Raw genomic sequence first — 142,405 nt, 5'->3', positions numbered from 1 at the left:
TACTTCAGCCTCCTGAGCTACCTTACTCTGCTACTAGATCAGAATCTTACAGGGCTTGTGCTGAACTAAGTAACAGTTCTGAAGTGGCTATGGGGTATTCGAAGATATGCTTTGTTTATAACAGCAGCAAACATTTCGGTCAATCCTGAGACTAAATGCTATGAAAAGTCTAGGAGCTGGTAGTCCTCTGAATGGTTGTTGTGTCTAGGGACTTGCCCTCTTGTCCTTTCAACTCTCCTTGCTGGGAACTCAGCATTGACAGTGGGCAAACATAGAGATTCTTCTCTATGGCTTCCTTTAGAATAGGTATTTCAATTTATGTTATGTGGATTTGTTACGTGGTTATGTTTCATGATTTGAATAGTGGTGTATGCAGGAAAACTAGAAGAAAGATGCCATAATTTGGTGTTTGCCTTATGCAGACTAGATTGTCAAGAATGGGGAAAAACTGTCCTCTTCTCTTGGATGAGGTAGGTACATCAAGTCATTGTAGTTTTGCAAATTATAGTTGTGTGAGCCTTTCTGAGCAATGAATGCATCAAGTTTTCAGGATGCACCAGCTGGGAGACACTTCTCATTGATAAGTTACCCCAAGGTGTATGTTTGTGGGAAGCGATTGGCAGAGCTTTCGTTGGGTTTGCAGTTAGGTTGGTGTGCTACCGTTGACTGGCACACAGGAAGAGCCCCTGCTGCAGAGCAGACACACGTCTGCGGTGGAGTTTGCTGGCCATGGGTTGTTGGATTAGTGTCATTTGTCTTTTAGTGCCACTTCAGCAGGACACTATTCATTTCTAAGACTGCATGTGCTTGGACTGCAGTTCTTCTGTCTGGAAGTGATCTCCCAAAAGGCCTCGTGTGCCCATCCTGTCTGGGCAGGCTGGATTAAGAGCTGTTGGGGCTGGAGAGATGGTTCTGTGGAGCACTTGCTGCTCTTGCAGAGGCTCTACCTGGGTATGATCCCAACCTTGTCTGTAACTCCAGTCCCAGGATATTTGGCACCTTCTCCTGGCATTTTCGGGCACTGAATGCACATGATACCCAGACATAATGCAAACAAAACACTTATATTCATAAGGTTGAAAGAAAGAATAGTAAGCACTGGACCAACCTTGTGGTACGCATCTGTTATCCCAGCACTTGGGAGGCTGGGTATGGCTGAGCCAGCCTGGGCTATATGGCAAAATCCTGTCTGAAGAAAAAAAAGAGAACATGAATTGGAACAAAAAGATAGCCCACATGGCGCAAGCTTATTTGTTTCAAAGGTCAGAAAAATGTGTGTTTCATGGTAAATGAATGTGGTCTTTAGATTATAGCTGTTCATGTGCTGCTTATTTTGTTAGTGTAGAAAAACTCTTTTTATCTGAAGACCTAGGACATGAGAAGCTGCCCACTCCTGCTCTGCCCCTCTCAACAGTTACTTTTTCCTGGGAGCAGGGCAGGCCGGCTGCTGGGACAGATTGGGGGAAAAGAACCTCTTCCTGGAACTTTCTTGTCATGCTTACAAGAGAGTGGAGAGTAACAGTAACATGGGGTTGGAGCTGCTCCTGTGTGTAGGTGCATGCCCACGTGCTTGTGGAGACCAGAGACCTTTTGGGTACTTCCCTGCCTTAGTGCCCTGGCAGGTGAGCTTAGCTCGAGATGGTCTTTTTGTTTGTTTTGAGACAGGGTTTCTCTGTATAGTTCTGGCTGTCTTGGAACTTATCCTGTAGACCAGGCTGGCCTCGAACTTAGAAATCCACCTGCCTCTGCTTCCCATGTTCTTTAAAAAGGATTTTTTTGCTCCCCTCCCCCCACTTCCCTGGCCTGGCTTCAAAATACTCTTTTAAAACTTTGTTGGGTGATGGTATCCATCTTTTAGTTCTAGCACTCAGGAGGTGGAGGCAGGTGGATCTCTGAGTTCCAGGACAGCCAGGGCTACACAGAGAAGCCCTATCTCAAAAAACAACAACAACAAAAACAAAACAAAACAAAAAATCCCCCAAAATTATTTTGTGTGTGTGCGTGTGTATAACTTTAAATGTAGTTAAGGCTACCTTCATGCTTTCTATTTAGCCACATAGCCAAGAATGACTTATGATCCTACTGCTTCTACCTCCCCAGTGCTGAGATCCCAGTAGTGTGCCACCCTGCTGCTTTATGTGTTTCTGAGGCTACAGATCAGAGCTCTGTGTTGTACCAGTTGGCATCTAAGTGGTCAGCAAGAATTAGACTCAGAAAAGTACCAAGCTTGCAACAGTAACCATACTGTGTAGGCCAGTGTCAGTGAGTAGCAGGGCTGTAGCAGAGAGAAACTGCCTGCTGAAGCGGGCACCCTGACTCCTTAGTTGGTCTTTTGGCTGGGCTGGACATAGTTGGTACAGCTCTGTGTTCACAGAGACAGATTTTGGAAGACTGAGGTCTTGCTGTGTCACAGCTGCTGGCCAGGAACTTGTAGCAGTCATGTCTCAGTCTCCTGAATGCTGCTAGTAGAGGTGTACACCTGCAAATTGATCTTATAAAATACAGAGTAACGCTGAAGTAATATATGGATTACATTTTGTAAGACATAACCTTGTCACCTAGGCTGCCAAAGAACACTTGGAAAGCCGCCAGTCACCTTTGGATGAGAGTCTGGCTGCAGAGACATTGAGCTCACACACACTGGTGCCCCCATTGCTGGGACAGAGGTATCCACTTCTACTCCATCGCTTTCCTCTGAGCGGTGTCATCAGCTTATGGGTTTACTGGTCTTCTAGCAGCTGTCAAGAAGCTTTCTAGCATTCCTTTCTTTTTGCCTCCTGCATCTTGCCTGGATTGGGCAGCTTATCTCAGAGAAGTAAACCCAGGGAGGATGTATCTACGTGTGTGAGGTGTGTTTGGGTGCGAGCATGGAAGCTAAAGGACAACTCTAGGGTTAGCTGTTTTCACAATAGGATTTTTTGTAGCTCTGGTTGTCCTGTCCTGGAACTCACTGTATAGACCAGGCTCCACTCAAGATTCACCTGCCTCTGGAGTGCTGGGATTAAAGGCATGTGCCTCCCACTGCCTGGCTCCTTCCTCTTAATTCTGTGTGTGTTCCAGAGATGGAAAGTAGTGTGTAAATTTCAGTAGAACCCAGATATACCCTTATATAGCAGCTGCATTTCCCTGCTGAGCCGTCTTCCTGGCCTAGGACTTAACATTAAAATACGTGCTTCTGACCTCTTTAGCTTCCATCTATTGTAGCCACAAGGCCAGGGTGCAGCATTCTTTATGGTGTACCCATCAAAGCTGTGGGGTAAGCAAAAGAATTTGAAAACGAAGCTTAATTCCATGTTCTGTGATACCTGCCCATTCTATTCCCCCTGCCTTCATGTGTATGTTTGTCTGTCTGCATGTATTTTTGGACCAAGAAACTGTATTGGCTTCCCTTTGTACTAGAGTTAGAGATAGCTGTGAGTCACCATTGTAGGTGCTAGGATGTAGGTCCTTTGCCAGAGCAGCCAGTGCATGTAACCACTGAGCCATACCTCCCTTTAAAATTTAAATACCATTTTTTTCTGTGATGAAGCAAGGGTGTGCCCCGAGCCACAATCCTAGCCCAGATTTTGATATATTTAAACCTTTCGTTACCACCTCTCCTCATCTCCATGCAGGCTTTTTCTGTGTTTTCCTGGCTGTCCTGAAATTTGCTCAAAAATCAGGTTGGCCTCAAACTCAGAGATCCTTCTGCCTCCCAAGTGGTGGGACTAAAGGCGTGCCCATCACACGCCTCTTTTTTTTTTTTAAGAGTAATTTAAGGATCATAGCAAAATTAAGAAAATAAAGACATCTCCCACATAACCTTTTGGCATTTCAAGTAATGATTTCCTTTGGATGGGTGCCAAGGCTGTCACTCTTTATTTAAGACCAAAATCAGACTTCCTGGGTAAGTGAACATTGGACAGGAAGGAGTATACAGTACCGCACTTGACTTTGAAGGTACATTTCAGCGGCTGGCACTGTGGTTTGTGTGGTCCTCCATGGCTGTGTCAGCTGTCACATGCTCTTATCGCTATTCCACACACACCACACAAGAGCCTCTAGGTCAAGAGGCTGATAAGTCAGGGTTAGTGACTTAGTAAAAGCAGGCCTTTGGCCTTCTAGTTTGGGTTTTCTACTTCGTAGACTTGCTTTTATAGCATTTTTATGTATGTATTCCTACAAACTAGGCCCAGGGCCTGATGTCCACAGAGGGATTTTATACAGTGATCCTCAAGTGGGTGTGAGTGCATGCCTGCAGCAGTTACTGTGCATTAGCACTGTGCCAGCAGTCCAGTCCTTTCTGATTTGAGTTTTCCTTATAAAACAAAGACGTGCTGTTTGTTCAGCCCTGCAAAGGAGATGGGAAAGTTAAAGTAAAAATAAAGGTTTTCTTCACCGGTCTTCAGTTTGTCATCTGTATGTTTTTGGTTAGACCTTTTTGTTTTGGTTTGATTTAGAGACAGGTGACAGGTTCTCTCAGAGTTGTTGGCAAGCTGGACAACACACTGGATTTGGAATGTGCTTTGTTTGTCGCTCAAGCACTGGGGTTAGGGACTGGAGCTGCCTCACACTGTGTGTGTGTGTGTGTGTGTGTGTGTGTGTGTGTCTGTCTGTCTGTCTGTCTCTGTCGGTGTACTGTGTGTGTTTTAATGACAGACTCCTCCTACTGCACGTCCCCATTCTAGCATCACACCTTAGGATTATAGTGTGCCTCACACTTGGATCAAACAATTTAGAAACTATTCTGAAATTCAGTGACATCTTTTATTGTTATTATGTATATGGGTTTTGAACCACATGTATGCCTAGTGCCCACAGAAAAGAGAGGGCTTTAGATCCTCTGGAACTGGAGTTACAATCAGTTGTGAACACCATGTGGGTGCTGGGAAATGAAGCTGAGTCTTCTGAAGAAGTAGCCGGTGCTCTTACCAGCTGAGTCACTTCTCCAGCTACATATTCCACTGTGGCCCTGTGCTCTGGCTGTATACTATAAAAGAGGCAATTCCCCAGTGCAGCTCTAGTTGGTCTGTTACCTCTTCTGTAGGGCCCTAAAGGACAGACCCTCCATGGTTTGGAGAGAGTGGTAGGTCATCAACACTGACTGAGAGGAGAATCTGCCAAATAACCTGAAACGGTTCTTTTTCCTTTTTTTTTTTTTTTCCGAGACAGGGTTTCTCTGTGTAGCCCTGGCTGTCCTGGAACTCACTCTGTAGACCAGGCTGGCCTCGAACTCAGAAATCTGCCTGCCTCTGCCTCCCAGAGTGCTGGGATTACAGGCGTGCACCACCACTGCCCGGCAACATTTCCCTTTTTATTTTTACTTTCTATGTGTGTTTGTTTGCTTGAATGTGTCTGTGTATCACATGCATGCATACTGTGCTAGTAGAGGCCAGAAGAGGTGATGTCATGGGACTGAGTTACAGGTGGTTGTGAGCCGCCTTGTGGGTTCTGGGAACTGAACCCTGGTACTCTAGACAAGCAGCCATTGCACGTAACTGCTGATCCATCTCCACGGCCCCTTAACCTGAAGTGTTTGTCTTCTCCAGAGCTATCTTCCCCCTCTCCCCCTTTTATCAATGTTCTGCAGTTGCCAGATAAATAAAACTCTCCTCACCCTCAAACTCTTACTTTTCCAGACTGGCACATTTACTTCTCACCCTAATAAAATGCAAAACGAGGCCTTCTGTATTAGTTCCTGTGTCTCCCCTCCCTTCCCCTCCCCTACGCAGCTCTGGCTGTCCTAGAACTCACTATGTAGACCAGGCTGGCCTCAAACTCACAGAGATGCAGAGTCACACAGTGGGAGTGCACGGTTGTAGTCCCAATACACTGGAGGCAGAGGCAGGTCCATCTCTGCGTTCCAGCTCAGCCTGGTCTACAGAGTGAGTTCCAGGACAGAAACCCTGGCTGGAAAAGAAAGAAAGAAACCCCAAGAACTAGACAGATGCACCTGCTTCTGTCTCATGTGCTAGCATTAAAGACAAGTACCACCATGCTCTGCCACAAAGTGTTTTAATGTCTCCAGTCTGTGTGGTGTGTGAGTGTCAGCAAAAACACAGGCTTGTTCTTTCAGTGCTGCTGCCCACCGTGCAATAGGTGCAGAAGGTGGGGCTATCCCTGAGGAGGCTGCAGTCTCCACTGTGAAGGTCTGTATGTTAGGTCTTCAGTGTGGAATCTCAGTTTATCTGTGGGTCACTATGTAACTAGTATCCTTCAGCAAACATTTACCCAGCATTTGTTTGTTTTCCCTTGAGTTGTTGGGGTTCATCTGTTACAGCCATAGGTGTCCCCCAGAGCATGGCTGGTGGCCGCTTCAGATCCCGAGTTAGAACCTCAGACTCGCTCTGCTGAGCATGACTGCTTGCCTTGGAAGCCACTGGAATGGAATTCCCCTGGAATTGTACACAGCTTTGAGTGAGAGCGGTAGGGCCTGGGTAGCTCCTGGTCTTGGGTGTGCCTCCTCAGGATGTCTCTGGGTCTCCACAGGTTGGTGCTTCTGGTTTCTCTTCACTTGCTCAGGCTCAGTGGCTGCTCCAGGTGCAGCCTATTATGGGTTTTCAATGTCCCCAGCCTCTGTGCCTGCTAATCACAGAGCCACTTTGAATCTTAAAAACTATTCTCTCTAGATTTGGCTAGACCCTTGGTTTTGAGTCCATTGCTAACCTCACTGGAAAGACATGGCCTTCCCAGTAGATAGTGTGTGTAAGTGAAGGGAACATGGCAGACGAGTGGGCTGGTCACTGCCTTGAGGGGCTAATTAGGGTTCTGCCAATGTGTTTTGAAGATTTTCTTTTAGATGCATTTATTGTGTGTGTGTGTGTGGATGTTTTTGCCCATATGTACGCATGAGCCTCGTGCCCCTTGGAGGGTTTCAGAGTCCCTGCAACTGAAATTAAGAAAAGTAGAAATTGAATCCAGGTCCTTTGCAAAAGCAACAAGTACGTCTGCATGACAGAATAGGGCATCAGATATCATTATAGGTAGTTGTGAGCTACCATGTGGTTGCTGAAAATTGAACTCATGGCCTCTGGAAGAGCAACCAATGCTCTTAACTGCTGAGCCATCTCTCTAGCCCCAGGGTTTGGTCTTTAAATCGTATTTTTTTTTTAAAAAAAATACTTATTATATATCCATATGTTATGGATTATATATTCTGCCTACATGTATGCCTGTGGGAAAGAAGAGGGCACTAGATCTCATTATAGATGGTTGTGAGCCACCCTGGTTGCTGGGAATTGAACTCAAGACCTTTGGAAGAGCAGTCAGTGCTCTTATCCTTTGAGCCATCTCTCCAGCCCCAATTAAATCATTATACTGCCATTTCTGTTTATCTTTTTAAAATAAACATTTTAAAAAAGGTTTATTTATTTTTATGAGTACACTGACGCTCTCTTCAGACACACCAGAAAAGGGCACCAGACACCATTACAGATGGTTACGAGCCACCATGTGATTGCTGAGAATTGAACTCAGGACCTGTGGAAGAGCAGTCGATGCTCTTAACCGCGGACCCATCTCTCCAGCCCCCACTAAATCATATTTTTATTATACTGCCATTTTCTAGCAAGTACCCTCTTGGACCCCTTTGCCTGTCCTCCAGTGCCTTCCCAGTAGGCACCTAGTTTTCTAGTGTCCCTTCTGCCTTCACGTCCTAAGTGCATGTGTCTATAATGCCAAGGATGCATGGAGGAGTGAGAGCACGTGGCATTTGTCGTTCTGAGACTGCTTTATATTATCTCCAGCAGAGCCCATCTTTCTGCAAATGACATAGCTTTGTTCTTGTGGCTGAAGGATGTCCACTGTGTATGTACACATTTTTTTTCTCTGTTCCTTCTGCTGTTTGTAGAGGTAGGGACTCTTGTAGCCTAGGTGCCTCTGTACCTGAGAGTGACCTAGAGCTTTCGACCTTCCTCCACTTGTGTAGTACTGGGATTAAGGTTGGGGGGGGGGGCTGGAGAGATGGCTCAACGGTTAAGAGCACTGACTGCTCTTCCAGAGGTCCTGAGTTCAATTCCTAGCAACCACACGGTAGCTCACTGCCAACCGTAATGGAATCTGTCGCCCTCTTCTGCTGTGTCTGAAGACAGCAACAGTGTAATCATATACATCAAATAAATCAGTAAATATATTAAAAAAATAGAAAAAAGGTTGTGTGGGAAGTGGTGCCCTGCTCCGGGGTGCTAAGGATGGAGCTCAGGACTTCCTGCATCTTACACAAGCACTCCTGGCTACATCCTCAGCCCCAGCATTCTGTCTACATAGGTCATAATTCAGGCTGACCTTGAACTCCCCTCCCAAATGAGCCACCACCATGTCTGCCCCTTGATTTTTTTTTTTTCTTCTTTTTGAGAGAGGGTTTCTGTGTGGTCCTGGCTGTACTGGAACTATGTGTATGAATGAGGCTCAGAGATACACCTGCCTCTGCTGGGGTTAAAGATGTGTACCACTACTTATTCCTAGCTCTTTTTTTAAAGACACTCTTCTGATAAGAATTGTAATTAAGGGCTGGAGTGATGGCTTAGAGGTTAAGAGCACTGACTGCTCTTCCAAAGGTCCTGAGTTCAAATCCCAGCAACCACATGGTGGCTTACAATCATCTGTAATGAGATATGATACTCTCTTCTGGAATGTCTGAAGACAGTTGGAGTGTACTTAAATATAATAAATAAATACATCTTAAAAAAAAGATACTGTCATCTAAAAAAAAAGAATTGTAATTAAATAATTATGTTTCTCAAAACCAAAAATGTTTGTTCAGGCCAGGCGATGAGCGTCAGCAGTCTCATATTGAAATTACTGTGTCACATTCTCCTGTAGTTCCTGACAAGTGAAGTCTGAGGCTGAGAGAAAGACAGCACCCTTACAGTGGCAGCAAACACAAGTGCCTTAGGTCCTCCTCTGGCCTAGCTGGAGCCACAGCACCTGTCCCTGAAGCCTTAAGACTTCCTAAGGCCACATCTCCTAATTCTTCCCAATGGGAAGTTCTGCCAATGGGGACCAAGGAGTCAAATATATGAGTCTATAGGGAGCCATTCTCTTTCAGACAACCATAACCTGTCTGTGTGACTGCACTGCATGCATGCCTAGTTCTTGGGAAGGCAGAGGAGGTGCTGCATCCTATGGAACTGGCTTATGGAAGGTGGTGTAGCAAGTGCTTACTTGCTAAGCCAACTCTCCAGCCCTGCTGCTACAAGGTCTCTATGTAGTAGTTCTGATTATCCTGTAACTTTCGATGTAGCTAGTCTAGGTTAGCCGAAAGAGGATTAAAGACACCATACCTGTCATTGTTTGTAATTGATTAATTAATGACAGGGTCTCACAGCATTGATCCAGGCTGCCCTCAAACTCAGGTAGCCCAAGCTAGCCTGAAGCTTGCAGACCTTTTGCTTCATTCTTGTACTTGCTGGGGTAGAGCACGAGCCAGGATGCCTGGCTTTCAAAGCCGTCTACCATGACTAATGTTGAAGAGGGCTTAGAGATTCTGTCTGTTGGTCCATCCATCCACTGAATAAATGGTCCAGATAACTACACAAAGAAGTAGATCCTACCGTCCTGTTTGTCCTGTTTCTGTCTAGTTCTTCCCGCTCTTCTTAGTCAGGGCTGACAGTAGCATGGGTTTCTCTCAAGCCCTGGGGTTACCCCATTCACCCAGGCAAGTCAGAATCAAGTCAGCTCAGTTTGTTTAAAGGCTGGGATGAGGGCTGGACTCTCCAGCCACTGATGGAGTTGTTACAGGCCTGGCCTGTGTGCTGCAAGAGGGGCTGGTTTCCTGCTTCTGTGCAGGAAGCAGCACTGATAGCCAATTGTATCGTTTCTGAATGCTCGGACCCTCAACCTCACTCCCTCTAGAGACTTCAGATTACATTTTCTACAAAAACAAAACAAAACAAAGAAAATTATGTATGTGTGCCTAGTGCTCTCTGAGGTCAGAAGAGGGCATCCAATCCCCTGGAATGGAGTTCTAAGTGGTTGTGTTGTGAGACACCTGTGGGTGCTAGAAATTGAACCTGTAAGAAAGAATAGCCAGTGTTCTTAACTACCAGGTCATTTCTGAAACCCCTAAAAACTTGATTTTATTTTGTTTTTGAGACAAAGTTTCTCTGTATACTGTAAATTTTTTCCTTTCTTTTCTTTCTTATCTTTTTTTTTTTGTTTTTTGTTTTTTTGTTTTTTGTTTTTTTGGATTTGGTTTTTTCGAGACAGGGTTTCTCTGTATAGCCCTGGCTGGCCTGGAACTTACTCTGTAGACCAGGCTGGCCTCGAACTCAGAAATCTGCCTGCCTCTGCCTCCCAGAGTGCTGGGATTACAGGCGTGCGCCACCAGTGCCTTACTTATTTGTACCTGGGTGGTCAAAGGACAACTTTGAGAGCTAGTTCTTTCCCTCTATTAGAAAAGTTAGGATTTAACTCAGGTTGTCTGGCTTGGCAGCAAGCACCCTAACCTGCTGAGCCTTTGGCATCCACAATGCTCCCCCTACTTTCCCCCTTCCCCCCACTGGGGAGGTTTTATATCGACCTCCTTAAAATGGGAAGAGGTGTGTGCTTCTTAACTAACTCTCTGGGTTCTTGGGGTGTTTAAAAAAAGGGTGTTCCCCTTTGGGGAAGCCAGCAAGCCAGGTCAGCTATGGCCTGAAGGTTATTGATGTGACTTCCTTCCCAGCCGCTGACCTTCAGCTATTCGCCGACCTTCAGCTATTCAGAGTTTGTTGGTTTTGTTCTAGCAATTCTGTTCAGTGGGAAGTCCTGTGTTCTACAGGATACCTGCAAGTTTGTGCATGTGCAGAATTAACACCATGGTTTTGCTAGGTATTCATCAGTAGTTAGTTGATGAGGTCCTAGCCTAGAGCAGGCCATCACAGTGTGCAGAGCTGTATGGTCCTGCACAGTACATGTGCCCATGGAAGTCCCAAGAGTTACAGAATATTTCCTTGCCGAGATTGCCACTGCTCCAGGCAGCTAATATCTGCTGGTGAGTGCTCACCTCGGCCCTGCCCTGGGACTACACTTGTCCTTTACTCATTTACGTGTCTCTTTCCCCATTTCTCTCTTTCTCTTATATGTGAGTGCACTGTAGCTGTCTTCTGACGCCCCAGAAGAGGGCATCAGATCCCATCACAGAGCGTTGTGAGCCACCATGTGGTTGCTGGGATTTGAACTCAAGACCGGTTCAGTTGAGAGCAGTCAGTGAGCGTACTTTGAGTGTCTATTGCTGTTCTGTGGACAGGACTGGGAAGCTGCTAAGGTGGCCTTTGTTATCTGAGCCATGGTTTCTAATTGTGAGATTGCATCTGTAGCAACAACTTAGCTTAAGTTTTCAATGAAAGTACCAAGAACATGCAGCTTTCTTCTGTTTCTTTCTGTTGAAAGCCTGACAAGATATTAGTAGTTGGAATAAAATATGCAAACAAAGCAGACACCAAACTGAAACACCACGTTCCAAAGCTGGGTGATGTTCACTGAGTGGCTTTGTAAAGCTAATGGCTTTGTTCTCTGGTGCCCTCTTCTGCCACCCTCTTCTCTCTGAAGCAAAGCAGGATTATGGCAGCCGAGTCCAGGACGTAGCCCCTGCCAATAGTAACATTCACCAGCCGGCAGTTAGCTTGCTTTGTGACAGCCATTGAGGGCTGAGATGTCCTGAATATTCTGTATCTGCTCAAGTTATCCTCAGTCTCACACATTTCACCTGGGGGAGCTGGTGCTCAGTAAATACTGTTACATTAGTGACACTCCTAACTGTGGACTGAGCAGTGTCACCTTCAGGTGTCCCCCAAGCTATCACACCAGAGTGTGACTGTTAACTGAAGCCAGTAGGCATCCACCTTGAAATGGGTAGCAACCTAATGCCTTTCCTTTGGGTACAACTCAGTCTGAGGCTTATTACTACAGCCCTGTGTGGGACAGTGGGGTGACACTATTCCTAAGGTATACTATATACACCCACAGCCCTGTGTGGGACAGTGGGGTGACACTATTCCTAAGGTATACTATATACACCCACAGCCCTGTGTGGGACAGTGGGGTGACACTATTCCTAAGGTATACTATATACACCCACAGCCCTGTGTGGGACAGTGGGGTGACACTATTCCTAAGGTATACTATATACACTCATAGCCCTGTGTGGGACAGTGGAGTGACACTTCCTAAGGTATACTACATACACCCACAGCCCTGTGTGGGACAGTGGGGTGACACTATTCCTGAGGTATACTACATACACCCACAGCCCTGTGTGGGACAGTGGGGTGACACTATTCCTAAGCTATACTACATACACCCACAGCCCTGTGTGGGACAGTGGGGTAACACTATTCCTAAGGTATACTACATACACCTATAGCCCTGTATGGGACAGTGGGGTGACACTATTCCTAAGCTATACTACATACACCCATAGCCCTGTGTGGGACAGTGGGGGTGACACTATTCCTAAGGTATACTACATATACCTACAGCCCTGTGTGGGACAGTGGGGTGACACTATTCCTAAGGTATACTACATACACCCATAGCCCTGTATGGGACAGTGGGGTGACACTATTCCTAAGGTATACTACATATACCTACAGCCCTGTGAGGGACAGTGGGGTGACACTATTCCTAAGCTATACTACATACACCCATAGCCCTGTGTGGGACAGTGGGGTGACACTATTCCTGAGGTATACTACATACACCCACAGCCCTGTGTGGGACAGTGGGGTGACACTATTCCTAAGCTATACTACATACACCCACAGCCCTGTGTGGGACAGTGGGGTAACACTATTCCTAAGGTATACTACATACACCTACAGCCCTGTATGGGACAGTGGGGTGACACTATTCCTAAGCTATACTACATACACCCATAGCCCTGTGTGGGACAGTGGGGGTGACACTATTCCTAAGCTATACTACATACACCCACAGCCCTGTGTGGGACAGTGGGGTAACACTATTCCTAAGGTATACTACATACACCTACAGCCCTGTATGGGACAGTGGGGTGACACTATTCCTAAGCTATACTACATACACCCATAGCCCTGTGTGGGACAGTGGGGGTGACACTATTCCTAAGGTATACTACATATACCTACAGCCCTGTGTGGGACAGTGGGGTGACACTATTCCTAAGGTATACTACATACACCCATAGCCCTGTATGGGACAGTGGGGTGACACTATTCCTAAGGTATACTACATACACCTACAGCCCTGTGAGGGACAGTGGGGTGACACTATTCCTAAGGTATACTACATACACCCATAGCCCTGTGTGGGACAGTGGGGGTGACACTATTCCTAAGGTATACTACATATACCTACAGCCCTGTGTGGGACAGTGGGGTGACACTATTCCTAAGGTATACTACATACACCCATAGCCCTGTATGGGACAGTGGGGTGACACTATTCCTAAGGTATACTACATACACCTACAGCCCTGTGAGGGACAGTGGGGTGACACTATTCCTAAAGTATACTATGTACTCCCACCATGCTCAGCTTGGAGCCCTCCGCTAGCCCCTAGAAGAAGCCTTTCATCCTACAGTTGTTCTGTACAGCTTTCCCACCCCCACCAGTTGGGTATTGGTGTGATGTGTTCAGGTCCATGTTTCCCTCCTTTCTTGTTTTTGCTTGTGTTGTTTTGTGTTTGCTATGTATGCTTGGGGCACAGGCTGGAGCCTCACCAATGCCAGGCATCCCCTGCCCCCCCCCCCCCCCCAGTCCTACCCATAGCTTCCTAGTCAGGCCAAGGAGCTCTTGTATTTGGTGAGAAGTTTGCAGCTTTGTGGGCGAGCTCATCCTCTGCAGAGTGAATAAAAGCTTTGCTCCCTCATGGCATGTGTTGCTTCCTAGGATGGCCCAGTCCTCTCAGGTAGAAAGGCTGGCTTCTCTCCTGTGCTGGCAGCGAGCGGAAGGCTCTTCAGCCGCCTGCATAGCTGTGCACAGCAGCGGGAGCCTGGCTGTCCTAACTGCCCGCCCAGCTCCCCAACACTGAGAGAGAGTCACTGAACAGAGCAAAGCGTTAGCTAATCATTTGTTTCAGAGCCGCCTCAGATTACCAGGAACCTTTTCCAAAGGAAAAGAGCATTAATTTGGGGCAACAGACATACTCAGTTGAATTTCAAGAGATGAGACCTTTGGAAGTTTAGGGGCTGAGAATGCTGTCCTCCAGTGCCCCCTAGTGTCACACAGTAATGGCAGTCCTCAAGTTCTGTGATACTACTGGTCTGCTTTCCTGCAGGGGAACCCGGACCATTTCTCTACCTTACATGGGAAGAGACAGTTTTTTGAGCAGGATGTGTTTGTCTTTCTTCCAGTTCTTTTCTTACATTTATAACTTCCCTTTTCACCCTCCTAGAAATGTAAACTGTTAAATGTGTTCTGTACCCAGCACTCTGTGATAGTGATAAGGCCTTTTCAGAACGACTCAACATTTTTAATTTCTTTTTATGTATTTTGCATGTATCTATGGTCCATGTGCTCTTCAGGAATCAGAAGTAGTAGAATCCCCTTGAACTGGAGTTACAGATGCCTGTGAATTACCTTGGGGTTGCTGGTGATTGACCTCCAGACTTCTGGAGGACTTCTGGAAAAGCAACCAGTGCTCTTAACTGCTGAGCCATTGCTAGGTGTGCATGGTTGTAAGCCCTTAAAAGGGACTGCATGTGATGTCTGGGCTTAACATGTTCCGTGCATCATCCTAGGCAGTTCTAAGGGTTTTGTTTTGTTTTTGTTTTTTTTTAAGTTTATGTGTGTGTGTGTAAGTAAGTAAGTGTTTTGCCTGGACGCATATATGTACCAAATGTGTACCCTTGGAGGCCAGAAGAAAGCATTGAATTGCCTGGAACTAGAGTTACAGGTGGTTGTGAGCCATTATGTATGTGGGTGATAGGCACTGAACTCAAGGTCTTTGGAAAAGCAACAAGTGCTCTAATGCCTGGGGTGTCTCCAGCTCTCTAGGGGATCGATCGTTAACTGGTTACCTCCCAGGTACGAGTCACTTTGATGAGGCAGATACATTTATGTATCCAGTACAATAAACCCCACCCCCTATTTTTTAATGAGTCCCTTGGTCTCAGATCTCAGTGTCCCCATCGTCTTTCCTGACCTTTGACAGTGACTTTTTAAGCATCAAGGGTTCTGTTGCACATTGTTACTTCGTCCCATCAGAATGATTTTTGAGTGAACAAAACCAGTGCATGGGGAAGGCCTGTGGGGATGCATTAGCAATAGGAGGCGGAGCCCCCAGCTCAGGCTCCTCGAGAGGATGCTGTGTGCTTCTGGCTTCAGCGACAAAACTGAAACAAGACTTTTTATAGGTTGGTGCAATGGCTCACTTAAAAAAAAAAGCCGGGCAGTGGTGGTGCACGCCTTTAATCCCAGCACTTGGGAGGCAGAGGCAAGTGGATTTCTGAGTTCGAGGCCAGCCTGGTCTACAGAGCGAGTTCCAGGACAGCCAGGGCTACTTGGAGAAACCCTGTCTCCAAAAACAAAAAAATAAATAAATAAATAAATAAACTTCATGAAAATAGATCTCATGGCAGGAGGCTGTGCTTTGTGTGTCTTGATGGGGTAGTTCATTGATGAACATAAACCAGTGGGAAGGGAGTCAGGATGGAGCTGCAAACAGCCAGGCTGACCATTTTTCAGTCACCAAGTGTTTTTTGGTGTCACATAGCTCTAGCTGACACAGTGTCCTTAGGTGTATTCTCAGCAGGCTGTCACTGAGTGAGGTCTTCACCTTCACAGTTGATGCCTGTGCAGCAGTAGGTTTAAGCATGACCCCTGAACTCTGTTCTTGATACCAATACATTTTTTTTTTCTTTTGTATTTTGATCTTCATATCTCTATATATCCCACGCTGTACTGGAACTCACTCTGTAGACCTCAAGAGATCCACCTGCCCCTGAAAGCGCTATACTGACATCTTATAATTTCTGTTTTGCCTGCATGTATGTCCGTGTGTAACATGTGCATGCCTGGCGCCCATGGAGGCAAGAAGAATGTAATGGAACTGGAGACAAACAGTCATGCAGACATTGGGAATTGAACTAAATTTTTTTCAGGCGTAACCTGTCTTAACCACTGAGCCATCTCTCCAGCCCCTAGACAGTTTCTTGAAAAAAAAAAAAACATGATTTAAAAAGAAATTCTAAAATAATATACCCTACTAACCACACTCCCTCCAGCTGTAGCCCTCCACAAATCTCTGTCAGACCAGCTAGGTCATGGGTCCAGAGCTTCTGAACAAATAATGCATCTTTCTCATCGTGTGTGTGTGTGTGTGTGTGTGTGTGTGTGTGTGTGTGTGTATGTGTGTGTGTCTGTCTGTGTCTGTCTGTGTCTCCCAGGGTGGGGGTGGGGTGGGGGGGTTCTTTGTTCAGCCTTATGTGGCTGTCTTGTTTGTCTTTAACAAGCCCTCTTGGGTGGCCTTGAACTGAGATATCCGATACCTGTCTTCCTGTGCCTGCATTAAAGGCAAATGCCACCTTGCCCTGGTATGAATTTGCAAAAAACAAACAAACAACAAAGCAAAAACACTAGCAAACTTTTTCAAGTGACACCAAATAGGGAACTGAGTGAAAGTCCCAGGAGAGATTCTCACTGGGTTCTTCTCCCGGAAGGAGCTTGTCCAGACTGGAAGGCACGTGAACTTGCTTCCTCCTTCTCTCCTTGCACATTTCCAAGATTTAGAATTTAGCCCTTACTGAATTAACCATTTCTTTCAAAAGTTGAGCCGGGTGGTGATGGCTCATGCCTTTAATCCCAGAACTCTGGGAGGCAGAGGCAGGCGGATTTCTGAGTTCGAGTCCAGCCTGGTCTACAGTGAGTTCCAGGACAGCCAGAGAAACCCTGCCTTAAAAACCAACCAACCAAACAAACAAAAAATTGATTCTATGTGAAGAAGTGAGTGCATTTCCAAGTGAAATTGAAATGAACACTGAGCTGGATTGATGGCTCGGTGATCAGAGCCCTTGCTGCTCTGGTGGGTTTATGGGTCAGACACTCATAACTTCGACAAGTCACATTGATTTAATTCTCATCCATACATATCTTTCCTACATCGTGAGTCTACAGTTCTTATTCCTCAGAGAACTCAAAAGGGGATGGATGGCTTTGTGAGTGTGGGGTCTCTAATGTCTCCGAGTTTCATGAGCTACCTTTGTATCCATTCCTGTCTGTCACCATAGTTTACAAACTTCACATAGATGTCAGGATGTCATGGCCAGTGATGACATTGAACCAGGCTTTACAACTAACCACCACCTCCATGGTCCTTAAGAATGTTAAGTATACTCTGAGTAAAGTGTTTATGGGTTGGAATTCTGTAGTCATAGATGTCAACATTTAATTTCTTTTCTTTTCTTTTCTTTTCTTTTCTTTTCTTTTCTTTTCTTTTCTTTTCTTTTCTTTTCTTTCTTTCTTTCTTTCTTTCTTTTCATTCTTTTTTTTTTTTGGATTTGGTATTTTTGAGACAGGGTTTCTCTGTCTAGCCCTGGCTGTCCTGGAACTCACTCTGTAGACCAGGCTGGCCTTGAACTCAGAAATCTGCCTGCCTCTGCCTCCCAGAGTGCTGGGATTACAGGCGTGCGCCACCACTGCCTGGCAGCATTTAATTTCTCCTTGAGCTTTTAAAACCTCCTGGTTGCTAAATACATCGATTCTGCCACTAAACACACCAGTTGAGGTTTTTAATAATTAATTTGAATTTAGTCTGGTTTTCACTGTATTCATTCTGTTCTCTGAGAAAATAGTTCTTTTCTTACTGTAGTTCTTCTGTTTCCATCTGTGATGTTAACCTAAGCTTTCTCATGCTGTGAGCAATTGACTAATTCTAATCGACTAGTTCTAAAGCATTTCATGAGAAAACTCTAAACCATGTGGAATCTCAGTGATTCCACCATGATGGCCGTCTAGTCTCCTTGTTGTCTCCAGGATATGTGTGCACTCTCTATGGGAGAGGCCAGTCATCTTCAGTGTTTGCTATGGTTTTAGTAGACTCAATAGCCTCAGGGTGGTCGCTTAGTTACTCTACCCTACATCGCTTTTGCATAATAAAGAGTATTATCTACTTAGTTTCAAGAATGCAGGTGTGTAAACTTCCCTGCAAGTCACTTCTAGATTTTAAGCAGCAGTAGAGCTGAAAAGACAGCTCTGCTCTGTCTTCAGGACCCAGTCCTGTTGCTGGCTGGCTGAATGAATGAATGAATGAATGCTGTGGCAATTCCACAGGTGTACTTGTTAGTGGCAGACTGCTTGAAGCTCTTAGGAGCTTCCAGCCACGTGGCAGAGTCACCTGTAAGCACAGGTCACAGGTTGCACTGTGAGGCTAGAAGGCCGTTTGTGTCTGTGAGTCCTGTTCTAGCTTATGTTCATAACGAAGGACACATGTCTTTTAAGATTGTTAGGGTTACTGACATTTCCCAGTGAATTTTCCTATCTTTTAGCAGGGAAAAGTAAAATGGAGGTAGGTGATAACATGACTCAGCAGAGAGTGAAATGGAGATGAAAAGGTGAACCAGGAAGATTCCCCAAAGGCAGGCGCCTACATGTTTTGGGGCTACACTTGATTTGCTTCAAAATGGGCCGTTTCAACCTGGTTCTTTGACAGTTTACAGAGACGGCTAGATGGCATCTTCTTGCATGGCATGGGAAAATTCTGTCTGCCCTAGGGACCTTAGCACAGCTTAAAGCCCCTCAGTGCTTACTTGAAAAGCATTTGGAAAATTCTAGTATAAAATGTTTGCTAAGACAAACACTGTAAAAGATGGTGGCTTTTAAAAAATAACTCATGTGTATATTATATGTAATCAAGTGTTTTATTTTATTGTTTTCAGTATATTTTTGGCGATTTCAGCCCTGATGAATTCAATCAGTTTTTTGTGACTCCCCGCTCTTCAGTTGAGGTAAGAAAAAAAATTGTCACGTATGTATTTGTAGAGGTGATTGACAGTTCACTTTCATTTTAGATGAGAGTTGTAACTCGTAAATGACTAGAGATTATACTAGGAGTGTGCTGGTCCTACTGGCTGGCTTTTGTATTTATTTGCTTTAGACTTCAAAGAAGTAAGTATATTCACACACAGAGGCGGGCCCTCCCTGTTTCTTTCTTCTCCTGCCTGCCTTCCCTGGAGGTTGCACTGCTGGGTGGACAGCACTCTGTCTACAGGAAGTGTTGAGTGCTGCTGTGTGTGCCTCTGGACATCTGTGTGCACCCCTCCCGAAGCCAACATCACTGTTTTTTTGTTTTTTGTTAGCATTGTCATTATTCATTCTTTAGAGAGGATATGTTTTATGTGTAAGAGTGTCTTCTTGTCTATTATGTGTGTAACTTGCATGCCTGGTGTCCATAGAGGTTACAAGAGACACCAGACGCCCTGGAGCCGTAGTTACGGCTGCTTCTGAGCCATGTTGTGGATGCTGGGGCTGAACTCAGGGCCTTCTGTGAGAGCTGAGCCACGTTGCCAGCCTGGTTCTCTGACTTTGAGCACGGTCCATCATGCATTGTGGTTACTTTGCTACAGTGTATCTATGTGCTTATTTCTAGGGGCTTCCTGGTTGGCTTAGTGGGTTCCCAAGGGATTCAGTGGTGGTGTCTCACTTATAGATCTTTCTCCCACCTTTGATTGGTTGGTTGATTGATTGATTGATTGATTGATTGATTGATTGACTTATGGCAAAGTCTCACTGTGACTTAGAACTTAAGTAGATCAGGTTGGCTTTGAACTCACAGAGATCCACCGGCCTCTGCCTCCCAAAAGCTGGGATTAAAGTCCACCAGTACAACCAGCTTTATTTTTTTTTAAGCTTTATTTATTATATGTAAGTACACTGTAGCTGCTTTTCAAACACACCAGAAGAGGGTATCAGATCTCTTTATGGATGGTTGTGAGCCATCATGTGGTTGCTGGGATTTGAACTCAGGACCTTGGGAAGAGTAGTCAGTGCTCTTAACTGCTCAGCCATCTCTCCAGCCCTACAACCATCTTTAACATTGAATTTTAATTTGTGTGTGTGTGTGTCTGCATGGGGTTTTTATACTGTGTGTGCAGTGTCCCCAGAAGCATTAGCTATCGGATCCCCCAGAGCTAGACTTACAGGCAGTTGTGAACTGACCATGGTTCCCCTGTTAGACTCGGAACATCCCCTGGATTTCATTCCTGAGGCCTGTTGACTGAGTACAGGAGGGAGCTGGAATGGTTACCTTGTGTAGGCTGCCCTGAAACTTAACCTATGTTTCTCAAATTGAATTCATGGTAAATTCCTTCTTTACCTCTTGACTGCTGGGTTTCCAGGTATAGACACTCAACCTGGTCCTTTTTTTATTATAAACAACTGTATAATTGGAGAACTTGATTCATTTGGATAGTTATGTTCATTGTGCTTACTATATCTGTTGGCACAAGAGAAGTTCTTAGTGAGTGAGGCTGCAGTTTATTGGGTGAAGGATGCTATACACACCTGGAGAGCAAAAGTAATCAGGTTTTTGCCTGCCATGGTGGAGCACATCCTGGCTGCAGTCCTTCCACAGTTGTACCCTACAATGCAAGCTGGCCTCACACTCACAGTCCTCTTGCCTTCGCTTCCTGAGTACTGAGATTGCAGGTGTGCATCACAAGGCTGTTACACCTTACATTCTTCTCTCTTACACATTCCAATTACAGTGCCTTGTTCTAGCTCAGTCCCCATCCACTCCCCCCAAAAAAAGAAGAGGCCTCCTAGGAACATCAGGCTAACATGGCGTAGGAAAGCTACAATAACTTTTGGATACACAGCATCACATCAAGGCTACCCAGTAAGAAGAAAAGGCAAGAGTCAGGGACAGCCCCCTCCCTCCCTCCCTCCCTTCCTCCCTCCCTCCCCATTGTTAGGATTCCTACAAGAAGACCAGGCTACTCAGCCATAGCATATATACAGAGCCAGACCCCTAGAGCTCCCAGTCAGTTGGTTCTGTGCTCCCTGTTCTGCTGGTGTATCCCCAACCCCTTCGGCTCCTCCGGCCCTTCCCCAAGGACTCCCAGGTGCCGCTGTGGGATTCTGCGTCTGCTCTCAGCAGTTGCACGATAAAGTCTCTTTGGTCTTTTTTTGGTTTTTTCCAGACAGGGTTTCTCTGTGTAGCCCTGGTTGTCCAGGAACTCACTCCTCAGACCAGGCTGGCCTCAAGCTCAGAAATCCGCCTGCCTCTGCCTCCCAAGTGCTGGGATTAAAGGTGTTCGCCACCACTGCCCTGCTCTCGTTGGTCTTTTTAACGTCAGTTCTGCTAGGCACTGGTTCCAGACTCTGCAGGCAGGACAAATTGTAGATCAAAGGTTTTGTGCTGGGTTTGGTGTCCCAGTCACCCCCCGCCCCCCTTGTCTGGTTATGTAAGATGGTGGGTTCAGGATTCATGCTCCCGTTACTAGGAGTCTTTGCCACAGCTACTCTTGAGGAATCCATGGGCTTTCCACTGCACAAGGCTTCCACCTCAGCCCCCAAATGCTAATTCCAGACATTTTTCCCATTATTTTTTCCCCCTTTCTCCAACCTGGTACCTCTTGTTCCCAACCCCACCTGCCCTGGTAAGTATTTTTAATTCATTTGTGTGTGTACATGTGTCTGAGTTTGTGTGGACATAGAGGACAACTTGTTGGTTTTCTCTTACTATGTGGGTCCCAGGGATAGCAGCCAACTATCTAGCCAAAAGTAAATAAACCAGTGTGTGCTGGAGGTGGTGGTATTGGTGGGAAGCAGATGCGGGTGGAGCTCTCTGTGTGTATGGGAGTATGGGGTGGGTAGGATGGGAGCTCACTGTGGAGACCAAACAGAACTATTTTGTGGAGTCAGTTGCAAGGATTAAACTCAAGTTGCTAGACTTGTTTGGTAACCTTTTTATCTGCTGAACCATCTCACCAGACTCTAAAGTAAAATGCCTTAAATACACACTGAAAATGATAGTAAGGCTGGAGAGATGGCTCAGTGGGTAACGAGCCTTGCCGCCAAGCCTCGTGACTTGACCACATGGACCCACATGGTGTCAGGAGAGAACTGACCCTCGCACCCCAAGTAAATGACAAATGAAATGAAATTGTCATATTGCCCCAGTGATGGGAACAGTTAGCCGATCTTCCTAACCTGCCGTCTCAGAAGCCCCCTCCTGAGGTCTGAGAGCAGGAGCGTTGGGAGCCCTTGGCCAGCACTGTTCACTGTCCCTGCCCATCACAGCCTCATGGTACACGCTGCTGGTGCCATTAACATGTCTTGCTGGAGGTGGCTGCGGTTTTGAGAAGAGCTGCCTAGCTGTCTGCCTTGGAGAGTCTGATGGCGGGGTGTTAGTGCCTTGTGTTGATCTGACTTTCGACTGAGTAGTCCAGGGGTTATTTATCCTCTCTGTCTTTGTCCTCTTGTTCAGGAACAGAGGCTCTGGCCTTCTGACCTGTCTGCTTTTTCTACTTCCCAGAGACCCCATCTCTGCGCATTACAAGTGACGTTTCTACTTCTAACCACACTGATGTGAAGCTTTGGCAATGGAGCTGTGTGCATTCCTGGGGTAGTTTACCTTCCAAGCAGTTCTGGGCACCATCGCTGGTCCTCCCTAGACTGTCCCTTCTCGATTCAGAAGGTTTCTTTCCCAGTGTTAGGGCCATGCTTGTGTGAATGGATTGATCTATAACACCTTTTCAGGTGTCCAGATTATATTTCCACCTGTCCCCAGAGGCCTCCCTAGTGCCTGCCATCCACAGAGCAGACTTGTCCTCCTGAGTCAGGAATTGGTGAGAGCTTCCCTGGTGTAGTGTGCCTCAGCAATGCCATGCAGAAGAGTTGGCCTCGGTGTCGGTCGGTGTGGAGGTGCTACGTGCTGGCTGCAGCCCCTGAATGGCTGGGCTGGTTTTCTTGCTGTTTGTCATTACCATCTGGGGAGAGGGCCGAGCACTGGGTTTGTGGGGAGGTAGATGTGCCTCCTCATGACTGTTGCATTGGCTAGCTCCAGTTCATTGGAGGCAGAGCCTAGGAGGCCACAGTCAGGGCACACACTGGCTGCCATGGGCACCAGCTAGAGCCTCCTGATGCTGGCGCACCCTGGGCTCTACAGACTTGTGCACTCTGTCTGTACTTGAATGACCAGACAGACTGCTGCAGGCTGTTGTTTGGGGACTTTGTTCCGTCAGCTGATTCACTTCTCTGGTACCCCCAAATCCTAAATTAATGTGGAACTAGCAGAAGTATTTGAGAGTCTCATAAAACATTTCTGGCTTTCACAAAGTGCCCAGATCTGTGTTGTTTTCTTCCTCCCTCCCTCCCATACAAGGAAGGTGACCAGAAACCATCAACTCGTTTGCCCAGCCCTTTGTGTGGGCTCAGCTCACTTCTGCCAGGTGTGCTGGCTCTTCTGGGCCACTGTTAACAGATGGGTTGGGGGCAGGCTCATCCTGCCTGACATCCTGGGAGTGCGGTTTCAGTCTCCAGTCTTGTTTTCAGTGTTTAACAGTGGTAAATACTCGAAAGGTTCAGATTTTAGTGAATATTTGTATCTTTCTGGGAAAGTGATGTCATGAGGCACTGCTTCTGTGGAGCTTAAAGGAAGTGTTGTTGATGCATTCTGTCTGGCTTCTGTCGGACTTTAATAATCCATTAAGATTTGTTTTCTGATTTCCCTCCAGCTCCCTCCATACAGTGGGACTCTGTGTAGCATACGGGCTGAAGATGAACTGCCAGATGGTAAGCTGGGCCGCAGGGACGGTGGGCAGGAAACTGTGAACACCACCAACGTTGGTCATCTGTCTTCAGCTTAATTTATTTATTTATTTATTTATTTACTTATTTATTTGGGGGTGGGCTATTATGTGCCAGTGTATTGGAGTGTGCTGTGTGTGGAGGTCAGAGGTCAGCTCCATGGAATAAGTCTTCTTCTGCTTTTACTTGGCTTCTGGGGATCGGACCAAGGTCATCAGGCTCCCTGACCTGTGTGTGAGGCCAATCCTCTGTGGTTTAGCACACTTGGGTTTATGATTAGCTCAGCCTTCCTAGAACTGCACGATCAGCTCGGCAGGACTCAACATTTCATGAAAGCTTGGAGTTCCTGCTTTGAGCTTCAGCTCACTTAACTACTGTCTCAGAGTTTCCATTGCTTCGAAGAGATTCCATGAGCAAGGCAACTGTTATGGAGACAAACATTTAATTGGGGCTGGTTTCCAAGTTCAGAGGTTCAGTCTCATGCAGGGAACCATGGCAGTGTCCAGGCAGGCATGGCACCAGGGAGTTGAGAGTTCTATGTATTGTTCGGAAGACAAACAAGAGAAGACTATCTTACAAGCAGTTAGGGTCTCAAAGCCCACCCCCACACTGACACACTTCCTCTAACAAGGCTACACCTACCCCAATAGTACCATGCCCCATGGGCCAAGCATACTCAAACCACCACAATTACCAAGTCACTCAGATTGTGTGCTTTCAAGTTTGTGCCATGCTCCGGAACTCCGGGAAGTTGTGGTAAGGAGAGAGGTACTCCAGTCTCAGCAGGCCCTGGTGTTGTGAGTGTGACTCCGCACGTGGCTGTGCTCAACTCTGATGGGTTCAGGGCCATGAGGAGCTGTTGCAGCTGCTGGTGTTCATGTCCCATCTGTTCCCCATGCCTGGGCATATAGGTCTCCAGCAGGAGCCCTGGCTGATTGACGGCCGTGTTTGTTACTGAGGTGTGTTTAACACATCCTGGCTATACAGTAATTGCAGGCCCAGATGATCATTTCTAGCCAGAATTGTTTTAGATTCTTGGCTTCCAAGAAAAGAAAGTTTTTTTTTTTTTTTTTTTTTTTTTTTTTTTTTTTTTTTAAGAACCAGGGATTAGATTCCCTGTTGAGCCAGCATGGCAGACCTGTGATAGTGTATTAATTATAACTTAGGCTTGTGTATGTACTTGAAAAGAGGAAGGCAGCCTTATCTATGGGAATATCTCTGGAAGTGAGTAGGAATGCTAGCAGTCTGCAGTTAGCTCTGACAGGAGATCTTGAGGGATAGGACAGTCTTAGTATAGTTAACAAAGTGAACGGAGTTGCTGTCCAACTCCACATGCGGTACCTGGGGCATCGCTGTATGTGCCCTGTATGCAATGTCTACGATGCTCGCACCTGTGGTGGCCATCCTTTCCCCTGAGGTAAGACGTCCAAGGCCTTACTGCCTGCTAGAACAGTTAGTTGACATTACTACTTAAAGGCTCAAAGGCTCCTTTTCTTTAAAATCTGTATAGGTTTTGTTTGTTTGTTTGGTTTGGTTTTTTGATTGTTTTTTTTTTCTCCATGGAGTAGTAGTCTCAACCTGTGGGTCACGATCCTTTAGGGGGTCGAATGACTTCTTCACAGGGGCATACCAGTTATTTATATTATGATCTATAAGGGTAGCAAAATTGCAGTTATGAAGTAGCACCAAAGTAATTTTATATTTGGGGATAAACACAACATGAGGAACTGTATTGAAGGGTCTCAGCATCAGGAAATTGAGAACAGCTGCTCTAGGGCCTTCCCTACCAAGTTAGAGTCTGCCCGGAAGAGTATGGCTGAGACATCCATTTCCAAAGGTCAGCCTTTGCCTACTGTCTATTTAAAATGCTGCGGCCTTTGATTATGTATGTGAATGAATAAGAGCTTCCTGCTCGTTTGCCTCCCAGCAGGTGACCTCAGAGCAGTCTGCCTTATCTGTCACCATTTCTAGGCAGTTGCTGAACTTTGAAGCAGTTGTCCTTGCTTTCCATCCACTTAACTGATGAAGCTCTGCTGTCTGCATAGCTTCCATGGGAATTGTGCGCAATGCTGGGATTAAAGGGTGTCACCTCACCCCACTGGGACAGGATTTTGCTAAACTGTTCAGTCTTCTCTTGCCCTGTTCAGTCAGCCTCCCACCAAGCAGTATCCACAGCTCTTGAGGTTTTTTTTTTTGGATTTGGTTTTTTCAAGGCAGGGTTTCTCTGTATAGCCCTGGCTGTCCTGGAACTCACTCTATAGACCAGGCTGGCCTCGAACTCAGAAATCCGCCTGCCTCTGCCTCCCAGAGTGCTGGGATTACAGGCGTGCGCCACCACCGCCCGGCGACTTTTTTTTTTACACTGTTAGCTCACTTGCTCTCACCTCCCTCTCTCGTTAAGGGTGAACCCCTGAGCCTTCCCTGCTTGAGTGTGCACACTTGATAGAGCTCATTCTGAGAAATCTTGCTTTAAAATGCCCTTGCTTTTTTCTTTTCCTTTTAATGTATTTGTGTGGCTGTTTTGCCATCTATGTGTGTATCTGTGTATGGTGTGTGTGCCTGGTGCCCAAAGAAGACATGGAATCTCTTGAGCTGGAGCTTTATATAGCTGTGAGCCACAATGAGGTTGTAGGAAATTGAACCCATGTCCTCTGGAAGAGCAGCTGGTACTCTTAACCACCAAGTCATCTCTAACCCGGGCTGTCTTGTTTTCCCTGCGCTCAGTTCACCACAGAGATACTTTCACATGCCTGGGGTGTTGTCTTCCTTATGCATTGCTGGGCTATTCTTTGGCCTCTCCTTTCTTCAAGACCTGAAGGATGGGTCTAAGTCTGAGCTTTATGCTGTGGTGGGTGTGTGCCCTTGGAGAAAAAGAGGAACTGGCCTGAAGTACCAGGATGTGATATCAAGTCACACCTAGAGTATTGTTCTGATAAGATTTAGAAAGGTTGTGAAAGGTGCCCTAAGCTTTATAGCACAGCACAGTAAATCTGAATGTGATTTCACAACAGTATACAGGTCTCAAAGGGGAGCCTTCCAAGCACATGCACACTAGTGTTTGTGGCGGGCAGCTACAAGCATCATGGGTTTGCTGGACTGGACCTTAGACTCTAAGTGTAACAGAAATCATTGCTTTTTGGTAATCCATTCCAAAGTGAGGGGAAAAAGCTCAGCCAGTGGCCTGCTGCCAACAGGCAAAGCTGCTGTGTCGCTGCCACTCACTGTTTGGTGCAGGATTGCTGTCCTCCCGCCCCAGCTCCAGGCACCCCACCCCACAGTTAGCATGGCACGGCTTTTCCTGGGGCCCGCATCTCTCCCTTCTCATGAAACGTCTCACAAGCCCTCCAGGATTAAACATATTGGAACATAATTTTGGGGTTATAATTCTGTCCTTGAATTGCAGGACTTAAAAACCACTGCCACCTTGTACCACACTTTAAGGCATGTTTCCTTTCTTTAATGTCAGATGCATGACCATTTCAGGAACGAACAGTGGTCTTCTATGTTGTTGAAGGATACAGTAGGTTCTCGAAACCTACTTTCAAAGATGTAGACTAAGATACCCTGTCCACCTTGGCGTGTGGGAGGTGCAGGTTAACCTTAACTGGAAAGCACATATTGGAGCTTGTGATGGGAATTTACAAGTTCAAAGCCCCAGGCAGGCACAGTGTTTCATGCCAGTGATCCTAGGCCCTGAAACAGGCTGGGCTATACAGTAGATCCTGCCTCAGGCTCCCTCAAGGTTTAGGCCTAACTTTGGTTTTGTAGGCTTGAAAAGTGGCTTTACCACCCCACTAGGTAGTCACTAGCTAGCTGCTGTTAGGTCAGGGACCATATCTAGACCTCGCTTAAAGTGTTCAGAGGAAGAGACGAGAGAACCAAGTGTGGGGCTGGAGCGATGGCTCAGCAGGTAAGAGCACTGCCCTCTTCTGTGTGTCTGAAGACAGCTACAGTATCCTTACATATAATAAATAGATAAATCTTTGCGCCAGAGTGAGCGGGTCTGAAGGGAGCAGAGGTCCTGAGTTCAATTCCTAGCAACCACATGATGTCTCAACCATCTGTACAGCCATAGGGTACTCATAAACATAAAATCAATCAATCAATCAATCAATCTTTCTGAGGGAGCGAGTGTGTGTGTGCGCCACGGAGCAGACCCTGCAAGGGCTTATCACAGGACTTTGCACTCTGCCTAGGAGCTCCTGGGAGAAACTGATGTGACAGTGTCTCAGATTGTGCCACCAGAGCCCACACTTCCTCTGCTCAGGCGTAAGCATGCGTAAGGATTGCAAGGAGGGACAAGGTCTCACTGTGTAGCCCAGGCTGGGACTTGGACTTCTTATGCCTCAGCTTTGCCTGCCGGGATTATAAGCATGAGTCTGATTCATTCTCATTCTCATTCTCTCTCTCTCTCTCTCTCTCTCTCTCTCTCTCTCTCTCTCTCTCTCTCTCTCTCTCTCTCTCTCTCCCCCCCCCCCCCAATCCTCCCTCCCTAAACAAATCAAGATGTGAATGACTCCAGGCAAGTGTGCCTGCTGCCACTGAGCTAGTGTCTGAGGAACATGTCTAATCCTCAGATGCTTGTGTGTTGGTTTGTACAATGAGGCTGCCCGCGGCCACCATGCAGTCGAGGGTGACCATGAATTCCAAATTCTACCTCAGCTACTCCAGGACTGGAATAACATGCCCCAGTAATTTTTAATTACAAGTTTAATTTAACTTCTGCCCTCTGTTTTTAAACTCTTAGTTGCCCAGATAGCCAAGGATGAGGACAGGCTTCTATACACCCAGGTTGGTCTTGTTTGATGGATGCCATTTTCAACAGTTTAGGCTGAAAGCCTGTCATATATGGGTTAGACACTACGTAGCTTACACCTTGTGGACAGGCATTGACTGATGTTTCTTCTCAGCAGGACAAGAAGAACATCAGAGGATTGAGTTTGGTGTGGACGAAGTCATTGAACCCAGTGAGGGGCTGCCGAGAGCCCCTAGCTACAGTATTTCAAGCACCTTGAACCCTCAGGCACCTGAATTTATCCTTGGTTGTACAACTTCCAAAAAGACCCCTGATGCCACAGAAAAAGAGGAGACCTACAGCTCCACTGCCCAGCACCCGGCCTCGGCCCTGGCTCTGGAAAGCAGCTCTAACGCAGAGGCCGAGACCTTGGATAACGACAGTGGCACCGGCGGTCTTGGTCAAAGGGAGCGGAAGAAGAAGAAGAAGCGGCCTCCTGGGTACTACAGTTATCTCAAAGACACTAGTGAGGACAGCACTTCCCCAACTGCCCTTGTCAACGGCCATGCCACGTCAGTGGGCATGAACAGCGAGGGTGTGGAGGATGCCGAGCTTATGGTGGACATGCTCCCTTCAGTCATTGAGCCCAGGACTTGTGACAGCCCTCGGAATCCCATGAACTTCATCAGTGACCCTGTCCCTGATGGTCCTTTCCCCGGGACCCTAGACGGTGATGCCAGGACTGCAGGGCTGCATGAAGGCTGCCATGAAACTGACTTTGAGCAGCCCTGCCTCCCTGCAGACAGCCTGCTAAGGACCGCTGGGACACAGCCCCCCGCTGGCACCGATACTACTGAGAACGTCGCAGTTACCAATGGAAAAATACTTGAATCCTCAGGCGAGGACACTGCTGCCAATGGGGTAGAACTGCACGTTGAGGAGGGTGCAGACCTGGACCCTGCGAAGCCTGAGAGCCAGTCACCTCCTGCCGAAAGTGTGCTCTCTGCCTCTGGCGCCATTCCCATTAGCCAGCCTGCAAAGTCCTGGGCTAGCCTCTTCCATGATTCTAAGCCCTCTTCCTCCTCACCCATGGCCTATGTGGAAACTAAGTGTTCCCCCCCTGTCCCGTCCCCCCTGGCCTCTGAAAAACAGATGGAAGTCAAAGAAGGGCTTGTTCCAGTGTCAGAGGATCCCGTAGCCATAAAGATTGCAGGTACAGTTAAACGACAGGCTGAGTGGACACGGGAGCAGTCTGTCCGTCGGTGCCCCAGTGGTGGTAGCTGAGCGTGAAAACAGTAGTAAAGGTCTTGTCTGTGCTAGCTAGTACCTGTAGGAAGGGTAGGGTGCTGTGCCTTTATGTAAGCAGGGAGAACCCACGTCTATTAGGACTTTGTTCTTACTGACAAACTCCATGTCCATTTTTTTGGTGCCATAAGTTGTCATGTATGACACACATGCCCTGTGCTGTAGCTAGGGTGTCTGTTAGGTCTGGTGAGCCTCCTCGGTTCACACTCACTGTATGCCCTTCTGTATCTACAGAAGACACTCTAAAAAAAAACAATGCAGCCCCCCCCCCCCACATCTTCCCTTAATGACTTTGGGTTTGGTGATGAATTTCATTCAGAATTATAGCACCGAAGTAAGGGTAGAAGTCAACAAGGCAGGGGCTGGATGCACGGTGCAGAGTCCTGAATGAGCTGTAGCATGCCCTGGGGTGCTCAGCATCCCTGCAGACATTAAGGCCTATCTTCTTGATGGTTGGGGTGACAAGTAGAGGCATTTAATCACATTGGGAACACAGACCTGTAATTCTAGCTCTAAGCCAGGAAGAGTGGCAGTTGGAAACCAGTCTGGGCTTCCGTAGCAAGTCCCTGTCTCAGAAGAAGCCACAGCAACGGTGGTAACATTTTATCCTGTATGTGATTAATATTGTTCTGAGTATTGGTGTTCTGAGGTCCTTCAAATGTGAGGTGATGAAATTTTTATTTTTATTGTTTTGTGCTTCGTATGTATGTTGTCATCTTGTCATGTAGTCTAGGTTGGTCTTGTACTTGCTTTTAGTCCAGGCTATCTTCAAAGTGGCTTTGTTTCCTGCTCCTACCTCAGTACTGGGATCACAAGGTGTGCCACTGTAGTCTGCGGAGAGCATTAATTATTTATTAGTTTTAACTTTTATGTATATGGGTCTTTTGCCTTTGTGTATGCCTAGGCAATACGCATGTGTTTGTTCCAGCAAATGCCAAAAGAAAGCACCAAATCCCTCAAACTAGAGTTGCAGTCTGTTGTAAACCCTTATGTGGGCGCTGGGAGTATCATCCGGCTCTTCTGGAATAGTAGCTGGTGCTAACTGCTGAGGATTGTAGTTTTGAGGTGAAATGGTTTTCTTCTCTGCACACTACCCCCAGCACCTTTTCTTTTTTCCCCCTTTTAATTAAAAATTTATTTTATTTTATGTGTGTTTTGCCTGCATGTGCGCCATGTGGGTGCTGGGGATTGAACCCACATCTACAAGAGCAACAAGTGCACTTCCTCTGAGCCATCTCTCGAGCCCACTTTTCTGTTTCACTTTGTGTCTCATGCCTCTCGTGGATTGTGAAGGTTTACTGCCAGTCTCCCAGCTGCTGGAATTGTACATGCATCGCTCCGTCTCATGCCTGACTTCCTTAATGGATAGATACTGGATGTGTTTCTTCTAGAATGTATTTGTTGCGGGACTGGGAGCTGGCTCAGTAAATGAGAGGACTTGTTATGTAAGCCTGAGTTCGAATCTCCATCATACATGCAAAAAGCTATGGCCTGTAATTGTCACCAGGGTCAGAGACAAGGAGATCCTGGGAGCTTGCTGGGAAGCAGCCTAACCCTGAGGTGGAGCAACGGCAAAGGAAGTGCCAGTTTTAACCAGACAGGTCTGAGGGATGGGAGACACTCACTGTCTGTTTACTTCTGTTCCTCTAGTGCGTATTAGCCCTTTGTGGGTAGTGGGCTCAAGATTAGCATTTCTCTGTATAACCCTGGATGTCTTGGAACTCGTTCTGTTGACCAGGCTGGTCTCAAATTTAGAGATTTGCCTGCCTCTGCCTCTGCTTCTGCCTCCTGAGTGCTGGGACTGAAGGTGTGTGCCACCACTGCCCGCCTGTATTGGCCATTTTTAGTAGGAGTAACTGAATCAGGAAAACGGTAGAAGGAAACTTGAGGAACAAGGACCTGGTATACTGCAGGCTGGAGAAGGATTACTGTACACTGCTCTCATGAGTAATGCAGAAGATGCTCCAGGCTGACTGCTGGGACTCCTTGTGAGCACAGGTGGCCAGCAGGCTTGGGGCAGCAGTCTGAGGGGAAAGGACATAGAGAGTTCTCTTGAAATACTTACATTAGGGCTTTGTTTTCAAAGAAGTTTGAATAGAGGCTCTGAGGTGCTGAGCCATTTCTCCAGCCCCAAAAGAACAATAGAATAATTGTTAGGGAAGGAAAGATCTAGGCATCTCCTGTACTTGTCTGTAAAGAGTTACCCTGCGCCTGAGGATTCTCCCAGAAGGCAGCTGTTTGAGCAGCAGTCCTGCCTGCGGTCCTGTGTTCTGTGCCCCACGTCTGCTTGCCTGCAGGTGCTAAACAGACCACTGGGTGGTGCTAAGAGACAGGCTCATTGTCAAGGAAGGAAAATGGACCGTGTAGAAATCAGCCTTGAACTGGCCTCTCAGTTGGAAAGGAATTGTTTATAGCTGGCTTCAGATTGGATTGTGATCTCATGGCCAATGGGCTCTGCCAACTGTAGGAGCCCCCAGGCTCTTGAGATCACTCTGGTCCACAGAAGCTTGTTCTGGGCTTAGTGCAACCAGCTTACCCAGATCCTTTTGGAAAGGAATTAGCCGTGTCACATGTGGTGCTGGGCTCTATTGCACTGGTGCAGCACAAGCAGAACACTAGTCATTCGGTGCATTTTCTTTCATGTATGTGTGAATGAGTGTGCAGCCTTGCTGAAGACATCACGTGGTGTCAGAGGTCAGCTTTTAGGTCAGCCAACCTTCATCTGTTTTGTTTTTAAAGCAGCGTCTGTCATTTCTGCCACTTCACTGCACACTGTACCCAGGTCAGGTACCTGCAGGTTTGGGGAGATTCTCACTTTAGCCTGCTGTCTCTCTATAGGAATGCTGGGATTTGTTTGAAAGGGTGGGGGCAACTCCCTATCTGTAGCCCTGGAACTAACTTGCTGTGTAGTGATCGTGCACTCCTGATACCCACTTGCCTCTGCCTCCCAAGTGCTGGGATTATGGGCAAGCATCACACATGTCTCCCACTGTTTAAAATACGGATTTCCTGGCTCTCTTTTCTAAAGCGTGGATTTGAACTCAGGCCATTGGGCCTGCCCCTGCTCTTCATAGCTGTGGTAGCTCAGAACAGTGGGTGCAAGACGGGAAGGCTCATGTGAGTGAATCTCCGTGCCTGTCCCTGTTGTTTTTCTCCACTTCCTCCAGTGCCCGTGCCAAAGCAGGTGTGATGTCATGGTACCCAGTCCCTTCCACTTTCAACCACCCCAGGAAGGCTTTGCCTCTCACGCCACTAGGATAACAGAATTTTCTTCCCCCACCCCCAAGGTGGCCCTAACTTCTGGGCTAGTCGTCACACTGGCTCCCTCTTTTACCTACACCTCTGGCTTGCTTCTTCATATTGATACCATTAGTCTACACTCTGAACTTGAGGGGTGTGTGTGACCGTGGAAGTATTGGGGGGACTGCAGCACGCTGATGCCAAAGTGTAAGTCACCATTCATAGCGTTCATACTCCTGCTGTCCTTTCTGCTACTCCTGGTAGAGAGACCACCCCCCCCCCCCCCCCCCCGCGCCTGTTTTCTGACATCTCTGCATTCACCGCTCTCTGGGTGAGGCATGCTCTCCAGAGCCCTTTACTGCACCTGCAGTGTGTGGCGCTGGCCCTGGAGCAGGGCTGGTTGCAGCCATCCGAGTACACAGAACACCCTACTATGAAGTTGAATGTTGGGCAGCTCCAGGACTGGCAGGGGCTTGTCAGCGGGTCTTCTGTCCTAGATCTATAGACTCTTTACTAGGGGGTGGCGATCCCCACACCCTCCTCTCTCTGGATGCATTCTGGTCCTTCTCTGGAGTCTGTAATGGTTTATTTTCTCAAAAGATGAGCCATACAAAGTGACTCACAGTGCTTCCTCAGTTTACAGTTCTCTTAAGACTGGGAAAGGTGGTTTTCAGGGCTGTGTCAGGAGAGGAAACCCCGCTTCTGAATGGAGCAAGGAGTTAGTGTTCAGAACAGATGCAAGGCTGATCTCATTCCGATGGGAACCGTGACCCTTTCGAGCATCCACTGTGATCTGCCTGGTTTCCTGTGAGCCCCAGAGGGGCATTCCTGCCTGCTCCACAGTCCCTTTGAAGCTGGGACCCAGGAGACTTTGCTGCTGGTGAGGCATGCTGTCAGTCTTGGTGGGGAAGCCAGGGTCTTCCACATCTGCTCTGCTGCTAGCAATTGTGTCAGTGTTTCTGGCGGTGGAGCTTCCTGGCACAAACTGAGAAGATAATTGTAAATGTTGATGTTCAGAGGAAAATACCATTTTGAAAAGACAACCTACCTGTTTAGTAACAAGGCTGGTGCTCAGCTAGGTGCAGGGTTTCGGAGGACACGCTCTCCTGATGGAATCTCTCAGCATTTCAGAAACGCCCGTCTGTGTCTAGATTCCGGTGCTGCTGACTGCAGTGTTGTTAATGTCTTCATTTGCTTCTTCACTCTGCAGAGTTATTGGAGACTGTAACCCTAATACATAAGCCAGTGTCATTGCAACCCCGTGGGCTGATCAATAAAGGAAACTGGTGCTACATTAATGCCGTATCCTTCCTGGCTGCCAAACCCGTGTGCCTGGCCACCACCCACGCACAATCTCCTCCCTGCGTCCCCAGGCTGCTGGGCTGCACTCTGAACACCAAGACTGGGCCAAGACTCCGTCTGCCTGCCTCGTAGTCGGTGGTAGTCTGGAGCCCCTCCACTCCACCCTCTGTCTGAGGATTGATCTGTTGACTTGTGAAGGCTAGAATCAGGCACGTTCTGTTCTCATTGGAGTGGTTGTAGATAGTAGGACAGAAGGGCCACACAGAACTGGAGGCTTCGCTCTAACTAGCAGGGGCATTTTGCCCAGCTAGGCTCTTGAATGTCATGTGGCCATTCAGAGGCAGCTGTCTTATTTGGTTTATTTCTCTTTGTTGTTTACATATCCAAGTAGTTGAGTGTCCTTGGCTTATCTCCTTTTTATGTGCCTTTAGAAAAGTTTGCCATATCCGTTTCATTTCCTTTACACTTCCTTACTGCGACATTTAGACCCTGCAGGCATTGGTGGCTTGCCCTCCGATGTACCACCTGATGAAGTTCATTCCTCTGTACTCAAAAGTGCAAAGGCCTTGCACATCAACGCCCATGATAGATAGCTTGTAAGTAAAGTTCTCAAACACATGCCAGTGGTTGGGGGCTGTCCCTATGGTGATGGGAACTTGAGCAGTTTGGCAAAGCAGGTGCTCCCGGGGCCAAGTCCAGCTTCCAGTTCTTGATTGGCTACAGATGAGTGCTCCAATGTCTCCACGCCCTGCTTTTAAGGGTCTGTGGACAAGTGTTTTGCCTGCACCTATGTAAGTGCCCACGTGTGCAGTGCCCATGGCGGTCAGAAGACTTTGGATCCCTTGGACCTGGAGTTTACAGCTAGGTGTGAGCTGCCAGTGGGTGTTGAGAACTGAACCCTGGTCCGTTGGCAAGAGCAATGAGTCTCTGGATTACCAGACCACCCCTCCAGCCTCTGGGATTTAATTTTAAAGGGAGATGCTGCTGTTGGGGTTTTCTATGAAGTTGACCTGGAATACAACTGGAGAGTGTGCTCCACTTCAGATTCAGCAGGAAACCCTGTACTGTTCTGTTACCTGCTTAAAATGCCATTTGGAAATGGTCCCGCAGTGTGTGTGGATTTTAACAAAAGAGCCCATGGTGCTGTTCGAGCTGCTGGTTAGCGTGCTGCCGTGCGCAGGCCTGCTCCTAACATGTGCTCCACTTCACTCTCTCCATCTAGCGTTCGGCTCATGAATGAGTTCACTAATATGCCAGTACCTCCCAAACCCCGCCAAGGTGAGTCAGAGCTCCCAGCTGGGACACTTTGTCATTGGGAGGTGGGATATTTGGAACCGTGGAATGGGGGACCCAGCGTGTGGTAAATATGGTAAATATGGAAAGAAAGTATCTGCTTAAATCTAGGTGTTTTCCCAGTGTGAAAGGAGTTTGGGTGGCTTGGCTTTCTCCTTTATTTTTCCTTTAGTTACCAGAATCTTCTGTCTGTCTTCCTTGCAGCTCTCGGGGATAAAATCGTGAGAGATATCCGCCCAGGAGCCGCCTTTGAACCCACATACATTTACAGACTCCTGACCGTCATCAAGTCCAGCCTGTCTGAAAAGGTCTGGGGTGCTCTGGGGTAGCTGTAGAAAGTGCTCCCACGTACTGGGAGTTTTAGAGCATAGGGAGCTAAGGCAAGAGGATCTCTGGGAATTCAAGCCGAGCCTGGAGCACTGTCAGCGGCAGTGTGTGTGTGCCACATGTGTGTGTGTTCCACATGTGTGTGACACGTGCTGTTAGTTGATGTGAGGACTGGGGGAGGTTTAGGGTGGAGTCACTCAATGATAGTGCGCCAGCTACCCACATTTAACAGCATCGAGAACCAAGGATGGAGTCTGTCTAGCTCTGCCAGCGTGGGAATCCACGGCTGATGGGCGGAGCCGGCTTCCGAGTCTGGCTCTTGTTGCTCCTCTGTTCTTGGGTAGAGGGGGATCCCTCCTGGTCCCGAGTGCTCAGCCTCCACCTTAGTCACGCTCAGGCTACCGCAGCGACTCCACCGGCTTGGCCACCGCCGCTTGGTTTTTCCAAGAATACTGCGTAGCATGTTACTGAGTGCAGGTGAGCCAGGAGGCCTCACAGTGGCCCTGAGAGCTGAGAGTGACCGCCGCATGGTCTAGAGCTCTGTACCGCTGGATTTGTGTGTCAACGTGACACAGGCTGGAGTTACCACAGAGAAAGGAGCTTCAGGTGAGGAGATGCCTCCCTGAGATCCAGCAGTAAGGCATTTCCTCAATTAGTGATCAAGGGGGTGGCAGGGCTTGTGGGTGGTGCCATCCCAGGGCTGGTGCTCCTGGGCTCTATAAGAGAGCAGGCTGAGCAAGCCAGGGGAAGCAAGTCAGTAAGAAACGTCCCTCCATGGCCTCTGCATCTTCTCCTGCTTCCTGACCTGCCTGAGTTCCAGTCCTGACTTTCTTTAGTGATGAATAGCAATGTGGAAATGTAAGCTGAATAAACCCTTTCCTCCCCAACTTGCTTCTTGGTCATGATGTTTCTGTGGGAATAGAAACCCTGACCAAGACAAGTATGCAGCTGGTCTTCCCAGTTCCAAGTCTAATGCATTGGCATGAGCAGTGCAACTGCAGGTGCAGGAAGCTTACCAAGACGGGAAAAACACTAAGAAAATGCCATTTAAATGGATAGTCTGGAAGCTGTATTGCTTTAAATTCCTTCCTTCTTTCCTTCCTTCCTAATTCCTTCCTTCCTTCCTTATCTAGTGCTAGGATATAAAAGCCTGTGCCACACCACCCTACTAGCCTTGATTTTTTTAAAAATGCCGGTGATACAGCTTTTTTTGTCTTGGAGTTTCACTTCCCACTACTTGGGATCCCGGGTTCTAGGGATGCCTCCCGAGGGTGGGGATTAGAAGCACAACCAAGCAACCAGAAGAGAAGTGTAACAACAGTGTGCAGATGCAGTGGACCTGGAGGAGGCCCCGGGCCAGCGGAGCAGAGGTGGAGGACATCCAGGGACCTTCTCGATCCATGGAAACTTTCACTAGCGTTGAGTGGAGCTGCTGTCTAAGCAAGCTTGGTCATTTCCTAGCAGGAGCTGGGCAGCTGCTGTGTAGTGGGCATAGTACTGCAGCAGACATCAGAATGTCAGACATGCCCCCGGTGCCTTCAGCATTGTATGGTGGCCCGTGTGGGTGGTAGAGGGACTCTTGGAGCTCCTTAGGAACTGCATTACAGCTCAGGATTCCAGATGCCTGGGAGGAAAGAGCACTAAAACACAGCGCTGCTTGGCTTACAGAGTTAAACTCAGTCATAGACACAGTTCCTTATCCAGTCTGAAGTCCCAGTTCTCAGATCCCAGCCAAGGCCACCCTGGCAAGCAGGCCTTTCCTGGGATTGCAGTTCCGTGCCTGCCACGTGACTCCTGCTGCACCATGCTCTGTGTCCTTGCATGTGTGTATAGGGGTCTTATTATGCTGTGCAGGGAACTGTGTCCATGCGGAATAAGCGGGAGCTCGCAGGTGGCCCTGAGCACTAACTCATAGCCCGTCTCAGTAAGTTGCCTCCATTGGCTTTGAGCTGGGCAGAATTTGGAGGCCCCAGGCAGATGGTAGCTGGTGTAGCTGGTGACTACTATCTATCTCCAGCCCCGTGTAGCTGGTGATTCCTTTGCTGGTGGAGAGTGTGTCTACGTCAGCTGATCACGTGGAGCTGTAGCTTCACTTGTAGTCTCTCTTGTGACTGGAGTCCTCTCCGGTGGTTCCTGTCCAGAGTGTAGATGCTGTGGGGCTGACAGAGAGCTGCGTGTGTGGTGACTCAGCTGGTGTTCGGAACAGGGCTATTTTTTTACAGCACCTTTAAAATAGTCATTTTATTTATTTATTTTGAGACTGTGTTTCACTTCGTAGCCCTGACTGGTAGACCAGGCTGACCTGGAACTCACAGAGATCTCTCTGCCTCTGCCTCCCGAATGCTGGGAACCAGTGTATGCACCATTTAAGCTATAAAGTAGTATAAAGGAGTTTAGGTTACAAAAATAAACTATTGAACATTCATGGCAAGTCTGGGATTTGGGTATGCTGGTCTGGAACATTCCTAAGGTGTAGTTTGCTCTAGGTGCTGGGGGTTCTGCAGGCCTTACTCCAGCCAGTTGGAACTAATGCCACCGAGTGTGTCCTCAGGGCCGACAGGAGGACGCCGAGGAGTACCTGGGCTTCATCCTCAATGGACTCCATGAGGAGATGCTGAGCCTGAAGAAGCTCCTGTCACCCACACATGAAAGTAGGTTCTCTGGGTGAGACTGTGCCTGGCAGCAGCTTAAGGAAAAGTCGCATGTCTGTGCCATAGATACATTTGCATGCACATGCACATGTGCATACACATGCAGGCATGCACACCCGTCAGACATCTCCTGTCCATCAACAGTGCATTAAAAAACAGCTATTTTTCTTATGTTACCTAGTATAGCTAACAAAGTCCGGCTTGGATAACTGAAATGTATCAAGCTCAGGGACTCTTGCTTCAACTTTGGCTGGAGAGAGATTGAGGCCGTAGTTGCTGTTCTGTTGCTGTGGCGAAGCAGTGGATGGAAGCGTTTGCTCTGGCTTAGGGTTCTAGGGGGTAGAGTCCGCCACAGCGGAGGGCATACTGGCGAGGGCACATTTCACCCCTGCACAGGGAGCAGAGTGCACAGAGCATGGAGCCCTCGGAAGCTAGCTTCCGCCAGCCCGCCTCTACTGCCCCCAGGGTCCCTGTCCTTCCTAACAGTGCCACCGCCTGAGAACAAGTTCCATGGGCCCTTAAAAAACACGTGCCAGAGGGCCCGGTGTGCGTGAGCTCACTCCACAGTGCTCTTTTGCCTTCGGATGGGGAGTTGGACAAACAGTTGTGTCATTGTCCTGAGCTGAAAGCAGTATCTTGAGGAAGAAGCCCCTCCTCTCAGGCCTCTACTACAGCGTCTTCAAATGGTTCCCGTTGACTTTGGTGTTTCAGACAAGGTCTTTCTCTAAGCTCGGGGTGGCCTGGAACTCTTAGTCTTAGTCTTTGTGCCCCAGCCTGTCTCAGTACCCTGCCAGTACTTGGTGCCCACCACAGTGCTCCCTGCTGCGCAGTGTCCGAGCAGCCTTCTGCTTTAGTTGCTTACTGTGACATCAGGTGTAGAGCATAACTAGATCTTTTTATGTGTGTGGATTTGCTAGACAGGGTTTCTCTAGCACTGTTTGTCCTGGACCTCACTCTGTAGTTCAGGCTGGCCTAGAGCTCGAAAATCTGCCTGCCTCTGCCTCCCAAGTGCTGGGATCACAGGCGTGCGCTACCACTGCTTGTCCACCTGTTTTGGTTTTGGGGTTTTTGCTTATTTTTTTTTTTTGTTGGTTTTTTTGTTGTTATTTTGGTCCTGTGTGTGTGTGTGTACGTGTGTGCGTGCGTGTGTGTGTATGTACGTGTACTAGAGAGTTCTGAGGAAAAGTGAAGGTCAGGAAAATTTGAAGGAGTCAGTTCTCTTCATCACATGGTCCCAGGAATCAGACTCCTGCTGTCAGGCCCAGGGAGCATGGCCCCACCCACTGACCCTCTCCCCTGGCCCCTGGGAATCTGTTTAGCCAGTTCTTATGTAGAGAATGTGTGCGAGCTTGCTTGGATATTTTGCTCTTGAAAATAGTGTCCTCAGCCAGCCCTCTTCTTTTCAGAGCACTCTGTTTCCAATGGGCCCGGAAGTCACCTGATGGAGGATGAGGAGCTGGAAGACGTGGGTGAGGGCAGCGAGGATGAGTGGGAGCAAGTGGGCCCCAAGAACAAGTCGTCCGTCACTCGGCAAGCGGAGTTCATCCAGACACCCATCACGGGCATTTTCGGTGGGCACATCAGGTCTGTGCTCTCCCATGGTCCCACGGGGCCTCGAGGTGTGAGTGTCTGGGTCCCTCCTGCCATCTGCCGTGCCTGCTTCTCACTTGCTGTCATGCGCTGATCCCAGGGGTTGTGCATCTCAGTCCTCCAGGGACTCTGGCCCATCACCCTGCAGTCAGGTTTCTCCCTATAGTCTTGGCTGTCCTGGAACTAACTCAATAGCCGAGGCTGGCCTTGAACTCAGAGACCCCTGAGAGCTGGGATCAAAGGCGTGTGACTCCACTGCCTGGCTTTACTTCAGTGATGTTTTTCAACTTCCTTTTGGGAACCCAAGGAGGAAGGCTGGGGCATTAGACCCCAGACTGGAAGGATCTCAGCTGGGTGTCACATTTGTCCCAGCAGCCAGAGTCCCCTCCCACTAGCTCTGCTTTGCTCATAAACTGGGACACCAGGCTGCACAAACAAGAGCCCTTGTGGAATCTCAGCGTGTTCCCTGGATGAGGTTAGACAAGAGATGAGACACACTTATGGGTTTTATTCAGCAGAATTTATAAAAGAAAGAAGAAGAAAAACAACTAAGAAAACGAGGTTGAGTTGGCACCTTATCCTCGAGACTGTTTTCCAAGATTGCTAGCATGGTCCTTATTATCCTTGCCCCCCCCCCCCACCCCCATTTTTATAGAGGGAGAACAGCACTTAAAAGTCCTGCTCCCCTGTCCTCCCAACACGCACACACATGCACACACACGTCTCACGAGAACCAGCTATGACACCTTTAAACACCCCCACCCCACTGCACTTGTGTTTGTAACCTGGCCCTTGCCGTGCTCTGGTTTACAAGCGGAGGATTTGGAGGTTGAAACATCTGAGCCGAGCTGGGAAAATAAGTGCACAGCTCAGTTGCTAATCACAGAGGCTGGTAGTCAGCGGAGTTATTTTTAAATTCAGGGTGGTTTTGGCTGTTCTGTTGTCTCTGGTCCTGTGACACTAAATAAACTTGTTTGAGTATTTATTCCTTCTCTGTTAGTTAATTTTAAGGGAAAGTGACAGAGAGTGGCCTCTAACTTTTTGTCTGTTTATTTTCAATTGCGATTCTTAGGTCTGTGGTTTACCAGCAGAGTTCTAAGGAGTCCGCCACTCTGCAGCCATTTTTCACGCTGCAGTTGGATATCCAGTCTGACAAGATTCGCACAGTCCAGGATGCGTTGGAAAGCCTGGTGGCCAGAGAGTCTGTCCAAGGTTACACCACCAAAACCAAGCAGGAGGTGCGTTCACAGCTGGCCAGGAACCTTCTAGATGCTCTGACAGAACAGAACTAAGCTGAGGGAAGCTGACGGGTCTGCTCTCATGCAGTTGGTGTACTGAGAAGCCACGGGTTTTCAGGAGGGAGTAGTTGAAGCACATGGACCCCCAGCTGTGACTCTGGCTCTTGTGACCTGAGGGAATGTCTCTCTTCTGCCCTTGAGCCTGCTCTGTGTCTCATGTCTTCTAATCCTGGTATCTGCAGCCAGTCTACCTCCAGCAGAGGAGTTAGGATGGGAGGGAGTTCCAGGCACATCTGTATTGCAAAAGTATAGATAGATCATCAGGAGCAGACAGACAGTTGAGATGCATACTGCTCTTTGATGTGATGATGAGGCCCGTCTTGAGTATGAATCCTGGGCAGTCCTGAGAGGGCCTGTTACCTGTGGAGAGGCTGGCGTCGGCTCTGCCCTTGCGGCCCTCTTCTCAGTCTTTGTAGATGTGGCATTGCGGTCTCGAGGCAAGATGAATGCTGGCTAGTTAGCGTGGCACTTTTCTGAAGAGTTGTTGGTATTGGAAAGCTGTAAACATTCAGTGGTGTGTAGAGGCTGCAAGGTTAAGTAAGAGAGCCCAGCTCAGACCTGTCATCAGAAATGTCCTTCTGTGACCCGTGCACTGAGGAGAGAAGGGTGAGGACACCCCAGCCTCAGCGACCTCTGAGGCCTGCTCTGGGCGGGCGGCCGTGCCACACTCTGGGGACCCGCAGAAGGAAGGTCTCCACCGTATAGTCTGCCTCGGCCCTGGTGGTTGGTTTTGTTCACAAACGTGGTGGAGCCAGGGCCGGAAGCCTGCCTGCGGGCTCAGCCTGTGTCTGTAGGTGGCTGTCTCTAGCTTATTACCTAAATTCTCTTTCTTTTCAAGTAAATAATAGGGCTTTGAGGAAAGGAGTGAGCAACTGAAGATAACATTTGGTGGAGAAAACCAAAAGACCCCAACAGCAGGCACGGCCTGGAACAGTTGCCGGTGGGCAGAGGCACACTCTCCCGACTTACACACTCCATTAAGTTTTACTGTCAGTGCTGCTCAGGGATCTGTGAAAGCACTAAATGGACCGGAAATGAGTGACAGGACCGGGAAATGAGTGACAGGACACTAGGAGTGGGGCTTTAGAATGACTTGACTTGAAACGTGTGTTTGTGAATGAGATGAAGAGGCAGGCTGGCGCACGCCCACTCCAGTGAGTTCCTAGCCAGCGTGTCACTCTAGAGCCACAGTCTTCACTTGGATGGGCTTTGTTGTGGGTGTCCATAGGGGTGCAGGTGTGGCTAGGGCCGGGGAGCCCCACAGGGTGCTGCTGCAGCTAGGCAGGCCCGTGACACGGCTGCTTTGTCCCAGGTTGAAGTCAGCCGCAGAGTGACTCTGGAGAAGCTCCCCCCTGTGCTCGTGCTCCACCTGAAGCGCTTCGTCTATGAGAAGACAGGTGGCTGCCAGAAGCTGGTCAAGAACGTCGACTACCCCGTGGACCTGGAGATCAGCAGAGGTAATGGCGGCTCATGCCTGCTGCAGCCCTGCAGCCCCAGGAGCCTGTCACCACCCCGTCACCAGTGAGATACTTAGTGAGGAGTCTCTTTGTTTTAAATGTATTGACATTTGCAGATATCTGTACTGAAATGCTCATTAAGGTGGTTTGCTTGTATGTACAAGTGTGCACTGTGTGCTTGCCTGGTGCTGGCAGAGGCCCAGAGAGGGCATTGGGTCCCCTGAGGTTGGAGTTATGTACAAGGCTGTCAGCCAACATGTTGGTGCTGGGAATCAAGCCCAGGTCCTCTGAAAGGTTAGCCAGGAGTCTTAAAACTTCCGGGCCCTCTATCCGGCTCCCCCTAGTTTGCTTTATGTTTTATTTTCATTTTAAGGCAGGGTCTCAGTATGAAGTGCTGACTGGCTCAGTACATAAACCATGCTGGCCATGAACTCTTTTCTTTTCTTTTTTCTTTTTTCTTTTTTCTTTTTCTTTTCTTTTGAGACAGGGTTTCTCTGTAGCCCAGGCTGTCCTGGAACTCACTGTGTAGACCAGGCTGGCCTCGAACTCAGAAATCTTCCTGCCTCTGCCTCCCAAGTGCTGAGATTAAAGGCATGCGTCACCACTGCCCAGCTTGGCCAGGAACTCTTACTGCAGTGATTTGCCTGGTGCAGATAGAAACAAAATGTGTTGTAACTAAATCAGAAAGCAGCAAAAGAGCACCTGGTGCTGGCAGGGCCTGTCCTCTACCCCTACAGCAACTGGTGCCTGTGCAGAAACGTACTGGCTACTGCTCTCCACGGACTCAGCAACAGTTGCAATACACACCACCCTGGTCCCCACCCCACCCCACCCCGAGAACAGTCAATGCTATAAATGCAGGTTGAAGGAAACCTAGTTTTTTAATAGGTGTGTGTGATGTGATGTGGTGTGTGTGTGTGTGTGTGTGTGTGTGTGTGGTGTATGTATGTAGGCATGCATGTCAGAGCACATGTGTTGGCAGGAGGTGCGAGCTCACCTTTTATGTCCCGGCTTTTTTGTTTGTTTGTTTTGTTTTTTTGGATTTGGTTTTTTTTGAGACCATAGAGTTTCTCTATGTAGCCCTGGCTGTCCTAGAACTCACTCTGTAGACCCAGGCTGGCCTTGAACTCAGAAATCCCAGAGTGCTGGGATCACAGGCGTGCGTTACCACTGCCTGGCTACGTCCTGGTTTTCATGTAGAAATCAGAAGTCACCTTGCAGGAGTTGGTTCTCTCTGTCCACCATGGGGCTGACCTCCTTAGATGGTGCTAGAGTTTGGCAAGGCCAGGCTGTCCACAGAGTAGAGTCACAGGAAACAAGAAGTCAGCAGTCTCTTTGCTCTGCTCTTGGAGAGGGATTCTCCTGGGTCTGGTCGTCCTCTGTCCCAGCATTGCATACCCTTATCCCTGTCTCCCAGTCTGTCCGGAGCTGGTGTGCGCTTGCCTCTGTCCGGTGGCTGTCAGCCCCTTCAGGTTCAGTTCTGACAGCTCTGGGCCACCCCTGCTCTGACCCTCCAAGTGGGGGGTGTGTTTTTCGGGGGACCCTGTCAGCATCCAGTGCTGCTGCTCTGTGAAGGCTTTGTTGAAGTGTTGCTATTTTGTTTTTCAGAACTACTTTCTCCAGGCGTCAAAAATAAAAATTTTAAATGCCACAGAACCTATAGGCTGTTTGCAGGTGAGTGTTTACCCCGCCACTCAAAACACGGTGAACAAAGAGTCTGTAAGGGGCCAGGGACTGCTGTCCTGGGCACACCCACACCCACAGAGACCGAGCGTCCTAGGAGAGCCTGATTATCTGGAGAGTGTTCAGGACCATCTCTGCCTTGAATTGTGGCTGACATGAGAGGGGGGTCTTACCGTGTGAGTGTCCGTCAGAGTCAGTGGCCTGCAGGCCCTAGTGGAGCCACCTCCCTTTGGAACAGTCAAGTGGGGGTCTGTGGCAGTGGGGTGAGGACTTTTCTCACAGGTTGCCTGCTTTTTTTGCTGTCTTCCAGTGGTCTACCATCATGGCAACAGTGCTACAGGCGGCCACTACACTACAGATGTCTTCCAGATTGGGCTTAATGGCTGGCTGCGAATTGATGACCAAACGGTCAAGGTCATTAACCAGTACCAGGTGGTGAAACCGACTGCTGACCGCACAGCCTACCTCCTGTATTACCGCCGTGTGGACCTGCTGTAACCGTGCCCGTGTGCCCGTGTGCCTGACGCTGCTTCCTACGACTCCCACTCACTCACTACCGCCTCTCCAGTGCTCTGTAGAGAGACTCCTCCCTCTGCGCCCGTGGGCTTGGATGAAGATGCCTGGGGTCTGCACAGTGCGCGCGGCTCACGCTGACTCTGACGGCAAAGACTGGACTGTTGCCTGAGCAAGGACACACGAGCTGCCGCTTCTGAAGAACCACGGTCCCTGAGTGGAGGCGGTGGCTCGCACTGTGTCCCGTCTGATTGCAGTGGAGTAAGTCCCACACCAGCAGCTCTTGTAAATTTGTGAAAATGAATTTTATCTTTCCTTAAAAAAATAATTTTTTTAATTCATCACACTTTCCTCCTTTGCCCTTTAGTTTTTGATAAATGACAAAAAATGAGCCAGTTATCAGAGATGATAGCTCTTACTTCAAAAGGAAATAAATACAAAAAATAGGTTGCTGGTTCCTAACAGGAAACACATTTTAATGATTGCGAGAGGGAAACTGCTGACTTAGACACAGCCGGTCAGACATGTGGGTAGACGTCAGGCCGCAGAGGTGGGCGATTGTAACTTTATTAGCATGAAAAGATTTCAAATCGCATTCATGCTGTGTACACATGAACGGTGGGCAAAACGATGGACTGACATTTCTGTGTCTGCTGTGTAATCTGCCACGCCTCTCTGATGCCGTGTCCCTCATGTACACAGTGTAGTGATTCCTAGGAGTATAAAGTTGTCACCCGTCAATAAAAATCACAAAGTTGGTTTAAAGCCATGTCTCTTGGTGTGATCAGCCTCTGGGTTTCTCACACCTCTTCCTCACACCTTCCGTTTGATGAGCTTCCTGTAGGAGAGCAGGTGAGTCCTGCCCCGCGCATCCCCTCACCCCAGTACTGTTGCGGTCCGTGTTGTCCTCAGAAATAACGGTGGTGTTGGAACTCTGTCTGAAGACCTTTGACAGTGAACAGCGATGCAGTGAGTCCAGTGCAGTGCACGGGCACCGTCAGCGAGCGAGCGATGTTTGCTGCTCTGTTTGCCACCTTGCTGTCACTCTGCTCCTTTTCCTGTGGCCCGTGTCAAAGGGCAGAGTGCTCAATGTAACCCTTTCCTGATTGGGCTGCTGTTCAGATACTCTTTAGACATCAGCTGTTGGCCGAGAGGAGGGGATCCTGTGCCCAAGGCTTCCTGGCTTAGTCATTCAGTCAACCTCCTGAGGCAGTGTGAACTCTAGTTTTCTCTTACAAGGGCGTGCATTCCTCCTTAAACTCCCCCACCCCCACCCCCCTAACCATTAGCCTAACCCCAATGGCTCCCCTGGAACCCTAATAGCTTCCATCCTGGGATTTAAGGTCCTGTTGAACCTCCTTGGAGAGAGGTGGACATAGTAGCTGGTGGACTCTGAATGGCTTAATGCAAGGGCTGAGGCGTCTCTCCAGCATTTCATACCATACCCTCAATATTGATATTTTTTCTGTTTAAGATAATTTTGTTTTGTTTTTCAAGACTGGGTTTCTCTGTGTAGCCCTGACTGTCCTGGAACTCACTCTGTAGACCAGGCTTACCTTGAACTCAGAAATCCACCTGCTTCTGCCTCCCAATGGGATTATAGGCGTGCGCCACCACCGCCCGGCAAGATAAATAATTTTAAAGACTGTATGAGAAGTGTTTGAGCCTCTGGATTCTCTCCTGAGGGAGCAATTCTGGACTGTGGGCAAGCATTTACTGCTTGAGAACGTTCTGCTCTGAGGCTGCCAAGACTAGCACATCCCAGGCTTACATTTTCATGTGTAGTTTATAGCAATCTTCTGTGCTCAGCAGAGAAAAGATGGCACCTCTCAGCTCTCCAGTGACCGACTTACTGACTGCACCAGTTGTAGGTGCTGCCTTGGGAGGTTGGCAAGCTGGGTCAGAGCACACCCGTGGGTGGCATCCCCTTACGGGCAGCCTGGTCCTGCCCTCCAGGATTCCTCCCTCCCTCCACATTCCAGGCTGAAGAGAGGCCCTTGGTAATTCAAGCAGGCTTTGGGCTTGTGAGCTCTGGGCAGACCCAGTACCCTAAAGCCATTGCAAGGGGCATCCACTGTGTGTGGACTCTTAGGGACATGGTACTAGCCTGCCTGGGAGCCCGTGCCAGCCATTCCTGCTGTGCTGAAGACAGGAACTCACCCCCTTCCAGACCTCAGCCTGTTGAGGGAGCTAGTGACCACTCTGAGTCAAATCGTGTCTGTTCAGAGGCCGGTGGCTGGGAAAGAGAAACATGGGCAAAGCATCCCCAGAGCTGGAGTGCTCCCACATCCAACAGTGACTGAAGATAGGAGCCGAGCCCATGCGGCCAGCAGCCCACCTTCCCCCCACCTCCTCCTCCTCCTCCTCCTCCAATGCCACTGTGAGCACGGTGATACCTGGGCCTCCTCCAGACGTGTTACACACCGCTTGCTCGTATGTCAGGGCACAGGCCTGTAGGACAGGAAGGAGTCAGCTCGACAAACACAAACTCTGGGTAAGGCTTGAGACCATCCCGGCCCCCCGTGGTGGATACCGATGCTTAAGCAGCAGAGACTCAGCAGCCGTGCCACAAGATGACGGTGCTGTTCCCGTGGGGGGTGTTCCTGTGTAGGAGGTTTGCAGTGAAGCCAGTCAACAGGCCCTTATCCATGGGGAATGCATTCCCAGGCCTGTGGCTCGGGAACCAACACTGGCAATTGGCTCCTTTGTCTGTCTGTCTGTCTGTCTGTCTTTAATTAAAAAAAAAAGATGGTCTCTATAGTCTGCTGCAATCTTTCTGCTTTAGCCTCTGCAGCTGGGTTACAAAGCCGTTCTGTCTCCTTGCCTTGATCTCTCGCCTGTTGGCCCATGCCTACCCTGTCAGTTGTGGGTGCTTCAGCGAAGCCTGTGTAGTTCAGGGAGCCGCCTCCAAGGCCAGGGAGGTATGGACCTTAGCTGCTGGGCGCTTCTCAAGGAACCCACATGCTAGGCCAGTGCTCTACCATCGAGCAGCATTCCTGGCTGCTACAGAGACCACCTGAAGGGTCTGAGTCCAGGGCAGCCAGGGTGACGGTTCTGTGGTGGCCTTGGAGGGACGGGACCTCTACCCTTGCAGCCTTTCAATGCCCGGGTATGAGGCAAATGCACAGGCTGCTTGTATTGATTATTATTATTGTTGTTGTTAACTACTTCCCTTTATAGCTATACCATGAGCTTTTAAAAAGCTTCTGGGGCACAAAAATAACCCAGGTAGAGACTGTCCACCCTGAGACCAGACTCAACAGCAGAGAGCACCTTTGACCATGTTGGCAGTCCCGCAGAGGAGGGCTCATTTCTGGACATAGCAGGAATGCTCTAATTCTTCCGGAGGCAAGGTGTCTTCCTTAGGGTTTTACCACTGTGAACAGACACCATGACCAAGGCAACTCTTACCAGGACAACATTGAATTGGGGCTGGCTTACAGGTTCGGAGGTTCAGTCCATCATCATCAAGGGGGGAACATGGCAGCATCCAGGCAGGCGTGGTGCAGGAAGAGCTGAGAGTTCTACATCTTGTTCTGAAGGCAAACAGGAGAAGACAGCTTCCAGGCAGCTAGGATGAGGACCTTAAAGCCCTTACCCACAGCCCATTCACACTTCCTCTAAAGGCCACACCTCCCATTAGTGCCATACCCTGGGCCAATCATATTCAAACCACCATACTGACTCTTATTTCTTGCAGTAAATGCAATACATTGACTCAGGTATCCTAATGGGCTGCAGGATCCTGAGGCCCTGCCTAAGCTGAGGCCTGGCTGTCCCCCGGTCTCTCAGTCTTGGTACTGTGGACTTTAGGAGTGCTAAATTTATGCTAGCATCTATGGCCTGGAGCATATACACGCCATAGCATCTCCCACACCTTTCAGAGTAACCGTTAATAATGTCTCCAGAAGCTGCCCAATATCTCCAGGGCTTCATTTCTCCAGGTTAGCCGCCCGGGAGTTTGGACCTGAGTTTCCATCATCTGCCACCACGGTCTGCACACTCATTGTTCCTTATCCGTTCACGGCATCTCTTTCTGCTGCCGACGAATGTTCCCACATTTTTGTGTGTCTCTGCATGGATGGATTTGCTACCAGTGAGGGTCTGCTCTGGATGGTCTTGGGTCCTTTGTGGGCCACGAGCACTTTTGTAGGCCCAGGAGTGGACCCCCGGGGTCTGCGGCTTGCAGCCTCTGCAAGAGTCACTGCCTGGCGGCATCTAGCATTTTTAACCTCCTTTAGTGTACATTGGCAGGAAGGAACTATGGAGTTGGAGTCTGTTGCGGGGTAGGGCAACCCACACACATTTGTTTAGCTTGACCATCAGGCCTTCTAGCTGCTGGACACAAACAGGTCCCAAGTTTGCCAATTCGTGGCAGTATGCCTTGGTTCTAAACTCTGGTGTCCCTTGTTCCTGACTGCCACTTGCTGACAGTCACCTAGCCCTCTGGTGCCAAGCTGAGCCTGCACAGCAAAGGAGTAGGCATCACAGTCCGCGATGGCTGATTTCAGGCACTGCCCCTCGCCCACCTCCCTTCTGGCTTGGGCCACCCAGCCCCTCTCTTTGTGTCCTGCTAGTTTTGTCAGGAGGACCAGGGGGTGACATGCCACAGAGAGCCACCCTTCCTTTCGGCCTGCCCCCCCCAGAACCCCCTCTGAGAGTGCAGGGAAGGAAAGTGGGATGCCACCGTGAGCCAAGCCAGGATGTTTCTCTGACTCCGTGTCTATACTACGGGTTTTCCACACAGGCACTTCTTGCTTATTGTTTGTGTCTTGAGTAACCCAGGCTGGCCTTGAACTTGGATAAAGCCAGGGATGACCTTGCCGTCCTCTGCTTTCCAAGTTCTGGGCATGCACCACCACACCGAGCCATTTTTCCCTTTTTGATCTGCAAAGTTCTCAGTTTCCATGCCCAGGGTAGGTAGCCGCCATAGCCTCTTGCTCACTCTCCTCATTGCGGGAGATCGATCGCCCTTCTCCAGGGCCTGCGGTTTCACTGTGTCGTATACCCAGGAGACTTAACTAGGGAGTGAGTGCACTGGCCAAGTCTGTGCCCTCTTCTTGAAAGACAAGCACTAACTTCTGGTTTGAAAGTTAGCATGGCAGTCTTGTGCCCGTAAGACACAAAGATCCAATTCCACGTCTACAGCACAGGGCACAGGCCTCAGGATCCTGCAGCCCGTTAGGACTCCTGAGTCAATGTATCGCATTTACTGCATGAAGTAGAGTCAGTATGGTGGTTTGAATATGATTGGCTCAGGGTATGGCACTATTGGGAGGTGTGGTCTTGGGCACCAAGCGCCATTCCGCTGGGGTGACCTAAGCACAAACAGATTCTAACCCCGAGGATTAAGTTCCCCCTTAAATACTTGTGGGTTCCAAACTTCAGGGGAAGTTTGCTTGGGAATGCTGTCTTTGGATTTCATCAAACATTTGGAAAAGAATCTGAAAACATATTTCTAAATCCTCCATGGTCCCAGTTGGTTTCTAATAAGCCTAGCTATCAGGGGTTCATCACGCTGTCGTTATGACTGACTGACTGACTGAGCAGATGGCTTCCCTGAAAGTCCGAGGGGGTATGAGTGGACCCGTGGACCCCCATGGTCCACCTGGCAGGCTCTGGCACGCACACTTGACCTTTCAGAAACAGCTGCCCCAAATCTGATGTCAGAAGCAAGAGGTGACTCGTCTGCAAATGTGTATGTTTATTCAGTCATCAACCGTGGGCCTGGGCTTGGCTTACAGTTGCAAGGAAACTCAGGAGGTGAGATTTGACTACACATCTTCTTCTCCTCCTCTTCCTCCTCTTCCTCTTCTTCCTCCTCCTCCTCTTCCCCTCTTCCTCTTCTTCCTCCTCCTCTTTTTCTTCCAGTACTGAGGATGGAAACCAGAGCCTTGGCAAGTGAGCCAAGCCTCCTACCACTGAGCAATGCCTCCACACCTCTATTTTTTAAAGAGAGCTATATTTATTTTATATATGTCCGCACACTGTTGCTGTCCTCAGACACACCAGAAGGCATCGGATCCCATTATAGATGGTTGTGAGCCACCATGTGGTTGCTGGGAATTGAACTCAGGACCTCTGGAAAAGCAGTCTGTGCTCTTAACCTCTGAGCCATCTCTGCAGGCCCCTTCCCCCACCCCATTATTTTTCTTTCAGATACAGTCTCATTAAGTTGCCCAGGAATGCCTTAAATTCACTCTATAACCCATGGTGATTCTGAACTTGAGATCCTCCTGCCTCAGCCTCCCAAATAATTAGGACTTGTTAGCCAGCCCCGATTAAATGTTTTCCTTTATAAGAGTTGCCATGGTCATGTTGTCTCTTCAGTAATAAAAACCCTAACACTGAAGACATCCTTGGGAGACAGACGGAGACAGATTTCTGAGTTCAAGGCCAGCCTGGTCTACAGAGTGAGTTCCAGGACAGCCAGGGCTACACAGAGAAACCCTGTCTAGGACAAAAGCATCTTAAGGAAAAAAAGAGTTGCTTTTGGTTCACAGTTTGACAGTCCATCATGGTGGGAAAGGCACGGCCACAGGAAGAGGAAGCAGCTGGTCACTGGTAATCACAGTCAGGAAGGAGAGGGGGAGGGGGAGAGAGAGATGCTGGTGCTCAATTGTTCACTTTCTCCTCTTTGTTTACTCTGGAACGCCAGCTTGTGGGATGCTTCCACTCACGTTCAAGCAGAATCTTCCCTCCTCAGGGAACCAGATCCAGACACTCCTCACAGGCAATCCCAGAGCTGTTTCTGTGGTGATTCCGCATGCCCTCAAGTGGCCAGTCAAGGGGAACCGACAGCTGTTGGCAGTCACACCCTCATTTTCACTTCCGTGTATCTGCGCCAAGTGTGTGCCTGGCCCCTCCAGAGGCCAGATCCTGTGGAACTGGAATCAGAGATGGTGTGAGCTGTCTTGTGGTGTTGGGAACAGAACCGGCATTCTCTGGAAGAGCCGCCATTGCTCTAACCACTGAACCACCTCTCAGTCGATTCTTTATGGTCATTGCTATTTGGATTTCGGTCAGTGGAGGATACTATGTGGCTGATAGCCTGGGATGTTGCCTTCCTCCATGTCCAATCTGTATGGTTTTTTTGGTTTTCTTTCTTTTTTGGAAAGATTCATCTACCATTTTGTGTGTCTTCGTCAGGGTTACTATTGCTGTGATAAACACCACAACTAAAAGCAATTTAGAGAGGAAAGGGTTTATTTCAGCTTATAGTTCCAAGTAATATTTTATCACTAAGGGAATTTAGGGCAGGAAATCACACAGGCAGGATCATGAAGGCAGGACCTGATGCAGAGGCCATGGAGCGGTGCTGCTAACGGGCTTGTTTCCCACAGCTTGCTCAGCCTGCTTGCTTGTAGAACCCAGGACCACCAGCCTAGGAATGACCCCTTGCACAATGGACTGGGCCCTCCTCCATCAATCACTAATTAAGAAAATGCCCTACAGGCTCGCCTACAGCCCCACTTGATGGAGACATCTTTTAATTAAGGCTCCTTCCTCTCAGGTGACTGACTCAAGCTGGTGGCAATTAGGCTAAGCCAAATTAGGCTGCAGATTTTGTGCACAGAGTCAGAGGCAGCCAGCAGAGGGCGACGGATCCCCTTGATCTAAAGTTACAGAGGGCTGTGAGTTGCCCTGTAGTGCTGGAAACTGACACTTGGCCCTCTGCCGGGGCAGCCAGTGCCCTAGCCGCTGAGCAGTCCCTCCAGCCTGTCTTCCTTTTCTTCTGTCCTTCCTCAGCTAGGCTTCTTGATAACAAGGGGAGCTGGGAATTCAAGTGTGAAGGTCAAGTGTGAAGTTTCTAGACTTTCTGAGATGGTATCTGGCTTTTCCCACTGTGTGATGTTCCTCTGTGTCCTTTGCCAGATTTGAGCAGTGATCGCTTCTTGATCATTGCTTTTCCAAAGTTTGTGTGTTTTATATTTCTTTTTTTGGGACAGAGTTTCAGTCTGTAGCCCAGGCTGTCCTGGAACTCGCTGCCTCAGCTCCTGACTGCTAGGACTGCAGGTGAGGCCCACCAACCATACCCAGTCACCTTTTCCTTTTTCCTTCCTTTTTCATAGAAGTAATGCATAAAGGGTCAAGTGGTCCTTTTCTTTCTCTTTATCACTTACTTTGACCTGTAAATACCTTTTAAATGTGTTAATAGTTCTCTGAGAATCCTTTTTTTGTGTGGTGTTTTTTTGTTGTTTTGTTTTTTGTTTTTTTGTTTGTTTGTTTGTTTTTTTGTTTGTTTGTTTGTTTGTCGAGACAGGGTTTTCCCTTTGTAGGCCTGGCTTTCATGGAACTCACTCTGTAGACCAGGCTGGCCTCGAACTTAGAAATCTGCCTGCCTCTGCCTCCCAAGTGCTGAGATTAAAGGTGTGCGCCACCACCGCCCGCCCGAGAATCTTTTAAATGTTTTGATCATATAGTCACCCCCCCTCCAACTCTCTCTTGATCCACGCCCCCCCCCCCCCCCCGTTTCCCATTCTTGTGTCCACCACACTTGCGCCCAGCAAGCCCAGTTTGTACCACCCATCCATCCATTCTGCGGCCACCCACTGGAGTGTGAGCTGACTTAACGGGCCTTTCCTCTCCCAGAATCCTTTGCTCGCCAAGAAGCTCCTCTGCTCAGGGGAGGACTGAGTGCACAGGTCTGTCACGACTGCTGTGACTTCATGTATGCACGTAGGGAAGACAGTTTCCTGATAGCCATCCACAACCTGGGGCTCTTCCACAAAGGTTCCTGAGGCTGGGGAGGAGGGGCTGTGACACAGATCTCCGAGGAAGGGCTGAGCACTGCACGGGGTTTTATTCTCTGCACCTGGAGATCCAGTTGTGGATCGATGTGTTGATTACCTATTACTGCCAATAGAATCTTCTCTATGAGGGCTGTGAGACACACCTGTCTCCAGCACACCAGGAGCCTATAGTTTAAATGATTACAAACTAGTGCTCCAGCAGGGGGCTCAGAGCCAGGGGGAGGTTTATTTACTGTTTTCATTTACAGAGCAGGGGAGGAGACCAAGAGAAGGAGAACGCAACAGGGTTCTCAGTGGGGATTCACACCTATGCCAGCTTCAGTGGAGCCTCTGCGTCAGCAAACCCTGGGCCCAGGGTTGCCCGGGAGCCGCTGAGCCTCAGGGGCCTTGGTGATGTGGGAAAAGCTGGTAAAGAGTACTTTCCCTTTGAATTCTCGAGGTTGGTGCATTCTGTTTTGGTTAAGAGTTCTGGGAAGCCTGAGTTCTTTCTGAGCTGGCATCCCCACTCCCAGAATGCTGGCTCCCTCCTGCCCGTGGGAACTCCAGCAGTAAGCAGGCCTGACTCACAGCCCTTCCCCAGCGCTGGCAGGAGGTGTAAGCTCTAGCTGCTGCATCAGCCACACACACCCACACCCCCCACATACAGTGACTGTCACAACCTTCCTCCCTAGAGAGGCTCTTGCAGTGCAGTGATTGTCAGCCTGTGCAGTCCCTGCTGACAACTCCCCAACAGGTGACATTCCGCCTCCTGTACCATGCGTCTCCCAAGAGCAGTTGCCACAGTATAGACAGTCTGCCTTGGAAAGCTTTCTCTGCTGGCTACTTCGAGCCTCTCCCAGCCCCCCACCCCCTTCAGGACTCCCCACTCTCACATGCCCCCCTCCCCCTCCCGCGTCACAATATCCTACATGCTTCCCTCTGTCATCCCTCCCATAGTCACATGTGTCCATGCAGACATTCCTGTTCTGACACAGACATGTGTGTGTGTGTGTGGGGGGGGGGACGGCCACCATCACCTCTTTCACCTCGTGTTTGTTTTCAGCCTTTCCGACTTTCCAACACGTATTCAGCTCCGTACCGCGATTCCCTTCCGTATTTGCTTGGCTCCTGGAGAGCCATGTTGGTGTTGCCCACAGGACTCCCGTGTACACCTGTAGTTCTTCACCACGTAGGAAGAGCTGCTGCTCTTGAGGGAGCTCCTGGGATGAAGTTCGGGCCAGCAGCACCATGCCTGGCTGCTGTGGGCGCACTCTGTGTATTCCTTAATATTCCACAGGAGGCAGACGCCCACCTCCCCACGCCCACCTCCCCACACCCACCTCCCCACGCCCACCTCCAGCCCGGTGAGGATGTGCTTTAGACAATGGAGTCTCCCCATCTTTGGCTGGGATATTATGGCTGATTCCATGAGGTCACCATCCCTTTGTTTTCTTGAGAATGTGTTTGGAGGCTCCAGGTGGAGAGTGCAGTGACTCATGCAGCCTTGACCAAAGTTCTCTCTTCTGGAGAGCTCCCCCCACACCCCCTTTGGGTCTAGGAAGAAGCCAAGGAAACTCATCACTCCAAAGACTCACTCTCTGTCACCCTGCTAATTAAGGTTGGAATCTGCCATTATCCAGAGAGCCTTCTGACCGGACACAAAATGGCAGACTTTCTGTCAGCAGGGCTTCTCCTTCTCTGACTGTGTCTGGAGAATTCATCCCTTTTCCCATCCTCCCCAACACCTGTACCTTCGAAATGCCATGTAGCCCTGGCTAGATAACAGGTTCAGTTACCTTACTCTGGAAAAGAAAACATCAGCAAGCACCCGAAATCCCTGGAACGCCTCTCCATGCTAATGAGGCATCTGAGGACCATAGCCTTTAACCAATGACCTTTGCCTAACCCCTCTTCCCCCCAAACTATATAACCCTTGATTCACCCCAAGTAAAGTTGGCCTGTCTTCCCGAAAGTGGTCCCGGGGTGCCCTTATTACCACTTGTACTCATGGGCTGTCTGAAACCTTGTTGGTCATCTCTGGTCCCTTTGTCTTCCTGGGCAGGTGGCTGGGGAGAAGGGAGACCCAGGAGAAACTTAAACAAATGCTCTATTTTCTGTAGGCATGGGGAGACAGCCAGCTCAGGAACTGAACCTCCTCCCTAAGGGAAGTCAGACGGCATTTTTTTAAAGAGTGGGCCATAAACCAGGGGGGGATTGTCTAAAAATTCTTTGACACAAAGGATTGAGTAAGGGAGTGTCCGTGGGTGTCTGAGTTTCACCAGCCCCAAGATTCCTCTTTCTAGACACTTGCTCGGGAGTTTAGGTGATGCAGGGAGCTGATTGAGGTAGGAAAGGTAATCCGTTATATCTGTTTTATAATTTGTGTATTTGGGTTAGATAATGACAATCCCCCAATTTACATACTTTACAGTTAAGAAACCCCTGGAGAAGCAGCGAAGGCTTGGGATCTTGAACCTGGGGGGACATGACCTCAGTCTGACCCCTACTAGTAAAAAAATGGAGGAGCTGCTTTGGAGATGGTTAGGTTCTGGCAACTGCCTCCTAACACTCCTGTCAAAGCAGACAGGAGACCACCCTTCCGCCACCTCCTAAACAGTGGGAATAACCAGCCCACTCGGCCTTTTATAAGTAGTTTCACGGTTTACAGTAAGATCTGCATTTTTTTTTTTTGGCTTGTTGTGCACATGAGTGTATGCGTGTCACACCGTTGTAATCTAGCCTGCCAGCTGCCCCAGAGGATTTCCTGTCTCTTCCCTGAGGGCCAGGGTTGCAGGTCTCCAGCACACCTTTCTGCTTTTACATGGCTTCCAGGGATCCAAACTGTAGCCTTCAAACTTGAAGGCAAGGGCTTTATCCACTGAGCCGTCTCTGTCGGCCCCGGAGCCTTTGTGTGTGCGCGCGTGTGAGCTTCCGGTGTCATTTCTCATGTATCTCCACCTGTTTTTGAGACAAGGCCTCTGGCCTGGTACTTCCAGTTAGGCTGAGGGACCAGTGAGTCCCCAAAGTCTGCCTCTCTCCACCAGGCCCAGCTCTCTGCTTCTAGAGATTGACTCGTGCCCTCGTGATTGTGTGGAAAGCACTTTACAAAGTTGTCTTCCTACCCCTCTCTGTTTGCTATCAATAAATCAATAAATCATACAGCCACACATCTGGATTAACCTGTAGGCGTCCCAAGGCACCCGAACGGAAGCTGGGCGGAGGTCAATATCTTTTCCTGTTCTGAGTCATCTGAGGAGCCAGGCCATTAGTCCTGGGTCACAGGACACAGCCTTCCCTCTCCCTCTGGAGTTGTTTACTCTGCAGACTTCTCTGGCTTGCTGGGGCTTTCTCTAGCAAGCACTTCCCAGGCCTGCTGCTGAGGGCTGAGCCCTGTTCATCACTGAAGGAAGTCAGGGCAGGGACTTGGAGGCAGGAACTGAAGCAGAAGACACGGAGGGGTGCTGCTTACTGGCTTGCTCCCTGTGGCTTGGCCCGCTTTCTTATAAAACCCGGCCGTCAGTCCAGGGAGGGCACCACTCACAATGGGCTGGACTCTCACCTATCAATCACTAATTTAGAAAAATGCCATACAGACTAGCCCACAGCCTGAGCCTATGGGGCCATTTTCCTAATTACGGCTCCTGCCCCACAAATGACTTTAGCTTGTGTCAAGCTGACATAAAACTATCGAGCAAAATTGACCCCTTGTCACCCTGACGTAAACACATCATCATTAAACCTGCACCTTCCTTTTTCATCCATTCTTGGAAGAGCTTTCCAAGACCTCACATTAAAAACATAAGGTTTTTGTTTTGTTTTGTTTTGTTTTTTATTTTGATTTTTTTTTTTTTTTTTTTTTTTTTTTGAGACAGGGTTTCTCTGTGTAGCCCTGGCTGTCCTGGAACTCACTCTGTAGACCAAGCTGGCCTCAAACTCAGAAATCTGCTTGCCTCTGCCTCCCAAGTGCTGGGATTACAGGCGTGCGCCTCCACCGCCCGGCTAAAAACGTAAGTTTTTTAGTTTTTAAACATCTTTAGGGGCTGGAGAGATGGCTCAGCCATTAAGAGCACCAGCTGCTCTTCCAAAGGTTCTGAGTTCAAATCCCAGCAACCACACGGTGGCTCACAACCATCTGTAATGAGATCTGATGCCTTCTTCTGGGGTGTTTGAAGATAGCTACAGTGTAATAAGTAAATAAATCTTAAAAAAAAAAGAGTCTTTAGATTTTTAAAGTCCTACAGTCTTTATAAACTCAAAGACATGAAAAGTCCAATCTCTTTTAAAAAACAAATCCAAACTCTCTTTTAAAAGTTCAAAGTTGCCAGGCAGTGGTGGTGCACGCCTTTAACCCCAGCCATTGGGAGGCAGAAGTAGGCGGATTTCTGAGTTCGAGGACAGCCTGATCTACAGAGTAAGTTCCAGTACAGCTAGGGCTACACAGAGAAACCCTTTTTTCAAAACAAAACAAAAAACAAACACAATAAATAAATAAATAAATGTTCAAAGTTTTGTAGCTGTGGGCTCTTATAAAAAAACGAAGCAAAGTTAATTTAAATGCCTTCTTCTAGAGGGAAGAACCACTCACAACCCGAACAAAGCAAAAACAGCTCCCAACAGTGTAAATAAGTCAATGTCAATAATCAGGGATTCACTCGAAATCTTCTGGACCCCTCCAGAGAGCTTGGCTCACATCTCAGGCTGTCCCCTCTGCAGTACACACAGCTTGTCTTCTAGGCCCTGGCTTGACTCCACTCCACTGTCCCGCTGCTGTCCTTGGTGGGCTTCCCATGGTATTGACATCTCCAAAACGCTGGAGTTGTCTCCTGCTGTGACCTGCTTCACTGTCGCCAGTGGCTCTCACAGGCTCTCTTCCCAGCGCCAAGTCTCAGCTTCTCTGTGTGACCCTTTAACTGCCACCAAGGCTGCACCTTCACCAACGGCCTTTCCTGGCCTCTCATGGGGCCAAACCTCAGCTGTTTTCCATGGCCTCTTCATGCCTTCAAAACCAGCACCCCCTGGGCGGTTCTTTTTTATTTATTTATTTATTTTTAAGATTTATTTATCTATTATATGTGAGTACTCTGCAGCTGTCTTCAGACACACGGGAAGAGGGCGTCAGATCTCCTTACAGATGGTTGTGAGCCACCCTGTGGTTGCTGGGATTTGAACTCAGGACCTTCGGAAGAGCAGTCAGTGGTCTTAATCGCTGAGCCATCTTTCCAGCCCCTACCTGGGCGATTCTTACACATTACCAAGTTCTGCTTCCAGTCAGATGTATATAATCTTGGCTGCCTTTGTAACACAGGTTCTGCGTGCTCTCAGGAGACGCTCCCCAGGGGATCTCACCTCAGTAACGCTTCTCACGAGATCTCACCTCAGGAGCGCTTGTCTTTTCATTCTTACCTCAGCTCCAGCTGCAGGAACCTGGAGTCAGGAGCTGATGCTGATGCAGCGTGTGGTGGTTTGGCTGGAATGACCCCCATGTTTGGCCCATAGCGGGTGGCACTATTAGGAGGTGTGGCCTTGCTGGAGAAGTGTGTCACTGTGGGGGCGGGCTTTGAAGTCTACTATGCTCAAGCTGTGCCCCACGTAGCACATGGCCTCCTGCTGCCTGTGGATGGAGATGTAGAACTCGGCTCCTTGAGAGTCCGCCTGCGCACTGCCATGCTTCCCACTGTGACGAAGATGGACTGAACCTTTGAAATTGCTAGCCAGTTATAATTAAATGCCGTCTTTATAAGAGTTGCTGTGGTCATGGTGTCTCAGAATGGTGTCACAGCAATAAAACCCAAACTAAAACAAGGGGCCATGGAGAGTCGCTGCTCACTGGCTTGCTCCCCATGGCTTGCTCAACTTGCTTTCTTATAGAACCCAGGACCAGCCCAGGGATGGCACCACCCACAATGGGCTGGACCCTCCTTCATCAATCACTAAGAAAATTCCAGTCAGGAGGTAGTGGGGCCTGCCTTTAGTCCCTCACTTGGAAGGCAGGTGGATCTTTGTGAGTTCGAGGCCAGCCTGGTCTACAGAGTGAGATCCAGGACAGCCTGGGCTACACAGTGAAACACTGTCTCAAGAAAACAGAAGAAAGAAAGAAACAAACAAAAAAAAACCCCAAATCCCCACAGGCCTGTCTACTTTTTTTGATATTTTGAGGAGACGTTTCCTCGATTCAGGTTCCCTCCTCTCAGGTGACTTCAGCTTGTGTCAAGGTGACAGAAACTGCCCAGCACAGGTGCCGCCATGAAGAGCAGAGAAGGGCATCCTGGGGACTCATTGCTGTGGGCTGTGACATCACACCAATGGCAGGAGCAGGAGGGGGCTCAGTGCGCAGAGTGGTTGCTACCAGGTCCTCAGACCTCCCTCCTGACACCCAACATCCTTGTAGAAGCTGGGCGTTGTCCAGGGTGCCCGTAACTACAGGGCTAATGGGGCAGAGACAGGCTGGTCCTGTGGGCTCGCTGGCCCGCCAGCCTCATGGAAGAATGGACTCCAGATTTACTAAGGGACCAACCCTGACTCAGTCAGGGATAGAGGAAGATGCTCCAACATCAACCTCAGCCTCCATGTGCACAAGCATGGGTGTGTACCCTGCCCCTCCCACTTACACCAACACACATATACACCATACAAACACACACACACACCTACACACAGTACACACACCACACACACATGCACATACAACATACACCACACACACATGACACATACACCACACACAATACTTACATATATCACACATACCTACATATAGCACACACAGACCTACATATACCACTCACACCACACATATACATACACATACCTACATATATCATACAAATACACACATACCTGCACACAAACACATAGCACACACATGCACATATGCATACAACACACACCTATATACACCACATACACATACCTACACATAGTATATATACCACTCACACATACTTATATATATCACACATACCTACATACAGCACACATATACCACTCACACCACACATGTGCACACATACACCTATATACATCATACAAACACACATACCTGCACACATAACACATATCACACACATGCCCATAAATATACAACATACACAACCTATATATATACTGCACACCTACATATACCACACACACACCTACATACATCATACAAATACATACCTGCACACACCACACATACCACATACATGCAACAACATACATACAACACGTACATATAACATGTACATCTACATATACCACACACACATGCCATGATCATGGCTCAGTGGTGTGGCACTTGTGTAGTGTGAGTGAACCCTAAACCCCATCCATCTCTGGCACCATGAAAAGGGCACTTCACAGTCTAGGCTCCTCAGACAAGCTGGCAGAGTGTCAGTAGTTTTAGAGTCATATGAATGTCCTTCCAGGGGGACAGCAAAGGACACAAAAGGGACATCCCGATGGCCCCAAGTGCCTGCTGTCCGTAGCCTCTGCCACCCTTCAGTCCTGTGGGGCTTTTGCATTCACCCACAGCCTCTCTGGTCATTCCCAAGTCTCCTGTGTGGGCTGCCCATACCTGGCAGTCTGAGACTGGCCACTGGCCAGTTTGTACATCTGGGATGTGTTAATTGATGGCTTGAAAAATAAGTAGGGTAATCGCATTTCTGGTAAAGAGGCTTGGATAGGTACCGTTCCGAAGCCAGATGACTGGGGCCACGCCTAGTGGTGTGTGGTCTGGGAGCCTCTGGCTACCTTGCCCTTTCGAGACTCTGCCCAGAAACTGCTGGCGATGCTGTGGGCTGATTTATGGTGGTTTCCTGTGGAGCCTGTGGCCCCAGTCTGCGGCCTCTCTGCCACCCTCTCACAGACACAGCTAGCCGTGGGTCCGTATGAGTTCCCTGTGGTTGCTATAACAAATGACCACAGTCTGAGTTGCTTTACGCAGTATAAACTCACTGCCTTCGTCTCAGAGGTCAGAAGTCTCAGATCTGTCTCAGCGGGGAAGGCCTAGGTGTGTCAGAGCTGGCTCCTGGAGGCGTGGGGGTTATGTTATCTTTCTTTTCCAGGTTCTGGGATGCCATGGTTATCTCATGCTCTTCCTCAGTGTTCCCCTCAAGGCCTGCTCCCACCATCACATGCTCCTCCCCTGACATTCCCTCCCTCCCCTCTTAGAGATGACGTGTCTGTCTGTCTGTCCCACTGTTTCCTTCAGGAGAGTCTTTATAGCCTTTCGTCACATGCACCAAGCAATGTTTCCAGACACTGGCATCCAGCAGGCAACTTGCAAAGGCTTAAGCTCTGCACATGTGAGGTGCCTCTGTGTGTGTGTGTGTGTGTGTGTGTGTGCGCGCGCACACACACACACACACACACACACACACACAGGTATGCTTCTGCAGCACAGTGTGCATGTGGAGGCCAAAGGACACCTTGGTGGTGAGATGGGGTGGGAGTGTGGTGGGGATGTCTCTCTGGTGTCTGCTGCCCCACTGCCTACTCCAAATTAGCTTCTGATGATTCTCCTGTCTCCACCTCCCATATTTCCATAGGAGTTCTGGGATTATAAATGTGTGGGATTCAGGGTCAAACATGGGTCACCAGGCTTGCCTAGCTACATCTGGAACTTTACAACCCAGTGAATCATCTCTCTGGCCCTCATGTATTTAAAAAAATTCATAGATACATATATATTGTAGATACAAAATAAAATATACTGGCAGAATTTTCATGAAATAATTTTGAAATAATTTTTTAAAAAGATCTATTTATCTATTATATGTAACTACACTGTAGCTGTCTTCAGACACCAGAAGAGGGCGTCAGATCTCATTATGGATGGTCGTGAGCCACCATGTGGTTGCTGGGATTTGAACTTAGGACCTTTGGAAGAGCAGTCCGAGCTCTTACACACTGACCCATCTCTCCAGCCCCCTTGAAACATGTTTTTAAATTATCTATTTTTGTTTCATGTATTGGTGTTTTGCCAGCACATATGTCTGTGTGACGGTGTCCTGTTCGATCTCTGGAGCTAGAGTTACAGACAGGTGTGAGCTGCCGTGTGGGTGCTGAGAATTGAACCTGGGTCCATGGGAGAACAGTCAGTGCTCTAACCACAGAGCTATCTTTCCAGCTGTCTAAACCAAGTTTTTCTATGGAACAGCAGGGTGCCTCAGCAGGCAGGGCATTTGCTGTGCAAGACTTGTGACCTGGGTCCAATCCCTAGAACCCATGTAAAGGCAGAAGGGGAAACTCAAACCACAGAGTGGTCCTCTGACTGTGGCCACAGCCCCTTCCCATCATGTGCACACTGATAATCAATAAAATTAGGAATGGAAACAATTATTTGGTATACATAAATATATATATATAGTTTTATCATATATACATATACACCTACACATACATATACACCACATACATATACACATACACACACACGCACTATATATATATATAGTTTTAGCATTGGAGTCCAAGGTAAATTTGCATACTCATGAGATAGATGTTTGTTTTGTATAAAGCGTTAAGTCTCTGCTGAATCCTTAACACTGTACACAGGCATCTGTAATGTTCTTCAGACTGACCCATGTTCTGATGCTACCTTTGGGTAATCCATAATACACAGTGGTAGAAGGACATTTAGCGCCATTTCAGAAACTTCTGTCTTAAGCTCATGTGCAGAGTTCTTTAACATTAAATTTTTTTTTTGAACTAGGTGGTGGTTGCACATGCCTCTAATCCCAGCACTCAGAAAGCAGAGGCAGGCAGATCTCTGTTTGAGGCCAGCCTGGTCTGCAGAGTGAGTTCCAGGACAACCAGGATTACATAGAGAAAACCTGTCTTCAAAACAAAACAAAACAAAAAATTATTATTTTTTAGAATAAAACACAAGCTGACAATTTAAACAGTGATTTAAAAAAATTGAACCTTTTAGGCAGGCGGTGGTGGCACACACCTCTAATCCCAGCACTCTGGGAGGCAGAGGCAGGCAGATTTCTGAGTTCGAGGCCAGCCTGGTCTACAGAGTGAGTTCCAGGACAGCCAGGGCTATACAGAGAAACCCTGTCTCAAAAAAAAAAAAAAAAAAAAAAAAGAACCTTTTAAAACAATACAATTGAAAGACATAGGAACTTAATATATATGTGTAGTACAAATTTATAACCCTCCTCTACTCTTTTGTTTTTTTAAAGATCATTTATTTATTATATTTAAGTACCCTGTGCTGTCTTCAGACACACCAGAAGAGGGCTTTATGGATGGCTGTGAGCCACCATGTGGTCACTAGGATTTGAACTCAGGACCTTCAGGAAGAACAGTCAGTGCTCTTAACCACTGAGCCATCTCTCCAGCCCCAGGTGTACTAACTTATTCCCCAGCTATAAAGCCTTGTCGCTTGCTGTTTCTCCTGACCACATGACTCTGGTCCATGGCAGCTTCCTCCTCATGTCCATCTTCCTTTCCTCTATCTCTACCTGCATCCTGCCCAGCCCAACCCCCCAGTCCCACCCTTCTCCCTCCATTGCCCAATCACAGGCCTTTTATTGACCAGTTCAAGTGGAGAGAAGGTTCACGTGGCATCCCTTGAGTACTTGGGGATCTGTTCATTGGGGCAACCATCTTGAGGAACCAGTATTCAGCATTAGAATACAAGCAGCGTCAGACCAGCCCACTACATATATGCGCCATTTTATTTATTTAACCATATAAATGTAACCATTTTAACAATGCTCCTGTGAGAGCAGAAGGGTCTCCTCACAGTCAGAACCTGCTGTGCAGGACGTAGTAGGGGACAGTGGCTTGAACCTGAGCCGAGCTGTGCAGGAAGCCACAGGCTAGTGTTGTGTGACAGGAGGAGACATGTGGATTAGGGTGTGAACAGGTGTGTTTAACGTCAAGGCTGTGGTGGTCATGTGACTCAACCTTTACTGTTGACAACCCTTTCACTGACCCACACACAGTATAAGAAGGCATAGACTGTGGCTTCATTTGGAGCCGGGGTCTTTGCAGGTGTGTTCAAGGTAAAGCCATACTCACACTGACTGGGATGTTCGTAAGAGAGAAACGTTGGCACAGACACACAGAAAATACCATGTAACAGTAGTGGGGTTTGGATGTGGTCACAAGCCAAAGAATGCTGAGGACTGTGGCCGCCACTAGAGGCGGAGAGGAGGCGTGGTGGGAGGTTCTCACCGGAAGCATAGAAAGAGTCTGAGTGTGTTCACACCTCCGCCCAGGCTTGTGACCGTGACAGCCAGGAGAAGAGACATCGTTCCTTCCTTAAACCAACAGCTCCAGCGGCCCCTCGGTGCCCAATGCATCAGAGGCTGGTGATCACAGGCTCCAGGGCACAGTATACAGCTTGTAGCCGCCAGTGTTTAGCAGGGAACCGTCTCAGGTTGGCTGGGGAGGGGTCGCCCACCTCAGTCAAGCTGACACGGTTCCATGGGGACTGTGCTCTCTGGACACCTGGAGAAGGTGGCTTTGTGAACGTGGGCTACATCAGTGGATGTTGTGTGACAAGGCAGCCTCTGCCACAGGCTTGCTGTTTGGATTTCCGCCTTTCCATTTCCCATCTGTGTGCACCTGAGATGACAGGGCAGACGCTCAGGGGCCTGGCTGTCACAGGCAGGAAATGAATGGTCCACATACCTGCTCTTCGCTGGGAAGCCCCACAGGTGGACGTGGGCCTTGCCTCTCGAGCTTGTTGACCATGAGGAGGTGAGCATCTAACCCAGTGGTCCTCATCCTTCCTGATGCTGCGACCCTTTAATACAGTTGCTCACGGTGTGGTGACGGCCCCTGACCATACAATTATTTTCCTTACTACCTCATAACTGTAATTTTGCTATTGTTATGATTCATAATGTAAATATTTTTGGAGATAGAGGTTTGTCAAAGGGCATGAAGCTCACATGTTGAGAACCACTGACTTGCGGTGTCAGGCAGACTTAACCCAACTGTTCCCACCATCGTGGGCCATTGGCTGACTTGAGAAAGATAGCGCCCCGAGACAGAGCCATGAGGGTGACAGTCCAGCTGGGAGCAAGGAGAGCTGGGACTGATGGACGAGGGGGCCCAGGTCCCTGTCCCCTGTCCCCTGTCAGGTTAAGGCTGACACCAGCCTTCATTCTAAGGTGAAGTCCCACAGAAACAGGAAGGCTGCCTTCCCATAGACCTGGGCGACATCCTCTTCTGTGCCTCAGACTGGGCACCTCAGAGGCTGTGCCTCCTGCTTTGGCTTGACTGCCAGATGCTGTAATTAAATACCTCAGAGGGCTGGAGAGACGGCTCAGTGGGTAAGAGCACTGACTGTTCTTTCAGAGGTCCTGAGTTCAATTCTCAGCACCCACATGGCGCCACCTTCTGCTATGTCTGAAGGCAGCTACAGTGTACTCAGATGCATAAATTAAAATAAAAATGATTTTTAAAAAAATGTCCCGAGAAAAGCAATTCAAGGCTGAAAGGGTCGTTGTGGCTCAGGGTACTGTCCACCACGGGTGGGGGTGGTGGGTGGCAAGGCCAGGTGACAGGCAGGAGCCTGAGGCAGCTGCTGTCAAGGATTCACAATCATAAAAGAGAGCAATGATGCAAACTAAGGTTCTGCTCTCTCTCCATCGTCCTGGCCTCTGGACCCACCCACAATTAAAACGGGTCTTCCTTCACGTGGGAAGTAACGGAGTCAAGATAATGGCCCCACCGTCTTACCCTGCATGGCCAGAGACCGTCTTCCGGGTGGTTCCAGACTCTGTTCATTTAAGAGCAGAAGCCAGCAATGGAGTACAGGCAGTCAAATTGCTGTGAAGACACCCACCTGGGCTTGCTGGTGTCCTTTCCTTGTATGTCTTCAGGACAGGAGCCCACATATGACCTCTTCTGGCCTCAAGTCCCTCTGGGGAAACAGCCACATCCTGAGCTCCTGGGACAGGAGAGGAAACTTGAGAACTCAAAGACAGTGACAACAGAAGTATAGGGTGTTTCTCCCGTGTGTGTGTTTGTGTGTGTGTGTGTCTATGTGTGTGTTTGTGTGTCTTTCTGTATTCATGTGTGTGTGTGTTTATATGTCTCCATGTGTGTCTCTCTGTATATATGTGTGTCTGCATGTGTATGTGTGTCTGTGCATGTGTATATGTGGGGGGCACATTCATGTGTGTACATGTATGTATAGAGGCCCAAGGTTGTCCCCAGGTGTCTTTATCATTAGTTATGTTACTTAGTGAACTTAGAGCCTGGTGCTCGCCGATGTCACTAACATGGAATCCCTGTCTCTGCTTCTCCAGTACTGGGATTACAAGCAAGCTATTGGCCATGTGGGGTCTGGTCCAAGCTCAGTCCTCATGCTGGCCCTCATTGTATGTATCTGAGTACACTGTAGCTGCCTTCAGACACACCAGAAGACAGGATCAGATCCCATTACAGATGGTTGGGAGCCACCCTGTGGTTGCTAGGAATTGAACTCAGGACCTCTGGAAGAGCAGTCAGTTCTCTTAATCGCTGAGCCATCTCTCTAGCCTGACCACCACCTCCCAGAGGGTTTTAAAGCAGAACTGGCTGTGTGGCAGGGACATGTAGCTTCCAGAGCATTCTGTCCTCAGTGTGGTTTGTGGTGGCATGTTATGGTCTCAGTTCCCAGACTGCATGTACCGAAACCTCAACGAGTCCTCATGTTCTGAGACTGGCAACCTGGCAGTCCCTCTGCTGGTCTCACCAGGGCTCTTTTATGCTGCTGCCAGTCAGCTGACATCTCAGCTGGGATGGGGGTGGGGTGGAGGTCCACGGTGGCTCCTTAGACACAGCAGTTGGTTCTGGCTGTCAGTTCAGGCAGCATGTTGGCTAGATGGTCACAGAAGTCCCTTGAGAGCCTTAGCCATGGGCCAAGTATTCCTGCTTCAAGCTGGGAACTGACGTAGTGTCAGTCCGGTTGCGTTCTGTAGGCCAAAGTCACACGGCCTTTGTGGGCATGGGGTGGGGGCGGTCACACACTAAAGGACGTAGGAAGTAGAGGCAGGATCTCCCAGGGCTAGCTCTCTGATGCACCATGTGATCGCCACTCTCTGGACCTCAGCAGTCTCGGTATGCACAGACACAGCCATGGGTTACGTGACTGATGGTAGCCACCTGTACGAGACACACATGATGAGGCAGGTGATGGTATCCTATATCCTCCAGGTCAGATCTGTGACTGTAGGTCATTTATTCACTCTGCCTTCCCAAAGCCGATCCATCTTGGTTTGTCCTGGTTTAGGTGCACCACGGAGTTTGTATGGAGGTCGGGACAGCCTATGGAAATTGGTTCCTTTTACCCTGTAGTTCTCAACCTTCCTGTTGCTTCGACCCTTTGATACAGTTTCTCATGTTGTTGTGGCCACCAACTATAAAATTATTTTGTTGCTACTTCATAGCTGTAATTTTGCTACTCATATGAATCTTTTTAAAAAAGATTTATTTATTTTATATATGTAAGTACACTGTAGCTGTCTTCAGAAGAAGGCATCAATTTTATTGCAGATGGTTGTGAGCCACCATGTGGTTGCTGAAAATTGAACCCAGGACCTCTGGAAGAGCAGTCAGTGCTCTTAACCGCTGAACCATCTCTCCAGCCCTACTCTTAATGTAAATATCTGATATGGAGGATGCTTTGGTTAGGGTTTCTATTCCTGCACAAAACATCATGACCAAGAAGCAAGTTGAAGAGGAAATGGTTTATTAAGTTTACACTTCCACATTGCTGTTCATCACCAAAGGAAGTTAGGACAGGAACTCACACAAGGCAGGAACTTGGAGGCAGGAACTGATGCAGAGGCCATGGAGGGATGTTACTTACTGGCTTGCTTCCCTTGGCTTGCTTAGCTTGCTCTCTTATAGAACCCAGGACTACCAGCCCAGGGATGGCACCACCCACAAGGGGCCCTCCCTCCTTGATCACTAATTGAGAAAATGCCTTACAGCTGGATCTCATGGAGGCATTTCCTCACCTGAAGCTCCTTTCTCTTTGATAACTCGGGCTTGCATCATGTAGACACACACAGAAGAGAGGGAGGGTATCTGATACGCGACCCTGGTGTGAGGGTCATTTTACCCCCAAAAGGGAATCAGGACCCACAGACTGAGAACTGCTGTTGTAGGGGCTTGAACTCAGTTCATCAGGCTTGGCAGCAATCGCCCGCAGCCCTCTCTGCTGTCCCAGCGGCTCTCTGCACATGCTACTTACAAAAGAAAAGGAGCGTTTGCCCTTCTGAGCTTGGCTTATTTCCCATAACTTGGTGATTTCTGGTTCCATCCATTTTCCTGGAAACGACAGGATTTTTCTTGAATTAGACTCCATTGTGTGCACGGCCATTCTCTTTGTCCTGTTGCCTCTTGGTGTCATCTTGACTGGCTGCATTTCCCAACTATGCTACAGCAACGAACACACAGGCGGTGAGGGGTGCCTGTGTTGTGCTGACTCAGGTCCTTTGGGTGCACGCCAGCATTGGTAGCTGGGTCAGGGGTGGCTCTATTTCAAGCTATGTTTTCTTTTGAAATCTCCACACTTATTTCTGCAGTGGCTTTGCCAGCTTACATTTTGGGCTCTCTTTTTTATTTAATTTAAAAGCATTATTTTATACTATGTCTTAAGTTAGAGTTTTACTGCTGTGAACAGACACCATGGCCAAGGCAGCTCTTATAAGGACAACACTGAACATTGGGGCTGGCTTACAGGTTCAGAGGTCCATTATCATCAAGGCAGGAGCATGGCAGCATCTAGGCAGGCATGGTGCAGGAGGAGCTGAGAGTTCTACATCTTTATCTGAAGGCAGTTAGGATGAAGGTCTTAAAACCCACTCTTATGGTTTCACACACACACACACACACACACACACATTCCAACAAGGTCACACCCACTCCAAGGCCACACCCACCCACAAAGCCACACCCACCCCACAAAGCCACACCTACCACAACAGGGCCACACCCACTCCAACAAGGCCACACCTAGTCCAACAGGGCCACTAACTGGGCTAGCCACTACACACTACGTGTTTAAGTGCTTGCCTGCATGTAAGTCTATGTGTTTCTTGTGTGCTATGCTCACAGAGGCCAGAAGAAGTCATGGGGTCTCTTGGAACTGGAGTTACAGATTGTTATATATGGATGCTGGGTCTAGAACCTCTCGGCCTTGACCCTTCTCCCCAGTCCCTCTGGTCATTTAAAACAAATTAGAACTCTTCACGAGGTGAGCTAACCAAACTGCATCAATACTCTCACACAACGGAAGGAGGCTAAGGCCCTGGACACTGGGGTGGGAGGCCCTGGTACTCTCCTCATGGCTGCTTCTGCAGTGGGGAGGAGGAGGTCCCCTCACCATTGTCCTACCTAGCTTGTGCTCCATCCTGCCCTGATGGGGTCAGATCTTCTGCCTCTGTGCCCGAAGATGCTGCCTGCAGCTGTGGGGTGCAGGCATACTCTGCCCAGGCATCACACTCTTTTGTCCCCCCCCCCAATTCCTGCCCCGCCGTGGGGCCGGGGAGCATGAAGCCACCTGCTTCCTGTTCCAGATGGTTAGGGTCTGTGGCGGCTAGCCGTAAAGCCCTACTTGCAATGGTTTCCCCGTGCCATGCCCTTCCTCCCCCTGTTACCCATCCGATTGGTTCAGGATACAGAGCCTTATCTAAGGTGTATCCTGTGGTTTGAGAGTCCTTCCTTTTCTGACACACAGGCCCAGTTACAGGAGTGCCTCTAACTCCTCAACCAATTTTAGTTTTTAGACTGGGTCTCTCCATGTAGATCTGGTTGACCTGGAACTCACTATGTAGCCCAGACTGGCCTCAAACACTCAGAGATGTGTCTCTGTCTCTCCACCCTGCCATCCCACCTGGCCTTACCCATAACTTTTCTTCCTTCTCCCTCCCCACCCCCCCAGATAGTGTTTTTCTGTGTAGCCCTGGCTGTCCTGGAACTCACTCTGTAGACCAGGCTGGCCTCAAACTCAGAAATCTGCCTGCCTCTGCCTCCCAAGTGCTGGGATTACAGGCGTGCGCCACCACTGCCCAGCTGCAGTTGGTGTTCTTAACTGCTGAACCGTCTCTCCAGCTCCTACCCATAAATTTTCAATTTCAGGATGTTCTGAGAGGCCCAGGCAGCCAAGCAGGCACCAGCCGCCAGCTGGGGAAGACTGGAGTCTGGCGCCTCCTGCCTCTCTGGGATTCTCTGACTTCGTACTGAAGACGGGCTATGATGATTTCTTTCTTTCCTTTTTTTCTTTAAAAATTTTAAAACTTAAATTTATTCATTGCATGTTTTATATGTGTTTGCCTTGTGTGTAAGCACATATGTGTACCACATGTGTGCTTGGTGCCCTGGGTTGGGGAGAGGGTGCTGTCATCAGATCCTCTAGAACTGGAGTTATGAATGGCTGTGAATCACCACGTGGGTGATGGAAGTCAAACCCAAGTCCCCTGCAGGAGCAACAAGTGTGCTTCTAACCACTAAGTGGGGACTCCTGCCCTTGACAATTTTTTTTTTTTTGAGACAAGGTTTCTCTGTATAGCCCTGGCTGTCCCAGAACTCACTCTGGCCTTGAACTCAGAAATCCACCTGCCTCCCAAGTGCTGGGGTTAAAGGTGTGCGCCACCACTGCCTGGCAACAATTTTTTTTTTTTACAGGTGCAAAGACTCAGCAGAGAAACCACTGGGCCACCTGCCCAAGACTGGGGTGATGCAGGCACAAGCTGAGAGGTGTCAGGACTGCTGGCCACCACCAGGATTGAGAGCTATCCAGGCTCTCAGTGTGACTCCAGTAAGACTCCACCCATGACTTGAGGGTAGACCCCTGGTCCCAGAACCGGAAGGAAGCACAGAAGTAGTGCTTTTCGGGTCTGCGGAGTGTATCCCCTGCATGGATGCTGGTAAAGTCTCAGACCTTAGGCTGCGCCTTACCTTTCTCTGTAGTAGGATACTTGGGGTGGCCCACAAGAGGTCATGCTGGGTAGTTAGTACTGGAGCTTTGATGACCTGGAGGTCAGAGAGGAAGTCAACATACCAGGGCTGAAGAATTCCTAGGTAATTCTCAGGGCACACTGTCTTTTGGTGCTGCATCTTTTTGTTTGTTTGTTTGTTTGTTTTGTTGAGACATTGTCTTATTGTGTTCTAAAGGCTAGCCTGGAACTTACCATGTAGATCAGGCTGGCCTCAAACTCAGAGCTCTGCCTGTTTCTGCCTCCCGAGCTTTGAGATCAGATGTGTGTGCCAACATGCGTGGCTTTCGAGAAGCAATACTGACACTGCCCATTTTCTAGATCCAGGGGCTAAGGCTTAGAAGTGACCAAACTGTCTCCAGGCCTTAAGGGACCTGGGACCCAGCAGCCGTAGGGAGGTGTTTCCTTCCCAACCTAAGCTCGGATGGGAAAGGCTCTGACTGGTCAGTCAGAGGGCCCAGGTCATACCCTAGGGCTGAGGACGGGGCCCAAATCAGAACTGCAGTGTGACAGATTTAGGTCTGTAATCGTCTAGACACACAGGGCCATTTGCTGTCAGCAGAGCCTCCTGCTGGTCCCAGGCAGGGCTGTGAACAATCAAGCTGACTAGCTAGAGAGGCCTGTTCTGGGGTGTCTTCTAGTGGTCTTTGCTTGACAGGTATTGGGGCTCAAAAGCCAGAAATGGGGAGCCTTTGGGAAGGTGTGAGTCTAGGTTTACCTTCTGCAGGAGTTGAATCTGCTAGGCGAATGGCCGGAGGCGGCCTGAGGCAGGAGCCTGGGATTTCCCAAGCCACCACCCTTCTGTGAGGAGATACGATCAGATTTCCGCTCTGTGATTCCCCCTCCCCCCCATGGAAACACAGAAGGAGGAGTCACAGAGGAAACACAGAAAAGAAAACCACCGCGCTAACAGAAGACAGTCTTACACTTAAAAAAAATAATTTGTAAGTTTTTATGTTTGTGTGTGTATGTATGTCTGGGGGATAAACGTATGCCAGGTATGTGGGTGCCACAGAAATCAGAAAAAAAGTGTCAGGACTCCTCAACCTGGGGCTGCAGGTAGGAGTGCGCAACCATGTCGGTGTCAGGAACCAAACCCGAGTCCTCTGCACGAGCAACAAGCATGCTTAGGTGCCAAGCTGTCCCTCCAGCCCCAACTGTCATGTTTCCGAAGACAGGGTCTTATTTTGTAGCCCAGGCTGTCCTGGAACCTCATGATGGAGTCCAGGCTGGTTTCAAAGTCATGGAGATCCACCTGCCTCAGCCTCTTAGAGGTGAGATCACTGGAGTTCAGCAGAACAAATGGTCTGTGTGGCTCTGAACACCAAAGTCAGTTTCAGGTACAGCAGAAAGACACTTTGCAGCCAGAGCCGGACCTCAGCCTACTCTCCCTTTCAGAAGTGTCTCAGGGGGAGCTACACTGAATAAGAAAGACCTCCCCCACCCCTTCCTCTCCACCTGACTAAGGGTAGACACTTTCTCTCCCCTGTTTGACTATGGTCACTTTTCTTTGCATGCCACAAGGGGTGGGGCAGATACAGAGAACAGGGGCTTATGACCCCTCCTCATGACTTCCGGTTCTCTAGCACCTCATGGAACAATGTGGTTGCTCAGCTGCAGCCCTCACATGTGTATTCCAGGTATTTAAGAAGTGTCTCACCTCTTCTCTTTTGAAGAGAAATCCCAGTGCTGGTGGGATGGCTTAGAGGTTAAGGGGGCTTGCCACCAAACCTGATGACCTGAGTTCAATCCTTGGGAACCCACATGGTAGAAGGAGAGAATCAACTTCCTGCAAGATGTTCTTTGACCTCCACATGAGCACCATTGCATGTGTGTGTGTGTGTGTGTGTGTGTGTGTGTGTGTGCACCCATGCACACATGAAGTGTACTAACATTTAAGCCAGGCATTAAGAGGCATAAGGTGTATGCCTCTAATCTTGGCACACTGCGAGTCCACCTAGTGAGTTCCAGGCTAGCCAGGGTTACACAGTGAGGCCCTGTCTATACATATAAATAAATAGAGTGTGCCCCAGTCCTGAGAGATGGCTCAGCTAGAGTTTGGGTCCTCAAAACCCAAGAGCTAGGCAGACATGGAGGGTCACATGCAATCCTGGCACTCAGGACTCTGAGAGAAAAGACCCCCCCCCCCAAACAAGCTGGCCACCTGGACCCCCTTGATCTTTCAGTTCTGGGTTCAAGTGATAGACCCATTACGGAAAACACCTAGCATCAACTTCTAGACTCTACCGCACACATCTGTACATTTGTACCCTAACTCACTTGAACATACATATATACATATGCATACAATGCACAAACATGCCTACTACACACATGCAAAAAGCAGAACACAAAACCCCAGGATGTCCTGTGGAGTCACACACAACCATTTCTCCGTCCCTCCGTCCGTCCTCCCTCCTCCCTCACTCCCTTTCTTCTCCCTCTCGCCCTCCTCTCCCTCTCTCCCCCCCCACTCTCCCCCTCCCGCACCAAAGCTTAGTTTCAGAAATGGGAGCAGTCGGAAGGTCTCAAGTGACCAGGTGTGTATGCAAGTCAGGAAACAGACAGAAAATCCTGTTTTCTGGGTCAGCTGTCCCAGACTCACCACTCATTCTGGGGTTGAGTCACTTTTTGGGGGGCGGGGGAGGTCATAATTTTTATGTGGCTGCGTACTCCTAAGCCTTGAGCTTTCTTGTCTTACTGATGTCCCTTACAAAGCCAGGGCTCTCTGTGTGTGATCTGCTGACATTGTCCTCCAGAAGCTTCTCTCTGTTCAACCTTCTGTCTGTCAGAGCATCCCACCTGGGACAGCACACACTCAGCAGAGACCCAGTGAGAACACGCATGCGCGCTCGAGCACTCGAGTGTGGTCAGAGAGTTCCTTGACTTCTGAGTCCCCTCCTCAAACTCTGGGTCCCGGTTCTGGTTCCAACAGCAGACCCAGATCTGAGAATTTAGGGTCGCCTGTGAGAGGCACAAGGAATGGGGAGATGGGTAGTAATATGGGGGTGAGTCGGAGTAGATCTGCAGTAGTACTTGGCTCTGGAATCTCTGAGAACTCAGCAAACATCTCCATATCCTCCAGTCACAGACGAGAGTCAGGGTGACGTGTACCACAGTGTTGCTGGACCACTATTATTTAAGGGTCTAGAGAAAATTAAACCCAAGTGTCTTTTCTACTGTTTGTGCTGCTAAAACAAAGACATCAGAGACTTAAAATTTTTCAAGATTTTCTTATTTATTTATTTATTTTAAGATTTATTTATTATTTTATGTAAGTACACTGCAGCTGTCTTCGGATACTCCAGAAGAGGGAGTCAGATCTCATTATGGATGGTTGTGAGTCACCCTGTGGTTGCTGGGATTTGAACTCAGGACCTTTGGAAGAGCAGTCAATGCTCTTAACTGCTGAGCCATCTCTCCAGCCCAGAAGTTTATTTTTTAATTAAAAAATTTTTTTTATAGTCTCAAACATTGAACCAAGGGCCTCACACATGCTTGGCAAGTGCTCTACCACTGAACCCCACTCCTAGTCTCACAAGCAGTACACATACACTTCTTATAGTTCTGAGGTCCAGAAAGGCCCGGGTCAAGGCTGTCTCATGAGGGCTGCATGCTGCTTCCAAAGTGACACCTTTTGTATGTCCTCATTCATGGTGGGTGACAAAAAGGTGACCCTCTTCCTCAGCCCCTTTGGAGGGTCCTCGCTCTCACCCCTGATGAATCTGCCTCCTAACTCTCTCCCCTTGCTGATTTAAATTTCGGCATCTGAAAGGATTTCTGGGACCACCTCTAGTCCTTAGAGTGTCTCGGTGGGCTGCCGATCTCTGCTATCCTGTGTCCTCCATGTAGCCCTTGTGTGAAGCTCACTTGGGGGTTTCTAGCACTTGCAACTTTGCTTGCAGAGGATCTTGGCACCAGTGTCCTCAGAGCTGCTGTCAGGGTGAGGTACGGAGCCCCGCGTGTGCACTCTTGTCCACGCAGCCATTATCAGTCTCAGTCAGAGGAAGGAGCAGCACACGGACGCAATGGCTCACCATCATGGTGGCTCTTCCAGAGCGGAGCCCATCCCAAAGTGGTCTTTGACGCACTTGTGGCCTGGTGACGTTCTGCAGCCGCTCGTGGGTGCACAGAAGCCAGCGAGCAGTGGAACTCCCTGGCCTTGGTGCTCTGTCCAGCTCAAAAACTCTGATAAAAATAGTTGGTGAGTAAGAACCCGGGTGGGAAGTGAGCCAGCAGCTAGACACGGACACGGCAGGAGATCCCGCGGCTCTGCACGGAAGGATCAGATCACCAGACCACCGACACCTCCATCTTGCAGCCCGACTGGTCCCTCATCAGCTTGCTTGGACCCTGGAATGGGGCAGGAGGCTCGGGGTGCACTGCATGCCCTTCAGTCCCTGTCCCTTCCAGCCAGAGCAGACCTTTTCAGATCTGGCTCCCGCAGGCCTAGAAGGACTTTCCCTTTGTCTCAACTTCCCCAGGCCACAAGGGCATTCTTGATAGTATTTCCCAGGAAATCTGTGGCCAGTCCCTCCCTGGGGGGACAATTACGTGGATCTTGGTGCTTTCTCTTCTGGAACCCCCGAAGGCATCCGCAACGCCCACGTTTGCCATTATTCAAATACAAAGGCTGTAAGTTTTCTCCTTTCCTTTTTAAAGAAATGATATCCTGAGATTGCAAAAGTCTGGGAAATTTGATTGGCGCTGAACTCCCGAGAGCCCTGTGGCCCTGGCAGCACCTATGGTAATCCTTGATATGACATGTCCCAGTGATTTCCACATTAACCGTTTAATGATTTAAGAAATGGGGGTGGGGATGGAGGCTTGGCTGTGATGGTCGCCGTTGGAGGAGCCCTTAGCTCCTCCACAAAGGTTAGCAAGTTTCTCAAGGCGACAGATGGGGGGAGGTGCTGGAGTTTTGATTTACTATGGCTGGCTCAGGATGACACCAACGGGCAAGTTAAAGATATCCATGGGTGCTTCTTAGAAAAGTCAGGTGACTTGAGCTCAGCACATGTCTGGGGCTTGAGCACGAGGTCTGAAGCTCCAGTCTGTCATGACTCATAGATGGTGCTCTCACTAGGTTAGGTGATCATCGCTAGGTTAGGAGCTCATCATTGGGTTAAGTGCTCATCACTAGGTTAGGTGCTCATTGCTAGGTTAGGTGCTTATCACTGGGTTAAGTGCTCATCACTAGGTTAGGTGCTCATCGCTAGGTTAGGTGCTCATCACTAGGTTAGGTGCTCATCGCTAGGTTAGGTGCTCATCGCTGGGTTAGGTGCTCATCACTAGGTTAGGTGCTCGTCGCTAGGTTAGGTGCTCATCGATAGGTTAGGTGCTCATCACTAGGTTAAGTACTCATCACTAGGTTAGGTATCCATCACTAGGTTAGGTGCTCATCGCTAGGTTAGGTGCTCATCGCTAGGTTAGGTGCTCAGCCCCTAGGAATGATACCTTTTTTAATGGAACAGCTACATGGTGTTTGGTGATTTGTGGACTCTTTTTTTAAGAGCTCTGCAATTTCCTTCTTTCCTTGTGTAGGGCTGTGCTCTGTGCTCATCTCCTCGAAGCGATTAGCCTCTGTGATTTCAGCAACAGAGTGAAGCACGCTTCCAACCCCAGTTCGGCAAAGGCCCTCCCAAGGCACCTGGCTCTCAAAGATGCTTGCTTTAGGGACAGCTCGGTGCCACGTGTCTGACCACCTGACACTGTCCACTGGAAAGGCTGGAGCCACCAGATCCAGCAACCCTCCCACCCTATAGCCAATATCAAGCAGCACCCTCTAGTCCCAGTCAACAGCTGACTGCCGCCAACGAAGGACCCTAAGGAAGAAAATAACCGCACCTTTTCAGATTCCCCCATCTAGTACATTATAGACCTTTAAAAAAATGGGGCTGTTAAAGATGTCTCGTGTGTATGTGTGTGTGTGTGATAATCATAATACTGGTTATCAAAACAGGTGTATATGAACACACACACATATATATCATTAGCACTAAATAACCATTATGCAACTGGAACATTTCCCCCCAAGCCACTATAATATAGGACAGTTCCTTACACAGCAGTACTAACTGTGACATTCTACTTTAGAGATTCATTTAGCTTCCCCGATATATCAACAAGAAATGAAACAGTTCAGAAGTATCCGATGTGTTCATCTTGTGTAAATACAAACTCTCTAATCTGCTTATCACATGACTTAGAGGCCAAGGTGATAGGCTGTCCTGGTCCAGTCGGGCTGCTGGGCTGAGACAGCACTGGGTGAGGGCTCTATACAGTGGAGCTTGGGCAGAGAGGCTGTGGGAGGTAGCTTCTCAGCTCACAGACGGCCTTTCCTGTGCCCTTGGGGGAAAGGAACTCTCGGGTCCTCTTTACAATCCTGGAGAATCTCACAACCTCCCAACTTGCTCTCCCCATCCCCACCATATCTTCCCTGGGTAAGATATGTAGCAATCGTATCTTCCCATAGTAAGCATGTATGAGATGTATCTTTCCTAGGTCTCAATGTAGCAATCTTGGTGAGATACATTAAGACAGAGTAGAGGCTCCAGCACAGGCTGCCTGTGGGTTGAGATCCTGGTCTCACCAATGGACAACCATGTGACCCTGAACAAGTACCTTCACCTGCCCATACTGTGTCCTCATCTGTAAACAGAGCCCCCTTTCCATCGGGCCGTGAGAAGCTGACCAGAAGTTAAACTTCCCTTGAAGTTTCCATGCATAGCTCCTGACATACAGATTTTTTTTTTTTTTTTTTTTTTTTTTTTTGTGAAGAAGAAATGGGGCAGGTTAGAAGAGAAGGCTGTAAAGGGGAGCGAAAGGGGAAACTGAGGAAGAGCAAAACGGAGAGCTGGGGGTTCTGGAGCTGGGGCAGGGATGGCCAGACTGAGGGAGACTTGGCGTGGCGATTTGCCCTGCTGATGACAGGCGTGCAGAATGCTTCAATGGGGAGGGGTGTCTAGGAGTCACACTGAGCCAGCAAGGAGCTTCACAAGGTTGTCATGAAAAGCTTCAGTAGGGCGGTGTGGTGTGCCCACCCAGAGCCTGGGACCTCTTATTACTGACAAGACACTCCTGCCCAAATGCTGGGTCCCAGAAGAACCCTGTTCCTCATCGTTTCCCGTTCCTGGGTGGGTATGGAATTAAGCCCCAGTTTATCCTGTTTCCGCATTCAAGGCTTAATGGTCACAGGCATTGGCAGCAGAGTGGGCACGTGCACTTTGGAGACCTGTGACTCAGAGATGCATGCAGGCATCTGTGTTGGCCAGTTCCTTCACTGAGGAGGATGGCAATGCTGGCAGCCGCAGCAGTGGCGCCTGAGGGTAGTCAGGCCAGATGGTCAGCACCGGAGAACAGCATACAGAGCACAGTGTCACCCTCACTGGCCTTGTCCTGGGTCACCCCAGGGGCTGCTCTGAGCCCTGTTAATCAGCACTGACTTCTTTGGTACTTGGAAGACAGCTCAGCACGTAGCAAGTGAATGCAGGTCGCTTGGCGGTGCTTCTGGAACTGAGGGCAGAAAGGAAGGGAGTTGAAAGGAAAGATATTAACATATCTGAATCTTTATCTGCACCATGCTGGGTAAAGATCTCCGGTTGGAATCTAGGTTCCCCAACATGTCTAGGCCCCTGAGGACCCCAGTGGGCTCTTCTGCACCCACTCCTGGTAGTATTTGTGGAGGTGTTAGTGGGAGGCTTTGTCTGCCTCTTAGTGGCTGGGTGGTCTTTTCCGGCCCCACTATATGTGACTGAGTATTCTGGGGTGTCTTTTCTGGCCCATTTCTTCATTTGCCTTTAAGGGTTTGGGTGTCAACTGTACCTAAAGTAATTTCCAGGATTCTAACCTCGGGATATTTGCTCCAGGTAGATGCCAAATGCCCTGGGGCACATGGTATTAAGCTTACTGGAACCTCGCCCTGGGGTTGTTGTAGAGGTGGGATAACCTCTCCACAGAAGTGAGACGTTGCCTCCTCTCTGGATTGCTGGGAACCCCCTAGATCCTCCTAGTCTGAGGACAGGTCGTGGCGGATAGATACACCCAGGTTCAGCACGTGCTTCCCGGTGGTCTGTTGTCCTGTCTTTGACTTGAGTAGTAGAACGGGGTGGGGTCCGCAGGCCACGGCCTGTCTGAGAGTGGCCAGCCTGCCACGCGCAGAATGTGCTCAATGAAAACTACTTTTATGGTCACGGCTAGGGGCCGCGCGCTCCTTGCTCATCGTGGTCCTCTGTGCCTCCTCCCGCTCGAAAGCAGCGGGGCGGGGATAGGCGGGGCCGGCGCCTCGCAGCCCAATCAGCGCTGCCTGTGGACTTGGGGGCGTGGCTCAGGATGCTCCAAGAAGCTACTAGGGGCCGCGCTCAAGTCCGGGACCCACTCGCAGCGCCCAACATCCGCAGGGTCCCAGAGCCGCAATTCCCTTGCCCAGCGTTCCCCAGGTTGAGGCCAGAGTTCCGCGCAGGTGAGAGGGACTCGGTCCCGCTGCTCTTTTGTCTGTAGGAGAACAAGTCGCGTAGCCTAGGCTGTTCTCGAACTTTGAGCCACCCCACTGCTTCGGCTACGATGTCTCTCCTCTTTCTGTCCTTTTCCGTCTCTCTTGCCCTAAGGCAGACGCGGTGCTCCAGGGCTGTGGGTCGCTGGTCTGCCGAGCCCTTACCTGCAAAGTCCTTTTCAGATGAAGAAGTTGAGCTTCAGCTATGAAGTTTTTGTTTGTTTGTTTGTTTTTGTTTATGTTTTTTCCCGGGACTGACTGACTCACGGTTAGGAAGCTGAGTAGGAGCTGGGATCTCTAGCCTCGCTGCTCGTGCTTCGCCCTTCACTGAGGCACGCGCTCTTTAGCCCACCCAGTGCAATCTGCCACCATTTGGGGCGGTAGTGTGTTGTCAGTGGGCGTCTATAACTGGCTCGCTGACGGCTCAGTTGCAGTAGAGGGGTGTTTCACTCTGTGAGGGATAAGGTCCAGGGTGGCAGGTAAGTGCCTTTGGTCCCAAATGACAGAGCCATGCCCCTTTAAGTTTCTTTGGCAATAGGCTTGCTGTGAGGAGATCTCCTAACACTATTTCAGATAAAAGTATGGAGGGTTGGAGAGGTAAATTGAGCTGTACCAGCAGAGACAGGTCTGGAACCCACCACTGACTGCCTCCAGAACTTCACATGGATGTGTCCAGGTGTAGCACAGTCTGGACTCTAACTCACAGGCATCCTTCTGTTCCAGTTTCCCGAGTGTCAGGATTACAGGCAACTCTTCTAGAGAATGTTTTAGGGAACACATTACAGGGTCTTTTCCTAACGTGGGCATCTTGAATAAGTTCTGCTGTCAGGAGTATTGGCCCCAGACGAGGAAAGCCAAAGCCAGTTCCTTTGGGGTACAGACTCTGCGCCAGACTCCTGTCGCTGCACTGCAATTTGAACTGGCCACCTCTCCAGGGAAAGGTGAGTTGCTAGGGTGACTAAGCCGGTGTGAGAGGCTGTCTGGATGCCTGGCTCGCCTGGAGCCAAGAGTGGGTTGGAAATGTCCACTGTTAGCCCTGGGCTCCTCGTCCTGGTGAAGTAGGGTAGGTCTGCCGTCTCCAGATGATCCCGTACTCCACACATCAGGTCCGGGGCCTGATAGCTCTGCAGATCAAGGCTGGACCATGCTGCGTGCCCCAAGTGGACAGAGATGAAGAGCATGCAGCTGACACCCTGCATCTGCCATGGTCCCCATCTCACCCCAGGAGGAACTGGCAGCTGTGGGGCTATATTGCCTGCCTTGGGGGCTGTGCCTGGGGACCTGGGTCAGTAGCTCAGAGTCCTGAATCTGGGCTGAATGTAGAGTGGCTTGTGATCTTACCACCGTAGGTGGGCCTGGCTCTGGACATTAACACCCATGACTTGTAGGTCCCGCCATTTTTTTTGTCTAGTTTTTTTTTTTTTTTAAAGATTTATTTATTTGTTATATATGTAAGTACTCTGTAGCTGTCTTCAGACACTCCAGAAGAGGGCGTCAGATCTCATTACGGATGGTTGTGAGCCACCATGTGGTTGATGGGATTTGAACTCAGGACCTTTGGAAGAGCAGACAGTGCGCTTAACCGCTGGGCCATCTCACCAGCTCCCCATTATTTTTTTAAAATTTACTTATTTATTATATGTGAGTACACTGTAGTTGTCTTCAGACACTCCAGGAAGAGGGCATCAGATCTCATTATGGATGATTGTGAGCCACCATGTGGTTGCTAGGATTTGAACTCAGGACCTTTGGAGGAGCAGTCAGTGCTCTTAGTCGCTGAGCCATCTCTCCAGCCCCCAGGTCTAGCCTTTTTAAAAGACAGCTATCTGTCCACTGCTGCCTCTACCTTCAACCTGACCTTCACAGGGGCTTTATCTAAGGGGTCCAGGACAAACATCTGGACAAGGTTCTCAGGAGAAATGAAGAGGCCTTGACTCTTAGCCAGAGCAGCAGTGATAGTTACAGCAAGGCTGCCACCTGATGCTTCCATAGAACACCTTATGGCCAGCTATGTCTGTCCTGGGCTGGCCCTAGCAATCTCTTGACTGCCCTGTGAGCTGGCATGCTCCACCCATTGGTGCTCAAAGTGCACACATGTGCAGAACACGGAACAGCTGGGCCCCGGCTCAGCCCCACTGTAGGTTCAGAGGAAGGTGCTGTACCAGATGACAAATGTGACCATCACAGCAGAGTGTGCCACAAGGCTTGTCTCATGACGTAAGGGTGCTCTTAGCATCTTCAGGAGCCTGGCCCCAGATGGGGTTGGGGGTGCGGTGTAGGGCAAGAAGGGATTGTGCTGACAGGGCTCCTTGCCAGGATTTGGTCTGTTGGTACACTGAAAGCCTTTGCCTGGTGGCCTGGGTCAGTGAGGCTCCCGGAGCCTGGCTGCTGTGCTGCAGAAGGCCGGGGTTGGTCTACAGGGGGGAGGACTTTGGTGGAGGAAGAGGATCCCGAGGCCCTTCAAAGTCCCCGCATGGCATCCGCTTGCATGAACTCCACTGGAGTGTCTGCAGGCAGGGCCCTGGTGCTGACCTTGGCCTTGGGAGCTGTCTCGAGGTTCTTCTCCATCACCAGTGTAATTTGTGAGTAGGGGAGTTGCCTCCGTGTCTGCTGCTCTGGGGACTAGAAGCTTAAACATTTTTTTTTTTAACTCACTGCATTTGATGAGTCCCAGATGTGCAGAGCCCACGTCAGTCAAGGGGTTGATAATTGGATGGCTCTACAGGATGGGAAAGCAGTGTGGCCAGAATGCCAGCATTTCATTTCATGGAGAGGTCCTTCAGCTAGGGGACATAGGGCACCTCACAATGTCCCCAACAGAGCACCCTGCAAGCAACAGAGCAGACAGGGGCAGCCACATGACGAGGTCCTGAGTCCCAGGCATTCAATCAGTGTTGTTTTTGTCTTGTCCTTTTCTTGAAAAAGTAGAACACACACACACACATACACACACACACACACAGAGAGAGAGAGACTATATCATTTTTACTCTTAAATTTAAAAAACCACTATTTACTGAGTGTGTGCGTCCACACGCATGCATGCATGCATGCATCTGAATATATGGGTATTCATATGTGCGTGTGTGGGCATGCCAGGGTGAATGTGTTGAAGCCAGAGGATAACTCATGGAGTCTGTCTTTCTGTCTATGTGGCTCTAAGGAGGTGACTAACTTCAGGTTGGCAGGCTTGGTGGCAAGCCCTTCTACCCGCTGAGTCACCCCAATGCCCCGAATTGTACTACTTTAAACAATACTTATCTATTTAGTTATTTTTTAAACACCTTTTTAAAAAAAGATTTATTTATTATTATATGTGTATGTGCACTGTAGCTGTCTTCAGGCACACCAGAAGAGGGCGTCAGATCTCATTACAGATGGTTGTGAGCCACCATGTGTTTGCTGGGATTTGAACTCAGGACCTCCGGAAGAACAGTTGGTGATCTTAACCACTGAGCCATATCTCCAGCCTCCCCACCCCCCATTTAGTTATTTTATGTGTTTATGTGCATCTGTCTGTGGGTCTGTCCTTGGGATTGTACTGCCCAAAGAGGATGGAGAGGTGCCAGACCCCACCTTGGCACTGGAGTTACAGGTGGCTCTGAATCACCCCATAAAGATGCTGGGGACCAAACTTATGTCCTCTGCAAGAATAGCAAGTGCTCTTTAAAAAAAAAAAAATTAGATATTTGCTTTATTTACATTTCAAATGGTATCCCCACTCTGAGTTACTTCTCCGAAAATCCCCTATCCCATCCCCCCAGGTCTCCCCCCACCCCCCACCCCATTTCCTGACTTGCAGTCCCCTATTCTGGGGAAGCGAGGCTTCATAGCACCCATGGTCTCTCTTCCTGTTGATGTCTGAAATGGTGATCTTCTGCTACATATGTACCTGGAGCCATGGGTCCCTCCAGGTGTACTCTTTGGTTGGTGGTTTAGCCCCTGGGAGCTCTGGGTGTACTGGTTGGTACATATTATTGCTCCTCCTGTAGGGCTGCAAACTTCTTCAGCTCCTTGGGTCCTTTCTCTAGCTGCTCCATTGGGGATGCAAGCACTCTTTCTTAACTGCTTGCTGAGACATCTCCTCAGCCCTCCTAACATTCAACATCATAAAGTACACAACTGGGAGGCATTGAGTAGCTTGGTAGTGTTGTATGGCCAACGCAATCATCTGGGTTCAGAACACTGTTCCTCCTGTGTGCTTGATCAGTTATATACCCCAGGCTTCAGCCCCAGCATGCGGTCTCTGTGCCTGGGTGTTTGCAAGATCCACTAGTTTGGTAGCCCATATCTGAATACTTCTGCTGCATTTTTCTTTTATCTTTCTTGAGACAAGGTTTCACAATGTAGCCTTGGCTGGCCTGGAACTTGCTCTGTAAACCAGCCTGGTTCTAGGCAGGTGCCTCTGAGTTGCAACTCCCACTCTCTGTAGAGCATATCTTCCTTTGCATACTTCTACAAACATCTTGCCCTCCCTCCCGTCCCCCCACCCCACCCCCACCAACCCGGAGCCAGGTACCTGGAGATGCTAAGAGCACCCTTATGTCACGACAAGCCTTGTGGCACACTCTGCTGTGATGGTCACATTTGTCTTCTGGTACAGCACCTTCCTCTGACCCTACAGTGGGGCTGAGCTGGGGCCCAGCTGTACGTCTAGTGCTTTAGAGTAGGGCTCACCCACCTAATCCTAGTGTTAGAGACGGAGGCAGGAGGATCAGGAATTCAAGGTCATCCTCAACTATGTGATGAGGTCAAGACTCTTGGGTTGGGAGATCCTGCTCCAGTTGTGTGTGTGGTTCTGTGCATGTATGTGTGCAGAGGAGACAGCAGGTCGCATGGCCATTGGATGTGTAACGGTGAGAAAGCTGGCTCCTTCACCCTCTGTGAGGTGGTATCAGCCGGGCTCTCACCGTAGTGGGTACACACAGACACTATTGCCTAGAGTTTTGTGGCAGGGCTGACGTCTTGTCCTGAGTCACAGAAACCCACTGAGAATCATGTCTGAGACATTGCCTTGGGGGAGCCCTGCTCTGTCTCCGACCCCCAGCTTATAACTGTGGTACTTTCGGGCAGCCCCCCCCCCTCTTTTCCAGGCCATGAGGACACAATGATCCAGCCAGAAGGAGGTTTGCTGGGCCTCCAGTGCTGAGTCAGTTTAGGAAAAAGCCACAGAATCGGGAGGGGGTGGGGGTAGAGGTGGCTAATGAGGGATTTTGCAACTTCTGGCTCATCATTAAAAACAAAAAAGCAAAAAAAAAAAAAAAAAAAACTCTTACAAATTATGAAAGCCCACATTTTCAATCCTGGTTCTGGAACATGTCGTGCTTTGATACTGAATGGTAACATCCCAGAACGAAAGGCAACTGTGCTTCCATTTTGCTTGTAGGTCAGAGACCCCAGAGCTAGCCCTGTCCTCACACCCTTCAGGCAGAAAGAGCCCCACTTGCTCTCAAGGTCTGGGAGCTGGCATCAAGCTGGTGTCTTCTGACGCTTTATGAAGTGGGTCCAGGACACCAGACCAAAGAGACTGTATTTCAGGAAAAGGAAAAGTGACTGAAAGAGCTAATGACTGCACCAGGCAGAGCTCCACAGGCCTGGAGTAGAAATGGCCAGGGTGAAGGGTCAGCTCAGGGTGGCTGGGTCTGTCTTGCGGTCATTGGTTGCACCACTAAGCAACTTCTATCTAGGAGCAAGTCCTGAAGGAGATGGAGGTTTTTGCTTCTATTTTTTTTTTTAAGATTTATTTATTTATGTAAGTACGCTGTAGCTGTCTTCAGACACACCAGCAGAGTGTATCCGATCCCATTACAGATGGTTGTGAGCCACCATGTGGTTGCTGGGATTTGAGCTCATGACCTCTGGAAGAGCAGTCAGTGCTCTTAACCGCTGAGCCATCTCTCCAACCCTTTTGCTTCTTCTAGAATCAGGTGTGTTGCCAGAGTGAGGGGATTCCAGGGACCTTGGGGATCTGAATGCTGCTTATGCATCCCTGTACTTACAGGGTAATGAAGGCATCTGATAGGGTCATCGAGGCCTTACATTGATCTCCTTTGCCAACAAAGAGCAAGCCCCCGTAACTGACCTCTGACCTGTGGCCACCGTACGTTTGCTCTGATTTTATTCCCAATGGCTCTTCATAGCAAGTTATCAGCGTCTTCATGAGGTCCAGGAATAAAATGACTTGAAAAATATAAATTTCTTGAAATACTCACAGCAACCCCTTCTGTATAAAAGATGAACTACATGCTAGTAGAGGTAAGGACTAAGCTCTGGATGTGTTGGGGCCTAGGAAACGCTGAGTCAAAGCAGGGGAAGGTGACTCAGCTGAAAGAACACTTGCGTAGTGTGCACGGAGCCCGGGGTTCCGATCCCAGCACCCCGTCAACAGGGCGTGGCAGCACATACCCGTAACCCTAGAGCTGGAGACGGAGGCAGGAGGATCAGGAATTCAAGGTCATCCTCAACCACGTGATGAAGTCAGGGTTCACTTGGGCTCTGTGAGACCCTGCCCCAAGCAAACAGGTACAACAAGAAAACCCAAGGTGTGGACCAAGGAGGTGCTAGCCAGGCTCCTAGAAGCAGGGATTCCCTAAGTGTGGTCCCCAGACCACAGTGACCCCGTGGCTTCAGCAGAAACACAAGTGACCAGGCGTCATCTGAACCAGGAAGTGCAACTGGCGTCCTCTTCTTCTTTTCTAAATAGTTATTGCTATGTGGCCAAGGCTGGCCTCGAATCTGCCAGTCCTCCTGCCTCTGGAGGAGCTCGGTGGCTGAAATATCCTTGTAACCCAGAGCCAAGGGGCAGAGTGTTTGGGGCCAGGGTTTCCCTTAGCTGCACAGCATGTGGGAGCCCTGGCTTAGTAGCAAGCCAAAAACCAAAACCTTTCTTGGGAAGCACACAGCACCTGGTGGCACTCTGCACAGGGCTGGTTCCAGATACTCTGGGACCCTAGTGAGTGAGTGTCACAAAGACCTTGGGATCCTTCTGGAGTGTGCCTTGCTGGGTGCATCTACTGACCTCCTCTGAGCCCAGCCCTGCGCCAAGCTGTGGGGCTGTGGAGACAGCTCAGGTGACAAAGTGCTTGTTGTACAAGTCCAGTGACCCAAGACCAATCCCTAGATCCCACATAAAGATGCTGGGTGTGGTGGCATGTGCCTGTGTGTCTAGCACTGTGGCTTGCTATTCAGCAAGCCTAGCTGAATCTGCAAGTCCCAGGCCAGGGAGAAACCATTCTAAAAATGTAAACACATAAATAAGGGGTATGACTTCTGAAGAGCATACACACATAGACTCACATACACACACACAGATACATACATACATACAGACTCACACACAGACTCACACATACACACAGAGACTCTCACACACATACACAGAAACACACACACAAAGATTCACACACACAGACACACACACAGAGACACACATACAGACTCACACACACAAAGACACACACACACACAGGCACACATAGATACACACAGACAGATACACACACACAGAGACACACATACAGACTCACACACACAAAGACACACACACACACAGGCACACATAGATACACACAGACAGATACACACACAGAGAGACACACATACAGACTCACACACACAAAGACACACACACACACAGACACACATAGATACACACAGACAGATACACATACAGACAGATACACACAGAGAGACTCTCACACACATACACAGAAATGCACACACAGATTCACACAGACACACACAAACAGAGACACACATACAGACTCACACACACAGATACACACACACAGATACAGACACACACACACAGATATACACACACAGAGATTCACACACATATATACACACACAGACACACACAGATATACACAGACAGATACACACACAGACAGATACATACACAGAGAGACTCACACACACACCACATACACACTGACACACACAGACACACAAAGACACATAGACATACACACTGACATACACACAGACACATGCACAAAGACACACACAAAGAGACTCAGGCACACACAGAGACTCTACATACACCGCATACATAGACACACAGAGACACACATACACATGGACACTTACACACTGACACACAGACACATACACAGATACACACACAGACCCATATACACATAGCACATATACACTGACACTCAAACATACACACACACACATAGACACTGACACAAGACATACACACACACACAGACACAGACACTGACACACAGACACAGACACTGACACACAGACACACACACACACACATAGACACACACAGACACAGAGACAGACACACACACAGCTCCCTACACATCCTAGCTGTCCTCCTCCGTGGCTGAACACACTATTTATTTCCAGGACCCCGGCAGCCAGGCTAGCACCAAGAGATATTTTCATCAGGGCCTTGGCAGTGTGGGACAACGTGTCCTGCCAGCTTTGGGATGAACCCGGCCCTGTCTGGGCTCCACGCTCCCCGGCTGGCCCTTATCTGGACTCTTTCCTCTTGGTTTACTTTGCAGGGGCATTGTGGCCAGTCTAAGCCTAGAGACTCTCGAGGGGCTAGCCTTGGATGGGTGTGACTCTCTCCTGTGTGCTGGTGATGTTCCTGACCGGCCATTCATGGCTCTTGTAATTCATCTTTCAAATAGTCTGGGAAATTTCCAACTTAAAATAAACCTAGTTTTCACTGCAGCTCAGCATCTAAGAGAGGAGAGAGCATCACTCAGCCGCTGTCAGGTAAACTCCTCCCAGATAAGGCTAAACTGAGCCCAGAAGGCCTACAGAGGTCCCTCAGGCCCTCCCGACGCCCCACCCTCGGGGTAACCGTTTCCAGACTTCTAAACCTGGTGCAGGCCAGGTTTAAACTTCAGATGAAGGAACTGTGTGTGTTTAATCCTCGGAGTCTGGCTGGCTTTGGGCCACACGCAAAGGTGAGGTTCTGCCTGCCTGCTGCCCGTGCACAGGCTTTTAAAGTTAAAGCAGACCTCAGCCAGCACTTACTTCCTACAGAGGATCCTCTCAGCACTGGGCCTCTCAGCAGGGCTCCTTATAGCTGCCTTCAAACCCCCTGCTGGCTACCGGCTCTGGCTGCCTGTGACTGGCTTCTTCTCTGTGCTTGACTTCAGTACGTGCAGATGGGATCCCCTCATGGCTTCCTCCTTCATCCACCCCCAGCCACGGGGATCATGGCCTCACCTCTGCAGGGGCCTTTTCCAACCTAGCTCCCAGGACCAATGTTGACCTGGCAAAATCTCCCTTTATGGGCAGGATCTCAGGACTTGCTTCTCTGTGGAGCCTGACAGAGAAGACCCCACATCTAGTTCCCGGCTCTGCCATGCTGAAACTGTTCTGCCTTCCTAGGGGCATAATAATGGGGCTGTGCAGCTAGTCCTGGCTGTCCCCGTTTCTCAAGAAAAGGTAGTCTGGGATTCCAAAGTCACTCAGAAGGGAAAGAGGCACTGAGGGCCTTGGCCAGATAGGTGGTGAATCCTGTGGTCTTTACACCTGTCCCGGCCCTGCCCTGCCGTGTCCCTGAGGAACTAGAGCTGTGGAGAGGTAATGACCCTGTGGGGAGCTGGTAGCTTTCCTTACAGGATGGGATTTGAACCCAGGCCCGACTCCGACATGTTCCTACACTGCTTATGACTGTGGCACCAGCCATTTCCTTATCCAGAATATGATGCGAATCGTTGCCATAGAAACTTCCCCCACATCAACAGAAGGAAGTCAGGCCTAGGAGTTACACATGGGTTATTTCTAAGAAAACATTAATTTGTCATCCAGGCACTTAATTATCTTGACGTGCACGGGACATGCTTGGTTTTAGCACAAAGTAGTTTAAATGTTTGTTGACTGAGTATTCTTTTTGTTCAGAACTAGTCTAGCTTAGTACTTTAGGCCTTTGATCCCATCTCCTGGAAGAACTGGGGCGGGAAGATCACAAGTTCAAGGACAGCCTAGGCGTCTTAGTGAGATCGTCGTTCAAAATAAAAAGCGATAAGAAGATATTGCTTAATGGTAAAGCACGCGGTTAATGTGAAAGCATTCTTTTATCTGCCAAGCAGCTGATTTTTTTCCGTGATTTCCCGAAGGACCAGTGTCTCTTTTTGGAGGCACGGAGGACACATGATCCTGTAAGGCAGAGAGCATGGCGGATCAGCACCTAGGTGTGGGGAGCTGGAGTAAAGGTGGGGTGGCCAGCAGGGACGGAGCCAGCCTCTCATCTCCCTTGGGTCTGACCTTGAACCTGTCAAAAAGCAGACGGGATCCAGCTAGGAGGGGAGCCGCCACCGCCTGCTGTCTGCTGCTCACCCAGGCGTCTGTAACTGTGTAACGGGACGTTCCCTGCCCAGCCTGGATCACTGAGATCTTCTTGGGGGCAGGGATGGGGGTGGGGATGTCCCTCCTCCCAGCCACGCTTCATTCCCAGGATTTCTGGGTGGTTTGTGGGTATGACTCTGATCTGTCCTTGGCTTCTTGCTAAGACTTCGTCTCTCCCTCGTTAGATTTGAGGACGAGAGAGCTGGGAAAGCCCTCGGCTGTGTGTGGGGTCAGTGGCTGTCCAGTGAGTAGGTCTCTGGGCTGTGGCATCTCATCGATGTGGGGCAGTGGAACAGAGGTGCTGCCTGGGTAAGGTGGACAGATGGGAGACTGTCCCTGCCCCTCAGGCCTTCTCTGATCCACCAGACTGTTTACTATCTTTGTTTACTGTCCTCTATTTCCTCATCTGTGAAATGGGGCTAATGAAATCAGTGAGCCCATCTGTTGTGCAGATGATGACACACGAGAGAGATTCCAGTAACGAAGGGGCCGGTACACTGCTGGGCCATCCCCACTTGCCACGCCTTGGTCAAGTCATCTCGGATATGGACTCATTAGTCTTTGGTATGCGGGGCTGATAGCTCGATTTTTCTGATAGGTCACACACCGGAAAGCAGAACCTCTGCGGAGGCTAACTCATACAGACTTGAAGAAAGGCAGTCACATTTCAATGAGAGGCCGCCTGAGTCCTACGGCTGAGACCTTTTAAACTGCTTCTCACTCGCCTGTGCCTCGGCATGGCTGAGGGCCAGTGGGGAATTACAGCGGTTTTTCCTACAGACACTGTCTTTAGTGGCTTCGCATGGGTCCGTGGTTGGGAATCGGCCGCAGTGGGACGACGTGGACGCCGAGGGACAGGGTGAGCAACGGGCTGTGTGCTTGGGTGTCCACCATCCAGGTCCCAGCACATAAGGAAACCCATTGTGAACGCTAGCGGCAAGGTGCATAGCGACCAGACCCAGTGCTGGGGGGCCAGCTCCCAGACAGACTGGCCTGTGACACAGAGGAAATGGGCTCCCAAAGGGAGATGACCTCCATCTGCAGGCACAGTTGTCTGGGTGGTTTCCAGCCAGAGGGTTGGCAATGAATGACCCTCCAACCTGATGTCCTGGCCCCTTCTTCCCCAGAAAGCCAAGAGACCCAGGCTAAAAGGCTACTGCATTGAGTGTCCTGGGGTTCCTTTCTCCCAAGTTCCAGATGCTTAACAGTATTTTTAAGTTCTATCTTGCTCAGGCAAAGCTGAGATGTTGAACTAAGAGCTGCAGGGAGGACTGCCCTATCAGCTCCATGCCCTCGGTGCCAGCTCCTGTCTTTTGCTTGTTTGTTTGAGATTGGGTCTCAGGTAGCTCAGGCTAGCCTCAAGCTCACTCTGTAGCAGAGGATGGAAGAGAGGGCTTTGTGTATGCCAGACATTCTCCTGACCGAGCTGAGTTCCGACCCCCAGTTCCAGCCTTTGAAACCACACTGCAGTGTGGCTTCTGCTCGGACCAATTCATTATCTCCATCAGTCAGAACCGCCGGGCTTAGCTCGCCGCCCCCCACATGCAGAGAAGCTCAATGCTTTTGTCTGAGGCCACACAGCTGTCAAGAAGCAATGTCAAGGGTCAGACCCAGGTTCTGTTTCCATGAAAGCCCAGGATGCAGCCGTCAGAGAGGCCCCCATGGACCACAGCCCTTATATGGCTCTTCTGATGCAGACCGGAGGAGACATGCCCCTCCTCACTCATTCCATAAATATTTATCGAACAGAGATGTGTCAGACAGACTCTGGGACTCAGGGGTGAGTGAGCTGACAGGTCTGCGGAGTGATTAATTCCCACAAGGCTTTCCAGGAAGGGGAGTTCATGGTGAGCAGAGGTTCACCGGCAGGCTTGGCGGCGGGCACTCTGGGGTCAGGGGCTGGGCTGCAGGAACAGCGTGTGCGGAGGCCGGGCCAGCAGCTGGTGTCTTAGCCCTGACATCTTTTTGGCAGGCTTCCTCAAACACAGAGCAGCTGGGCTACATGATGCAACAATCTTCCCTGTTGGCCCCTTATATCTGGACCAGGAGCTAGCTTTTCAACAAGTCTGCTTCTCAACCTTTAAATGGCATCGAGTACCATCCGGCACTGGGAGGGTCACTGGAAGGCTAAAGCAATGGAAACTGTGTTGAGTTCTCAAGCTTTCAAAAAAAGCTCACCCTCCAATTGGCTGCCCAGACTCCCACGCCTGTTACCGTGTGCAGGACTCAGTTTTGTGTGCTGTGAAATGGGGCTACAGAATCTTCCGTCCACAGTCATGTCTCAGTGCATGCCAGTCCTAGCAATATAGGCAGTCCAGCAGGGCTGATTTCAAAATCCGAGTCTCACCATTGATCCCCGGGGTTAAAGAGCATTGCCCAAGCTTTCTGTAGCCCTCTTGGCTTGTCCTTGTGGGAGTTGCATGCTTTAGCTGGCTGGGGTCTCCTGGGTACCGGTGACCTTTTCGGCAGCTAGAGGGTTTCCAGGTCTGGGAGGCAGGGATGGTAATATTTACCTTGCCTAAACTCTGTTATTCCAAGGCTAAATGCCTCTGGTTTCTGATAATTAACTCTTGCTGTATAGCAGCAGGGGATTAGGTAAAGGATTTATTGCTAGCTCTCCCTTCTCTGGCTAGCCAAGAGCTCCCAGAGTTGTTAACTCTTGAGCAGGCTTGTTAACTCTTTCTGAACCAGAGAGAAAAGAAAAGGAAAATACAAAATTCATTCACACAGGTATATATACATTCAGTATACAGTCTCTCTCTCTCTCTCTCTCTCTCTCTCTCTCTCTCTCTCTCTCTCACACACACACACACACACACACACACACACACACGCATATTTTGGCCAGTCTTCTTACCTACACATAGACAAGCAGACATACACATTTGGTAGATGCATGCATGGATGGATGGATGGGTGGGTAGATGGATGGATGGATGGATGGATGGATGGATGGATGGATGGGTGGGTGGATAGATGGATGGATGGATGAGGGAGAGTCCTCAAACCAACAACATTATTTCTTTTTTTTTCCTTCCCACCAACAACATTATTCTTTTCTCTGGCCTTTTTATACCTTTTTAGACAAAGATTCTTTAGAAAATTATCTCAGAGATAAAATGTTACAAAGGGGAGTTACAGAAGGATGTTGAAATTAAGTTGAAAGCAGTGTTTCAGTCTATGAGCTCATTATAAGCTCAAAGCAACAGTTTCTTTTTTAAGATTTATTTATTTTATGTATGTGAGTACACTGTAGCTGTCTTCAGACACACCAGAAGAGGGCATTAGATCCCATTACTGATGGTTGTGAGGCACCAGGTGGTTGCTGGGAATTGAACTCAGGACCTCTGGAAGAGCAGACAGTACTCTTAACCACTGAAACATCTCTCCAGCTCAAAGCAACAGTTTCTTATGACCTTATCTTAGTGCACACCTGTAACTTCATCCTTGGACCTGAATGTTTTGACTTGAACACAAACTTATACCAAGTCTGTTTCTCTTTTTAGTGTGATTACGAAAGCTCATTGTATTTCTTATAATGCAGCCTTTATTTACTGTTATGAGGAATGGGCACATTCTAGTCTTCATTCTAACTTTATTACATCTTTCTAGCAGAACAACTAAAACCATTTCTTAAAGTTTTTCTTCCTAAGATTATTTGAATCAAATCAGGAATTCTATAAATTCATCCAAACAGCATTCATTCATGAAAGTTCATCTTTATGTTGATCTGAAGGAGGTCTGCTCCACAGGGTGGGCTGATGTCCAGGAATCCTCAGGCCACGTCATAGTGACAGGAAAGACATCTCAGCAGTGAGAAGCAGTCCTGAGGTGAAGTCTCTTGGGGCCTTGCCTCTCAGAGCTCACCTACCTTAGGCCATGCGAAAAGGAGGGCTAGCTCCAGGAAGGCCACTTGCTAGCCTTAGCCCTTCCTAGATGGATCCTGACACTTGGATTCTGTTCTGTCACTGTAGCAAAAGAGAAGGAAACCTTGCAGAGTCCCTCTTAGCTGTGTGGCCCTGCAGCCCCCCATGGGGACAGTTCAAGTCAGTGAGTGATGGAGTGTTGGAAGGTTGGTAGGAGGAGACTCCTCTAGAAATGGTGTTGAGGGTCTGAGGGATGGCTCAGGGTGTAAACAGATTCCTGCACAAGTGTCGGGGTCAGGGTTCAGATCGTTAGAACCCCTGTAGAACCTGTGGTCCCCAGTTCCGGCGCACTGGAGACAGAGGCGGGATCCCTGGAGCAAGCTGGCTACTTAGGTTAGATGAAACGGCAAGAGACTCTCCTTCAGTACGTGAGGTGCAGAGTAAGTGAACAAGACATCTGGCTTCCACGTTCATGTGCGCACTGTGGCCGTACAGGCAAACATATGGTGACATGCATATTCGCACATGCATACCATACATGGAAAGGAAAAAGGATGTGGAATTTGGCAAGGCCAAGGAGAATCAGGTGAGAGACAAGAGCCCTGGAGTGCAAGCCTTATTCCAGAGATCGGGAGAGCCGGGACCCTGGCCCCCACTGTGAGCAGCTGAAAACCGGAGAAAAATGAGGAAGGGCTGCAGCTGGAGAGGGCAGCCCACACACAGTGGCAAAGATACAGCACAGAGGGTACTGCACATGCGTTTGCCGAGGAGGGTGTGTGTGTCCTGGCTAAGAGTCCCAGGGGCTCCATTTGTCTTCCTGGAGTGACACATTAGGGGTCCTCATCTGCAGAGTCATTGCTTGACTAGCTTCCCAGCATCCTTCCCAAGAGGCAGGATAGGATGCCAGAACCTCAGAGCCAGACCCAGTTGCTTGGCTGTCCCTGAGTCGGGTGCGTTGGAAGGAGTCAAAATGGAAGCCTTCTGGAGAGTCGTGAAACGGTGAACACCCCTCTAGCCCTAAGAACACCTCTCCAGCCCCAGCTTCTGTCTCTGACTGTCCAGTGTTGGGCAGCTACTTTAACTCTAGCTGTCCCATTTATAGAATGGGAGGCGTAGGACGGTACTTCTGGGTAATGGGGAGCATGGCAGCAGGTGCTCAGGTGGAGACTAGAAAAGAATAGGACTCCTAAAAGCCGCCAAACTGTCAGGATCGTCTCAGTCATTGCTAAAATCTAGGCAACCGGGAACGCGTATACTGCTCCTTCACAAAAGGTCTTGGGATCAGTGAGATGAGACTTAGGAAGTGGGTGAAGGGACTTGCCACCTAGCCAGATGACCTACATCTGATCTCCGGGACCCACACTGAGTCCAGCAAGGTGTCCTCTGACCTCCGGGTGCACCCCACGGCAAGCACATAGCACATAGCCTTTACAGAAAAGGCAGACACGCACACACAGTGCTGAGGCAGACACGCACACACAGTGCTGAGGAAGGTGCTCCGTCCCGTGCATCCCAGCCCTTCGGGATGTTTGTTAAACATTTCAAAATCCGATTTATTTATGTTTGTGAGTGCTTTTGCCTTTGTGTGTGTGAGACCCCTCTTCTTGCTCCTGTATTGCCTGGTGTGGAGTTGCTCTGTTGTGGTTAGACCCCACAGTTCACATGGCTGCTGCAGTGCCGGAGACCAGGAGCCAGAGATGGAGCTGTGGGTGGGGCTGGCTCCTCCCCGGGTCTCCCCTGGCTTGCAGGTGGTATCATCTCCCGGTGTCCTTCCTCTCATATGAGTCTCTCTGCTTGTGTCTGTGTCATGATACCTTAAAGTTTTGTTATTTATAGTAGGATGTGTCTATGTGTGTGGATCTGTGCATAGGCACATTCAAGAGTGTGGGTGTTTACTTATATGTGTTTGTGTGTGTATGTGCATATGTGTGTTTCTGTATGCATGTATGTCTGAGTGTGTATGTATACAAATGTATATCTGTGTGTTGTGTCTTTGTGTATGTATGTGTACTTGTGTGTGTATATATATGACTGTATGTTGTGTGTATATGTGTATATATGTGTGTGTGTATATATATATGACTGTGTGTGTATATATATGACTTTGTGCATGTGTATATATATATATGACTCTGTGTATGTGTATATATATATATGACTGTGTATGTGTATGTGCACATATATATATGACTGGGTATATGTGTACTTGTATAGGTGTGTATGTATATGTATGTATGTACATATACATGTATATGTATTATGTATATGTATGTGTGTATGTACATTCATACATATACATACACACTTACACACACATACACATATGACTCTGTATGTTGTCTTTTTCTGTCTGTCCTTTTCCAGCTCTGGGAATGGAAGGCGGCCAGGTGGCCCATTGCTGAGCTGTAACCCTAGCCCTGTGTATCAAACATACACACAATATCATCTTCTACCAGGTTTTAAACTTAGCACTATGCTATATTTCTTGGCTCCTTTTACCCCCTGTATAGTTCTCTATCCCATTTCCCACCACCAACCGATCCACCGTTTCTCTTACTGATTGTACTCTGATTCTATCTGCTTCTGGGGTTTCATCTGGTTGGTCACAGTCAGGTCACATGACAGTGAATGCTTTGGGTCCTTCCCTTCATGCTAGTCAAGCACAGAGAAACACAGGTGGGGCATTGCCACGATCCCAGGGTGGAGAGCAGTGACATGTTTTGGCGTGTCACTTTGACCTGACTCTGCAGCTTGGGATGCGCATTTATGGTGGTGTGACCAACCCAAGATAGCTTGGGCACTCTGAATGTTCTGCATTCTTGGTGTGCTTTCTGGCTTGAGCCATTGCACACAGTGGGCATTGCGTGGTCTCTGCCCCTGAGGCCTCCTCCCTTGGAGTAGGGCAGGGTTTGACTCTGGCATACAAGAGAGCAGCTGAGCCCTGCCTTTGCTCTTACACAGGCTTGCCTGGGACCCTGGAGGATTTCCAGGGGCGTTCCCTGGCTAAGCATCTCAGAGGCTTCATTAGCGAGTCCTTATCTACATTGTCACCTCTTGACCTGCCTCGAGCTTCCTTCCCAGAAGGCAGGACAGTATGCAAGAACCTCAGAGCCAGACCTGATTGTCTGGCTTTTGGGTGTCCCCGTCCCTGAATTGGGTGTGTTGGTATTCTCAGGTCAAAGTGGAAGCCCTTCCAGAGAGGGTCATGAAACAGACAGTGAACACCCACTAGCCCTAAGAACACCACTTTAGCACCAACTCCTTAACCCAAGCTGTCCCATTTGTAGAATGGGTAATAATACTTCAGGGTACTAGAGAGCATTCTGGCTCTGCCTGCCTCCTGAGACAGCAAATAACTCTCTAGAACTCCACCTCGTCTTCCATTCTCTCCCTACCCGTGTCCACCTTGTCCCTAGAACTCCCAAGCTCACATGACAGTTTACATACCTGATGTTTCTGTATGAGCAAAAACTAGAGGCAACTTTGGCTAATGGGACCGAGCCTTCCCTGTTCTGATGAGGTGGCACTGGGCATGGTTGACCTGGTTCTAATTTGCCGTCTCCTACTTCCTCTTTTCCTTCCAGAACCTTCCGGTGCCCAGCCCTACTTCAGGAGCCCAGGCTGCCCCATCCCCTCAGTTGTGGCTGCAGGCGTGGAGCCATGAGCTGTCTTCTGAACAGGATGGTCCCGGTGGGGCTAGCTCTGCTGGTCTGCGGAGTGCAGGCCTTTCTCCTTCCCAACACCACGAGCCTGGAGAAGCTGCTGAGCAGATACCAGGACACAGAGCCACACTCGCGCGTGCGCAGGGCCATCCCCATGTCAGACCGCCAGGAAATCCTCATGCTGCACAACAAGCTACGAGGCCAGGTGTATCCCCCTGCCTCCAACATGGAGTACATGGTGAGCGTGCCACGGGGTGACGGCGGGCCCAGGGCAGGTGCTGTGTCTTAGGATTTTTTGAGAGGTCTCCTATGGTCCTGGCTGTCCTTGAACCCACTATGTAGCTGGGGTTGACTCGACTTCTGATCCATCTGCATCCACCCTCGTAAGCGGTGGGGGCCTGCGTCCCTTTCTGACAGCTTAGGCTGGCTTCTGAATCGATATGGAGTCAAGGATGGCCTTGAACTTCTGATCTTCTGCTCCATCTCCCAAGTGCTAGGACTGCAGAGGTCCACCATTGCACCCAGTCTATGCAGCACTGCAGCCCAGGGTTGTGTGCATTTGAGGCAAGGTATTCTGCCAACTGGATTGTACTCTCTAGTGCCAGCTACAGGCTCTCTTCCAACTAAGATACAAGCACTCTGCTCACTGGCACCCCATCTCACCCCTCCTTTCTTTTCTTCTTCTTCTTCTTCTTTTTTTTTTTAAAAAGACTTATTTATTTATTTTATGTATATGAGTGCACTGTAGCTGTACAGTTGGTTGTGAGCCATCATGTGGTTCCTGAGAATTGAACTCAGGACCTGGCCCAGTTGGCTCTGCCCAAAGATTTATTTATTATTATATGTAAGTACACTGTAGCTGTCCTTAGACACATCAGAAGAGGGCATCAGATCTCATTATGGATGGTTGTGAGCCACCATGTGGTTACTGGGATTTGAACTAAGGATCTTCGGAAGAGCAGCCAGTGCTCTTAGCCGTGGAGCCATCTCTGCACCCCCTCTGCCTTCTTTCTCTTTTTATCCCTCCTTTCTCTCTCCCTCAGTGGAGCCAAGACCAGGCTTCTGTCTATGTTCAACCCTGTTTCTGTCTGTGTCCCCCAGGTCACAGGCCTATCTCTTCCCTCAAGTGGCCATTGACTTTTGTCTTAGTCAGGGTTTCTATTCCTGCACAACCATCATGACCGAGAAGCAAGTTGGGGAGGAAAGGGTTTATAACTGTCCACATAACTGTTCATCACCAAAGGAGGTCAGGACTGGAACTCAAGCAGGTCAGGAAGCAGGAGCTGATGCAGAGGCCATGGAGGGATGTTTTTTACTGGCTTGCTTCCCCTGGCTTGCTCAGCCTGCTCTCTTATAGAACCCAGGACTACCAGCCCAGGGATGGCACCACCCACAAGGGGCCCTCCCCCCTTGATCACTAATTTCCTCAAGGGAGGCTCTTTTCTCTGTGATAACTCCAGCTTGTGTCCAGTTGACACACAAAACCAGCCAGTACAACTTTCTTCCAGAGACCACCCTGGACTAATGGGTCCTTCCTGGTCTCAAGGGTCTAGAATGAGTAGCCAGCTATGTGGTCCCCATCAAGGCTGCTTTGGGGGAGCATGGTATAAACCTGTATCTTTTCCCTCTGGAAACCTATGCACCCTTCCAAGATGTCAGCCCATGGAGTGGGCACGGAATGGGGAAACCTCACTGCTTTCCCATATCTTGTTCCCTAAAAAGGAAACAAGTTAGGGGGGTCTCTGGAGGGCTGCATGGTGCTTGGATTTCTGATTTTTTTTCTGGCAACATATCATGGTGGTACTGGAGAGACAGGTATCCACAGATGGTCCTACAGGCCTAGGGCCAAAGCCTGGCTCTAGACTGTCTACATGAGACTGTGGGCTTCTAGCCTGGCTTTTCAAAGCATCATCTCTCTAGTCTGTAAGATGAAACAAGACAGATGGGCACTCTCCAGGAATGGGGCAGGAAGGCAGGGAGAGACAGTGCATCCAGGACGGGCACTGGGGCTGTGGGTGGGCTCCTCTCCCCTAAGAGTGGCCTGTGAATGACTAGGGTCTCCCCTGGCCTCTCTGTCTGACTGCTGTCATTTGACACCCAACCCCCAACCCCCCAATTGTGCACTCCCCGGGGCTTCTCACAGGTTAGAGGCACAGCCTGCGTGCTCTGACAGTCCAGCAGCTGCACGCGGTTTCTGCTTCGTCCTCCTGACGGTCTGCGGCCATCTCTCTCCACCTTACAGACTTGGGATGAGGAGCTGGAGAGGTCCGCAGCCGCGTGGGCACAGAAGTGCCTGTGGGAGCATGGGCCTGCCAGCCTTCTGGTGTCCATCGGGCAGAACCTGGCTGTGCACTGGGGCAGGTAAGAGCAGCCGGCATCACGAGCCAGAGCCACAGCGTCCCCTACCTGAGTGTGAGCTGGCAGCTGCCACAGAGAGCTCAGGATCCCTGCGTACCATCAAGATGCTGGGTGGACTGCATGCCTGATAGGTGCAAGGCTCTGGGTTCTAGTCCCAGCACAACGAATAAGCGAACAAACCACCTAAGGGGGCAACCTGCAGTTCTGACAGGCTTGGCTCTTCATTTATAACCTACTGCTTGGCCAGGCACCAGTGCATTTTTACAAAATTTCACCTGCAGCCCAGACTGCCCCCCCCTCCCCCGAAGCTGGCTTCTGTTTTCCTTCTTTCTAGCATAATAGTGTAGCACGCATAGCATTCCTTGTGTGAAGAAGGCCTGTCCATTTAACAGCCTTCTGTCCTCCTGGCTTTGGTTTGGTGCTTGGTTCTATTCCGAGGCCCTCTGATCATCCTCCAGGGATGCTGGGACCGGAATGGGGTCAGAGGCTTAGACTGTCCCCCCCTCGATAGGTGGGACCCCTCCATAAGGCTTGCTAAAGTGGGTTCAGTATCCCTAGGAGTGACAGGCAGGCCCCCTTCTGTCCCAGCTCCTCACAGCACGTGCCTCTGAGGGGCTGACCGGGGTGGGAGGCCGTGTCCCGGGACTTGCTGACCACAGCTGCTGGTGCTGGTCCCGGCTGGTAATTGTTACAAGACCTCAAACTGCCCGGCTGACCGCAATGCCGTCACAAAGGGTCACTTTGCCCCAGTCGCCATTCTCTACGACTCACTCTGTTTACACGTGCCGTGGGTTCACAGACAAGTTCTTATTTTAATTTCTGACTGAAACAAAACAGAGCAGTTAGTGCATAGCGGCTCACACCTGGAACTCGGGACGGGGAGGCAGGGGAATCGTGAGTTCAAGGCCATCCTGGGGCAATGGCGGCAGATCCATGGTCCCCCCACAGTGTCAGAGCTGAGGGCCCCCCCTCAGCCACTTAATGTCTACCCTTCGTCCCTCTGTCTCCTTGCGAGTCCTTCTGCTCGGCCCTGATCGATTCATTCTCTCTCTCAGCCCTGATTGATCCTCTGTCTCTGTCTCTCTCTCTCTCAGCCCTGATTGATCCTCTCTGTCTCTGTCTCTCTCTGCCCTGATTTATTCTCTCTGTCTCTCTCTGTCCTGATTGATTAGCTCTCTGTGTCTGTTTGTCTCTGTCTCTCTCTGTCTCTGTCTGTCTCTGTATCTCTGTCTGTCTTTGTCTCTCTCTCTCTCTCTCTCTGCCCTGATTGATTCTCTCTTTGTCTCTCTGTCTCTATCTTGGCCCTGATTGGCTCCCTCTCCCTCCCCATCTCTATATGAGGGCCTCCCACGTGTAAATACCGTAAACACCACCCCTGCAGAGCCTCCCCCATCCCTCTTTCACTTTTGGTCGTTAGTCAAGTTCTCACTGCCATGTCCGGTCAATTCACTCTGCAGCCCAGGCTGGCTTTGAACTTGCTAACCTTGCGGAGTAGCTAACAGGCCTGCCGCCCCTCCTCCACCCTGCGGGCATTCACGTCTTGAACCCAGGCAGTCTTGCAGGCAGTGTCTTGGCCTCTTGAGTTGTTCGTATTTCTCCTGTTGTATGACACATACAACACATAGTTAAGGTGTCAGAAGTAAATGTCCCCTGTGCACACAGGTGTGCACACATGTGCACACACAGGTAGCTTGGAGGCTGCCCGGGATGGTGTGGTTTCAGGCAGGGGCTGACACAGCATTGGGGAGCATCTGCGGGCTGCCCGCCACTTCTGTCCCCATAGGTACCGCTCTCCTGCGTTCCACGTGCAGTCATGGTACGACGAGGTGAAGGACTACACCTACCCGTACCCCCACGAGTGTAACCCATGGTGCCCTGAGCGGTGCTCCGGAGCCATGTGCACCCACTACACACAGGTAACACGGGCACTCAGTCAGCTGAGGCCCAGCCCCGGGGCGGGGTGGGGGGGTGGGGGGTCACTGTTTGCTATCGACGGCTTCACGGAGGAGACAACTTGGATTAGGCTCTGGAAACGGCTATGATGGTTTTATGTTGCTGAGGCTTTTCAGAGTTGTGTGCATATAGCTCGATTTTTTAAAAGACATACACACTCCCTGGTGGGTTGCCCTTCTCCCATGCCCCAGAGTCGCCCTGGGGCACCCTGCCCTTGAGCTACAGCACAGTGCTGTCATTTCAGATGGTCTGGGCAACCACCAACAAGATTGGCTGTGCTGTGCACACCTGTCGGAACATGAACGTCTGGGGAGACATCTGGGAGAACGCCGTGTATCTCGTCTGCAACTATTCTCCGAAGTAAGACTACTTTATCTCGGTCACACGAGCCAGGCTGGGATATGCTTGTCAGCCATGGGGTGGGGGAGGTGGGGGGAGTGGGGGGGTGGGGGAATGAGCTAAAACTGGTCTCAAGAGTGAAGTCTCTAGTTACCTCACCAACAAAGAGTCTAGAGATGGCTGCTTCTAGGAGAGTCCGTCAGCAAGGACTTGGGCCTTCTTAAGGTCCTCATGGCCCCAAGGTGGCTGCTGAGTTCCGGCGCTGTGTCTTCACATACAATTCCACTTAACGTAGTAGAATTGTAGGAATGAGTTGTCTCTGCTGGCATTGCCCCACAAAATGCCTTTGGTCATAGATCAATCACAGACAGGGGGACCACAATTGCTCCAACTGGTTTTCTGAGTCATCTCTTAAGACCGCTTGTACAAGCGAGGGTAGCAGTTGTCTGGCAGGAGGGAGAAGCAGAGTGGAGAGAATGAGGGTGGGGTGAGGGGAGAGAGCGGGAAGAGAGGAGAGGGGCAGGGGACAGAGGGGGGCATTACCGGTGCCATTTTCTCTGATATGAAGCCTCAGGTTGAGTCCTCTAATCAGAAACATAGCTCTTGGGACCAGTGAGGTGGCTCAGCAGGTAAAGGGGCTTGCCTCCAAGTCTGAAGATCAGAGTTCGATTCCCAGGACCCACATGACCAGACTGGGTCTCTCAGGTTCTCCTTCCCTTCCTAAACAGGGCCACACCGGGTCTGCCCAGTGTAGCTGCTGTCTTCACAGAGCACCCCAGTCACAGGGCGTCATTCACCCAACAGCTCACTGCACAGATATGTGCAGAGCACAGAGCTACTTACCCATTTGCAGTCTGTGGTTTAAACAACTGTGCTGGCCGACATCCCGGCACGGGCACCGGCGCTGTGGTGGGCTCTCTGACATGCTTACTTACAAGAGGAATAAAGTAATACAGGTCAGAGGAGGGGGAGAAGGGTGGGGCAGGGAGCCGTGGGGTTAGGAGGGAAAAAGACTGTGGAGAAACCATGGAGCCTGGCTTTGGGGCAGCAGCTGAGCGGCCCCATTCCTACAGACTCCGCTTCTGAGGCGATCCCTAGATCAGCTGAAGGTGCAAAGTGAGAGACAAGTTGGATTAAATCTTTCTGTTTAAAAAATGTTGGCAGCTCTAATCAGAAACCTAACTCTTGGGGCCAGTGAGATGGCCCAGCAGGTAGAGGGGCTTGCCTCCAAATCTGATAATCTGAGTTCGATTCCCAGGACCCATGTAGCAGGAAGAAAAGAGCAACCTCCAAATGCACACATACACACACATTATATAAATAAATGCAAAGAGATTTTTTTTTTGATTTTTTTTTTTTTTTTTTTTTGGTTTTTTTCGAGACAGGGTTTCTCTGTATAGTCCTGGCTGTCCTGGAACTCACTCTGGAGACCAGGCTGGCCTCGAACTCAGAAATCCGCCTGCCTCTGCCTCCCAGAGTGCTGGAATTACAGGCGTGCGCCACCACCGCCCGGCCAAAGAGATTTTTTAAAACAGAAATAAAACCTTTCCCCTCCCCGGTGGTATTCTCTCCCCTCTCTTGGTAAAGACACCACAGTGTCATGGTCTTCTGTCGAACCAGCCTAGGACCTATAGGACAGCCTGGGACCTTCAGGCTAGGGCCTAAAGGCAGACACTTGCTCACATCCTGTGTGGGAGGATAGAATGAAGGCCCCGAGGCATTGATTCTGGGGAAATGTCCCCTGACTTACAGTTACCCATCTTTCTGCTGTGTGCCCACACGGCGATGGGAGAGATCAGAAAGTGAGCATGTGCTTTGGGACTCCTCTCGTGAGGGTTCTGGTCCTACTTGAGCAGGGCTCCACACTCCCGATTGTGTTTAACCTTAATTACTTTCCTAAAGACCCATACTGACATGTGGCCACAGGATAGGCTGCCTTCATTGTGAATGGGGGCGGGGCACTGCCTGTGAGACCCATCCATGGTCAGTTTGTTTGCTAGATACTTTTGACTGCTGTATAATATTCCACACTTCCCATGACCTTTCCCTTCAAGAGGCATTCCCGGGCTCTTAGCTGTTCAGGACACCATCCTGGAACCAGGGAGGGCATGAAGTGCACGAGTCTGGGAATGGAGCAAGATGTACTTGGCTCTTGTCCCTTTGGCCTCATGTGCGCAGACGGTGCCATCATCGGGCTGGTCCAAGGTTTGGGAACCCAGCCATCTGCTGTCCAGCTAGAAAGGCCAACCAGCTCAGTGAATACTGGTCTCTGCCTGTATGGGCCTGGAAACCTGGAGGTGTGGCCTATGTTTAAGGAAACAAAGCCCAGTGTGCTGAGGAGAACTGGGCTTAGGGAATAGCCAAAACCCCTGCAGACAAGGAGACCACCACGCTCTCCTATGAACGGCTGCGGGCATTTCGGTCTATGCCTGATGTTCCACTGAAGTTCACCTCAGTACCCGCCCCCCACTGTGCATCCCCAGCCCAAATACTTGAGGGCTTAGAACTGTGGGGTCCACAGCCACGTCAAGAGATCAGTCCAACTGTCCAGGTGGGCCTATAGAGAGGAGGGTGTACTGTGATAGTGCAGAGGAGGAAGCGAGACCCCTCCCCCAGTGAGGGCCACCTCCTTCCTGGGCTCAGGGTTGTTATCACTGTTTGGCCATCAGAGAGGGCCACGGGGTACACAGGGGTGTCTGTGCCGTATCTTGTTGGCTCTAGCGGGAGCTCCTGCCTCTCTAGAAAGCCACCACAGGCCTACCCATGGTGGGTCTCTTTGCTTTATAGATACTATCAAGAGTGTTGACTGAGGGCTGTCTTGGTGGCTACCCACTAAATGAATAATGAGGCACGGCTCAGGGTTGGGGACAGTGGCTGAGGGTGCTGAGATGGCTCCAGGGCCATATTTGTCACCCGGGGAGCCATTCCTTACACAGCACTCAGTGACAGGCTCTCATCACAGTGCCCAGAGCCCCCTGGCTGACTGGTACTCAGACCTACCAAGGACTCTGTTTTTGGTCCCCTGTTGGACTCCCAGGCTTAAAGGACGACCTCCTTCATGGTGTTTCTGTTCCGTCTCCAGGGGAAACTGGATTGGCGAGGCCCCCTACAAGCATGGCCGCCCCTGCTCTGAGTGTCCGTCCAGCTATGGAGGTGGCTGCCGGAACAACCTGTGCTACCGAGGTAGGTGTTGCGAGGGCCACATCCCTGGTGTGGCTTCCGGCCTCTGAGCCATAGCTGGTGATGGCTGAGGTGGAAGTGAACTCAGATCCAGACTCACCCTGCCCCCCTCTACCCTCTGCACGTAGCACCTGCCACCTGAAGCTACCACCTGCCCCGAGATGCCCCTCACAGGCAGCTCCTTGGCCTGGTCCCAGTGGACAGTGGGCATAGCCTTGACCTGAAACCCCCCCCACACACACCTTCCTTAGCATGTGCCATCCTGCTTAAAACAGACTGTTGCAGGTCAGAAGTGGTAACTCACACTTGCCATCCCAGTACTCGGGTGGTTGAGGCAGGAGGATTGCCATGAGTTTGAGATCAGCCTAAGCTACATAGTAAGACTCTGTTTCACTCCCTGAACAAAACCTGCACCCCTCCCCCCAAAAATCGAGGAGATTAGACATGAAACTCAAAGCGAATGGCTCCCAATCAGTCCCAGACACTGTGGTACCTTGTCCTGAACATGGCTCTTTTCCTCTTAAGAGTGACTGCTCTCAAGGCTGCCCAGGGCTGGGACGGGGTGTGTGTGTGTGTGTGTGTGTGTGTGAAGGCTGCTTTCTGTCTCCAAGGGAACCTACAAGCTTGGCTCTGTTAGCTCACACTGGGCTGCTTAGAAAGCATCCATTTCTCTTCTCACCGTAAACACCACACGTCCTTAGGCCCAGCACTCTCTTTACATTCTGGAGAACCACTTCCGCCTCTCAGAGGTCGTCCTCGTCTCAGAAGAGGGGTTGAGATCGCCAGCTAGGCAGATGTCTGTGGCTGAGAGCTCTGTTCTGTGTAGTTCTAGTAGCTGGCCTGGGCTGACAGGGTAGGGAGCGGGCCCCACTGCAGGGGAGGGTGCTCGTGCAGTAGTAACCCTCTTGCCTGTACTGTCCCTGAGATGGACATGGGGTCAGTGTGTTGGGATGGGGAACAGCAGAGGTCATAGTTCACAGTAGGCCTTCTGTTACTCCAGAAGCACACCCACCAGAGGTCTGGGATGGATGCAGGAACAATTTATACCAGAGGTCTGGGATGGACACAGGAACAATTTACACCAGAGGTCTGTAATGGACGCAGGAACAATTTACACCAGGGGTCCGGGATGGATGCAGGAGCAATTTAGATCTTGCTCTCAGTCTATCCTATGAACTACCAAGTCCCTGCAACAGCTCTTCCCTGGAGACAAATCTTATCTCGGCCTTCAGGGAGTCTCTGGATGTCAGACAGACACACACCTGCCACCGTGTTCCCATGACCCCCAGACTCCTCAAGTACCTGGCTGTCCTGTTATTACAGCTGCTGGGCACCGGGGATGGTGTGTGTGTGTGTGTGTGTGTGTGTGTGTGTGTGTGCAGGTGTGCTCTGCTTGCCAGTGAATAGAGACCCTCACCGCCACAGAGGGCCCTTTCAAGCAGCCAAAGCACAGAGGCCCCAGACACTGGCTTACCCATCCCATGGTGCCCGTGGGCTTATTCCTTTATTTGTGGTGGAAAACACCCAACTCTGTTTGGCAGGCCCTGTGGTTTTCTCAGCTAGCCATGCAGAAAACCTCCCCGAGCTCAGCTTATCTTCATAAACCACTAAAGAAGGGTGTGCCCTGGCACCCTTAAGGCCATTATAAGGCCATGACCTATAATGGGGACACAGGATTTAAGGATAAGGATAGATGTTTCCCTCTATCCAGCACCTCCCTGTGGGGGATAACAGGCTGGGGAGGAACCCAGCTCCCTGGCCAGCTACAGCCCAGCGCTGGGAGCTTAGATGCCTCCCTTCGCCCCTCCCTGAGCTTCAGTGTCACTCATTGTCATGTCTCGTCTAGCAGAGAAATGTGGAGTTGTGAGAGTGCCTGAAGGTTCAGCTGTCATCAGACTCAGAACTAGGAGGACCCTGAGCATACTGTGTGTTGAATATCCTGGGAATAAGCAGAGAGCCTGGTCTATGCAGGGATGGTCACCAGGGAGTGCCCAAGTCCCTTTGGGTCACACATCCCTGTGGCATTCCATGGAAGGGACTGGGTACCTGACAGCTTTCTGCTTCTATGTGTGGGTCTAGGGACCAGACTCGCCCTTGTTCTGAAAGAGGGACCCCCCCCCCCCAGACCCTTCCAAACCAGATTTGGCTTGGGAAAGCTGGGTTTTTAAGTCATCCGTTTTTAAAGCCAGTGGAAGAAACCCAGCCGGTGCCCAGACCAGCCCTGCCACCACCGCCGCCCCCAGCAAGGGGCCTGTGAATGCTCCCATTGATTGGACAGGCCTCGAGGCTGCCCGTGCAGCCCAGGGGCTCTGTGGAGGTTCAGCCCAGAGCTGGTGCTACCGGGCTTTGGGAATTCCAGCCTTGAGACCCTTAGACCTCGCTACTGGGCAGGGGTTGAACCACTTGTGCCTCTCCCATGAATGGGGTGTCAGGGGTGTGGTGGCCCATGGAGCTGGGGCTCTGGGCAGCAAAGATGAAATTCCAGCTAGCCATGTGTATGCTCTTTCATCACCGCCTTCCCCATCCCTTCTCCTCTCAGGCTAGGGTTAGCCTGGGATAACTCAGGCCCCACTCACTGCCCAGTGCTCGCCTGGAAGACAGGGGTGCCTCATATCTCGTTGGCCTGTCATTCAGATACCTGTCCTGATGTCGGGGGACATCAAAACCCAGGCTGTTGCTCTATGAAGACAGCCCTCGGGGATGAGGGGCCTCTGAGGAATCAGACAGGCCTGTGGGTACTTCATTTTTCCTACTTGAAATAGTCTTGGCCCAAACCCCATCCACTGACGACAGTCTGACTCTCCACCGGAGACAGCATTTTCCTATGAAGCAGATTGCCAGCTTCGGGGTGGGGGGATGGGGCACTCACCGCCTTCATGGCCCGTGGGAGTGTTAATAAGCAAGGTCAAGGTGGGTGGGCTGAGCCCTAGAAGGGCAGTGAGGGAGGTGTGGCCCCTGGACATCCAGAGTCTCTAGGCTTTCTCCTCTGAGGTATGTGGAAGGCCAGGCACTTCCTGGCTCTGCTCACAGACTTTTGTGGAGAACTGTGGTCCTCAGTGGGGCTGCCTGGGTGCTCACCGTGGGTAAGGCGGCTTGGGGAGGCCGGCCCACTCTCAGACTCTGCTTTGCTGGGGGTCAGATTGGGGTCCTGGCTCCATTGCGGATGGAGCCACTTCCGTTGTCCTGAGCAGGAGTGGAGATTAGTGAGCTGAGGCTAAGAGAGCCTCAAGAATGCTAAGCCCACAAACTGAAGTGCTTTAAAGCAGAGGGTGGGGTGGGGTGGGGTGGGTCATGGAGAAGACAGAGTACAGGATGCCCTTGGGTGGGAAAAGATTGCGGGATGGTGGCCATCTTAGCTGCAGTCTTTGAAACCACGCAGCTGGGGTTTTGGATAGTTCAATGTACCGGGTGGATCTCGCTCTGTAGTCCAGGCCGTCCTTGAACTTGCAATTCTCCTGCCTCGGCTTCTGGAGTATGAACCTTACAGGTCTGTGTGACATGCCCTGCCTTTTAAGTGGAAAGAGAGTGTATATTGGTTAGAGTTTTTTGTTTGTTTTGTTTTGACATCTTGACACAATCTAGTGTCACCTGGGAATAGGGAACCTCAGCTGAGAAAACACCTCCATTGGCCTGGCCAGGAGGCATGTCTGTGGGACATTTTTTTAAAAAAGATTTATTTATTTTATTTATGAGTACACTGTAGCTATTTAGACACACCAGACGAGGGCATCAGATCCCATTACAGATGGTTGTGAGCCGCCATGTGGTTGCTGGGAATTGAACTCAGGACCTCTGGAACAGCAAACAGTGCTCTTAACCCCTGAGCCATCTTGCCAGCCCCCCCTTTTTTTGAATAATGATTGATATGGGCCGGTCTGCCCCACTGTGGGTAGTACCACTCCTGGACAGGTGGTCTCTCTTGAACTGTATAAGAAAGCAGGCCGCGCAAACTCTAAGTGAAGCGGTGAACAGTGTTCCTCCGCGGCCTCTGTTTCAGTTCCTGCCTCTGGGTTCCTGCTTGGGCTTCCTTCCTGAGCCAAGGAAAGCCTTCCCTCCCACTCTTGGTCCTGGCGGTTATCCCATCAGTAGAAAGCCAGCTAGGGTCTCCTTGTGAAGGCTCGAGAGTCACGTCACTCACGACATAGCCGGGCTGGCCTTGAACTTGAGGCAATCCTGCTCCAGCTCCCTGCACTCTAAGAGTACAGGCGTGAGGCAGTGTTCAGCCAGATCCGGTGTTAAGACAGCACATCTGCATGGCTGATCCGTGGCTTTAGCCAGGTGAGTGGTCCCTGTCACTAGGGGTAGAAATAAGGCATGAGTTTTTGTGACTTTGCCCCAACAAATCTAAGAAGCAGAGGGACCTCTGAGAGAGCTCCATTTCTGGGGCTGTGGGTAGGGACGGGGTGGGGGTGGGGCGGCAGATGGTTGTGTGGAAGAGGAGGTGGTACAAGTGAACACTGACATCCAGGTGTGGCTGCCTCTCTGAGGTCCAGCGTAAACACGGACGTGAGCTGACCGTCTACTAGCAGGGCTGGTAGAATTCCACCTGGGCAGGCCTGTCCCCACCGTAACCTCCTTCCTACAGATGAAATGACTCTTTGTGTAGCCAAGTCACAAAGGAGTTCAGTCTGTAAGGTGCTTTTTCCAAAGAGGAGTTTAGGGATGGATCCAGTGGCTAAGGATCTCCCTAGAATGTGGGAGGCAGAGGTGAGTGGATCTCTGAGTTTGAGGCTAGCCTGGTCTATACAGTAAGATCCTGTCTTGGTTTTTTTTTTTTTTTTTTTTTTTTTTTTTTTTTTTTGTGTGTGTGTGTGTGTTTTGAATTTGGTTTTTTCGAGACAGGGTTTCTCTGTATAGCACAGGCTGTCCTGGAACTCACTCTGTAGACCAGGCTGGCCTCGAACTCAGAAATCTGCCTGCCTCTGCCTCCCAGAGTACTGACATTACAGGCATGTGCCACCACCACCCGGCAAGATCCGGTCTTAAAAACAAAACAAAACAAAACCGAAGGGCGTTTTGGTTGAATCCAGCAATGTTCTCTTTCTCCCTCACTGCCATCAGAAAAGCCTTACAATCAGAAGCCAGAGGTGGATGCGATGAACGAGGTGGAATCGCCCCCTGCTCCCGAGGAAACCCATGTCTGGGTTCAGCCCAGGGTGGCCAGACCCTCAAAGACCAAGAAGACCCCAGTTGTCAACTTCATGAGTGAGTTGGTGTTGCCAGTCTCTGGGGTGCCTGCCTCCAAGCCATCTTTGATAGGGGCTGGTAGAGAAGCGGGGCTGGTGGAGAAGCGGGGCTGGTGGAGAAGTGGGGCTGGTGGAGAAGCGGGGCTGGTGGAGAAGCAGGGCTGAGAAGCAGGGCTGGTGGAGAAGCGGGGCTGGTGGAGAAGCGGGACTGGTGGAGAAGCGGGGCTGGTGGAGAAGCAGGGCTGGGTATCCAGTAATAGGACAGGGTGGGGTGGAATTGGCTGGGTGCAACCCCAAGTCTTATTTGAGAATGATTTTTTGAAGTCACAGAAAGAAGCCTTTTGAAGTCACAGAAATAAGTCTTATGGGAGGATGCTGGGCTGTCGCTTCTCTCCAAGCAGGGTGTTCGTTTGTTTGTTTGCTTGCTTAAATGTAGAGTCTCGGGGCCCCCAGACTGCTCTTGGACCTGCTATGTCGCCAAGGCTGACCTTGAACTCCTCATTCTTGTTCTTCCACATCCAGTGAACCTAGTTTAATGTGGTGCTTACGACAGAACCCAGGGCTTCCTACGTGCTAGCCAGTCAAATGCCCTGCCCACTGAGCAACACTCCCCCAGCCCCCAAGGCAGCTATTTTAATGTTAGATTTCCCTGAGGCTTTCGAAGGGACTCTGGGAGGAAGCTGGGTTTCTCTGGGATAGACCAGCCACTCAGAAAGCAGAGCACATCACAACATCCAGGCTGGTTCAGGGATGGTCCACGCAGCCTTCTGCAGGTTCTGTCTCTCAGATCAGCCCCTTCCTCCACTCTGTAAGACTTCATTTGCTCATCCACACAGAAAGGTTGACCATAGCTACGATGGGCTGACTGCAAAGATGGTTCATAGCAGTGTGGAGTGAACCACCCTGACTCAGTGGGTGCCCCCAGCACTTTGAGACTGGTGTGAACTGCTTTCAGTCCCTGCCCTTTGGGTGGACAATGGCTATTTCCAGAGACTTCCCAAAATGTGGGTGGTTCTAAACTTACCTCTTGGCCTCCCTGCCCCTGGACATCTCACCTCCAGGCCTACTGCTTCCCTGCCCAGCTAGAGCTCAGCTGCTCTCTGGTTGGTATGTAGGCCCTGGCTAACTACCCACCTTGACTGAGGAACAGGATGGCAAGTGTTTCTCACAGCAGGGCCACGGGTCATGCTGAATGCCTGGGGTTCCCTGTCTCTAAACATTAGAGGGTACGACAGTGGTCCTGCCAGAGAGAGGTGTGTCTACTCTTCTAAGATATCCCATGGTTCCTTCCCCTGTGTGAAGCTCTTTTGGCCCAACCTACAATGACTAAACAGCTGGCTTAACCAGGAAGTGTGCTGGTGCCCTGATTGTCCTGACAGGACCAGCTTTAATACTGCAAAATTACCATCTTGTTCATCTCTCTCTTTTTAGATTTATTTTGATTATTTGTAATTATGTGTATGCCTGTCCCTGCATGCATAGGGCACATTAGCGCAGTGGCCCATAGAGGAAGTCAGAGCCCGCAGAGCCGAAATTACAGACGGTCTGACCATGGGCACTGGGAACTGAGCTCAGGTCCTCTGTAAGAGAAGTATGTGCTTGTAACCACTGGGTCATCTATACGGCCCCTTGGTAGCTTTTTCTTAAGCAGTGCTGCTCCCAAGTCCACGAGATGTCCTTATAAAACAGAAGGCTGTGGAAATGATTGGTGAAATTCATGTTGGTTGTGAGAGACACCGTATGGGTCAGAATAGCCCAGAATAGTCCAGGCTGGAATGAGGACTCTTGCAAACCCTGCTGCCTATACATTTGTCCTGTCACAGCTAGCCCTTATATACATCCCAATCCTGTGTAAAGTTAGCCTACCACAAGTCATGCCTCTTGTACAACCCACCCCTTTGTAAGCTTGACCTTCCCAGATCCACCTGGGGCTGAGGGTGATGAATGTGTGTCAGGTAACGTTCATGTTCACATGTTTTTTTAATTTAATGCCCACACGAACCTTTGGAGGTGGGCACTGCCTCCTGTCTGCCTTGCTTGAGGGTGGTAGTTAGATACCAGCAGAAAATAACTTGTGCAACGCCACAACCGCCTCTGCTGAGGGCTAAGCCTGGAGCTGGGCATCGTAACAGAGGTCTGTTATCCCAGCATTCTGGAGGTGGAGGCAGGAGGATCTCAAGTGAGTCCAGCCTGGGCTAATAGTGAAAACCTATCTTAAGAATTTCTAGAAGCTGGGCAGTGGTGGCTCATGACTTTAATCCCAGCGCTTGGGAGGCAGAGGCAGGTGGATCTCTGATTTCCAGGACAGCCTGGTCTACAAAGTAAGTTCCAGGAGAGGCAGGGTTATACAGAGAAACTCCGTATTAACAAACAAACAAACAAACAAAATGAAAGAAAAAGAAATAAATCCAGGGTCTGTTGTTCCAGCCATAGCTGGGATCTGCTGCGCTTGCTCATGTGGCAAGGATTCCAGAACATTCCAGAATATCCCTCGAAATGGAGGAGGGGTCTTCTAACTTTCCTGGCCTCATAGTTCCATTCTTGTGTCTCTCCTAGCCCAAGTGGTCCACTGTGACACCAAGATGAAGGACTCGTGCAAGGGGTCCACGTGCAACAGGTGAGGGCCCAGTGGGGCTGGGCTGGGCTGGGCTGGGCTGGCTGCCCTTGGGACCCTCCTGAGGTACATGTCATGGTTCCTACTCTGAGCCTCCTAGAAACATGAGGGGGGCGGTGATACTCCTACAGTTAGCACAATGTACATTAGACTGAGCTAGAAGCTTCCATGTGTGCTGTGTGCTGATTAGATTGACCATGACACTTGTCTGTCTCCTGAACTGTTACATCCTGTTGTTCCCCAACCGTGACATCCACTGTCACCCCTGACCACTGCCTTCCATTGAGCACTTAGCTTATGAATGATCCACCTCTGACCCATGTCACCCGAGGTTTAGCTCACAGCCTGAGGTCTCTGAGGATTTAACGGGAGGGATTCCCTCTCTAAGCAGAACATGAGCCCTGCTCCCTGAGGGGTGATGCGCTCATCTGGGGGAGTGTTTAGAAGGTATCACCCAAGGTCTCTGCCAAGGGACACTGGCACTGTCTGAGCCTGTCAAGAACGGAGTGAATTATTTGCAGCATCCGTTGGAAGGAGAAGGTGGCTGTCCACATCACTCCACCAACTTTGATCCCAGTGTGTGGAAAAGCCCTTCACTCACACAGGAGTGATGGGAAACAGTAGCCAGGAGGTGGCCATCCCAGGAGCACACTCACCGGGTGCCCTGCACAGCAGTGGGGACCTTTGCAGAACTGTCCGGTGAGAGGAAGCCACTGAACGATGGAGACAACAGCCAGATGTGGTGGAATGACCACGCCTAAACCCAGGGCGACATGCGCTGTCTGCACTGGGTGAACTGGGCATCGACCAGGTGCTCCCGGACCACGTCTTGTGAGAGCTCTGGGCCATCTAGGCTCTTAGAAGATGTCACACATTGTCAGATGGCTCTTCCTGGGCAACCAGAGGCCGAGAGTCTGTCTATAGAGGCATCAGAGTCCTCCAGTCAGCCAGGGCCACTCAACCCAAACCCCAACCTATGGCATCCGGGCCTCACTAGAGAAGTAGTGACCACTAGGCTTCCTCCCAGCCTTCCACCCTGACAGGTGTTTTTATTCATTGTTTAATTCAGAAAACATCAGTCCATAAAGGAAAAACAAGCCATCAAGCATGCCAAAACCTCATCCACGCAGCGTGTGTCCCCCCCCCTTCTTTGTCCATGTGACGGGGGCTAGTCATGCTCAGGGGTCACTGAGCATGCTCCAGGCTCCATTGGTGCGCCTCAGGCCTTTTGTTTATGGTAGCCACGTAGCAAGCTGACGTATGGTGTCGCTCGCAAAGCTACACTTGGTCCTTACGAGTCCCAGTACACTGGATGTGCAGTTGGGTAGTTTGCTGACTTTTTCCTGGGCACGTCCATATTTGGAGGGGCAGTTGTGGGGGCTGTGGACATGGACTTGAAGGCTTTCCTATTGGTTAGTATTTGGTCTGTGATGAACACGGGGAATCACCATTCTATGTAGACCTCCCTAAACAACAACAAACCGGGGCTGCGGAGATGGCTCCGTGTAGGCGAGGGCTTGTCATGCAAGTATGAGAAGCAGCGTTTGGGTCCCTAGCATGCTTGTAAAAGTTGAGTGAGGGTCTGTACCCCAGCGCTGAAGGGAGGAAGCAGAAACAGGTGGGTCCCAAGGATTTGCTGGCCCGTCTACCTACCTAATCAGTGAGCCCCAGGTTCAAAGAGAGGCTTGTCTTAAAAAAAAATAGGGTTTAGAGTGATCATGGAAGATATAACACTACACACACACACACACACACACATACACACAAACACACTGGGTAGTGTATGCCTGCCGTCCTAACATCGAGGAGACAGAAGCAGAAGGATTGTCACAAAATTGAGGCTAGTCTCAACTACATAATAGTTCCGGGTCATACTGGGCCACAAAGTAAGACTCAGTTTCTAAACAAACAAATGGGCTAGAGAGATGGCTCGGCAGAGAAGAACAACGGTTGCTGCCCTGTGAGGACCGGGGCTTGAACCCCTCAGGTGGGTGGCTCACAAACACCTGTCTCTGCCTCTGCAAGGGATCTAACTAGCTCTTTTTGTCTGTGTGCATCGAAACACAAATCTTTGTTCAAAGCAGTGGGATCCATCGGGGTCTTGTTTCTCGCCACTAGTGAGGAAGTGTGGTGATGTCACTGAGCGACCTCACCAGCGAGCTTTTCTTCATTTGCCCCTCAGGTACCAGTGCCCAGCAGGCTGTCTGAACAACAAGGCAAAGGTCTTTGGCTCTCTGTTTTATGAAAGTGTAAGTGTGGCCACTGCTTCTTTACATCGCAAGGAACCCCACCAGGTAGCCTAAAGCCAGTGGGACGCATAGAGACGGGACCCCCATACGGACCGATCTGAATGGACTCAGCTCCAAAGCCACTGAGACCCTTTCTGGGCACTGGGACTGAAAGTCTCTGCAGTCCTGGGTCAGCATGCTCAGTATGTCTGTCTGTGTGTCTGTTAAGCAGCTAGGATGAGCTCCCAGGCCATCCAGGAGAAGGATGTAGCTAAGGACGCTGGGGAATGGTTGGTGGGCTGGGTTTCCGTCCAAGTTTTTGGATTTTGGTTGGCCGGGAACAAGTGCCTCAGATGGCTCTGGAAGAGGAACTCCACATTGGTGCTCTCTTCTCCGCTCCGTAGTCTTCCAGTATATGCCGAGCCGCAATCCACTATGGCGTCATCGATGATCGAGGTGGCTTGGTGGATGTCACCAGGAATGGGATGGTACCCTTCTTTGTCAAATCTCAGAAGAATGGCATGGAGTCTCTGAGGTACCTGTCCTGTGTGTGTGTGTGTGTGTGCGTGTGCGTGCATGTGCATGTGTGTGTGTGTGTGTGTGTGTGTGTGTGTATGTGTGTGTGAATGTGTGTATGTGTATGTGTTGGGAGGATAATTCTTACAGTTTTCTTATTGTAGAAGTGTCTGTGAGGGCTGGGGAGTTGACTTGTTAGTGAAGTGTTTGCCATGAAAACACAGGGACCTGTGTTAAAAGCTGTGTGTGTGTGTGTGTGTGTATTTGTAATCCTGGCACTGGGGAAACAGAGGCAGGAGGATGCCCAGAACTCTGTGGCAGCCTAGCCTACTTGCTGAGTGCCAGGCAAGTAAGAGACCCTGTTCCTGCCAGGCAGTGGTGGTGCACGCCTGTAATCCCAGCACTTGGGAGGCAGAGGCAGGCAGATTTCTGAGTTCGAGGCCAGCCTGGTCTACAGAGTGAGTTCCAGGACAGCCAGGGCTACACAGAGAAACCTGTCTCGAAAAACTGAGAGAGAGGGAGGGAGGGAGGGGGAGAGAGAGAGAGAAAGAGAGAGAGAGAGAGAGACCCTTGCTCTCAACATCCTCCCCACAAAAATGTGGATAGTGGTCCCTGACACCAATCTCTGGCCTTCCCACATATTCGCACAGTCTTGCATGCGTACCTCAAACAAGCATGCCCTTTCCTATCCCTCCGTGTTATTGAGACTTTGGGAAGCATCGAAGAAAACAGGAAAACAAAAGACAGCCAGTGTCCCACAGCTGCCGCTCTGCTGTGAGCCACAGCTATTCCAGTCCAGGGTCACCTCTGCTTGGGCCAGCCACCGACCCTGCTTCATTTTAGGCGTTTAAGAACCTTTACTCTGGCTGAAGCAGGATTGCTATGAGTTTGAAGCTAACCTGTGCTGCAGTGAATTCTACCCCTACTGGGACACATATCAGGAACCCTCCCCCCAATTTGTATTATTCTAAGAAGGGGCTCTGCAGGCTTCCCTAGGCTGCTGATGACAAAAGGCTACCAGCCCCACTCTAGAATATTCCAAGCTCCTTGGGTTCCTGTGTTTCAAGCAGGGCAGTGTGAGGCACGTGGGCTGCTCTGAGCATTGTGTATACTGATTCGTGTTTTCTTTTCCAGCAAATACAAGCCATCTAGCTCCTTCACTGTGTCAAAAGTGAAAGGTAAGATGGCCAGGCCCCAAGGGAACAGAAGGATGTGTGGCCCTGGGATTGCCCAGGAAACTCCCCTCCCTCGGTCCCTTGCTTTACAGTGACAATTTTAGCTTGAGGCCTTGTTCCCAGAAAGGCTCTCTGAGGGGAGTCCTAAAGGCCACTTCTCTCGCTGGTGTGTAAGCACATCTGGATTTGAACTTGGCTGAAATGGCTGAGTCACAGGGCCATGGCTGCCATCTGAATACCCCAGACGTGGTCAGTGTCTTCTGTTTAAAGGCCTTGATGGGCGGAGTCACTGCCCTTGCAGGGATAGATGCCAGGGAGATCCGGTTCCTCGGCTTCTCCATGTGTAGATACAAAATCACACCTGGGGTGGTCAAAGATGACAAAGCAAGGGACAGGTTTCAAAAGCAAGCATCCATGTTCCAAGGGAGAGTCTGAGCGTCCCATGGGGAGGCCAAGGGAGCCGTGTGTGCCTGCAGACACATCGGGCTGTGGGACCGTCTGCACTCCGGCCTGTGTGTAGGCACACAGCCTGAACCATCTGTCCACAGTCCTGTGAGCTATGGCCTGACGCCTTCTCTCTATCTCCTGTCCTCAGAGACGGCCGTGGACTGCCACGCCACAGTTGCACAGCTGTGTCCCTTCGAGAAGCCGGCCACCCACTGCCCGAGGTAAGAGGGACTGTGACTTTTCTCCCTCCTCGTCGTCTTCTGGTGGGCCTGCCTGGGGTCTGACTCTGTGTGTGCCAGGCATGGGCAGAAGGCTCTGTGCTGAGCTGTACCCAAAAGTCAGTGTTTTATGCTAAGCTGGAGACATCTAATTCCCACCTCAAGTTGCCCCATCCCGGATGAGTGGCAGGTTTAAGATCATGACCTGGAACCCTCCACAGATACCAGAGCCTCTGGGGAGAGAGCTTTTAGCATGGGAGCTTCCTTACCTCAGGAAGCTCTAGGGAATGGAACAGAAGCAGGTTTATCCTATGGAGCCTTGACTTGCCAGAGAAGGTGACCTCCGGCTAGAGCAAGACTCAGCCATACTGCATAGCTGTGGTATGGTGTGTGTGTCCCCAGCACCCTGAGCTAGATGGTCTTTGGATAAGTACAGCCACCTCTGGTGTTAGGTGAGCTGCTGTCCCAGGAGCCCTGGGGCCTGGAGACTGGATTCTGGAAAGGGCCGTAGGTGAAACCGGAGCCTCCGACCCCCACTTCCACCCCTCCCCACACCCCTGTCTACACAGAGGGGAGCCTCTAAAGATGCTATCAGGCACATAGGACTGTCTGAAGCATTCAAGGAAATGCCACAGCAATTTAGTGGATTTCTTGAGTGTGACAGTGAAAGGGAAGGAAAATGGCAGGAAACAGAAATGAGGAAAACCTTGTCAGGAGTCTGTCAGGTTTGAGAGTTCTCAGGCTCTCCAGCTGTTTTTTTTAATAAACCTATGTACATATACCCAACATCACACAGACACATACATACCACACATACACACATACATACCATACACACATACCACATACATATACACCACACATACACACACACCACATACATATACACCACACATACACACACCACATAAATACATACATACATACACACCATACATACATATACCACACAATATATACAAACCACATACATACACATATACATACACATATACACATATAAACACACCACACACATATACACCACATACATATATACACACCACACATACACACACCACACAATATATACATACCACATACATACATACACACCACACATACATACACCACACAATATATACATACCACATACATACACATACACACACATACACACCACACACATACATACCACACACAGATACACAACCCAATGTAACATACACTTACACATCATACATACACATATACATACCACACATATACACCACATATACCCTACACACACACACACACACACACACACACACACACCACTCTTTCCCTGCTTGCTCCTTCCATTTCTCCTCAAGAGCTGCCTCAGCCTGCCTGATTGACTTCCTTCCTGCCAAGCATCCTGCCTGTATCTGGGCCAGGTGGCTTTCGGCCGCCATCTTGGCTTTGTGATCCCTGGGCTCAGCCTGTGGTAAACCGTTCCAGAGAGACACAAAGGGCCTTTTCTTAGTCAAAGCTCATGCTTTTCTGCTGGGCATCGGGCTTGCCAGCCACCTGGGGCCCTCTTATTTTTCAGTCTGAGGAGCCCTCTTCAACCCTGAGGCCATCAGTTGGGCTGGGGCCATGGGTTCCATGATAATCTAACCCTTTCTGCCTCAAGTTATCTGTGCCCTTCTTGGAACATTCTGAGTCACTGAGGTGAGGGCTTCCCACCCTTTCTCTTCACATAAGGAAGTAGCCTTAAAAACTCTATTGATAATGATCTACATTGTGCACCCAGAGCACGCCCTGTCAGAACCCAGGAAAGGAAGGTACAACCTCATAACCCAACACGCCTGTCCTGGGGCTCTGTGCCTTGGCTTTATTTCTCTGTGACCTTCACTATGGGATTTTTGAGTTCTACATGCATGGTTAAATAAAGACAAGGCTGTGCTTACCACAGCCACTGTGGGGGACAATTGCTTCCTTTCCTTCTGTGCTGGCCTTGGTCCTGAGCCCTGTGTGCTTGAGATCGTGCTCCAGCCCTGAGCTATGATTCCTAGGTCTCTGTCCCATCTGCGTACTAGCAAGATGGCTCAGTGGGTAAAGGCACGTCTTGCCCAGTCTTATAACCTGAGTTCGATCCCCAGGACCCATGTGAGAAAACAAACTCCTGCAGGTTATCCTCTGACCTCTACACATAAACTGTGGCATGTATAACACTCACACACATGCACACACATACGCAAACACATGTGCTATGATTGCCTCTCATTTCCAGAATCCACTGTCCTGCACGCTGTGGAGAAGAGCCATCCTATTGGGCCCCTGTATATGGAACCAACATCTACGCTGATGTGAGTAGCCTGACTTCCTCAGTGGCCATCTCAGAAACCCAGTCCCCAAGGGTGTGGAAGCCATGACCTGAGATCTCATGCCATAACCTGTGGCTTTACTCAGCCAACCAGTTCCTGCAGCCATGGCCCCAGCACCTCTGTCTGTCTGTCTGTCTTTGTGACTGGAAGCTCTAGCATGTCTCCTCTTCCCTAGATGGTCTTTCCTGGTTTGAAGGTCTTTGCGTTTCACAGGTTTCATTTTCTCAGACATTTACCCGCCGCCATGGTTAGGGTCTCTGTGACTGTGATGAGCGCCGTGGCCAAAAGCAGCTGTGGAGGAAAGGCTTTATTTCAGCTTACAGCTCTCACTCGGGCCATAGACCATCACTGAGGGAAGTCAGGGCAGGGACTCAAGGCAGGAACCTGGAGGCAGGAACGGACTGCACACTGTTGGCTGCCTGGACCCTTGTTTGCTTTCTTATAGAGAACCCAGGGCCACCTGCCCAGGAGCAGCACTGAGTGAGCCTAGGGTGAGCTGGGTTCTCCCTACATGAGCTGGGTCCTCCCTAGAGTGGGCTGGGTTCGCCCTAGGTGAGCTGGCTCCTCCCACATCCGTTACTGAATCTAGAAATTGCCTTACAGACTTGCTTTACTGGCTGATTTGATGGAGGCATGCTTTCATTTGAAAGTCCATCTTCCCAGATAACTCTAGCTTCTTGCATCAGGTTGACCAAGAATGGGCCAGCACCTTCGCATTCCTCTGTATTCCTTTCCCAGGTGCAGTCAGCCCGCTACTATTTCTTTTTGCCTTGTAGACTCCTCTCAGCTGTATGCACACAGAAAACTATGTCCCCCTCCTAACTTCTAACCGGACGGGAAGGCCCAGTTTTGCTTTCTTGATTTTTCAGAGCTCAGCCTGTTCTCTCCGATGTCCAGGGCTTAGGGACGCAGTGACCCAGAAGGGGCAACCCACCCCAGCAGCTCCATCCTCAGCTGCCTGAACCCCACCCAGTCTCTCCCCACCTCTCAGCACAGGCAATTCCTCTGGGTTCTTTTGGTCTTCGTGAGTGGAAATCCCAGAGCCAGCCAGACTTGTCCAGCCCACGGTATCTTCTAGCTTCTAAACCCTGGCAGCTGGTCAGATCCTGTCTCCAGCTAATGAGTCCCTTACACTTTCGGTCGTCTGCGAACGGCTCTCTTTCCTCACCACCACCATCTTTGTTTCCACTTGCCTTTGATTGTCCCAGATTCCTGTAGGCGTGAAGTCACTTAGTTCCTTAAGGCCAAAGCGGCCTTCATGACTAAGCCTTTTTCCTTGTGTTTTTTTTTTTTTTTTCCTTTATGAGGAAAAAAAAGCCTTCTGGAAAGCTGCTTAGCTGAAATTAAGTTCTGAAAGCTACAGTTTTTATGAAGAAGGAAAATAAGATGTATCCATTGTTAGCATTCACCCAATAGGAAACCCCAAGTTCCATCCTCAGAACTTAAAAAAGGAAAAGAAACAGAGAAAGCAACTCAAGAGAAGCCCCAGACTCTGATTCTAAAATGTTTTCAGAATAAAAGAATGGTTTAAAAAAAAAAAAACAATTTAAAGCCAGATGCAAACCATTTAAAAAGTTGCCAGTTACCTGATAAAACACAACTCAAGTTTAAATGTACCAAATGGAATAAAGCCTTCGTGCAAGAGCACAAGAGATACACGTAAAAATGCAGATTTTTTCAAAAGAAGGTAGGAAAACCAAATCTGTATGCACCAAATAACACAGCAACCGAACACATAAAGCAAAAAAACAAAAACAAAAAACAAAAACCATTGCTCTATTCCTTTCTCCTGAACATGCGTGATAGCAACGTTGCCCACCTTTTCATTTGGTATCTGCCGTGTCTCAAGGTTTAGAAAAATACCTTGTTTAGGAATCCTTATCATTTTGTAAAGGGAGAAAACAAGGCTCAGGACAGTCTGATCCAAACACCGCAGCGAACACATGGCGAAGCGAGATGGATTTACTCTCTCCCTTTCTTTCCTCCTTTGGCCTTCTTTATGGTCACCTGTACCTGCTTGACTGGAGCAGGCATGTAGGTGAAGGAAGCCTTTAACGGATGTGTGTCCTTGAGCTTTGAGTCTTGGAAGTGGCAGGGTTTCTGTCTGGGCCTGGCATACAGTAATGGCTTGATATTTGTGCACAAAAAGATACTACGGTTGTTGATGCTAAAAACCCTTCAAACAGAAGGTAGGAAGGAAGGTGAGAGGAGAAAATAGAGCCGGGGATGGAGAGAGAAGGGAGGGGGAGCACGGGCAGGAGGACGGAGTAAGAGTGTGCCTCCATCCCTAGGCTCTGCTGGCCTGTGTTTCTAGGTCACTTTGTATTCTGGGAAATGAGGCTGCCTCTTGGAAAAATGTCTGTTTAGCTAAGAGATTTATTTTGGGAGTGTAGTCTGCAGACCTTTGAAGGGCCTCCGAGTGCCACGGATACAGCCATTGCAGAGTGCCTGTCCTGGCTGCTGCTCCCTTTGTGGTGAGCTGCAGGCCGGATTGTCCGGGTGTGGCTCAGACACCAGAGCCGAGGTCAAGAGGCCCGGGCTGGCCTCAGGCAGGGGAATTACCCCTGTGGATTTCTTTCCCCACTGAACCTCAGTTTCCTTGCTCATCCTCTGGGCCCCTGTCTGTGGCTCAAACAAACTCCCATTGTGTGGGCATCAGGACCCAGAGAGGAGCAGTGTTGAGATGAGCGTCCCAGTCCCTCCCCCTCCCCCTGCAGCTATCCTGACCCAGCCAACCCCGAGTAGAGCTGCAAAACCTTCATTTGCACCGGCTCCCAGGAGACATGGGATGCTGGAGGTTGTGGGCTGCTGAGGAAGGACCTTGGAACTCAAGGACAGTCCTTGAGAATTTGGGGTCCTGGAGATGGTGACAGTGGGTTCGGCAGTCGGTGGCCTTTGCCTACCGCAATCTCCGTGCAACAGGTCATGTGTCACCCTGAACCTTGCCCGGAGAAACCCAGCAGCCGTCACTCTTCACTGTCCCAGACTGTGGGGCCATCCCCGAGTGACCCTCAATCTCGGGTATGCTGAGAGGGATTGATAATGACCAATGACCCCAGGGACCTTGTCGGCTCGTGATGTCATGTGACAGGCTGCACACACCTCCAGTGCCACCTTTGCTGGTGGCACGGCACATTGAGCAGTGGGTATGGTCTGCCCTGGGTCCTGCAGCGACCAAATGCCAGGGCTGGCCGGTAAGCCTCTAAGATCACAGAGGTTGTTGCAAAACAGCCCTGAATTAATGTTGAACCAGCGTGAGCAGAGTGGACACCCTCTACATGTGGCAGGAGAGTCCAGGGGAAGGATGTGTGTCTACTTGTCAGTCGTCAGGGATGTGAGCACCACCAGACATGAGACGGGAGAGCGGCCTGCTACGCATCTGGGAAGTGTGGGCGTCATGGTATCTGGAATTCCTCAAGGGAGGGAATAAAGGGCACAGCCACGGTCTCTTGGCTTCTGGAGAACACTCACCTCTCATGGGGTGAGTGTGCAACCCCGAGGGACTTGGAGAATACTAGGAAGTCTTTCCTGGCACTTGCCCCAGCAGAAACTGAAGCCTTGCATCTGGAAATGGCACTCCCTAGACAGGACAAGCATATCTGAGGGACAGACACAGCAACTAACTGGCCAGTTGCCAGTCAGCGTAATAGGCCGTTTGTGTCCATTCATAGAACGAGCCTCCGAGAAGTGATTTCTGGGGATGTTTGGTGTCACCGTGTCCCCACTGGTCTTAGGGACAAATTCAGGTCTATTTCTTCCTAACCTTTCTCAGCACAGACCTCTTTGGGAATTGGAACTTGTACATCCTTTCTTCAAGGGAAGAAAATTAAAATGCTTCTCCCTGAAGACAGGGTGAGTAGTCGTGCTGCTGTGTTCAGGATTAGAACCAGCCCCTGCCAGTCACCACCAGCCTGCCAGGACTCTGCCGGGACCACTTGGGGATAAGTATCCCGTTTACCTCATTTGTTGACTGAAGAAGACAAGAAGTGTCCCCATGGCGTTAAAGACCAGGTCTTTGGTTTTTGAGCCTTGAGTGTGGGAGGGCTGGAGTGAACTTTCCAGCCTTCGGAAACCATTCTAATTGCCCAAAGGGCAGGGCAAATTTTCCTGGGGCGACCATGCAATGCTGATTTCTCCCTAGATGGAGACAGCACATAGACCAAAGAAAGAATTCCATCCAGGTTCAGCCTGGTGAACCCCAGTGAGTTTGTCAGGGTTATGTATAGTACTGTGGGGGACGCACAGGCTACCAGGAAGTCCCACAGATGGTGTTTAGGTGGTGATACCTGTGACAAGTCCCCGGGAGTGGCTCAGGATGATACAGGAAGAAATCCCACCCAGTCAACCAACTCTTTAACCTCTGGATAACCTCAAGAAGCAGGGGGTCAGCCGGGCGGTGGTGGCGCATGTCTGTAATCCCAGCACTATGGGAGGCAGAGGCAGGTGGATTCCTGAGTTCGAGGCCAGCCTGGTCTACAGAGTGAGTTCCAGGACAGCCAGGCTACACAGAGAAACCCTGTCTCGGAAAGAAAAAAAAAAAAGAAGAAGAAGAAGCAGGGGGTCTGTCTCTAAGGACCCTGGGATCCCTGTCCCTTATGCTGGAATGTCCACAGGCCGGATTACGTGAGGGTCTCATGTAAGGATCGAAGCGGCTCTGATGGAAGATGGTCACGGTCAAGCAAACCTCGAGGGAATGGCCACACACCTTCAGTATCATGGTTTTGGAGAACGGATGTCAACCAGCCTGAAGCAGGCTCTCCCAGGAGTGCCTCAGTCACAGCTCTGGGAGGAAGCACCCCAGGGTGTGATCATGCAGTCACACACCTCTGGGGACGGAGGGGTACATAGCTCACCCTGCTCTTCAGTGCAGAAAGAGGTCAAGCAACAGAGCCAGTGACCTGGATGCTACAAGTCTCCTCAGGCCACCCGCATGCCTTGGCTCCTGGCCTATTCGATGTCAGCAATGGCCAGGGGAGTCTTATGTGTTCCAGCTCTGAGGCCCGCCCTGTTACAGGACACTGGGATGTCAGTGGGCCACCGGGATAAACCCGGTAATCTGCTGCCCCAACATCCTTAACTTAATCCCGTCTGCAAAACCCCTTCTGCCTGTTCACAGGTGTGGGGATTAGGCTGTGGTCATCTCTGGGGACCATTGTTATGCTGAGCCCGCCCTCACCCTGGCTTCAGTTGGCGTCCACAAATCTCAAGTGGCTTTGGCAAAGCGACTGGCCCTTTCTGCCCAGCTTGCTGGACTAAGAAATGGGAATAATGGTTGCCACCCGCTTCGTTGGGTCAAATGGGATAATAGGCCACAGATGGGCCTGAGAGCCAGTCAGGGCCAGGATGCGTTCATCATGCTGCGTCCTCCCTACACCATCGGCTCGGCTCCAGTGTGTGCATCTGAGACCTTCAGGAAGAAGGTGAAGACAGGTGCATCATCTTCACGGAAAGACCACAACTGCTCCTGAGGTCCAGCGGAGATGGAGACCGGGGTCTGGGGGTGCAGTTCTGAGGCAGGGCACTTGTCTAGTATGCGTGAGTATGAGGATCCATCTCCAGCACACAGGGAGAAAAGGTGGAACCCACACTCTAAACCACAAGGCTGACACCGCCCGAGGAAAGCCCCGCAGACATGGCCAGGGATGTGGCTCGGCAGTTCTGGGCCTTAGATGGACATCAGACATCCTGGTCCTGGGCTGGGATCATTCTGGATGATCCTGTATCTGGGTGAAAAGTGACAGAGGTGCCCTGCCCATCTTCCGTTCCATGAGCCTTGGACTTGACTCTGAAGCGGCTCACCCCGCAGCAGCCTGGTGCACGCTAGATAGTGGAGAGCATCCACCCGTGTCCACGATGTCCTGAGTCACCGCATACCAGCCACCTCAGCCTGCTTTCTCCTCCTGGGACCGATGTGCTCACTCCTATCTTGGGGACTTTGAACAGTTTCCTCCCACTGCCTAGAGGGCTTCACCCACAGAAGCCACCTGGGTACAACTTGATCGTCTCTGTCCCTAGTCTGCCCACTGCTGCTTTGGAGCTGCTCCTTATAGCCAGCCGCCACCTCATGACCTGGTTTTATTTCCCTCACAGATCTCCTTTGTGTGTGTGTGGTTTTGTGTGTGTGTGTGTGTGTGTGTGTGTATTAGCTCCCTTGACTCCATAGAAGCAGGCTCTTCATTAGGTCCCTGCTAAGTGCCCCAGGGTCAGACACACAGTGTGACTGATCTGAAAGGTACTTGTGGGAGGAGAGTGGAATTTGGATGCGTGACAGAGCACATTCTCTGAGGGACATGCTGGAGCTGAGGTTGTGTGGGCTGTTTCCTGGGGTCAGCATGATCGGCAGCACCAGGACCTGCGTACTGGGTCTGATACACAGCCTCCTGTCTCCGCAGACTTCCAGCATCTGTAAGGCCGCTGTGCACGCAGGTGTCATCGTCGACGAGGTTGGTGGCTATACGGATGTGATGCCCGTGGACAAAAAGAAGAACTACGTGGGCTCCCTCAGAAACGGGGTGCAGTCAGAGAGGTAGGACTGGCCTGCAGGCCTGGCAGCTCCTTACTTTCCAAAGCTGGTTTGTTCATGGTCACCCCAGTGTCCTGGTCAAGCCTGCAGTCCTCTCTCCATTCATCCTTTTGTTTTCCAGGTTTTTCTTTTCTATTTCTGATGCTGCTTTGTGGGAAATTAGATATTTCCCACAAATATTAGAGATATTAGATATTTCTGGATCCTAGCATCTGTCTGCTGTCCATCACCTGGGAAAACTGCTGTGCATTTTGGGGGGAGGCGTGTGGGCTTCTACCTCTTATTCCTCATGTGTGCACATGTGTGTTCATGTGTGTATATGTCTATGCCTGTGTGTGCATACATGTGTTTATGTGCATGCATACACATGTGTGTATATGCACACACATGTGTCCAAGTATGTGTACATGCATGTGTGTATGTCTATACACGTGCATGCATACATGTGTGTACATGCACACACATGTACATGCATACGTGTGTCCAAGTGTGTTTGCATGCATGTGTATATGTCTACATGAACACACATGTATGTATGCGTACGTGCACACATGTGTGTGCATATGTGTGTATGAGTGTGCATGTGTGTGCATTTATTTCATAAGACATAAGGAACCAAGGAATTCCCCAACAGCTCTGAAAGCTCCACACATACTATAGAAATGATCTCTGACAGTATAGTCTTAAGAACTGTCCAGGAATGCAGAACCCTGCGGACTTTCTCCATGTTCTCCACCTGCCTGTGCCTTGGGCTCCTGTCACCTCAGCCTGGTGGCTAGTCTCTCTGAGTTGTTTCTATCTCTGTGAAGTTAGCACAACAGGACCAAGGGACCGTGACACCCACTCCTCCCTGTAACTGCATCTGTGTTTGGTATTTCTGCTTCCCTGGCCTCATGGGATGGATGACAAGTCACTGAGACAGGGCCTGATGGGGACAGACAGGAAGTAAGGGCTTTGCTGACAGCTCTGGGGTCGCTCTTATGCAATCAAAGGCTAACTTCCTGCCTCTGCTGCGTCTGCTGGCGGTTGTTTGGGACAGTGTTGGGTGCATATGGCTCCGGGCACTTAACCACTATCTAGGGCCATTCCCACGCTGAGGCCTGAGGCACAGTGATAAGCACCCTTCTTGTGGGCCATTGGCACATATCCCAGGTATACTCTCAGATTCCCCAGCTGACCTCTGAGGTTTTAGCATGATTTTCTAGAATGTTCTTCAGGACAGCCTCTGGTCCGGGCCCAGGCTATTTTGTTCATGTGACCCTATTCTGTGGAAATAAATTGCAAAGACCCATTTCCCATGTGGTTTCCTCCTGAGGGCACACACTTCAGAGAAGGCCCTGCTTCCTCCACCTTCTAGCCTTGGCAAGGGATTGTTAGGAGCCCTTCCTAATGCAGATAGAGTTGAGGGCCTGCCTCACAATGATACACCCTAGATGCCATGGCATTTCTTTCTCATGATTCTGGAGGCCGCAGAGGTACGACCTTGTGAGGCTGTGGATGCTGCTTTCTTGTGTTCTCAGATATCCGAGGTCTGTCTCTCTCCCGGGCTGTGTGATGGGTCTAGTGAGTCCTGTAAGTCTCAGGAACTTCCTAAGCCTTGTAAGGCTCATTCCTCCCCTGCAGAAGGGAAAGTTGTGATTGGGAATCAAAAGCTACCACAGAGTGGCTCCTATTAAGTGGTTGACAGGGTCCAGCAGTCCTGGCTGTTCTCTCTAGTTGTTCCAAACCCTGAAAATGGGTCCTTTTTATAGGACTAAGTGACTTCCCTTCTAGAGCCACCTGAATTGGCTTTCAGAGGAGCATGAAGCCCTCACACACATTGCCTTCTCCTGACACAGTGGGGCTCTTTAGTCTGCATTCACCCCTGTGGCCTCCTCCACGTGGGAGGCCCTCACATTCCCAGGCACTGGCTCCATCGAGGCGTGTGAAGCTGGACCTCTGTCCTGTGGTGTAGGCCTGGCCACCTGCTAGGGATAGGCAGACGTGAGACCCAGGCACGAGCAGGTCACTGCAGTCAAAGCGCAGGGAGCTTGGCCTCTTCTTGGCCACAAGGCTCCAGCAGCAATGTCTGGAGCACGGCGGACATGTTCATGTCTTCCTCAGGCTTCCTTGTCTCCGAAGCCTCTCCCAGTGACCTGCAGGAACTGGTTTCAGAGCCAGAGGGTGGGTTGTTCCCATAGCTGAAACCCTGGAGGGGTTAGAGATGGTCCCAAGGGTCATTAAGGTATAGGGCATTCTGTGGCCAGTGTTTTATCCAAACAGCACTTTCTTTTTTTCTTTCTTTCTTTCTTTCTTTCTTTCTTTCTTTCTTTCTTTCTTTCTTTCTTCCTTCCTTCCTTCCTTCCTTCCTTCCTTCCTTCCTTCCTTCCTTTCTTTCTTTCTTTATTTCTTTATTTCTTTCATTTATTTTTTGGTTTTTTGGAGACAGGGTTTCTCTGTATATAGCCCTGGCTGTCCGGAACTCACTCTGTAGACCAGGCTAGCCTCAAATTCAGAAATCCACCTGCCTCTGCCTCCCAGAGTGCTGGGGTTACAGGCATGTGCCACCACCGCCCAGCAGCACTTTATTTCTAATTAAAATAATTTTTATTTAATTTTATATTTTGTGTGTGTGTGTGTGTGTGTGTGTGTGTGTGTGTGTGTGTACTCATGGTTCACAGCAACATGTAAAGGTCAGAGGGCAACTTTCTTTTTTTTTTTAATTTTGGTTCTTTTGAGACAGGGTTTCTCTGTGTAGCCCTGGCTGTCCTGGAACTCACTCTGTAGACCAGGTTGGCCTCAAACTCAGAAATCTGCCTGCCTCTGTCTCCCAAGTGCTGGGACTAAAGGCGTGCACCACCACTGCCCAGAGGGCAACTTTCAAGGCTCAGTTCTCTCCTCCACCATGTGGGTCCCAGGGATGGAACTCACACTGTCAGGCTTGGCAGCAAGTCCCTTTATCTGCTGAGCCATCCTACTGGCCCCCGTTATTTTCATTTTGTTCATTTGAGATAGGGTCGCATGTAGACCAGGATGGCCTCCTGTGTAGCTGAGGATGACCCTGAGCTTCTAATCTCCCTACTCCTACTTCCTAAGTTCTAGGGTTACGAGGCCCATGGTACCACTCCCCGCTTGGCAAATGGGCACTTTAAATCCTGAGTGGCATGGGGTGCTGCCCACACTGGCTGATGTGACAGCTTTGATTTCACAATTCTCTTCTTGGGGAGGGATGCTTCCTGGAAGTTGTGAAAGGTGGGTGTGAGGCGTGAGGCTCCAGGACAGGCTGTCCTCTCCCAGACTTGTGGCTAACACTGGCTACGCAGCATCCTCACAGAGAGCAGGCACCAGGAGAGATGTCTGCCAGCCTCAGTCTCTTCCTGAACCAGGGCGACAGGGCTTCCCCGCTCACCTGCCCTGAACGGTAAACCGTCTGTCGGCAGGTGGTGTGTTCAGACAGGCTCTTGCCTGGCTGTGGAATTGTTTAGTCCACAGTATGAGCAGGTCTCCTGGGCTGAGGACGGGCATGGGTAACAGATAATCTCCATCTTAAGGGTCAGCTGACACATACCGGGAGCGCCACGGCCCCGACAGCTTGAGTAGCTGCTTGAAAAAGTGGGGAGATGTTTTCGTGCATTTGATTTTAAGCCCAGTACTTCAGATGTCTCTCGGGAGTGAGGACTTGGGCAAACGTGGATTTTTCAAGTGGACAATGAGGCTCAGAGAAAGGGTTACAAAGGTGGACTGCTTGGAGTCGTTTTGTTTTTGTTTTTTGAGGCAGGACCTCATTATTCATTTTAAAAAGCCCAGGCTGGCCCAGAGCTTGGGATCCTCCTGCCTCAGGTTCTCAAGTGCTGACTCTAGACAGTCTCTATCAGTACTGGGGTGACACTTGCTCCAGCAGAGCGGCACACACAGATCTGCCTAGCGGGAGAAGCAGCACATGTGTATATAGAGGTGGTACCGGCTTCCCATCCTTTGTCTTCCACACACTGGATCGAACCCAGGGTCCCACCATGCTAGGCCAGCGCTCTCATTCCTGACCCGCATCTCCAACCCCTCTTTTGTGCATTTTACTTTTGGGACAGTTTCTCCCTTAGTATCATGGACTAAACTTTGTAGCCCAGATAGGGCTTGGACCAAGGATCTTCCAGCCTCAGCCTCCTGAGTAGCTGGGAAGCAGGACTGCACACCAGGCCCGACTTCAGTGTCTCTTAGCAGTGAGAAGGCAACCTCTCCTTTCCAAGGCCAGAGAGAGTCATGGACCTCTGTGTCCCAGGATTCCATGACTCCGGAGGCCAGCTGCCAACCCATGGAGGCACAGGTTGTGCGGCTCCGGAAGCAGCTGTCTTCTCTCTCACTCCAGGCTGTGCTGGGAGGTTCCAAATGGCAAGAGCTCTTCCTCACAGATGCAAGCTCTGCTGGGCTGCCCCGCCTGCCCTGTGGAAGTCTGATTCCAAGACCCAGACCACTGTGCCCTGATCTTCAAGGAGGCCTCTCTGCCCCCTCCTCTTTTGTTCCTCATAGGATTCGAGAGGCTTTTAAGATTTTAAGAGGTAGTAAAAATAGTGTGTGTGTGTGTGTGTGTGTGTGTGTGTGAGTGAGAGAGAGAGGGGAGGGAGAGAGAGAGAGGAAGGAAGAGAGAGAGAGGGAAGAAGAGAGAGGGGAGGAAGAGAGAAAGGGAAAGAGAGAGAGAGGGGGGGAGAGAGAGTGTCCATGGAGTATGTGTGTGTCTATGGAGTGTGTGTGTGTCTATGGAGTGTGTGTGTGTGTGTGTGTGTGTGTGTGTGTGTTATCACAGAATGTGTTTGTCCATGGAGTATGTTTGTGTATGTATCATGGAGTGTGTATGTATGTGTCTATGGAATGTGTGTGTGTGCCACAGAGTGTGTGTGTGTACTAGAGTATGTGTGTGTACCACGGTGTGTGTGTATATCCATGCAGTATGTATACCATAGAGTGTGTGTGTCTTTGGAGTTGTGTGTGTGTGTATATATACTGTGGTATATGTGTGTGTGTGTATGTGTTTATGGATGAATGTGTGTGTGTGTGTATACTATGGTATATGTGTGTGTGTCCATAGATGAATGTATGTGTGTGTGTATACTGTGGTATATGTGTATATGTGGATGGATGAGTGTGTGGTGTGTACTGTGGTATATGTGTGTATGTGGATGGATGAGTGTGTGTGTGTGTGTGTGTGTATGTGTGTGGTATATGTGTGCATGTCCATGGATGAATGTGGGGGGGGAGGGGGCAGAGGACAGATGTAGGGAGTCAGTTCTCTCCTTCCACCTTGTTGAAACAGGGTCTCGCTTCGTGCTGCTGAGCCAAGTACTCCAGCCGAGCTGGCCGTGAGTGCTCTGAGAATTCCTGTCTCTCTCTTCCATCTAGCTGTGGGGATCCGGGGAATACAGCCGAGTTCCAGCAAATGTAGCCGAGTTCCAGCACATTGGCTTCTTACTTGGATTCCGGGGATCAACCTTAGCTTATCGGGCTGTACCGTTATCTCTCTCACCTGCCCAGCCATCTCCTGGGCCCTGATAAGTGTGTGTGTGTGTGCGCACACGCGCGCATTGAGACAATAATGGCTTCTCCCATCTTTTCCCTCCCTCCCTCCCTCCCTCCCTTCTTACACTGGATTGAACCCAGGTGTCTCACTACACACACACACACACACACACACACACACACATATACGTATATATATATATATATGTGTGTGTGTGTGTGTGTGTGTGTGTGTGTGTGTGTGTGTGTATGCAGAGTCTCACTGTAATAGCTTGGACTGACCTAGAACTCCAAGCTGGCCTGCAGAAATCTGCCGGCCTCTGCCCCCTTGGTGCTCAGATTAAAAAGTAGGCCACCACACCCAGTCCTCACTTGTTCTTGTTCTTTAGAGGGGACTGGGCTGGTAGCAGGGGCGAGCACTCTGTGGTTGTTTCGCCATACTGCCTGGGTGACTCACAGCGCTCTCGCACCAAGCACAGGCTGCTTGCTTACTGTGATGGCCTCATATCCGGCTGTTTCCTTCCCCATCCATTTTTCTGAACTAATCAGACGAGGAACATCTTTGTGCAATCTCATACACTCTCAGCAGGTCCCTCAGGTAACTTCCTTTTAGCAGATGGCCACAGCTACCACCATGCCCCCTTCAAGGCTTCACCTGTCTCCTGTGTGAGCTTTTCTGGCCAATGGCTTCCTGCTGTGCTGGAACAAAAGCCACCTGCCAGCACCCAGACACACATTTCCACCACACAGTGTCCACCCCTGGCACATCTCCACCAAGCTTCTACCTCATGGTCTCTCCCTGTTTTGGAACATATGGAGGCCAATTCTACCCCAGGGCCTTTGCACTTGCTGACTTCTGACCCTGAGCCTTCTCAGCCCCCATGCGTGCATGTGGCTGGCTGATCTTTTTTGCCATTCTAATCTGAAGACAAGTGATGCCCTCTAGCAGGCATCCTTCTCCCTTCTGACACTGCCCCACCCCCCCCACCCCCACCCCCACTCTAGACCCGGCCTGCCTGTGTCTTTCCCACGTCATTACTCTGTGTAATTTCCTTGTACATGTCTGTCTGGTGTAAGCTCCTTGAAGGCCAGAATCCATGCTCTGTTACCATCCCCCACAGCATACTGAGCGCGGACCTGGCTTGTACTAGGGTCTGCAGTGAACAGTAGTTGAATGACAGACAAACTGTTGAGTCCTGCAAGTCATTTAGAACTGGCTAAGAGACTTCTGATGCCTTTTTTTAAAAAATCAAATTCTTTAATACCCTTCATGGAAGCTGATCATCCCAGGGCCTCAGCGGATGGCTAGGCAGGTAAAGTACACACAGTGAGCACGGGGTCCCGGGTTCAGCTCTCTAGCACCCACATAAAGCTGGGCATGGTAGTGTGTGCTATAAAGAAGACAGGGAGAGGCCTAGCCTGGAGGCTTGCTGCTACCCAGCCTAGCCAAAGGGCTTGCTCCAGCTTCTTTGAGAGACCCCGTCTCAAAAGTAAAGTGGAGAGGAAATGATGCCAATTCGTGGTTCATACAAACATCCTCCAAGTGCTTCAGCTATGTTTCCTCCAGATCATTGTGGGGGGTCTGAGGGTCGGGTTTGTGAAAGGCAAGGAGGGGTAGGGAAAGGGATTACTTTATGAGTTCTCACACCCTACACACCTTCCTCAGACACATACAGCGTGTGCCTGACCGGTGTGTTAAGTTTAGTGTTGTGGCTTCAGGAAGAGAGCAGAGGGACCAGCGTTCACGCGGACAAGGTGTGCAGACAGTACCCTGAAGGGCTCTGTAGTAGCCGGCAAGATGTTAGGTGCTCCAGCCAGGACCCTTCAGCCTGGTTGGCAGCTTCAGGCCTCCCTCGCCAGGGTTGCATGTGCCAGCACCCAGCACCCTGCCAGAACTCTTTCCAGTCCCCTTTCCTCACATGGCTTGCTCACGTGTGGGGCAGGCAGGGAACACGTGGCCCTGGGTGGTTCTCCTGGCTACTCAGAGGACAGAGCTCTGGGAGCTCTTCGGCCCCAAACCCAAAAGGCAGAAGGTCTTTTGTAGAAACCAGCCCGGCCGCTGAGTAAGCTTGGCCCTGGGCAGCTACCCCTCTCCCCTGCTTGGCCTGAGAGAATCCCACCATGTCCTGGTCTCACGCCTCTGTCCCGCACCATGTTGCTGAGCTTGCCCTATCGGATCCGTTTTTTCCAGGGTTCAACCCCGGGGTAGCCAAGAGAGTGAGGCCTCCACGGGGAAGGCAGAAAAACAAGCAGGAATTCCAAGCAGCTGCTCCCACAGGACTGTAGCTCTCTGGGCCGCCCAGGGCCTGGCCAGCTGTCAGGCCAAGGAGTTCGGTCCAATCTGGGTTCTCCTGTTCCCGGTGGAGACACTGCAGGAAACGGCATGGATACATTGTGGCCAGTCTGTTCCGGCATCTTCCTAAGATGTAGTGTGCGTGCTGTAACTGGGGGCAGCTTCCCCACTGAGACTAGGACCTCAGAGGTTTCCAGGCCACCCTGCAGGCTTGCTGCAGGAGGTCTCAATTAGTGCGATGTTTACAAGAAAACATTTTGGCCGCTGTCAAGTTCTCGGATGCACCCAGGCCTTTAATTTATTATTGTTATTATGATTATTTTTGTGTGACGCTAAGGATGAAACCCAGAGCCTTGTGCACACTAAATCAGCACCCCATCGGTAACTATACTGTGTGTCCCCAGGACAAATGCCTTCTTCACCCCTTGAAGATAGAATCTTGCTGTGTAGCCCATGCTACACCTGGAACGCGAGGTCCTTATACCTCAGCCTCCCGAATGTGCCACCACGTTTGGCTCATTCCCAGACTCTGATCCCACAATTCCAATTTCAGTGACTTCAGGTCTCCCAAGTGGGTGCGTGAAGCTTCTAGAGAGTGGTGCCCTTGTCAGCCAATGAAATGACTAAAATGAACTCTGTCTCCATCCCTAGAGTCCCAGATAAATGTAACATAAGCCTAGCAGGGTTTCCCGCAGCTGAGGAAACAGAGCAAGAGCATGCTAGCAAGGCATGGTAGCCCATGCTTGTAGCCCTTGTACACGGGAGGCTGAGGCAGGACGTCGCCACAGGTTTGAGGCCAACCTGGGCTACACAGCCAAGACCCCACCTCCAAAAACAAACAAACAAAACTAAAACTCCAAGTTTTGTTATAAAGTGAAGAAAGCAAGAATTGGGTCAGTGTGTGTGTGTGTGTGTGTGTGTGTGTGTGTATATGTGTATGTGTGTGTATGTATATGTGTGTGTGTATGTGTGTGTATGTGTCTGTGTATGTGTGTGTGTGTGTGTGTGTGTGTGTGTTTGTATGTGTGTGTGTGTGTGTGTGTGGTTTGCATCCACATGATGTCTGTGCAGAAGGTGGTTGGTGGGATACGGCAACCCAAGCCGCAGAGGCCTCAGGAGAGAGGAACTCACTGAGGAGTGGCATGACTAGAAAGGGAAGGTCTCCTTCTTTACAGCTTTTCATAGCTGTGCACAGCTGTGCACAGGGTGTCCCGTGCACCAGCTAGGACTCTGCTTTTCTATTAAATAGCTTATTCTGTGTGTGTGTGTGTGTGTGTGTGTGCTTATGTGTGAGTGTGCCTGTGTGTTAATGCGTTTGTGTGCGTATGAGAGTATTTATAAGTGTATATGTACGTTTGTGTGTGTGAGTGTACATATGTGTGTTTATGTGAGTGTATATGTATGTGCATTCTTATGTATGTGTTTGTGTATGAGTGTATATATGTATGTTTGTGTGTGAGTATATATGTATATGTGTATGTGTGTGCATTAGTGTGTATGTATATGTGTGTTAGTGTGTATGAGTGTATATGTGTGTGTATGTGTATATGTGTATGTTTGTATGTGAGTGTATATATGTGTTTGTGTGTGTTAGTGTGCATGAGTGTATATGTGCGTGTTTGTGTGTGAGTATATATATGTGTGTGTGAGTGTGCCTGTGTTAAGTGCTTGTGTGTGTGAGGGTGTTTGTGAGTGTATATGTGTGTTTGTGCATGAGTGTATATGTGTATTTGTGTGTGAGTGTATATGTGTGTATGCATGTCTTATGTGTTTGTGTGTGCAGGAGTATATACATGTATGTTTGTGTGTGTGTATATATGTGTGTGCGTGTGTGTGTGCACACATGCACACATGCATGTGCATGCATGTACATGCACATGAAGTTCAGAGGATCCAGGCATCAGGCTCAAGCCATCAGCCCCCAGGCCTCTGGCCACTGAACTTTTCCCCACTGAGTCATGTCCTTGGCCTTTATTTTTCATTTTATTCTGGTGTAAGGAGAGGGCTCCCAGATGACAGTTGAGACTGTGAGGTTGGCATGTCTGAGGACAGACTCGAGTGGATGGCAGGCCTAGAATCTAAAAGCTCTTAGAAGGTAAGCTTGAGTGTGCATGATCGTGAATGAGCTATTGCCTTCTTAAATATAACACCAAAAGCATAATTGTGAAAAAAAGATAAATTAGGTCATTTTAAACCTCTGTAGTTTAAAAGACACCATTAAGAAAACGAAGAGAAGAGGGGACGGGGAGACGGCTCAGTGGTTAAGGGCCTCCAGCACTGTTGCAGAAGACTGAGTGTCACAACTGCCTAGAACTCCAGCTCCAGGGGTTCCAAATCCCTCTCCTGTGCTCCCTGGGCATTCATGCACATGGTACACACACAAACACTCAGGAACACACATGAAATAAAAGTAAGTAAGTCTTAAGAGAGGACAGAAAAGGAGACACCAAGTGTGTACTCTCAGAGAGCAGGTTGTGTGGTTAAGAAGCCTGGCTAGGAGCTGTGCATTGTCACAGGCCTTTGACCTCAGTACTCTGGAGCAGAGGCAGGTGGATCTCTGAGTTCCAGGACAGCCTAGTCTACAGAGGGAGTTCCAGGACAGCCAGGGATACACAGAGAGACCCTGTTTCACAAAACAGCAACAACAAAATCCTGGCTGAGTTTATATGAATGTAGCATATAAAGCCAAAGCGAGTGACCTTACAGGAGAGCTCTGATTGGGCCCTAAACCTGGGAGAAGATAAACTTCCTCTCAAAGGAAGGAAGGAGAGAAAGAAAGAGAGGTAGGGTTCGAGTTTGGAAAGGAGGGAGAGAGGCTGGAAGTCTACCTGCTTCCCAATGGGAATGGGAGAACGATTTGTGTATGTACTAAAGGATTTCACACAAGTATGCATGTGTGTGTGTGTGTGTGTGTGTGTGTGTGAGAGAGAGAGAGAGAGAGAGAGAGAGAGAGAGAGAGAGAGAGAGAGAGAGCATGTGTGTGCCTGCACGTGGGCACGTGGCCTGGGTAGGAACTTTTACAACTTGACATTAAGATAACCCATTTGGGGACTTGGAAGAAGGGGTTGGGCTGTAGCCTGTAACTTCGTGCTTTCCTGACATGCTCAGGGCCTTAGGTTCCATCCCTAGCACCACATTAAAAAGAACTGCCCATACCAGGAAACCCATCTGCCCAGCCATGCTCAGAGGACAGCTTCTGAGTCAGGGAGAGTCACTCAGCACACGGAAGCAATGGAGAGGCAGATTCAGGCCAGAGTACCCAGGACACAATGGTCATAGGACAACAGCAGATGTCAGTGGCACTGTGGAGCCTACAAAATACTCACTGCATTGTGGGTAGGCACAAACACATGTGGCCACTCGAGAGGCTCGTTTTGAAGTTTTTAAACGGTGGGTGTGATCTGACAGCAATCCACCTCCCAAGTGTACATCTCTGTGTGTGGAAAGCAAGTGCCTTCCAGAACAGACAAATCCAGAGGCAGAGGAGCCAGCGCAGAAGGAAGGGAGGCCGGAAGGACCCCTGTAAATGCTTCGTCATCTCATGGGTGTATATAGCAAGGCGCTGATATAGAGGCCGGAGAGCATGGCTGAATTTCATAGGACATTATAGTTCTATAATGGTGTTTTCAAATCTGACTGGGAGCTGGGAATGCATTCCAATGGCAGAGTGCTTGCCAGGCAGGCACAAAGCCTGGGGTTCAATCCCCAGCCCAACATAAACCACGTGGGGGGGGTGCTTGGGTGCGGGGGCAGCAGGCTCAGGAGTTCAGGGTCATCCTCATCTATATAACAAGTTGGAGGTCAGCTGCGTAAGGCCCATCTCAAAAGACCAGCAAAAGGCCTGAAGGACTTGACCCCCCCCCCCCCCCGTCAGAAGAGCGTGGTTTTGATTAACCGTGTGCCTCTCTTGATTCCTGTGTTCCCCCCACCCCCGCCCCGCTTCCATATGTATCCACAGTAGTGATAGCCCTGCCTTGGAAAGGATAGCGGACCCACAACGGCAGATTTGGGTAGCATTCGGGTGTGTGCTCCCTTCACGCCGTCCCTTAAATCATCTGTCATCCAGATATCTGAGACAGGTGTCAGCAAAACCCAGAAAGTCACTTTGCAACCTCAGCCTGGGCTCACAGTGCAGCCTTCTGTCGGCGCGAGCGGGCTCGTCCAGCTGGGAGTGACTTCTGTGGGCTCTGGCCTTACCACATTGACCCTATCGGCCATTCCCCTGCCCACAGCTCTTGTAACTTCCTTCTCTATCTTCTCTTGCAGCCTCAGCGCTCCTCAGAATGGAAATGCCTTCCGGATCTTCGCCGTCAGGCAGTGAATGTGGCGACCTGGGGAGAAGGGGGTGTCATCTACTGGGATTTGGGGTCCTGCTTTTTATCTGTACTTTGTCCTTTGGGGGTTGGGGGGTTACAGAGAGTCAGGAATCTTCATTTTGGTATCATCGAACATCCTGGGCCTCCATGGCCTTTGCAAGGGTGACAGAGCACCTTCCCCTCATGAGCAGCGTGTCGTGGAGTCTCTCGGCTGGACAACCAGTGCCCAGACTGGCCAGGTGGCAGTGCCCCATCTGGTAGCTCAGCTCCTCTCAGGAGCTGCTCACTGAGATACTCCTTGCCACATTTTCTTTGGTGGTGGAAGGGGAAGGCTTTCAAACCCTCGAAGGATACAGGTTTGAGATGTGTCATGAATGGGACTCTTGTCTGGGTGACAGGAGTTGACAGCCGTAAGGTTCCAGTCCGTCCTACCAACAGGGAAATAGGGTCTGTGTTTGCTGGTCAGACAGATGGGCTGCAGGGAGAAGCCCTGGGCAAACCCTGGGCTCTGCCCTGGTGGTATCTATCGTGTTCTCATTCCTCTACCATCTTGGCAGTCACGTGCTTTTACGTCCAGCAGAGCTGGTCTATTTAAAGTTGGTAGCACTCCAGAAATTTACCTTGTCTTTGTCCTTGTCTCTGTGGCCTCTTCTCACATGACCTTTGGTCTCATGGAGGACCAATGCATCAGGTGCCTTCTCCACCATTCCCTGACCCCGTGGCATCTGCCACACCCCAAGCAGGCCTAGGTGTCCTCCTCTGGGACTCGGCTTCACAAGCTGCTCCAGGTCTCAGATGTCTGTTCCCTCCTTAGAACAAGGGCTGTCTCATGGCTGCCATCAGAGCGGCAATAGAACGTCGCTTCCCCCCCTGGTTTGGTTGACCTAGTTTTTAGGCTGTGGGAGGAATGGATTCCTGGCACATTCCTCGTGGGGGTTAATGGAGTGGCCTGTGGTTGTAAAACCACCCATGACACACCAGCCACCAGAAAGAGGGGCCTGGACACACAGGAAGAACCCCTCGGCGCTCGCCAGTGTCCCCGGGCTCCAAGAGTGTGGTGAGCCTGGCTTCCATCGCTTAGGAATCTGGTCCAAACCCACTGTAAAATGAAACATGCTTTTGTAAACAGCTTACTCTAGAGAAGGTGGAATCCCACCCCAGCCCTGGGGATGGGGCAGGTTTGCCTGTGAGTGCTGGCCTCAAACAGGGTTTCAGGCTCCAGCCAAATATTTCTTAGACAAAAAAGGGGGAAGGGGTAGAAAATAAAACAGAACACATGGGGGGGGGGGAAGGGTAGAAAATAAAACAGAATACCGTGCCCCAATCGAAAGGCTGGGGAGGTGCTTGGTGGTTAACAGCTCTTGTTGTTCTACCAGAGGACCTGAGCTCGGTTCCCACTCCTCACTGGCCGCTCACACCCACCTATATCTAAGTCTAGGAGATCTATGATCTCCACAGGCACCACACACATCCACATGAGCAAAAGTACAAATGATTCTTTAAAAAAAAAACAAAAAACCCTAAGGGAGTCTGAAAAAAACCTCCTCCTATGGAGCCATATGGAGCTAGTTGGATTAAATGTTTATTTGTTTGAAACAGTACCACTTATGTAGTCCAGGCTGGCCTTGACTCATTATGTAGCCGAGGCTGGCCTCCAGAAAGCTTAGATAACTTTCCCAGGATCTGTCTCTTCCAGGGAGTTTATATAAAGCACACAACCTTGAACCGGCTCTAGCTAACCTTCCACGGGGCTGTTTCTGCCTCATATGTGTGGGCGTGGTGACTTTGAAGGCATAAACTCTTCCATTCCAGATGCTGGAACACATCTGCTCAGCCTGTGGAAGGTGACTCCTGGTTGTTTGGTTTCCCAAACATCTGGGAAACTTCCCGATGCAAGGAGTGCTGTGGGACCTTTCACCCAGCCTGCAGGGCAAGGTTGACCCAGTAAGGAAAACCATACCCCTCCTGGGTTTCTAGTATGAGCAACCAACCCCATCTTCAGGGATGTGAAAGTCTGGACTGGGGTCCTCAGTGCTTCCTGGCTGCCCTTCTACCAGGCACAGAGCCTGGCCTAGCAGCCCCTCCCCCCATCATCTTCCTCAATAGTTTAAAACTGGAAGCCCTTCACTGTGGAAAGAGAGGAAACAAAAACTGCAAATGACAAGATCTTACAGCAGAGCCCTTCTGACCCTGTGCGTCCATCAGCTCTCCCAAGTTTAAAGTGACCATGCCCTCCCCAGCTGCATCTCCACTCAGTCCTGGTCTTTCATCTGGTGTTAGTTCTCATATGCTTCCGAGCTGTGCCCGGTCTGTTCAGAGGGGTGTACCAACTCTCCATGATCTGTAGGCTCTCTCGGCCCGCAGTTTACTGTGTGCTTTTTTTCTATGAAAAATGATATATTTTACAACTTCCTATGTACAAGAGTTTATTGTAAGTTTTTGTGCTTTGCATGAACAGGGCCACACTGGTTGTTGCTATGGTTTCAATAAAACGGATTTGGTTTCTAACACATCCTGGTAGCACATCTTTTCTTTCCTAGGCATGTCATTTGTGAACTTGTTTGCCTTGTCTCCACAAGCTCCAACCAGTTGAGAGGCCCCGGGTGGCCTTGTGAGGGACCTCAGAGGCATTCCTGGGAAGCATGGTCAAGACACTAGTGACTTGAAGAAGTGTAGCTTCTGACATGCAAAGTAAGGATGAAATGCTGTGCTTGCCACTCGAGGTGCTGTGCTTCCCACAAACACAAAGACTGCACTCTAGCAGTGAGGACCGCTGGGTCTTTGGTCAAGGACCTGCTGGTGAGAGCTGTAATAACAAGACTGAAGACTGGGTGGTGGCTCTGATCACAGAAGTCGGGGGTAGGCGTCCAAAATCAGGGTGTAGGTAGGACTGGCTTCCTGGAGACCTCTGTTCATGGTTTGTATCCTCTTGCTATGCCGACCACGGCAGGGCCACTGAATATGCCCCGGCATCATTTCTGTAAGAACAAGTTGTGTCATGACCCCGCATCCCAATATGCGCAATTTAAGGGTTAGAAATCCAACATATGGGAATCTAGGACAGGATGTAATGAAGTCCAAAACTGGCCTGTTCTTCAAAGCATGGTTCCAGGGACAGCCCTGTCACCTTACTACTTGGAGGGGGTGGGCT

At 49.9% G+C, this 142,405-nt stretch overlaps 2 protein-coding genes across 4 annotated transcripts in view; both read left to right on the top strand.

The window, feature by feature from the left end:
* Nucleotides 1–45,848, top strand: part of Usp10 (ubiquitin specific peptidase 10) — a 49,461-nt gene extending 3,613 nt beyond the window's left edge. The window contains exons 2-14 of one of the 2 annotated variants that reach the window (XM_052166269.1): nucleotides 18,813–18,881; nucleotides 23,613–23,670; nucleotides 28,599–29,633; nucleotides 34,176–34,267; nucleotides 34,754–34,863; nucleotides 35,490–35,545; nucleotides 35,765–35,868; nucleotides 38,439–38,538; nucleotides 39,945–40,122; nucleotides 41,201–41,366; nucleotides 42,739–42,883; nucleotides 44,492–44,557; nucleotides 44,877–45,848. In XM_052166269.1, coding sequence (XP_052022229.1) covers nucleotides 18,813–18,881; nucleotides 23,613–23,670; nucleotides 28,599–29,633; nucleotides 34,176–34,267; nucleotides 34,754–34,863; nucleotides 35,490–35,545; nucleotides 35,765–35,868; nucleotides 38,439–38,538; nucleotides 39,945–40,122; nucleotides 41,201–41,366; nucleotides 42,739–42,883; nucleotides 44,492–44,557; nucleotides 44,877–45,064 — 2,367 coding nt within the window. In that variant the 3' untranslated portion in view covers nucleotides 45,065–45,848. Of the gene's footprint in view, nucleotides 1–18,812; nucleotides 18,882–23,612; nucleotides 23,671–28,595; nucleotides 29,634–34,175; nucleotides 34,268–34,753; nucleotides 34,864–35,489; nucleotides 35,546–35,764; nucleotides 35,869–38,438; nucleotides 38,539–39,944; nucleotides 40,123–41,200; nucleotides 41,367–42,738; nucleotides 42,884–44,491; nucleotides 44,558–44,876 lie in introns of both variants that reach the window. The other variant, XM_052166268.1, reaches the window with a different exon arrangement.
* A 34,239-nt stretch (nucleotides 45,849–80,087) lies between these two features.
* On the top strand, nucleotides 80,088–141,766 carry Crispld2 (cysteine rich secretory protein LCCL domain containing 2). Of its 2 annotated transcripts, XM_052166836.1 has the most exons (16): nucleotides 80,088–80,205; nucleotides 81,053–81,176; nucleotides 98,014–98,329; nucleotides 100,334–100,452; nucleotides 102,233–102,365; nucleotides 102,647–102,762; nucleotides 105,824–105,924; nucleotides 110,983–111,126; nucleotides 113,664–113,724; nucleotides 115,904–115,970; nucleotides 116,354–116,484; nucleotides 117,600–117,643; nucleotides 118,236–118,308; nucleotides 120,542–120,617; nucleotides 127,028–127,161; nucleotides 139,205–141,766. In XM_052166836.1, the coding sequence occupies exons 3-16, from the start codon at nucleotides 98,090–98,092 to the stop codon at nucleotides 139,257–139,259; spliced, it is 1,494 nt and encodes a 497-aa protein (XP_052022796.1). In that variant the 5' UTR covers nucleotides 80,088–80,205; nucleotides 81,053–81,176; nucleotides 98,014–98,089; the 3' UTR covers nucleotides 139,260–141,766. The 2 variants fall into 2 exon arrangements, with proteins under 2 accessions (XP_052022796.1, XP_052022795.1); XM_052166835.1 differs by lacking the exon at nucleotides 81,053–81,176.
* Nucleotides 141,767–142,405: the final 639 nt, after the last annotated feature.

This window comes from Apodemus sylvaticus, chromosome 21 (genome assembly GCF_947179515.1).
Source record: "Apodemus sylvaticus chromosome 21, mApoSyl1.1, whole genome shotgun sequence".
NCBI classification, from domain to species: Eukaryota; Metazoa; Chordata; class Mammalia; order Rodentia; family Muridae; genus Apodemus; species Apodemus sylvaticus.
This window is presented reverse-complemented; position numbering and strand designations above follow the sequence as displayed.

Coding starts and splice junctions, on each gene's coding strand:
- Crispld2 (XM_052166835.1), top strand. CDS start 98,090: ATGAGCTGTCTTCTGAACAGGATGGTCCCGGTGGGGCTAGCTCTGCTG. Junction 115,971..116,353: donor GCTCTCTGTTTTATGAAAGT/GTAAGTGTGGCC, acceptor TCCGCTCCGTAG/TCTTCCAGTATATGCCGAGC. Junction 118,309..120,541: donor CCGGCCACCCACTGCCCGAG/GTAAGAGGGACT, acceptor TCTCATTTCCAG/AATCCACTGTCCTGCACGCT.